The 121,896-nt window shown below is 39.4% G+C and overlaps 2 protein-coding genes and 1 pseudogene across 2 annotated transcripts; 1 reads left to right on the plus strand and 2 right to left on the minus strand.

Annotated features, from left to right (window-relative positions):
• Positions 1 to 19,126: 19,126 nt before the first annotated feature.
• On the plus strand, positions 19,127 to 22,374 carry CCN2 (cellular communication network factor 2). Its single transcript, XM_037136273.2, has 5 exons — positions 19,127 to 19,429; positions 19,548 to 19,767; positions 20,051 to 20,302; positions 20,433 to 20,644; positions 21,024 to 22,374. Exons 1-5 carry the CDS (start codon positions 19,367 to 19,369, stop codon positions 21,342 to 21,344), a joined length of 1,068 nt encoding a protein of 355 aa, XP_036992168.1. The 5' UTR covers positions 19,127 to 19,366; the 3' UTR covers positions 21,345 to 22,374.
• Positions 22,375 to 51,773: 29,399 nt separating this feature from the next.
• Positions 51,774 to 118,692, minus strand: ENPP1 (ectonucleotide pyrophosphatase/phosphodiesterase 1). The gene is made up of 25 exons (XM_037147883.2): positions 118,453 to 118,692; positions 95,398 to 95,470; positions 92,924 to 93,040; positions 92,089 to 92,214; positions 89,857 to 89,917; positions 87,640 to 87,737; positions 85,661 to 85,740; positions 84,647 to 84,766; positions 83,491 to 83,600; positions 82,078 to 82,143; positions 81,712 to 81,784; positions 78,375 to 78,483; positions 77,279 to 77,410; positions 74,973 to 75,004; positions 74,087 to 74,214; positions 73,226 to 73,295; positions 72,029 to 72,116; positions 70,755 to 70,924; positions 69,910 to 69,961; positions 68,057 to 68,211; positions 66,499 to 66,628; positions 64,776 to 64,856; positions 63,860 to 63,992; positions 62,232 to 62,394; positions 51,774 to 59,362 (listed from the first exon to the last, which is right to left on the minus strand). The coding sequence occupies exons 1-25, from the start codon at positions 118,687 to 118,689 to the stop codon at positions 59,192 to 59,194; spliced, it is 2,775 nt and encodes a 924-aa protein (XP_037003778.2). The 5' UTR covers positions 118,690 to 118,692; the 3' UTR covers positions 51,774 to 59,191.
• On the minus strand, positions 111,046 to 111,215 carry LOC119051251 (uncharacterized; annotated as a pseudogene).
• Positions 118,693 to 121,896: the final 3,204 nt, after the last annotated feature.

Below are 121,896 nucleotides of genomic sequence, written 5' to 3' on the forward strand. Positions count from 1 at the left end.
CACCAGTCATCACAGAAGGAGACATATTTCTATCAGGACATCTACCATCCACCACCACTCCACCACGCCTTCAGGTTCTGCTGAGTTAGACTGCAGGAGATGGATGCCTCCATGGTCAGCGTTGTTCAACCTCATCCATGACCTAGCCGTCCAAGAGAGGCCAGGGGACTGCCAGCCCACCAGATGTGTGACTCACAGCAATAAGTAAATTGCTTGCTTAATAAAAATTATTTACAAAGAAATAGTTTTTTGCCTCAAAAAAATCACAATAAAATTTAAAAATGAATCAGTCACCTTGCCTTTCTAGTACATATATTACATTTACCATGAAAAGAGTATTATATAATGATTAAAATTTAATGTTTAAAGAATCGACATATATAATATAAATTTTTGCTTTCCAGGCAAGCATCTGAAAGAGACACTGTATAAATTTATATCGATCTTATATTCATCTTATACTTATGAGAAAAAGATGGAATATCTATCAATGTGATATTCCCAGGACTTAGCATGATGCCCAACACACAGTAGATGATCAATAGGTAAATAATGAATAGATTAATTAAACAACTTTGGGATAGAACTGCACTGGTCTAAGGGCATGCCTATCATACCGATATCAAGATAAATGGACTTTCTGATCAAACACGACTCTATAATAAAAGTGGAGAAGGTAAAAGAATCCGGATTGTTAAGGGTTCTAAATAATAGATTCTTTCCTACGACAGTTATGGAGTGCAATCAAAAGAGCGACAGAAGAAAGAATATTTATTCAAGAACTGGCCCAGCCACTGTTTGTCTGTGAGGGTGTCTTTGAGTAAGACACACATTGCCTACAAAGCCAGCGTCTTCGCCCATACAAGCAGAGGTGTGTGCACTTGCCCTGCAGGGCTGGGTTCTGCGGCGAGGGGCGGGGGGAGGGGAGAAATTAGGCTCAGCTCTAGTCCCCTCCCTTGCAACGACCAATGAAGCTCCTCCTGGCTTCTGTAGAGGATTACATTTGTGCGATTGGGGCTGTGGTTAGAAGTGTGAGAAGCATAAGACCATATAATCCCAAAGATGTTTTCCAACTCCATGTGTCCTTAATTCTATGAATGTTTCACTAGATAAGGGGGGGTAGCTATCAACTTTTATAATCAGAACCAAAAATGAAACCATTTCCACGGTGCTTAGTTTTTGGCAGACTTTCTAAAACAAATTCCCAAGACTTTGATAATCTTTAAACTCACATAATTAATGAATATTTAATCCATTTCTTAAGTGTATTTACCCAAAATTCATCACAATGCTTATTTTCTGAAAATGAAGTCCACCTCTAAATGGACTCTTTAGTATATCTAACAAATATTTTTTAGAATAAAGCCTGAGTTTCAAAGAAAAATAATTTAGTAACTAAGCTGCCGATTAACCTGGTTTATAAAATTTTTACTAATTGAAAACACTGTCCTTCTCTTTCTCATGTAATGGTCCTTACCATGAGCTAACAATGTTTTTAAGAGAGATCACAGGAGCACTGAGAAGCCTTCCTCCAGAAAGGGAACTTCCACATAGTCCCCAATTTTTTTAGTATTTTAAATTGGGGTAGTAAATCTTTCATCTTCCTTGCTAATAGTAATTCTTAAAATAAATATAATAATATCTAACATTTGGGGGTACATATATATATATATATAAACACTGGGGGTACTATAAACACTATTCTAAATACTTTAAGTAAACTATACTTCATTGAATTCTCACAACAGCCCTACTTTCCAAAGGGGCAGCTGAGACATGAACTCTCACTCCATCACTCCTAGTGAAGGGCAGGACCAGCTTCACCCACGCAGTCTGACCCAGGAGCTCAGGTCTGGAGCCACAGGGCCACATGGCCACACATCAGCATCCACCGAGGGACATCAACATCATAGGGAGGAAATAAACCAGGATGCTGAAAACTACTAAAAACAGCCATCGTAAGTTAGAATTCCTTTTACTCTTTTCCATTTATATTTATTTTCCTCAAAATATATTTCCCCATAACAAATTAAATAAAGTAAAATAACATAATGAGGAAAAAAGCACCGGAGACAGAGTTAAAGTCAGGAAACTTGCACTTACCAGTTCTGCCACTAACCGGCTACATGGCTTTGGACTAGTCTTAAACATTTATTTCAGACCTGAAGGGGAAAACATTCTAATTTTACCTACATAAAAAATCCATAAAGAAGTCATGGCAATTGTATTCTTAATGCCCAAAACTGTCATAATAATTGTCATTAAAGGAATACCTGCAAATTACAGTGATGTTTTAATTTCTATTATACTACCCTAAACTGAGCTTAAAAGATATTCTAAGAATGGTTTCCTTTGTTTCACAGGACTTTTCCTGTAGATAAAATTGTCAACATTTCCTGTACTCCTCTGCAACTTTCTGAAGATGAACCACATTAAATAAACTCTAGAGAGGCCACATTTAGAAGGTAAGGTAATCAGCAGACATTGCTTTAAGTGTATTCATCTTATAGGACAAATGCCTTGCATATGTTCTTATGTAAAAAAAAAAAAACCTCTGAAATTAAAGCACATATTTTTTGCTATATTTATGCAAAATAAAGTCTAGTTTACAAATGGAAACACTAAATGGTAAGATTTGATCAATATATGTGATCATATGTTGGAATTTTCGCAGGTATTCCTCCTTTCATTCATCCTTACCTTTTTCAAAGTAGGAAGTCAAGCTCTGTCAGTCACTTCTTCATCCTGCTACCCAAAAGCAAAGAACATGGTGTTATTTTTAGGACAAGCTAAAAAGAAACTCCTATTCCTAAGTTTGCTAGTTGTACATTCAAAGTGGACATTACATTTCCCTTCCATTCAAGATTTGCCCTTATAACAATACCTGCTAACATCTATATGTGCAGAGCTTTTATAACCATTTAGGCCAGCTCAGCTTCAATAAGTCAACTCAGTGAAATGTGTGCATTAAACATGTCCAACTTTTTTTTCTCTGGAGAAGGGAAACGAAGATAGAAATTTGCGCTCACTTTGCATTTGTTTTTAATTTTGGGTTAAACATATGCATCAAAAATTACTGCACAAATCACACCCTGGCTGGTGTAACTCTGTGGATCAGGCATGGGCCTGTGAACCAAAGGATCGAGGTTCGATTCCCAGTCAGGGCACATGCCTGGATTGCAGGCCAGTTCCCAGCAGGAGACCCATGAGAGGCAACCATACATTCATATTTCCCTCCTTCTCTCCTAGTCTCCTTCCCTTTCCCTCTAAAGATAAATGAATAAAATCTTTTTAAAAAGAATTACTGCACAAATCAAATGAGTATAAAGTTAAAAGAAAAAGAGCCACCAATTTTAGTGAATTTTCAGTTTGGTTTACTCTTGATTTACTGTTCATATATGTAAATATAATTTACATATATGTATGTATATATATATAAACATCCATAAAACAGTGACTTTATAATGTTTTATCCATTCATCTTTTAAGTCAATTGTTGGTTCTCTTGACTGTCTGACAGTAACAATTACCCACTTTCATAACATTCAGACACTTGTAGAAGTCACTACTTGGCTCTCAGTGAAAATGACTTAAGGTGTTATTTATGTTGGGTTTTTAAAAAGACACTTTTTATTAACACAAAGTTTGAATAAACATTATGCCTTAATTAATAATTATCTTAATTAGGGTTTTTAAATTTACCAAAAAAGTTCAATCTGAAAATAATGAGGTAATAGGCATTCATGTTGGTTCCAAGAAAAATACTGTATATATTAGACAACTTTCAAAATTTCTTCCAAGTACACTTTACCAGGAAAATTGTTAGTTTTTCATATTATACAATTAAAAAATGTATGTTATACTCATGCAATGGTTACTAAAAAAGTAAAATTAAAAAGTTCCTGAATTTAGATGTTCACCTTCATATTTACATGTAATTCTAACTTCCTTTAATGACCATAAATCTAAAAGGGTGATTTGCTTTCTTTGTAAGAATCACATACACATTCATGTAGTCACATTCACGCTTACCTATTAAAATAGGTAAGCATTTAAATTCTACAGATCAAAGCATTATGCTTTGTTCTTAATATACCGTATTATCCTACATGTATTAATAGGTGACCATACCCGCTTTACTTCATAAAAGGTAATGTAGTATATGGAAAAACCTATGGAATCTGGGGAGTTAGACAGTCCTGGTGGGAATCCTGGTTTTGCCACTTACTTATTGGCTCTGACATGGACATGACACGTATTTTCCCCACCCCCCCAACCACCCTTATCAATAAAAATAGAGTAAATTTCATAAGCTTGGAGGGTCATGTGAGGATCTGCATTAACCTACATAATCAGTCTAGCATAGGTCCTTAATAAATAGTAGCCAGTATTGTCGTCAGTAACGTATGTGAGAGACATGCACTGTGGCCACTCCCCTCTTCCTCCAGAGCACATGGTGGCCACAGAGAAGCAGTGTGTGTGAAGAAGCAGACTGCCCACCATCCACCGGCTCTTTGCCCCAAGCTGTTTACTGGACTGGTAAGATGGCGTCGTGGAAAAACGGGCTCCCTTTGCTACTGCAGCACAGACAAGACTGTATCACTGAAATGTGCCTGTCTTTATCCTCTCTGAGGACGAAAGGCTTAATTTCTTCAATAAACCAGCATTGGAACTGAATGACCTCTAAGGTCCCAGCTGCCCTGCTCCCACATTCAGGGCATATTGAAAGGGCTGCCTGTAAAGATTCAACAGAAACACGAGATGCACACAGCAAAAGGTGTGTAGCAATAAAAAATGTATAGACCCTCATAATACAAAGGGTGTACTAATGGTAATATACATTTCATCTTATATTTATATTGCCTTTTATGTCTTTTCCATTTTTATTTCATGTTCAGTCATCATTTACCTCCAAACTCATAATTCTGGGAGGGTTCTTTTTTTTCAGTTAGTTTTCTGAACACCACACTTAAAAGCCAAACTGACAGTTCAAAGCCAGATATCTGACAACGCCATCATTAAAGATTATATTTGTTCTACAAACACTTACTCAACAAACCCTCAAGCGACATCTGTAAACAAAGTATTGGGCTTGGTACTGGGGACATAAAGGTGAATGACTCAATGCTGCTCTTGTGAAGCTCTGTCTGGTAAGGGACACAGGCAAACCACCATACAGTTGGACAAAGGAGACACACCCAACCCAGTCTGGAACGTCAAAAGGAAAGTGACATGTGGGCTGAGGGTTGAAGAAAGAGGAAGAACTGGACAGCCTATATAAAGGCATAAAGACATGAAACTCTTGCTAACATCACCATTAGACTAATAATCCTCACATTAGCACAGTGTTCAGTGAATGTGCCCATTACTGAGTGAATGAATAGAGTAATCTGTCAGACAGGTTAGCCAAGTAATATTCACTTTAGCCATGTTTGTTCCTCGATAATATAAATGAACACTTTTATACTTCGTAGTTATCAAATGTCCATCATGTATCATATGTCCTGGTAGGAGTTGTGGAGAAGCATAAATAGAAAAAATACAGAATCTCTGTCCTCAAGAAAGATGCATTACTTCAACAAATATTTATTGTGCTTCCTCTTTTTTCCATATGCCTGGCAGTTTGCAATGGGCAGAGAAAAAGCAACAGAGGCTGTTTATTAAAGCATGGGGAGAACAGAAGCATAACGATGATTTCAGCATTCTAATTCTTAGTTTTGAGGCTCTCTTAATTTCACCTGATGAATCTGCAAATGTCTCTGAAATAATAAGAGAACTAAAAATATAAGTGATATATTCAACATCACAGTAAAAGGAAAAAATTAGGATTCTGGTTCCCACACTGCATTTCCTTCTCCAAACTTTCCAATTCATCCCCATGTTGGTTTGAATCAAACAGTCCGTCTATTCTGTTCCATTTTTGCCACAAATGGAATGACTTAGCATTTGCAAAGTCAAGGGTGTTCACAGCAGTCCTAAGGCCTAGAATGCCCTGACAGCTCCTCTCTTCTTCCTCCTTTAAACCAGCACATGTCCATAAAAAAAAGTACCAGGTTTTTCCATGTTGGTCATTTCTCCCTCCTTTTTCTCATGAAACACTTAGGGCTATCCCCCTCCATGACTGTTTAATGACTTGCAGCCCACCCATGTATAGCTAAGAGCTCTTGAGCCTCATAGCGTGTGGCTCTAGCATAATCTGTGCTTCAAATTTCCTCACAAGTTCTACTTTCAGGGTCATGAAATGTTACATCACACCCATCCTCCAGTGTTTTCGATGTCCTGAGTTTCTCAACTATGAGGGTGACTCGTTTTAGTCCATATATGATATTCTTCTGCAGATTCTCCCACAACCAGCTTGTAAGTACGGACTAGGTAGTTTTTATTATCCCACCGTTTTTAACACGATGTTAGAAATACAGGAAATGCTCAAAATATTTGTGAAATATTTATTTAATTGAGAGGGAAACATCAACAAATGACTGGATGACTTTTAATTTGGAGCATCTGAATAGATTTATTAGTCTGGAAGAGTTTCACACTAAGGTCTTCTGTTTAAGTTTAAGTAACTTTGACAATTACATTGCTTTTTAATTACATCAGGCAGTTAGTCAATGAGCAACTCTTCCTAAATATATACTAATGTTACTATCCAATTTTCTAGAGATTAATTTATTTTAATAAATTACTGTCTTAAATTATATACACACTATATTCCCCAGTATTATGAGAAGTTCCAACCTACCTAGTATGAATACATGAGCTTCAGAAATTATGTTTATATAATCAAATACAAAATGGTTACTTATGAATTGATATAAATATACTATGATATAAATCATCATAGTTTCTAAGATTTTAGTAATTATGCAATTTTAGCTAAATATAGAATATTTACAGAGTATTTTAAAGTTCAAGCTAGTTCCCAAACTTTATATAAAAAATTCTTCAGTGGTAGATTTGCTTGTGCCTGATGCAGTGAGAGATTATTCACAAATACTCAACTTCCAAAAAATACCTTAAGTTACTTAGAAACTTTTTTTAAAAAAGCAATTTTCTGCTAAGTTCCTTTATGATCTTTGATATCTTTACATCAAACAGATTTCTATACTATTACCATTCCAAAATTTCAGAACCCTTAGAACGTCTTTGTCCTTAGATGCCATAAATATGTTACCATTTTCTCCCTGGCCAGGTGGCTTATTTGGTTGGAGTGGTGTCCTGTTCACCAAAAAGCTTGCAGGTTCTATCCCTGGTTGGCATGTGTATGGGATGTAATCAAAAGATGCTTAATGTTTCTCTCTCTCTCTCTCTCTCTCTCTCTCTCTCCTTTCTTTTTTCTCTCCTCCACCCCCTTCCTTTCTCTCTAAAATTAATAAGACCATATCCTCAGTCAAGGATTTTTTTAAGTTATCGTTTTCTATGTATTCCTTTATGTTAAAAAAAAGGAGGAACAAATAGGAAGGACACAGGGACGAGAACTAAGGGGGGTGGAAATGGGAGGGAGGTGGGGAGCAAGGGACGGGGGAGGCTGGGATGGGAAAAATAGACAAAAAACTGTACTTGAAAAATAACTAAATAAAATTAAAAGAAATAAAAAAAAAGAGTGGCTCTACAGCCTAGAGAATGGGATCCAGATGTCATTCTACCTTCTATCTAAATAAAAAATTGAATCAAAAAAAAAAAAGCTCTTGCAGTGGCAAAGTCCGTATCACCTAGAATATTTCATAGAACAATATCCAGAAACCATTAAAAGGGGAGAACATAGTAATTCAACTGATAAGCTTGGTTTAGCACCCAAAACTCAGGTTTTCTCTGTTTCAGCTCTGTATTTCACTTGGACTCTACATGTTGGTCTCCCGGCCACTCCCTTGTGGCTACAGATGCTCCCTTGTTGGCCCCACAATGTCCACAACACCCCTAAACCTCACATCTTCACACAACCTCCCTCCTCCCTCCACTGCTTCTTCAAGTAGCTGGTCCTGATCCACTAGGGTTCCAAAGCCATACATGTATGTGTGTGTACGTTAGTCAGACAGTAAAATAAACTTGGAGGTCAAGATCAATGTTTTTTTTAAATGAAATGTAATCATCACACACAATAACAAAAAACATTATTTCTCTAAAATATTCATTTCATTGTGGGGGTGTGTGTGTGTGAGTGTACATGTACTGGACCAAGTATGAAACAAGTTCCTACTACAGCCAAAGTCTATTTAGTGTAAACACACCTTACAGCTCTTCCAAGTGCTGAACGAGCAAAATAAGCAAGTGCTAAAGATAAGAAATAGCATGATAAAATTAGAAGTTATTGAAACTGATTGGAGCAAAATAGGAGATGAAAACAAGGAGTAGCGCAGGAATGGCGAGAAGTGGGAGATAAGACTGGACAAGACAGAACAGACAGGGGCCTTACCTTGGAGGCAGTGGAAACCCTATTGAGGCTTTAAGCGGGTGAGTAAGCACTCTGCACTGATAGACCCTCCAGGCAGCAGAGAAGGGAATAAATTGGAAGGGGCAAACGGTGTAGGTCAGAAGACCAGAAAATGGCGGGGATTTTTTATTTGTCTCTATCGGGCTTACCTGGGACTCCTGTTGTACCTCACTCTCTCCAATAAGGCAGAGGAAATAATCACATTTTGGGCTATTAGTACTATAAAATTAGGTCATGATTGTTATACCTCCTAAATACAATTGTATTATTCAAAACGATACTTCACTTTTCACTGCGCTCCTCTCTGTATTTTGGAGTTGTCTTATCCAGCATTGAATTCCATCAGGCTAAATGTCCCCGAACGCACACGTCCTGAGGCGGTGGCACATTTCTGTGCCCAAGTCCTTCTCGTCCTCTCTTTACATGTATCAGCACTTACTCACTTTCTCTCTCTCCTTTATGGTTTTAATGGCAAAATTAGAAACTGAAGTTTTCTTCCCTCTCCTGCAGCATCAATATTGTCCATGTATACACACACACACACACACACACACACACATACACACACTTCTCAGTTTCACACAGAGACATTTTCCAGGCACTATTCTTGCAACTATCACAAAATGATTAAATCTAAGAGTGAAAAGCAGTCGAATTTATTATTTTATCATCAAAATTTCTACTTGCTCATGGGCATTCATATAATCTATATAGACATTTTAGATAAGGGATTCTTAATATAATTGGTATTAAATTCCTTAACCATATTATTTCCATTGTTCAAAAATGTATACTCCCCCCTGTGGCAATTTGATAGCAAAAAAAGGGGGGGATCCTTAAGAACAGAATCACAATTCTGAACTCACTCACAAGTGACGTAAAATAGCGTGTGTCATTCTAGGAAAAGGCTGTCAGCAGAAATTGTCACAAAATTCTTTTCTTTCCATGAAATCTGCATAATGCATGACCCAGACACCTACCGGGCTAAGGGCTAATGTTTGGCAATGTGCTAATGCAGAAATTTAGTATCTAAAATATTTAAAGATGAACTAAAAGGAAAGGGTTTTTTTTTTTTACTTTAATGAACATACATTGTGTACTTACTCTGTGACAGGCACTGTGGTCGATTTGGGGTATTTAATCCTCACAAATTGTCACAACAATCTTCTGTGGTGGGTGCTATTAATTAAGAGGAGCCAACTGAGGCTTAGAAAGATCAAGTGTAGTAGTTCGCTCAATGTTAGGCATTTAATAAGATGGCTAAATAATAAGATAAGGGAGAAGAAAAGACCTCTCCTGAAACAGAAAGAGCAATACAAAGTCCAACAAATGATATATTCAAATCAATTTTATATTATGTCTATTAATAGGACATTTAAAAATCAAAGTAACAGAAAGTTGGCCCAGCAAAATCCAAAGTGGTGGCTCATTTTATGAAATACTTTAAACTGCAGAATTAATCTATTTTAAAGTAATAAAATTTCACACTAGGGCACTGAACTAGAATTGCTGAAAATCTTGTTTAATTAAATATTAAAAAAATATGAATCAAATTTTGAGACCTTAAAAATAAACGTAAACACCAAAAAGTTTTTGTAATGATCTACTGGTATCTTTTTTTCCCCTTTGCTCTTCTAGGCCTAGCTTGATGGAATGTTGAGCTGTCAGAAACAGCGAAAGGGTGGTGTTTCTCTACCACCACCGCTGCTGGGACAATAAGGCACCCTAAGCAAAGAGACTGTCAGCAGCGCTTCTCTGAAAGATACCAGGAGATGTTCCTGTCAACACATTTGGCAACCTACCCTCACTCACACAGAGCTGAAGACTTTCTTTTATCCTTGGCACTTACTACTGACCAAATGGCTTTCTGGATTGCAATTTATCCTCAGTATAAGGTCATTATTCTTTCTTGGAAATTTGGATGTGGTGTGTGAAAAAAATTATAGGAGTTTGGAGTCCCTGAGCCCTCTCAAAATTAAAGACCAGGCTCCAGTGCATAAGAAGAGAGCCTCAGAGAGGCAGAAGTGGTACCACCATGCTATGGGGCCCCCTCGGTCAGCTCCTGCAGAAGCTGGCAAGGAAAAATCTGCTTGACTGGTGAGAGAGGGGTGTACCTGATATGTTGGCAAAGCCAACAGAGAACCCATTTGGCTATGGCAGTGCCCAGCCGTACTGCAAAGAAAAATTGATTCAAAGCCTATTTGCAGCTGGACTGGAAGTTTGCTTTTTTACCTGGAGAGCTGAAAGCAAGCAGTCAGCGTCTCATGAAACAACCATATATGGATATAGCAGGGCAAAATACATGAGTAAGAAGAATCAACAGGGAGAGCAGCCAGAAGGATGAAAACATCACAAAAGATTCATTTGCACAAAATCATCTTTCACCATCTATATGGTAAATATTTTGAGAGATTAGCAAGACTATGGTTATATGAAATTTTACCCTAAAATTGTTAACTTTCATACATGCATGTATCCATAAGAAAAGCCCCTCATTATAAATCTGCCACTCCTGGACAACACTCTTATTCTCTGTCACAGTAGTTACGACATAGACCTCCTTCCACTAACAAAATGAAACTAGCTGTGATTCCAGGCAGTCATTCCAAAGCAAAAGGAAGGAAGGGAAAATTGTAAGCTTGAAATACAAACTATATTCAGTTTGAGGAAAGTGCATTTTCACTGAAGATGGAAGTTCAGAAAATAAGCCCTACATCAACTTGTGGGGACATGGTTATTAAGGGACACTTGTGAAAAAAGATCTGTTTACATTAGATATTGCTTCCATGCAGATGGACTGTCTGCAACTCTGTCATTTTTATTCCTAAGAGTAGCTTATCAGTGAACGATGCAAGTAGTCCGGAAGACTTTTATGATGCCTGTGGTTGGTCTGAGTCTCAGCCTAAAGGAGATCACCCTGGGCTGGAGACTGACCGTTCTCAGTGTGGGCTGAAGCTGATGTCATGGTAGTTAGTACACACCCTGATATTAAACTTCCCAAAGCACAGCCATCATCTTGGTTCATTTTTCCTTTTTTAGCTACACCAGTTCATTAGTGGAAAAGAAGCAACACATCTGTTGACAGAACAAAATCATAGAAAATCTTAACTGTTAAAATATGAGTATATTTTTCTAAGTTCAAGGTTCTCTCCTAATACAGATCAATAAATATTATCTTTCTACTTCATGCTTATATATCTCAGACTGCAGTGTAATACTGACTGCCAATCAGCCCACAGTGTTTTACATACCTTCCAGCGTGTCTTTGTTAAGAAGCTTAAGAAGATCTCAGATAACTATCATAAGAACAGAGATCACTATGCACGAAGACAAGAATCAGTGGAGTCTGGAAGAGAGGCAAGCCCTTTAGACATGCCGAATTCAAACACACATGCTCCTGCTCCACTTCTAATCAAGCTTGCGTTATTACATCCCCCTCTCGGGGCTCAGTTTTCTCATCTGCAAACAGGGAGTTACCCACAGGTTGTTATGAAGCTAAAGTGGATTGTGTTTTTGAAAGAGCTTTGAAATTAAAGTTTCTACATAAACAGAAGTGATAACAGCCATGTAGGATCTTCATTTCAGGTACCCAGGCAGGGCTTTAGAGACTTTCTTGTTAAATTGATCACACAAAATTGGCTTTGTGCATTCCAATGTCAAAGTAAACAGTGTATTAGTTCACTTCTACTTTAAATCTGATGGTGTCAAGAGTTTATTTAAATAGAGTGTGCTTTTCTTCTTCATAAATGGTGTGAGCTCCCAGAAGGTAAGACATCTTCTCAAAAAGCCCTATCCATGTGGTCTGATTCTAATGTATGATTCCCAAAGGCACATTTAGTTAAAAGTTCACAGGTAGGGAAATATTTCAGAAACTCTTTGGACAATTCGAACAACTTGGCTTTCAGCATTCTAGAATGTGCTGGCAACCAGTTTCCACTTAATTTGAAAATGTGCTTGCCATTATTATGGTACCACAGTTCACATTATAAAGCAAAATGTAAGAAAAGTGTCAAAACAAAGATAGAGTGCAAAAGGCCTGTGGCATTAAGTGAAACAAAAGAACATCATCTTGGTTTCTGAGAAAAAATCTAAAGAAAACATCATCGATACAGATAATAACACTTTTTTAGTTTTTTCTTTAATATTGACACACCATTTCTTATTGAGGATTAGTGAGTGGCACATGCTTTCATTGAAGAAAAAAGGACTACTTGGAAAACCCTACCCCCCAAAAAAACTGGACTGAAAACTATAAAATGGAAATGAAGAGAGCAGATGCTATCATGGGACCAAAGCTGGGTATAGATGTCTTTTTATGTGTCCTGAAAACTATGATTAAAAGAGAAATATCCTGTTATATTTCTTTTATACAGATGACATATAAGGGATATCAGAGGCATGAGACAAAAATAGTCTCCTTTGTTAAATATTTCTTCCAACTCTAAACATCTAATTTAAAAAGTGAACAAATAGGATTTGATTTTTATCTCAGCTCTCACAGTTTTAACACTGAAATCCCTACCAAGATGAATGGAGTTCTAAAGTGAACTGTGATGGACTTTTACAGGCAAGGCTGAGTTGGGTTTAGTCTTAAAGTCAAGAAGAGCCACTAAAGAACAGAAGAAACAGGTACATTTTAAATTCTAATACATCATGTGAAAGTACTTTCATAAATATGGTCTCCTCGGGCTAAAAAGATGGATAATCCGGAGCTTAGCAAGGATTAGTGCCTCCCCTGAGCTCACGTAACAGGTAAATGCCAGGCGTGGAATTCACACCTCTAGGCTTCCAGCCAGTGCTCTGGGCCCTACCTAATGGTTTTTAAAAACTGTTCCAGGGAGATGAAGTTGTGAGAAGGGACTCAGGCTTCTTGGCAGGAGGTAGGAGCCCATTTCAAAGGATGAAATGATGGGACCTGGCTTAGCCTCTCCCCACTTCCCCACCGTCCAGCAGAATTTCTAGGGACACACTCATGTACATTTTACACTAGTCCTTTCAAAATATGTATCCTTTAACTTTCTCTCGTTCTTTGGAATAAGTTATCTGATTCAATTCTCTCTTCCTCTTAAGCCTGTTGATTTGATTTCAGCAAATTACACATTTAAGAGAATGATTATCTGCACTCTTTTGCATTCCTACCCACTGTCACTTAAGTGTGACGAAGAAGATTCTTCTTACTTAGGCTGGTAAAACTATGGTCTGTTGCTAAACTGTAAAAAATTTGAGCTGCTAATCTGTCAGGAAAAGTATTAGAGATTTCTCTCCATCGCTAGTAGCACCCATGTTCTACAGCACCAGCTCAGGTCAATGAAAGCAGACCAGAGGCCACACAGAATTCTAAACTAAGAAAATAAGTGAAACTATACCACCGTCTTATACCATGTACAAGAATAAACTCTAAATGGACTAAAGACTTAAATGTAACACTCTTAGGAGAAAATATAGGCAGTGAAACCTCTGACATTTCTCTTATTTTTTTCTGATACATCTCCTCAGGCAGGGGGGAAAAAGAAAAATAAACAAAGGGGATTACATCACACTAAAATGTTTTGCACAGCAAAGGAAATTATCAACAAAACAAAAAGACAAGCCCACAAAATGGGAAAAGATATTTGCCCATTATACATCCAATGAGGAGTTAATATCCAAAATTTATAAAGAACTCATACAACTGAATACCAAAAAATTCCCACAAACAATTCAATTTAAAAATGGGCAGAGGACCTGAATAAATGTATGAAAAGATGCTCAATGTCACTAATCAACAGAGAAATGCAAATTAAAACCACAATGAGATATCACCTCATACCTGTTAGAATGGTTATCATCAATCAATCAATAAACAAGTGTTGGCAAAGTTGTGGAGAAAAGGGTATCCTTGCACTGTTGGTGGGAATGCAGACTGGTGCAGCCACTGTGGAAAACAGTATGGAGTTTCCTCAAAAAATTAAAAATGGAACTGCTTTATGGCCTACTGATTTCACTTCTGGATACATACCTGAAGGAACCCAAAACACTAATTCAAAAGACCATACGTACCCCTATGTTTATTGCAGTGTTGTCAACAATTGCCCAGATGTGGAAGCAACCCAAGTGCCCATCAATGGACAAGTGACTAAAAAAGATAAATATGTAGACACACTCAGCCATAAAAAAGAATGAAACGTTATCATCAGCGACAGCATTGACTGACCTAGAAGGTATTCTGCTAAGTAAAATGAGTCAGCAAGAAAGGCAAATACCAAATGCTTCACCTTTATGTGGATGCTAAAGAACAAAATCAATGAATAAACAAAACAGAAGAGACTCGTAGATACAGAGAACAGACTGATGGTTGCCAGAGGAGAGAGGGCATGGAAGAATGGGTGAAAACGGTCACGGGATTGAGAAGTACGGATTGGTGGTTACAGAATTGTCATGGGCATGTGAAGCACAGCATAGGAAGTACAGTCAATAATATTGTAATAACTGCATATGGTGCCAAGCGGATGCTAGAAGTATTGGGGGAAAAACAATGTGTAAAGTATATGGTTGGCTAACCACTATGCTGTACACCTGAAATTGATACAAAATAATATTGAATGCAAACTGTAACTGAAAAATAAAATTAGCAAATAAGTGAGACAAGTAGTGAACTGAAGGACATATCATTTCTTTTTAAAATCCTTTCCTTTCTCACTCCTCTAACCCTCTACTTCAACTACAAGTAAGTAAATAAAACACAGACCACATGAAAACCTCTCCTGCCTTCTGACAAATACCTTTGCATCAGAAAATACCCCGTGAAAGCCAGAGAACTAATTATTAAGGAGGAACTGAATGTAATTTAGATCGCAAACATCCGTCCTTAGCTCCCACCTCTGAACTCCCAGCAAGTGCACCCTCTCCTTGACCTTCCTCTTAAGCAAACATAAGGCAATGTAAACCAAGCCAGGGACCCTGAAGTCTTTAGGATAATATTTATTGGAATTTGCAAAAAGCCCTCTGGCACATTCATTTACATGACTGAATTTGAGGCATGCCAGAATCATCAGAAGCCCACTCCCAAGCCTCAGTCACAACAAATCGCTCACTGTCCAGATGCCCTTATATGGCCAGGCTTCCTATAAATCTGACAGTTCAGTGTATGTATTGCGTATGTCTTGGCTCTGAGTCACATTCCTCCGGTATGTTTCCCTGGGAGCGTTGATTTCCGCTTTGAGGGCTGGCACAGACTCCTACTTGCTCTTATAAGAAAATGTCCAGGATTCAAAGTTGAAAATGTGCAAAATTCCTTCTTTAAGTACACAAACACTCCAAGTCTGGCCACTTTCCTGTAGTCCTGCCAGGTTTTCTCTCTGTCTGATACCTGATCAAGTAACCTTTTTTTAGGGGGGAAAAACAACAAGAAACATACGAGAAGGAATGTAGTACATCCACAGCTGAACATCTTACAAGACTTAACCAAACGACCCGCACAAATGAGGCCCACAGAGACACACAGACACCGTATATAGCTCCGTAAACAGGGTTCAGTGGCCAGCTTAGTGAATTCCTCATTTCACTGGGAGGAAAAATGCTCTCTAAAAAGCTTTTGGTAGATAAACACTTGCTTACAAGACAAAATTAGTGCATCTTAACCATTTTGCACACAAATTCAAAGACCTTTTTCTCCCATTGCTAGACCTGCTGTCAGTCAAAAGGGCTGGGATAAGTCAGAGTTGGACATAGTTATAAGAAGCCACTATTTCCACTTTACCGCCCAGGCACACACAAACATTTGCTGAGTCATTTATAATAGTGCAAGAATTCAGATCTCCATGGCATGAGTTAGGGACAGAGTGTCAGCCCTTCCCTTCCCTTTGAATTTCCTGGCACTGGATGGTCCATATCACAGTATAAACATACTTTGGAGTCTGTGAATGTCTTGGGTGTTATTTCTCTCTCTCTCTCTCTCTCTCTTTCTCTCTCTCTCTGTGTCTCAATAATAAACTTTTACTTTAAACCCTTCAAAAGAGTTTTGATCATATACGTTATAAGGCACAGGTTATTTTTCTCTTCTGACATTTCATATTCTGTATACTTCAATATGCTTATTGTCTCTTAGCCAATATTCAAACCATCCATTTGGAGCTGCTATGGACTTTTAACACTTCAAGGGACCATGTGAATTTTACAGTATAATCATATACAATGTCATGGTATTTTTACCACCAAGGCAGAATAGTAATATTTTTTATTATGTTTGTGGAGAATGAACAAATCGAGAAAGTCTAAAAAAAATAAAGTACCAATTCCCTGATGATTTTAATCTAATTAACCATCATTAAATGCTAGGAAATCAAAAATACTCATTATTATCATCATTTAAATGGAAACTTGGGGACGATGGCTCCTACTGTGACTTCCCTGAGATTTGTGAATGGCAGGTCCAAGAATACAACCCTGCTCACCCAGCTGTAACCCAGTCCATCAATTTATCCTCTCCATGAATGGAAGTCTTCACTCTGTTTCACACGAAAGTGTTGATGGTGGCTCTCAGACTCTCCCGAGGACTCAAAAATCGCCAACCTTCCTCCCGTCTACCTCACCCTGCAAGCTGAGACGGCTCACCACTGAGCCCACATCCCACCTTAGGTGAGGGTAGGACTTCACATTCCTCCCCTTCCCCATTTACCACACCTTTCCAACTATTAGTGGTGGATGTAATTGGGGGTTTAGGTCTTGAAAGATTTCACTGTGGCTTCCCACATATTTTGGACTTTTAAAATCATCCACAAGGGAAGAAACCGTTGGGGGCCAAGTTGCCTTTAATACACATGTGGCTATTCACATAACTTGGAATGTTCCTTCTTTAAATAGGAACTTGTAGGCCTCTTCTCTTTGAGGAATGTTTGGAAAGAACATTCAATAACATTGATGAAAATTCTTCCTGAGCTTCAGAGGCCCCTCTGCTGAGCATTCACACTGCTGACACACAACTACACTGTACAACGTGCGGATTGCTCAACAAGGTAATCATGTACAGTTGATGGGGCCCAGGCTGAAGCTGGAATGGCTCTTTTCTTTCTTGGCTATTTTTCAACAGAATGAATTGAAACTTAAAAAAAAAATATGCCCTGCTTTAACAGGCCGTTTGCAACTTGTACATATACAATGTTGTTTCTGAGAGCTTGTCTTTACATCAGAAATGGACATGGTTGTCTTCAACCAGGAAAAGGAAGCATCAACCACTCACTGGTAACACCACTATCAACTCGTGTGGCATCACAATAGAAAAAACCGGCATGGTCCTGGAATCACTCTCTTTACATGAAATGGTAATTGGAGCTATTAAAAAAACACAACTGAACTATAGTTCTAAATGAAAGCACAGTTCATTAACTAAGTCCTTAGTGAAGCTAACGAACAACAGTAAGAAATGGAGACAGGCTTCGACGTTATTGGCCATATGAGACACCTGTGCACAAGCAGAGGGAATAACACCTGTTCTCTCCTTGCCCCCATCTCATCCCATTAGGCTGTAGACCGCTTGAGTAATAAGAAGTCTCAGTCACTATTCACAGACATGTGGAGCGTCACTAAAATATACTACTCACTGACACTCCATTCATAACCGGATATAATGGATAACACTGCTCTTGTTAAATAAACAGATTTCTACTGCAAGACAAACCAAGTACAATCCATGCTTGAAGTTAACAGGTTTGAGTGTAAGGAAAATCACTCATTTCTCAAAGACCCATAGTGGTGTTTTCAAGAACCCCAAGAACCCCAGTCTTCTTGCTGGCTCCCCCTTGTCTGATTCCCCTCGCTTCCCACTCCTGCGTTCTCACCCCAATATTCAGAGCCTCTACCTACCCAACACATAACCATCTGCTCTGCCATAACAATAAGACCACTTTTCTGGAAAGACTGATGCCCACTCATCCTTTCCCTCCCCACACCTCAACAATAAAACTGCCACATGCGTTAAGAGGAAACAAAGCAAGGGTGCTGGAAATCTCCCCCAGAAAAGTGCATACACACTCAGGCGGAGGCTTTGTTCTCTTTCTGTTCCGGCAATGGGCACACAAACCGTTATCCCAAGGCACTACAGATGAGACTCCTGTATCTCCACTATGGAATTCAGGGTTCTGCAGGTAGGCAAGCTGCCTGTGGATTTCGGCTTAGAAGCAACTAACTCCTCTTCTGCTCTCTGAAGAGTTTCAAAGGCAGACAGCCTCTAAAATTAAAATCATAGAAAAGTAATAAATAGGAAACCGTTAGAACTGTTCTAGGAATCCCTGTTGTTGGCTTCTTTAGCTACCTACATCCTAAGAAGGATTTATCAGTGGGTAGAACAGGCACAGCTATCAGAAACAGAAGTGAGTGGTATAAAAAGTAGTAATTGCCGATGTGTTTTTAAATGATATAAATCAGGAGTGGTGTGAAGAACAGAGGGGGAAAAATCCCATTTGGTGCTGGAAATACTGAGCCTTTTTTTTCTTTTTCTTTCTTTCTTTCTCTTTTTTTTTTTTTTTTTAAGTGAGCTAGAGTGTGCCAGCTTTTTCAGACGGGAGGAATGCTGAGTGTCAAGGGGTCAGGATCAATCCGGTGTGAGTTGATGAGGCAGGAAGGTGGGGAGGAATGCGAGGAATGTCCCTGTTTGTGTGGGACTCCATTCAGATCATTGGCGAGCCGGGGCCGCCCTAAGCGTATAAAAGCCTCGGCCGCCCGCCCCAACCTCACACAACAACTCTTCCCCGCCGAGAGGAGGCAGCCAGTGCAACTCCAACCACAGGCGACCGACCGCCTCCAGTCCGACGGCAGCCGCCCCGGCCGACAGCTCCAGAAACGACAGCCCGGCGCGTCTAGGCAGCCACCTCCAACCCGAGCCCACGATCCAGCCTCCCGCTGACCGCGCCGCGCCCACCCTGCTGCATACTCCGACCCTGGGTCCGCAGTGATCCGACCATGTACGCCGAACTGGGTCGCGTCTCTTTCGTCTTCGGGATCCTGCTCGCCCTCTGCAGCCGGGTAAGCGCTGGGAGACCCCCGCGGCGGCCGGCGCCGGTGGGGAGGGACTCAGCGGGGAAGGGGAGGGCCGGCGGCGGGAGGGGCGTGCGCCAGGCTGACCGCTCTCTCCTCCCTGCAGCCCGCCTCGGGCCTGGACTGCAGCGGCCAGTGCCAGTGCGCGGCCCCGGCGCCGCGCTGCCCCGTGGGCGTCAGCCTGGTGCTGGACGGCTGCGGCTGCTGCCGGGTGTGCGCCAAGCAGCTGGGCGAGCTGTGCACCGAGCGCGACCCCTGCGACCCGCACAGAGATCTCTTCTGCGACTTTGGCTCCCCCGCCAACCGCAAGATTGGCGTGTGCACGGGTAAGACCTGCAGCCCCGCCAGGGCCCCTTGCCCCTCGCTACCGCCACGGCCAGCCGAGGTGCCGGGGACACTTAGTGACCGACCACCTTCTCCCTCACGTCCACTTTCCCACAAGAAAATAAGCCAATAAGCCTCACCAGTTGAGTTCCTTCCTCTGGCTGTTTCGAGCCCGCCCCCTGGAGCCCTGAACCTAACTCTCATTCCCAGTGCGCCTAATGTTAAGAGTACCAGAGACCGATGCCTGACCTCCGCACCCCCTATTTTCCCCATTCACTCCTTCAGCCAAAGATGGTGCCCCCTGCATCTTCGGAGGGACGGTGTACCGGAGCGGAGAGTCTTTCCAGAGCAGCTGCAAATACCAGTGCACTTGCCTGGATGGAGCTGTGGGCTGCGTGCCCCTGTGCAGCATGGATGTTCGCCTGCCCAGCCCTGACTGCCCCTTCCCGCGGAGGGTCAAGCTGCCCGGGAAATGCTGTGAGGAGTGGGTGTGCGATGAGCCCAAGGACCAAACCATGGTTGGCCCTGCCCTTGCCGGTTAGTTGAATCTCCCTCTAAGTCAGTGTTGCAATTCTCCCCCAGGGACTGAGTGCTAACCTTGCCAAGGGAAGGGGGAAATGTCTTATCCTGGCATCTTACCTTGTGTTTGTGTGCTCTGCTCTCCCAGCTTACCGACTGGAAGACACGTTGGGCCCAGACCCAACTATGATTCGAGCCAACTGCCTGGTCCAGACCACAGAGTGGAGCGCCTGTTCCAAGACCTGTGGGATGGGCATCTCCACCCGGGTTACCAACGACAACGCCTTCTGCAGGCTGGAGAAGCAGAGCCGGCTCTGCATGGTCAGGCCTTGCGAAGCTGACCTGGAAGAGAACATTAAGGTACATGTTCTGCTCTTTTTAACTGATTTTCTCGGAATGATGGTAGATAGGACCAGAGTTAGGTCTCCAGCCACCCTTGTCATTGTAGGCCTATTATCTCCAAAAATATCTAACCATTGTGCTGTTTTGCTGGAACGAGATGTTATGTAATAAGAGCCACCAGTTTTCCACTACGAAATCCACCACAGTGTTAGTTAATTCAAGACATCCCAAAAGAGGCTATGCCTATTTTTGGAAAACTGGCAAAGGAGACTCAAACTTCCTCTCCTCAAAATATAAACAGAAGTCAGACAGTATAAGCCTAGAACACACAGAGGCTGAAGAAAGCTACTTCCCTTGTAGAGTCATTGATTTTTCTCTCCTCCCTTGTCTTCCTCAGAAGGGAAAAAAGTGCATCCGTACCCCCAAAATCTCCAAGCCGGTCAAATTTGAGCTTTCTGGCTGCACAAGCGTGAAGGCATACAGGCCTAAGTTCTGCGGAGTATGCACAGATGGCCGATGCTGCACCCCTCACAGAACCACCACCCTTCCCGTGGAGTTCAAGTGTTCTGACGGTGAGGTCATGAAGAGGAGCATGATGTTCATCAAGACCTGCGCCTGCCATTACAACTGTCCTGGAGACAATGACATCTTTGAGTCACCCTACTACAGGAAGATGCATGGAGACATGCACAAAGCCAGAGACAGTGAGAGACATTAACTCATTGGGCTGTAACTTGAACTGACCTACATCTCATTTTTCTGTAAACATGATTTCAGTAGCACAAGGTATTTAAATCAGTTTTTCTAACTGGGGAAAAGAAAAATTCCCTTCAAATTCAAAATATTGTGCCATGTGACATTCAGATAGTCTATCAACCCCAGACACTGGTTTGAAGAAAGTAAGACTTGACAGTGGGACTACATTAGCACATAGCACCGGAATGTATACCAAGGTGTGGCTTTAGGAGCAGTGGAAGGGCTCAGAATCTTACAGTAGTGTCGTGCCTGCTATTTGCAGGGTCATTGAGAGGGGAAACGTTAGCGTGCTCACTGACCCGCCTGTAGCTGACAGCTAGGATGTGTTCTGCCATCGTGAGGCCGAGTCGCGTTCTTCTTTAAGTCAGAACAGCAGACTCAGCCCTGACATTCTGATTCGAATGACAATGTTCAGGAATCAGAACTCTGTCTATTAGACTGGACAGCTTGTGGCAAGCTAATTTGCCTGTAACAAGCCAGATTTTTTTATTGGTATTGTAAATATTGTGTGTGTGTGTATATATATATATATATTTGTACAGTTATCTAAGTTAATTTAAAGTTGTTTGTGCCTTTGTGTTTATGTTTTAATGCTTTGATATTTCAAATGTTAGCCTCAATTCCGAACACCATAGGTAAGACATAAAGCTTGTCTGATCATTCAAAGCATGACATGGATATTTAAATGGACATTCTGCTCAGTCAGAGTGACAGTCCATCAAAACAGATCATTTTGTTTGAAGGTGAGCCAGCGATGCCCTTGGAAGTCTGATTCGTAGGTTGGAAATGGGATAACCTCACTTTTGTTGAACAAATGGCTTTTGTTGAAATGAGTGGCTCTATACAGTTGTTTCTGTATAGAAACAACTGGGAGCATTTGTTTCTACTTTGACTATGACTGTTTGGGGACAGTTTATTTGTTGAGAGTGTGACCAAAAGTTACATGTTTGCACCTTTCTAGTCGAAAATAAAGTATATATTTTTTCTATAAAGAGCTTGGCTATTCGTTTATTCTGTAAACATTTCTGAGTTTTCTTGCAGACAAATGGGAAGCTTTTGTTTCTGAAAATTATTCACCTATAAACTTCTCAATATGTAATAGTAAATTGGTTAATCACATCAATATAATGTTTACAGTAATGCATTTCACAATGAATCAGGTGTCATAAAGTTGCAGGGGTACACATTATATTAAGCACACGGGCATTTTTTTTAGCTTCACAGTACTTTATAAACACATTCAACTGTGTCTAGATTCTTCATTCTCCACCAGCCCCTATTATATTATTCTTGGCCCTGTTCACATTTAATGTCTCTGGCTATTGTAGGCATTTAATTTCTAACCCTTCACATGATAAACCATCTATGCCTTGTGTATAGAAAATGTTTAATCATTCTTCAAATTTGTATGCTCTACTGTAGATCTATTTCTGAACTTTAATATCTTACTGTTAAATCCAAAATAGCATAAAGTGAAAGCTGCATCAAAATGGAGCAGTTTGATAAATATCATTGCATATAATTCTGTTTCCAGTTGCCATGATAACTAATCACAAATAGATGGTGGCATAAATAAAAAAAGGCAGATAAGCAAATCTTTGATTTCATTAACATTAAGAGAAATTTTTCTTAAATTAAAAGCAACTCCTCCATTTCCCTAGGTTTTTGGTTTTTTTCAGACCTCAAGTTCCATAGCTTACCAAGAGAGTGGTTTGTCAGTGACAAAATGAAATTGTTCTAGAAACATGGTCTGGAAATACTGTTGGGCCTATCCAAGCCTCTGATGAAAAGTGAACTAAAGTAAACAGCAAAAAGAAATACTCCAAGCACCACTAGAAGCCCATTTCTTTCCAGATCAGAAGAGCTGTAGATCCTAAGGGAAAGCAAAAAATAGTTGCTGACAAAATAACCCATCACAGGGTAATTGGCAATGTAGTCCTGGTGTCATGTCGAGAGACAAAAATACATCTGAAAATAAAGGCTAGTTCAGCAAACAGTGCTCATGCCACAAACCGAAAGAAAAACTTCCCATGTTCAAAATGTAAAAAATGCTCTGGTCAAGACACGGGACCTTTAAGACACACCCGTGAACGTATATAGCAATGCCGTCAGCTGCTACGTCTCTTCCCCAAGTGAATCCACACATGCGTGTGTGTGCATGCAAACACAGACACAGTACATTGTGTTTACTTCAATTTTTCTTTCTGTCAGTTGACTCTTAGCTGCAAAGATGAAGGGCCATGGTAAATGAGCCTGACTGTTTTCAAAGGAATTTGAGAATTCTGGCAAGATAGGAGTAAAACAGAAGCATAGATTTTAGAATTTTCAAATTTCCACATTAGAAGACAGTAACTAGATTGCAAAATCAAACTTCATAAGCAATATTTATTTAAAAATGTAAGTGGGGTAAAATCAACCTCCCAAGACCTGCACTATGTCAGCACATGAGTAGGAAAAATGCAAAGGGTTGCTGGAGGGTATCTGATGCTCCTGAGAACAGGAACCCTCAAAAGTAGCCAACAGGGACATAGAGGACACCGACTTCACGTCAGCCACTGAAACCGGTGGTAGTTTTGCCCTCTCCAACAAAACATGCGGACCGAGGTTCTTTCACAAGAAAAAACTCCATTCATACTCAGGAGCAGAGTCAAAATTGAGTACGTCAGAGATAAGGAAGGTATTGAGGGGGAAGATCCAGACAAAATTGAGGAGAGAAACAGAGGATTAAAATCTCAGGAAGAAAACTGTCATTTTCAAATTACATTTTATTGATTATGCTATTACAGTTGTCCCAATTTTCTCCCCTTTTCCCCCTACAGCCAGCAACCCCCACTTCCTCAGGCAATCTCCCACCATTGTTTATGCCCATGGGTCATACGTATACGTTCTTTGGCTCCTCCATTGCCTATACCGTACTTTACACCCCCATGGCTATTCTGTAACTACCTATTTGTACTTCTTAATCTCCTCACCTCTTCACTCATTCCCCCGCACCTCACTCCCATCTGGCAACCATCAAAGTGATCCCCGTATCCATGATTCTGTCTCTGTTCTTCTTGTTTGCTTAGTTGGTTTTTTAGATTACATTGTTGATAGATAGGTATTTGTTGCCATTTTATTGTTCATAGTTTTAATCTCTTTCTTAAGTAAGTCCTTTTTAACATTTCATATAATAATGTTTCTATAATGATGAACTCCTTTAGTTTTTTCTTGTCTGGGAAGCTCTATCTGCCCTTCAATTCTAAACGATAGCTTTGCTGGGTAGAGCAATCTTGGTTGTAGGTCGTTGTTTTTCATGATTTTTCATATTTTTAATACTGCATAAAAACAACAAAAGAGGGAGTTCTGTGAAGTTAGAAAAATTATCTAAACCAAGCCTCCTTTCTGAACAAAATTTGAGAAAACTAATTTTACATAAAAAATAGGAAGACAAAATTATCAGAGTCAAATCCTATACAACGTTATCACATGAAAAAATAAAGGACAGAATAACACCCCTACAGATAATAAAAGCATGTCAGAAATATAGACCCAGAAAACATGTCAAACTATAACCTGCAATTTCAAAAGAATATTAAAAATGACATTAGACATAAATGATAAAAGGAAACAAATAGTAACATAAAATGGCAACATAAATCAAAATTAATAAAACAGAAATATGGTGATAAAACTCAAGAAAGAATTGGAAATAAAAGAATTATATCAAACTAGAAAAAACACAAAAGTAAATAAATACACCAGGTAATTCCCTAAGAAGAATAGATGATGAGAAGGACAAAATTTATTAAAAAAGAATAAAAATGTTTCAAATTGTGACAGACAAATTGTAAATAAACATTCAAGAACTGGGAGCATGTTGCTCTTTCCAGCCCTTCCTAAGGAACCTACTAGAAAAAGAAGCTCAGACAACAAAATGTCTGAGACATATTAACATAAGGACTGGTGGTAAACATTTAATGTAATTTCTCTTTAGCATTACAACTAAGTAAAGATTGATGAGGAGAAAGTACAGTATGTAGTGATTATATGTTGTGACAGTGTAGACTGCAACCATAAAACATGAGGGAAGAATGGAGGTAACATATGACTCTCCCTCCAAATATTTAACTGTTTATCTTAGTGGTTATAGTGTTATTAACACTGCTATTCTAAGACTGGCGGGTATGAATGTGCAATAAAGTGAATTAGCTGTTTTGGATATTCTAATTCTATCCCTCGGGTTAGTGAAAACTGGGATTAATGAGGAAGGCACAAAATGGAGATGTGATATGAAAGTAGTTAAGCAAAATTCTATAGTCTTGAATTTGAATTAAATATTGGCATAAACTTATGATGCATTTTATCTTTAAAACAAACAAACACAAACAGATACATCTATTTTTTTTTTACTGCACCCACTCATTGAAAAGGCTTAAATACAATGTCAACTCAAGAGCAATGAGCATCCCTAAACCCAGACTGGGCTCTTGAAACATTACTTTCCCTTAAAAGAAACTTGAGCTTCTTGGAGAATGATTGATAACAGGTTTGCAAAAAAAATGTGTAAGATAAATACATTTATGCTTAGAATATCTTTTCATATTGTATAATAATGAAGTTAATGAGGACCATTAAGATCATATCAAAAGGACTCAGGAAACAATTTGAAGGTACCCCCCATTAAGGATGGGGCAATTTGAGGTTTTTAATAAGGATAAGAATAAAAATGCTGTGCATCGTGTAACATCTATCCTTAAATTCATTAGTTCATAATGAGAGTTAAAGAGAAACCTAATTGGTCATATGAGATTATTAAGAAACCTATTCATTATACTCAAAATATAACCTTTCTATGAAGACTTCAGTACCATATCTTCAGTGCCCTGCCCATCTCACCTCAGAACAGATCGGCCCAGTCTCTACCTACTTTTATCATTAGAGATGACGTTAAAAAAAATAAATCTCTTAGTCAATAACATTCATCTCATGATGGTTAGTTTAAAGTAATTTTATATTCTTTTTAATAATTTTCTGTATTTTTGTAAATGTTCCATGTACTATTTTATAATCAGAAAAGAAGGATATTTGAAATAAATATTTCATCTCCTCATATAAAACATAGTAAAAAATATGCCTGAAAAATGTTATTTTTCATGATTTCAGATTTAGATAAACAGTTCGCAATATACAAACCAATAAATGGCTTAGCTGTTTAAGACCTATTTTTGAATTAGCCACATATCTGGATGTGTGTGCAATACACGTGTAACTTCTGGAAAATTTCCATATTCATGTATATTCAGTATATTCTTTTACCTCATTTTCCTATGCTCTAAAGAAAATCATGAGAGATTTTCCTACGTAAGTTTATAATAACTATTTTTTACCACATGAATCATACTGATTATATATAGACTGTTGCTAAGACTATGAATAAAGTAAACAATATAAAATACATCCTTAAAATACTATGTCAGATTCCAGTTCTAAATATAGGATCCAAAGCAATAAACATGGAGACCGTCTCCTATGTTAGATGTTAAAAAGTTAGTCAAAGTTGAGTTAGTAAGAAATGTAAAGTATCATTGATTAATTAGAACTTATATCTTAAGAATACAAAACATATTCAGAATTGCTTAGGTCAACAAATTCTAACACTATTTTTGTCAACATAGTTAACACGTGTAATTTAGAGAAATACAACTTTAGAAAACTGTATGACAGTATTTAGTAAAGCTAAATCTATAGCTATCTGTGGTATAACAAAGGTACAGATACCAAAAAAAATGAACAAAATACATATACAAAATTCTCAAACTAGTTTTATCTGCCCCAACAATGAAAACAACTCAAAGCAGTAGAATGTAAAATATTTGTACAGTGGAAAAATATACATCAATAAAAAGAACTACTGACATTGTGCTGAATGAAAAAAGCCCAGGTAATCACTTGCACTTCTGACTGGCCGGCTATAAATCACAGGTTCCCAGAACCATGTTTTGGAGCTCTAAGCTAGAAACAGAAATGAAGGCTGGATACATATTTCTTACTATAAATTCAAAACTCAAAGCTAGAAGTACCTATAAAAAGAAAGTCTCCCAAAATGCATAGGTATCTTAGAGGGGTACTGGCCTTCCCTTTTAATCACACCAATTTTTATTTAAATCTCAGAAGGCAGGTTGGCCTCTTCCAACATTCATGTTTTATTAGGTTATCAGAAGACACATTCATTAAAACATACTTCCAAAGTGAAAGTAATGAAGAGAAGCCATAAATTATGTATCTGACGTACATTCAATGGGACTCAATAAACTTATGTAATTGTAGGTCCCAACAAGATTTGAAGGTGTCTGGAGTCCCGTGTGGAAAATAACGGCTCACTGTGTGAAGTTCCAATTCTGCAATCACCATTATCAACACATTACATTATGTTTTTGTGCATTTCTACAGAATATAGGCAGGCGAGTTGTTTTTAAAAACAACTGCTTTTATAAAAAAAAAAACCAAAAACTGCTCTGATCCATTCTGTGTTTACCTAATTAAAACAAACTAAATGAAAAAACTAAAGACCCCAGTTAATGAAGCACCTGGGGCAGGGCAGAAGGAGCCAGGAGAAGGGAGGAGGTGATACTTTCAATAAATTTTACTCACATGTGAAGAAATAAAAATTTTAAACCAAACCCACTGTCTGATTTTAAAAATGATAATAACTACTCTGCATACACTCACTTTCATGCAAGAAACTATGATTCGTGAACGTCACTTATGGCACCTGGTCCTTTCCCTAAGAAGACTCGGCCGTCAACACTACAGTGATTACATTTTTAGTTCACAATGTCATACCAACAGAGGCAGTAATAAGGTCCATGAATCTAAATAGATGAGGGACATCTTGCACTTATTATTTTGTATTTTCAAGTGACCTTTAGTCTAGCATCATTTTTATAAAAACCATATACAAAACACATAAAGCACCCAAATCTAACTGCTGATGTGATGGGTGTTATAAAAAGAAGTTAGATTTTAGGCAATATAGACAGATTTATCACAAACCATAGGTAATTCAAGATTCAGTAGAGTGATTTAAACTGGGAAATTGTGATAAAAATTGTTGACATTATACATCTCCATTCACTGCTAAAAATGTTGACTAGTCTCCATTTCTCAGTCCAGTTTGTACTGATTTATTCTATGTTTGGGATTGAAGTCTTTTGAAATTGAAACACTTAACATTAAAAGAAGATAAACTATTATTCTTTTAATCTTTTTTCAGATGTTCTTTTATATCATTCCAGAGGAATTTTTTAAAAATGAGAAAGAACCTAACTCCTTATTTTTCTCCCCAGACTGAATTCCTCTGTAGCTATTTTTTTCTGATCTGTGTTCAGTATTTGTTATATCTTCTCTAGTGTGTTGTTATGAAGTATTGAAAATGGCATTAAATCTAAGGGCTCAGGAAATATTTTCTACATGGCAACTTTTTAAAAATTCTACTTATTTGTTTTACCCATAATTTGAGCTGATAAATCGCAGTGCAAAGACGATTTCCTGTCATTCATAGTTTTAAACCCAGGGTTATTAGACAGGTTTGCATATTTATGCAAGGAGCTCTGAGAGGTCTGGAGCAATTCCCAGGACTCCAGTTGCATAGATGCCCCGATATAGGGACAGCGTAAGAGAAGGGGCACGTGTGGGATATGAGCCAAACACTGCAGTTCCCTAGATTTGGGGAAGGAGTTAAGGACCTTATAGTGTGACCTTTGGGAGATCACTTCTAAGAAAGGCAGCAGCTGTGCTGGGGTTCTGAGAAAGCCAGTTTGTGTGTTCAGCCTCTGTAAACAGCAAAAGAAAAAAAGGGGGGAAGGCACCCGGAATGGAGTCCTGAGTAACATGACATACATTCTTAGTTCAGTCATGCAATAGTTGGTGGCTTTCTATCTTTTTGGTATGAGTCTTTGTGAATTTTCTGCCTCCATTATGGTAGTCTTTCTGTCACACTGTTTCAAACATAGTTGTTTAGTGACCTCCCCTACACACAGGTTGCTCAGATAACTGGAGTACAGAGGGGATGCCTCAATAAGAAAACACTCATCAGTCTTTCAGCCCAGAAGCTCAGCATCTCTGTCTACGGGAGTTTTCTTCCAGAGGTACGTAGCGTAGCCAGTGGAGAGCATAAAGGACTTTGAAAGATAGTGTGGCATTGCAACCCAAGGGCTTCCCAGGGAGGCTACTGAGAGCTGGCCTGGAGGGGTAATGCCAAATGTCTAAAGCTCTCATTGGTCACTGAAGGAAACCAGAAGCTTTTGGGGGGAGATTTGGGGATTGAGGTCCTTTAAAATGGAGCCTTTTAGACTTTAAAGGAATTTCACTGAAATAGGAATCAGGAGCTGCTGGCAATCACTTGGAGCAGGATCTGCTGGGAAGCGTTGCTGCTGGTTAGGATCTGTGACAGAGTGAGTGGCCGCTGGAAGCTGCTGCTACGGAAACTCATGCTGATGCCGTTGGAAGCAGTGGTCCATGGAAGCTGTCATTGCCAACAGCTTTATGGTAGCCAAGAGACTCTACTGGGGGATGTCGACTGGAAGCATCACTGGTTGTATCTAATAGAGAGCTAGGTCTGGATCGTCTGCTGAAGAGTATTGGGGAGGAGGAGGTTGTTTGCTTTGTGTAAACATCCTTCAGTGAATTATCCTTGATGTTAGAGGAAAAGAGGAATACTGTTGGTCTTATTATGCTCCACACTAAAGGAACGTTGTAATTTCCCTCAAAACCAGCTTCTCCTTATGATCCTGAATATCTACTAACGACACTCTACTTGTTACCCAGATGGACACACTCCACTTCTTTCATCAACGTTCAAATATTGCAACTTCAGTTTAGAAATTCACTTACAGAAAAAGTAGTTCCTGGCCCAGTTTGGGGGGTGCAGGGCATGTTTTTGTGAGTTTTACCTCCAGGAGCTCCGTGAATAATAGAGGAAAATCCCCTCTTGCTTCATGCAGGAGGGACAAAAAAGTAATCATTTTATTTATTTATCATTTTTCCATTTGCAGTTCTTTTGTTTATTTATTATTTTTATTTTAATTTTCATTTACAGTTGACATTTGATATTAGTTTCAGGTATACAGCATAGTGATTAGCCATTTATATAGCTTACAAAATGATCTTTCCCAATAATTCTAGTACTCACCTGAAAAGGAACCATTTAAAAATATACTCTGTTCTTCTCAACAAGGCCAGCCCTCAGCAAAAATTATTTTACCAGAATCTAACTTATGGGGATTTCGTCAGGGCTTATCCTCTGTGGGGCAAAAGAAGCAATGAAGTCTAGCTCCCGTGAACTGTGTGGTCACATGTAAAGTGAGGAAACACTCTCCCCTTTTTTACTTCATTGCATCAGCGTTTCCTCCTGTCCTCTCCTTATAAGCTTTAAACTTGGCCCTGCCTCATGGCTTTTGAACTTTCTATTTCCTATATCTAAGCAGATCTTTTCCTAAGAATTTTTAAGAGGGTTAATACTAAGAGAATTGGGTCGTGTCCCTCTTTTTCTCCACTTTAACTGTAGGGTATATACAACAATACTTGACATGAAGTCAATAAATGTTTGTCGAATGGATGAGGCGAATATGGAAAGACAAATGAGGACAAGTTCGTAGACAATGGGAGAAGGCAGAAATTTTCAAATTAGTGCGATAATTTCAAGGTTCTGCAGAAAAGACAATCTCTCTGTTAAATTTTTACTGCCTCACCAGATGGCTTCACTAAGAAAATGTTATAGTAACTTTCACTCAATTAATAAAAACAAACCAGAAACAACAACAACAGTCTTGGTGGTTGCTATTTTGCTATAAGTCATGGAAGGTTAGGTCCTTCTGAGTCAAGGAACTTCATTTTTCTGGAGCTCAGAGAAGAGGAAGAAGAAAAAAACAGATTCATGCCATGAAGAAATAAGTGGTGTGCTAAATTAAGCCATAGGGGAAATGAGTTAATTTAATTAATGTTGATTTTCTATGAAGTGCAGAAAGAATCTTGCAAAGAATTCCTAATGCTAGCAACATTGGCAGCAAAGAATATTTTCACACTTGTAATTGAAAAATGCAAACTGCCTACATCAGTAAATCCCAGAAGATGTCACTAGGGACAAATAAGCAACTTTATTAGCCATTCAAATATCTCCATGACTTCACTCCTAGCATTCTGACATGGAGCCTCCTGGTGTGCAGAATGGGTGGCACAGGGATTACCTTCAATGTTGACTTTCTAATTCTGCTACAGGGTCAATTACTGTAAAGTACGCACAACAGTATTCTGAGGAGAGTGTAACACAATGATCAATGCAAAAGTCCTCTTTTTTAAATTAGATCCGTAAAAAAACAATGAGAAAAGCCTTCTCACTTGGAGAAATCTTTCCTCCTGAAAACCTGTATTATTCAACCTTCCTGTGGTGATAAAGCAGTACCAAATCTCAGAATAACAACAAACGTTTATTTCTTGCACAGTGCCATGTTGGCAACTGTACCTTACTGCTGTGGCTTAGTTCCATGTCCCTTCTCATGCCAGGAACCAGACTAAAATGGCAGCCACATTTGGGACACAACATCATTACTGAGGTAGAGGGGAAAGGGTAAGAGGTAGAGCCAAATCACACAACTGCCCTTAAATCTGTTGCATGAGTGTGTCATTAGCCTTTCCCATTGGATGAAGCAAGTCACATGGCCAAGCTGACATGGTTGCAAGAAGTATATTTTGCCCAGAGGGTAGCTCTGCAAGTCACCTGGCAATGGGTGGGAATGCATAATTATTCTACAAGGAAGGGAATGAGTCAGTGGGAACAATAATGCAATATACCAGGAGACCCAATCAGCACAATCATCTTAAGCTTATCCTTTCCTCGAAATAGACTATAATGAATTTTATAAGATTTGAGGTTCTAAAGCCTCCTGCAGTTTTGAACTCCTTAATTAAGTCCTTGATCTTGAGTTCAATTCTGTTCCTTTGTTCAAGTCTGTTCTCCCATGAGGCACAAGGGTGTAACCCATCTTCCCTCTTATCTAGACCACAGGACCAACCAACTAGGTATCACATTCTTTTGTGATCATATGTAATCCTCCCAGGAATCTCTGCATATTCAAATGGAAGGTCTGAGAGGCTAATGAAGTTGCCAGCTTCTTATGCTAGAAATTAGTATGTCCAGGATATGAATTCCATTGACTTTCTGACACACCTTGCTCCCTACTACGTGGACATGCGTCATCCAGGAATGGGAAAGGTCAGGTATGCACCCAGTGCTGGAGAAGGGTCTTCAGGGTCATTTTAAGATGTTGGTAGGCACTGAGTTCTTTTATTATGGAGGTTCCACTCTGTATCATATAAAACATACCCTCATATCACACCAAATATAATTTTGGGCTGTATGTTTTTTTGAAAGGATGCTTATAACTTTACTTTTGAAATTATTTGATTCTAGGCAGCACTTGACTTATGAGGGGCTATGATTTATGATTTATGATTGGCTATTATTTGTCATCTATTACTATGTGTACTCAGGATGTATTTCTAAGTAAGAAATTCCAACTTCCCAAATTATATTCAAATGCAATAAAATTTGTATAAACACCAAATTTGACAAAGAATATAGTTGACAACAATGTTATACTTGTAGATTTTAATTAAATATTTATTACTTTCAATTTTCCAGTTTTCTTATATGATTTAGAGCCCATACACATTATTTTCAGGAATCAAACATTTTTGTGGGCCTACAAAAAGCTCATAAGCCCCAGATTTGTGCCTACGCTGCCCAATGAATTAAATAGCCCTGAAGATGCTTTGTCCCAGAATTATCTATTCTGGGTGAGGAAAAACACATCCTCAGAGCATGGAGTCTAGAGACAGAGCCTTGAGAAGAAACTATAATAAAGTCAGGTACTGTCCAAAAGTTAAAGAGTAGGATCTGTTTGTGAGACCCCAAGACCAGTGAGCACTTGAGATTAAACCTGAAAATAAGAGTGAATGGGGAGAATGGGTGGGAAGGGGAGCTTCAGGAAGATCCCACAGGCACTGGTGCCTCTGTGGCCACTGTGGAGATTGGAGCTGCTGAAAAGATAGCCTTTAAATAGAGGACATTCTTTTATGGTTGATCTTGGGAGGAAAAAAAGTGCCTTTCACTTTCTGGCTCCAAATGACTAATCCACTAGACTCCAGACTCCTGAATGACACCATTCTTGCCCCCTCCAAGTTTCCAGAGAGATCCCTGTAGATCCCCTTCCACACTCTTTGCAGGGGATGCATTCTTCCCAGAGTGCCCCAGGGTTCTTCCCTTTGGACATTTGGCTGTCCTGAGCTTTTTATGAAGTGTTGCTGACTCTGATCCCAGGAAAGCCATATCCTTCCTGATGCATTTCTCTCTCGATTTGACTTTTCTAATGGAAATTGTTCCGTTGTTGAGGTATATTCCTTCTGCAGATGAACTGTACCCCAAGGTCCAATGTGATTTCCATGTACTGCTCTCACTTTCTTATACTTACTCCACTTTGTGACTTTTACACTCATGTGACCTCAATGACTAAAAGGATTTATTTGACTGCAAAGGAGAATCTCAGCCCTCTGACCTTTTCCATTTCCCATGGAATTCGTATTTCCAGTCTGAAGAAGACCACTAGGTTTCCATTTGACTTGGAGACAGAGACAATTGATATACCATTGTAAAATTGTTTCCATAGCTTCTCTTTTATGATAAAATCAGTTGTCTCTTCACCTAACCTCAGCAAAAAAAATTTAGACTCTAATTTCTGTTTCATTTTTTATAAAAAAATTTTTAATTTAGTAATGATGCCTCAATGAAGAGCAACATTATGAGTCTGACCCCCGCCTGATCTCATCCCTTATTTATCATGAAATGCGAGGATATATTCTCAAGCAATCTCTAATCATGGAGCTATCATGGAGATGTCTGTTTCTGTTAACAAGTTCTTCGGGAGAGAAGTATCATCAGAAGATACATAGCTGTCTGTCCCGATCCCAGGCAGATTTGGAGGGAGATGAATGAGATGCAAGAGAGCACATCATCACGGTGGGAAGACCTGGAGCTGAGGATGTTCTGAAAGACCTGACCCACCAGGCCAGGCATTAGGTAAGGGGCCATCTGACCTGACAGTATCACATGGCCTCTGGTGGACATTTGAATGATGTCCCCTGGAATTCCACAGTTGGCCATGTGTGTGATTGTCCACTGCGGGCCTGACAAGGGCCACTGAGCCTGATAACAGAGAAATGGAGTTCAGATCAGGCCAAGCGAGCAGAGGGCAGAGCCCAGCTGTCCTGGGTTTCAGAACCAGAAGAGCCATCCTCTGAGGACCAGATGAGGGTCAGTTTGAGACTTCTCAGAAATAACCTGGCCGTTACACTGTCCAGCCTGTGGCCACTGGCCATGCATCGTTACTGAGCACGTGCAATGTGTCTACTGGTGTCACTGAGAAACTGATTTTGCAACTTTATTTAATTACAATTAATTTAACTTTTAAATTAATAATACTCAATTCCCTTATTAGAAAACTTCATGTATGATTGGAATAAATTAGGTATATAAATGTATTTTTCAGCTATAAATTTTATGAAATCTAAACACATCAAATATTTCTCACAAAAATTAGTGTCCAAATTGAGATGGACTATAAGTGTAAAATACACACTGATTTCAAACACTAAGTATGAAAAAGTAAAATATATAAACAATTTTATATGATTTTGATTCATGTTGATATAAGCTATTTGTATTGGGTTAAATAAAATGTATCAATATATTTTATTATGTACATTAATATATTATAAAATATATTAACAAATTGATTTAATTTATTTGAATATAAATGTTAAACATTCATATATTTTATATAAATATATATTATATAAATTTAAAATAAATATATTAATATATCATTGTAACTAATTTATCTGTTTCTTTTTATCTTAAGTGTGACTTCTAGAAAATTTAAAATTACATGTGACTTATATTTTTATTAAACAGTGTCACTCTATTACATATTTGTATATATCCTCTCGATTGTTTAATGCTATAATTTTTAATGGTCAAGTGTTATACAAATGATTTAATAATCTTTTTTTACTTCTCAACATGTCAAAGATATTACATGAATACTCATACAGTTTCATAAGGATTAAAATGAATGAGAGATCCTTGTTGGCTGGGATAAGCTTCTTACTGAGCCAATTATGTAAATTGAACCTCTATTCCTTAATTAAACTTTCTCCCAAAATAATGATGGCAGAGAGCTGGCAGGTGGGGAGTCCTGGACCACTCAATGTGTTTCCAGGAATCTGAATAGAAACTTGGCTAAAAGGCTCGTTTACGAGCTTAACCTTTCATATTGTATTTGCCCTGGTTGCAGTAACCACAACAGACTGTATCTCCTGTTAATAGTACCCAAGGGCTATTCCATTATATAGGTTTATGATCAAGCAATAACACTATTTTGAGGGGATGACTCTGTACTGTTGACGAATCAGGCAGTAGCTGCAGAGTGCCTCTAAGCAACCAATACAAAACGGATTGACGGACTTGCTGCACTTAAAGTCTTATAAGAGAACAGAGAGTAATGAAGACTCAAAATAGATGTTGTATAAGAAATTTTTTCCTTAAATGTCAACTTTTGAAGTTCAACTCAAGTATAACAAATCTGGATTTCTCATACATAAGAGATAATTATTTTGTACATATGCCTACATATACTGGCATATAAACACTAAATTACTTCACAAATTTCCGGATTCCAAAGCAGTAGTTTATGGCATCAATATTCCTTGCACTATTAAAATTGTCCAAAGACAATATTCACTATTAATTCTACTTCTCAGAGAGGTATTATCGCACTGTAGAAAAATCATGAATTTCTGGTGCTTCAAAGACTGACATTTAAAGCCTGGATTCACTTTACTTGTGTGACCTTAGAATATAATTTAACCTGCCTAAACCTCAGTTTCCCCATCTGTGAAATGAAGAAATAATAAATGCTTTATGTGTCCATGCAAATATCTAATTAAGTATTGCATTCAGTGGATCCTTTTAAGCATTTATTATGTACTAGCTCATAATAGCTAACATATAATAAGCCATCAGTAAATATTCTTTTTCCCCCTTCCCACATTATGTTACTTAAATATCCAACCTGGGTCCTTTAGAGAATATGAAGGTAAACAAGCAAAGATAAGAAGAAAATAGAAATGAAGCAAACACCCTGACAACCAGTCTAAGAAAAGTATATATAGTTTGGCTTTTCTTTCTCATTTCTCTTGCCTGTAATAACTTATTTTTAAAAGGCATGTTAGAGGGAGTTCACTGCAATGTGCCATTTACTCTCTCCTTTAATTACACCAACACTGGTGGCCTTCTGAATGTAACTGGAAATTGACAATTATTATTCCCACATTTTTAACCTTCATCTGCAGAGCTGCTGTATGAAGAACTGAGTCCCTACATTCAAGAGTTAAATAATAGAATACAACAGAAGTATATATACTTATTTTGGAGGCTCTAATCCACATCATATGAAACATTCAAATGTATCCACATTCCCAATTAAACACATTAGGTGGATAGTTGTAAGAGCTGAGATTAGTTGACTGAATGACATTTTTTTTTCTTGTAGATAGTTAATGAACCCTTCATTTTGATTCACAGTTTGGTCCACTCTCTTTATGACTTGGAGATAAAACTTTGTTTTTCAAATTGCACACCCTCTTTGTAGGCTTTGAAAATCATATCCCTGGACAGGAATGCTATCTAGCTTACTCGACAGATCAAAATATTCTCAAACATTAGGAGGGATCTCAGAATCCTGCAAGGCTGGTTAAAACAAAGACTGCTGCCCCCCACCCTGGAGTCTGACTCAGTAGGTCTGGGGTGCGATCTGAGGACTTGCATTTCTAACAAGTCTCTGGTGACTCCCACCCCCTGGGTCCGAGGACCACACTTTGAGAACCACAGATGTGTTTGCAACTTCAGGAACCCAGAGGATCAAAAACACGCTATTAGCGAGGGGAACTGCACATAAATAAGTCAGGGTGCACGTAAATACATAGAAGATATTTGGTTTTTACCTCAAACCGCTTGCTGTGTGGCGAGAATTCCTGTCTGGAAGACATGGTGTGGGTGCAGAGAACAGTGCAGTTCCAGTTTTCGGTTAATTTGTAGAATTCTCTTGGGAAAGCTGCTTCCCCTCTCTGGGCTCTGGCGCTGCCAGCGTGGAATAGGTTTTGAGTATCACTGAATTACGAGATGGTAAGGCACTCTGTCAGTGAAAGTTAGTATTTTGATTGAGTGAGAAGTGAAAGAAATGGGGAGCTTAACATTCTTGGAAGAAATATACGCAGTCTAAACAGTAATGCAAAGAGGGGCGGGGCGATCTGAGAGAGACGCGGGTTTGGCACGGCCCTGGGCGGAGGCTCAAGGCCCTCAGGAGCATCTACTCTATCACAGGTTCAGAAAACAGCTGCCCATGATCTGGGAGCGAACTGAAAGAGCTGCTACCTGGCTGTCCAAATCAGGGTTCCTGCAAACTGTACCCACAAACAACTGGCCCCTGGACTGTGCAGGACACGTGCTCAACAGTGACACCATGTGACAACGACTGACAGTATCTGTGCTGAGGGACAGATGGGCTCTCTCTGTCTGGGGCTTGGAAGGGGTCACATTCCCTTTGTATTAATGTCCCTAGGGGTTATTGAATAATTTGTTGGAGAGACTGAGGCCTCCAAAGAGAGAATCCAGACTCTTCTAATAAAAGCAGTTAGATTTAAAGGGGTTACACAGAAAAATAAAGAAAAGTGACCCATATTTGTACACTGAAATGGGTGATTTGGGTCACGTGGGGAGAATGTGACTCAGTCTCTCACACCTGCACCTACAAAGACACAAATAATCGGATCAGGAGCAACTGTCACTGGGCCACCTGCTGCAGGTGTCTGTGGGTGCTCGGGACTGATTGAATGACGTCGGACATCCCTGATTAAGGACATTCTGGGTGGATTTCTGTTTCTGGGCAGTAGATAACTTTCTCCCAGCAAAAACGTGGAAACTCTGGATAAATATAGTCCAGGTTCTCTAAACTGCATTGTTGAACTCAAGGGAAAAAAGCAGTCCCAGGGGGCCTTCAAGTCTGAATGCAAATGACACTGAGGCTGCGTGGGAGGGGAGCGGTTTCCAGTCCCGGGAACCAACAGCCTGGGGTCTTAACACCCACAGGAGCACAGAATATGAAGCCCTGACACCGGGAGGTAGACATGAACATAAGACCAGCCTCCTGCTCCCGTAAAGCTACAGCACTTGTATACTGAACCCCCAGAGAAACAATTTGCTCTGTCTGGACAGTTTCTGCCCTCTGACAGAAAACTCCTCTGACATAGAACCATGGGCTCTTCCACAGGCAGTTTGAGGTTTGAAATAGCACTATTTATGTAGTCTGAGAATGCCCCAAACTAGGTGCCCATCAGTAAATGAATGGATCAAAAAATTGTGGTACATATACACGATGGAATTCTATGCAGCAGAGAGAAAGAAGGAGCTACTACCTTTTGCAACAACATGGATAGAACTGGAAAGCATTATGCTGAGTGAAATAGGCCAGGTGCTGAAAGACAAATATCATATGATCTCACCTTTAACAGGAAGCTAAACAACAAAACAAACAAGCAAGCAGAAAAAAAAACAAAGACACTGAAATAGAGAACAAGGGGACAGTGACCAGAGGGGAGAAGGAAGGGAAGTTAAGGGGAAAAAGGGGGAGGGATTTGGAGGAACAAATAGGAAGGACACAGGGACGAGAACTAAGGGGGGTGGAAATGGGAGGGAGGTGGGGAGCAAGGTGGGGAGGCTGGGATGGGAAAAATAGACAAAAAACTGTACTTGAAAAATAACTAAATAAAATTAATTATAAAAATAAAAAAATAGGAGATTAGTGTAAAAAGTTAGTCCCACACTGCTGATCTCTCCAGGGTGCCAGACTGAAGCAAGGTGAACACATCATTGGAAGGCATGTTCCCAAGCCAGGCTGTGGAAGATTTTCATAGATAAAGATGAGTTCATAACTCAAAATTATAAAACAAACATTAAAATAATCTTTCAGAAGGGAACATTGGGGCACAAAAAATAAGAATCTTAGATCTTCCCAAATTAACAGAAAGGAGGAGCAGACATCAGCGAAAGACGGAGGTGGGAGTGACAAGTAGTTTTCTGCTCTAAGCACTTAGTCACCTGCCATGTGGTGGATGGTGGGCCCCCACCCAGCTCCATGCCCAGAGGACCTGAGGCAATGTCCAGGCTCGGTGGAAAAGCCCAAGGGTCCCGTGTAGTGTGTATTTAGTGTGTTGATTTTCTCTCTCTGGATCAGGCATACCAGGAGCTATCAGAGAGTTGGTGATGAAAAGTCTGTGAATAAAAGAAAGAAGTAGCAGTGAAATGTGAAGTTCTCTATAATGTCTTCCCCAACCTACTGGTTTTATGCATTCCCATTGTACTTTTACAGCCATTTATTACTATAACTTCTCAGGGACTAAGACTGGAGGTTTAGAAATCTGCCTCCAGCACCAGGCACTGAGCTCTTTGGAGGAAAGAAGAGTGATGTTTTGTTCCAGTGTGTGAACAGGTCCTGGGGCTCATCGAAGCACTCAGCACATAGCATGGGCTTAGTGAAAAGGTGCACCACCTAACTGAGGAGTCAGTGAGGGGAGGTAAGCCAGACACAGCATCACTTTCAACATAAGCAAGCACTTCATCCTGTATGCTGTCTTCTCAGACAAATGAAAACCATTCCCTTTATCCAAAGCACAAAAAAGATAAGAAAAGAAAATATGACAACAACAGTGACAGAATCTGTCACTGTTCTTGGCATGCGGCAGGTGCCCAAGAAATTCTTGATAAGTGATTGACAGGTCAGCTTTTCTGAAACAACACTTCTTGAGCTCTGCTAAGTTGTATGTCTTCCTGGAATCCTAGAACCCATGGCCTGCGTAGTGACCCCAGCTGGTTAGAAGCATCAAAGACAGCGATCAGCCCCCAGGAGACAGTCCCGGTGGGGCGCAGGAAGTGAAGTAATGAAAGGGTTGGCAGCAGATTGCCTCCTGCGCCACCTAAAAACCACTATTTTTACTCTTCACAAGATGTTTTCCACTTTCCTCTTCATATATCTTTTACCTCTCAATTAAGTTTCAGGCTTTCTTTCTTCCAGTTTCAAACCAAAATTCCCTCCCCAGAGATGTCTCTCCAGACACGGCGTTCTGGGGAAGGCTAGCAGCCCTGAACTGTGTTCCGGGCGGCCCTTTGATATGGATGAGAGCACAAACGGCCCTCTCACCTCCAGGGAGCGCTGCCAGACAGGCAACCACTTTAAATAGACACAACTCAAGCCCTCCTCCCCTTCGTTACGCCCCACATCCGAAATCTCTATCCATCATTCACGCGCCTGTTTGGTCTGGACCAGGGAGTGACTTTGGCAAGGTTCTCAGAATATTCTTCATGAACTCCAGCATTCCGCTTTGCGGTCTAGTCAACCACAGTGGATTATTTCAGTTTCCCCTTTTAACGGAATTTTAGGAGTTAGTGGACAAATTTAAAGAATCCTGCTGTTGAGGGGTCAGATTACTTGGAGTACAGCAGAATCGGAAGGATAGAGAGAAAAAAGCTCCACCGAAGAAATGGCATTTGAACAAGACCTTGAGGGAAATGGGGAAGGACACTCCCTGGGGACAGGAAAGAACACACACAAAGATGAAGAAGGAGACGGGAGGCGTTTATGGGGCTCGCCAAGAGTCATGGCTTGAGCAAAATGTAATAAATATAACAGGATGAATGACGATGAGAAGTAAAAAATGATGTTAATAAGTTGGTTGGGGTCAGATGGTGAATGTAAAAGAACTCCAGGTCCTTCTGTGGCAATAACCAAAACCACAGCCATTTGAGTGTCTGCTGAGTGCCAGGTTCCACCATAGCCACTGAGGTTACCACGTCGCCTCCGACACAGGACTCAGCATCCCCTCTAGGAACTCACAGTCTACTGCCTACCCACCAGTCTCCTGAGAAACACACATTATAAAGGAAGGGTGATTTACCCTGTGACTTAATAAAGTGACTCAAAAGCCAGAACCACAGGGGCGGAGGTGGCAGGGGCAGGAGAGCAAGTAGAACGCCGCCGCAGAAGGAAGAGAATTTGTTTTGTTTTTACCTTCCGACTTCCTTCACCCCTTTCCCCCACTCCCGACCTCTGGCAAACACCAATCTTTTCTCTCTTTCCATGAGTTCACCTTTTTTAGATTCCACATAAAAGTGAGAACATACAGTATTTGTCTTTCTCTGACTTATTTCACTTAGCCTAATACCCTCAAGAACCATCACCCATATTTTTGCAAATGACAATTTCCCGTTTGTCTAGGCTAAGTTATATTTCATTAAGTGTATATGTAGCACGTTTTCCTCACCCACGTGTCTGTTAGTGCACAGTCAGACCGTGTCCACGCCTTGGCCATGGCAGATAACACCGCAGTGAACATGGGGGCACGGATCACTTTCTGACATGGTGGTTTCATTTCTTTCCGGTGTATACCCAGAAGTGGGATTGGTGGATCACGAGTAGTCCTTTTTTTCGTTTTTTGAGAAACCTCCATGCTGTTTTCCAGCACAGTGTGGCCACACCATGGCTGCGCCAGTGTCCACGCCCACCAGCGGTGCACACGTGGCCCTCTTCTCCACGTCCTCGCTGATGCCTGTTCCCACTTCTCTTTGCAGCCACAGCTGGGGTCCTGGGTGTGAGGCGATACCTCGCTGCAGCTTTGATGTGCACTTTTTCCTTGATGATGAGCCATGCGGAGCACCTTTTCATGTACCTGCTAGTTGTCTGGGTATCTTCTTCGGGAAAATGTGGCATTCAGGTCCTTCGCCTATTTTTAAATTGGATTCTCATTATTATTTTTCTATTGAGTTGCATGAGTTCCTTATATATTTTAGATATCAACCCTCTATGAGATATGTTTGCAAATCGTGTCTCCCACCCTGTGGGTTGCCTTTTCATGTTGCTGGTCATGTGTCTTGTTGCACAGAAGCTTTTTCGTTTGATCCAGTTCCCCTTGCTTGTTTTTGCTTTTGTTGTTTTGGGCTTTAGGTGTCATAGCCAAAAAAATCATTGCCGAGGCCAATGTTAAGAAGGTTTTTTTTCCCATGTTTTCTTCTAAGAGTTTTATGACTCCATGTCTTACGGGTAAGTCTTTAATCTACTCTGAGTTAATTTTCTTGAGTGATGTAAGATAGGAGTCCAGTTTCTTTTGCGTGTGACTACTCAACTTCCTCAGCACCATTTATTGAAGAGACTCTTTTCTTTATTGAATCTTCTTAACTCCCTTGCAAAATATTGGTTAACCATGGGAGGAGGTGAATTTGAACTAGGCTTTGGAGAGTGCAATAACCTGAGGTTTGAGAATGGAAGGGATGTGTGAGCAGGAAAAGAGGTGCTGCTGTGGCCAAGTCAAGTGTACTTGGATCAGTGGAATATCCGTGAATATTTAACAACCAGCAGGAGCTGATGAAACGTCCTGGTTTGTATCAATAGAAGGTTTCTACTGTAAATGCTCCTATGATAGCCAAGTTCAAACTACCAATGCAAAGTCAACCAGCTTGCAAAATCGTTGGCAAATTATCAACTGGCTCTTAACCAGCACATCACTGCCTGATCTGAACATGTTGAATTTGAGATGACTGTCAGACATCTAGGTGACTAGAAAGAATCACAGGTGTGTTGTTCCCAGTGTAAGCTGAAACAAAGCAGAGGTTTTGGAAGCCCCGAAAGTCTGCCTTATTTGGGCAGAATGGTACTGCAAGGTTAAACTCCAAGCCCCTACACAACTAAGCATTTCTGCTATAAATCTCTTTGAGGCTTAAACAGTATGTACCACTTTACCAGCTTAAAGTGGTCAAATAAAAGAAGAGTATTTTGGGTGATATTCAAATTAAAAGCTAACTTCAGATTAGCATGATGAGCAATATGCTCTTGGAACTACCTTTTCCAAACGGCTTTAAGTAAACTCCAAGGCCTTTGACACTGAGTATTTCCCACAATCTTTTACTGCCATCTGCTGGTGAAGAGATGCAGCATTTGAGGACAAACTAGAGAGAGTTTGTTGGATTGGATTTCCAATCCAACTCTAAGTAGCTGTGCTCTTTGTTTTCTGCTGTCACTGCAGTTATTAACGCAAAGCCATGAAAATATACCCAACTAATTTTTGTCACAGGTCTAATAGTGATGCGATAGAGGAAGGCTAGGGAAGGATAGCCTTTTCAACATGTGGTGTTGTAGCAACTGGATATTCATAGACAGAGATATGAACCCTGCCCTAAACCTCACATTTTATGCAAAAACTAATTCAAATTTGTGGATCATAAATTTAAATGAGGGGACTTCCGCCAAGATGGAGGCATAGGTGGAGATACCGTGCTTTCTCACACAACCAAGTTTAGAGACAACAAAATATTAGCAACAGAAAACATAGTCAGAACACAGAAAATTGAAATTTTTGGAAGTCTGATAACAACAAATTCTTCAGCCTGACTGGTAAGAGGGGTGAAGCCAGCAGCTGGTGGAGCGGGGTTGCACAGGAAAACTCGGTCAGACGGACTCAGGGCGTGGATCCCAGGCGTGGGGTTGCAACGAGCGGACCCAGTGAGTGACCCAGTGAGCGACCCAGTGAAAGCGCAGGACAGCAGGTTGACTGTGGTCCCACATTCGTGTGCAGATAGACCAGTGAGGGAGTGGGCAGTGAGACGGGACCGAGCAGGCCCCAGTGGCAGGAGGCAGCAGAGGGAGCCACCATTTCCCTGCTCTGACCCTGCCCCCACATACAGCGTCACAACCCAGCGACCTGAACAGCCCCGCCCTGGTGAACGCCTAAGGCTCCGCTCCTCATACTTAACGGGCATGAACAGACCAAAAATGGCTCAAGAAGATCTCAAAGCCCCAGAGCCCATAACTCTAAGAGACAAAGAAATAGCAAAACTTTCAGATGCACAGTTCAAAACACTGGTCATCAGGATGCTCACAGAACTGGTTGATTTTAGTCACAAATTAGAGGAACATATGAAGGCTAAACTAATTGAAATGAAGGGAATTGCACAGGAAACCAATAGTGATGGAAAGGGAACTGGGACTCAAATCAAGGGAGTGAACCAGAAGGAAGAAAAAAATGACCAAACAGGAAAATATGAAGAAACAAGAATTCAAAAAAAATGGGGAGAGACTTAGGATCCTCCAGGACATCTTTAAATGCTCCAACATCTGAATTATAGGGGTACCAGAAGGGGAAGAGGAACAGCAACAAGTGGAACACTTATTTGAACAAATAATAAAGGAGAATTTCCCCAATCTGGCAAAGGAAATAGACTTCCAGGAAATTCAGGAAGCTCAGAGAGTCCCAAAGAAGTTGGACCCAAGAAGGAACACACCAAAGCACATCATCATTACATTAGCCAAGATTAAAATGAAGGAGAGAATCCTAGAAGCAGCAAGAGATAAGGGGACAGTCACCTACAAAGGAGTTCCCATCAGACTGTCAGTGGATTTCTCCAAAGAGACCTTACAGGCAAGAAGGGACTGGAAAGAGGTATTCCAAGTCATGAAATCCAAAGACCTACATCCAAGATCACTCTATCCAGCAAAACTTTCATTTAGAATGGAAGGACAGATAAAGTGCTTCTCAGATAAGATCAAATTCAAGGAGTTCATCATCGCCAAGCCCTTATTATATGAAATGTTAAAGGGACTTATCTAATAAAAAGAAGATAAAAAATATGAACAGTGAAAGGACAGCAAACTCACAGTTATTAACAACCACACCTAAAACAAAAGCAAACTAAAGGACAGCTAGATCAGGAGTGGAAACATAGAAATGAAGATCTCAAGGAGGGTTAGCATAGACAGTAGGTAGATAATAGATAGGGGGAGGGCAAGAATAGTATGGGAAATATAGAATCTAAAGAACTTGAGACACGTGGTCATAAACTAAAGGGGGGAAGGTGGGGTGGGGGGTGCAGGTGGAGGGGAATGAAGGGGGGAATAGAACAACTGTAATGGCATAATTGATAAAATAAAAATTAAAAAAATAAAAATAAGTAAATTTAAATGAAATTTTAACTATTAAACTTTTAGAAGAAAGTATGAAAGAAAATATTCAGGACCTAAGGCTTGGTGAGCAGTTCTTAAACTTGACACCAAAAGTATAAATTGTAAAAGAAAGAAATGAATAAATTAGACTTCATCAAATTAAAACATTTGTTCTATAATGAGACCCCGCTGAGAATATAACCACAAGCTACAGACTACGAGAAAATATTTGAAAATGATGTATCTGATAAAGAACTCATACCTACAATGTATAAAGAATTCTCAAAATGTAATAGTTTAAAAACACTGTTTAATTAGAAAATAGGCAAAAGACACAAAAAGACGTTTCACCAAAGAGGATGTAGATGGTACATAAGTCCCTGCGAACACACTGGACATCACTGTGATACAGGGAAATGCACTGGGATCTTCTGAGGCATCACACACCTGTAAAACAACAGAAGCGGTGTGCCCTGACAACCGGAAGGCTGGCAAAAATGAAGAATAACTGTATCTTTTCTACATTATGGATAATGATGTAAAATGACACAGCCACTCTGGAAAGTAGTGTGGCAGTCTCTCAAAAAACAAGCAAACTAAACATACACATACTATACAATCCAGCAATCACACTCCCGGGCATTTGTCCCAGAGAAATGTAAGCTTCTGTCCGCACCGAACCTGCACATGCTTGTTAATAGCAGTTTTATATGTAAGAGGTAAAAACTGGAAATTAACAAAAATTTCCAATAATAGGTGAATGTTTAAACAAAAACCATGCACATCTATAACAAGAATACTCCTCAGCAATTTTTAAAAAAAGGATGAGTGATATATGCAACAGTTGGGAAGGATCTCAAGGGTACTGTACTATGAAAAAAAAAGCCAATGATCAACAACGCACATACTGTGTGATTCCATCTATATAACATCCTTGAAATGATAGTCTACCTAAGTGTAATTCCTGCAGTTGACTTACAAGGTTTTCACATCTATGTGTCTCTATTATCTGTCATCTCCAGAGGCCAATGTCCTCTTTCAACAAATGAACAGCTGTCAGGGGTTGGGGATGGTGCAGAGAGGAGGTGGATCTGACTACCCAGCGGTAGACTGGGAGGTCTCTGTGGTGATGATAAACTTTTTTTAACACCATTGTCAATTTCCCGACCTGAAGATGCAATCCCTAGGAAAATGGGGTGAAGACTATCTAGGACCATGTGTCCCATCTCTGCACCTTCCTGTGAATCTGTAATTATTTCAAAATAAAGAGCTGTTTTTAAAAATCCCACTAGAAAAAAAGAAAGCTCTTTGACAATACATGTGTGTGCCCATGTGTGATCAACTCAGCTCTGCTTAGTGAACTCTAAGGGCAGGAACCCAGTTTGCTGGTTAGCGGCAGCAGAACCTCTTTGCTGCCCCCTGGATGCCTCAGTGCTGATATGCTCTACCTGGGTGAGTTCTCTCACACTGGTAACTTTTTACTGCATTCGGCTTAATGGTTCACATGTCTAAGTCATTCTACGAGATGTCAAACACAGGTCCACACCAATGTCATTTTTGAAACCTGTATGTTAGCTCAGCACCTGGCACTTATTAGGGAACAGGTGGCAAACACAAGACCCGCAGGCCAAATCCAGACTTCCACTTTGTTTTATCCGGCCGGCACCTTGTTTCTACCCCGCAGCAGCGCCGAGCTCCTTGACCCTACTGAAGGAGTAGTTACATTTATACAGTCCTAAAGTTACATTCAGCCCTCTGAAGGCAACCTGGAGGCTGATGTGGCCCCCCATGAAGATGAGTTTGACACCCCTGTAGGGATTAAATAAAGGCTAGTGAATGGGTGAGCTATAAACAAATTGCCTGTATGTTCATTTGAAGAAATGGCTATAGGAGTTTAGTGTCTCTACAGGAAACAGTTTAGAGAATGAAAGCATCTAATCTTACAGGGACATGTGGCCCTCATTTCCTAAAGCCGAACAATTCCATGATGACCAGCAGGGGGAGAACTACTCCTTAGTTTATAGTTGGAATGTAACGCGCTATCTGTGACTACAGGAGTTTCCTGTGTTTAATTTTATCCAACGCTTACATTTATAGAACTAACAATGTCTCCAGAGTGACAATTGTTTTTTGTCATTTTTACTGCTGTTATATTAATTGTTGCTGTGAAGCATAGTTATAAACTTGCAACTTCCCCACCTACAATCAGGACTTCCCACCTACCGAGTCAACACGTCCTCATCCTTCCTCAATTATGCTTCAAATTGTGGTAAAATAAACGCGCGCGCACACACACACACACACACACACACACACATACACACACCACATAATGAAATTTACCATCTTAGCCATTTTCAAGTGTGGAGATTAGTAATGGTGAGTATATTCACATTGTTACTCAATAGATCTCAGAACTTTTCCATCTTAAAAAACACGAACTCCATACCCATTAAACAACAGCCCCCCACCCCCATTGCACTCCTCCAGTCCCTGGTTACCAGCATCCTACTTTCTGTTTCTATTCGTTTGACACCTTAGAGATACCTCATGTTAGTGGAATCAGACAGTGTTGTCCTTTTGTGTCTGACTTATTTCACTTAGCATGGTGTCCTCAAGACTCATCCATACTATAGTAGGTGGCAGATTTTGCTTACTTTTTAAGGCTGAATAATATTTTATTGCATGTATAGGCCACATTTTGTTTACCCACACATCCATCAGTGGACATTTGAGTTGCTTTCCCCTTTTGGTTCTTGTGAATAAGGCTGTAGTGAATACAGGTATGCAACACATGCCCTTTTAAATATGAAATCGGTATGCACTCACAAATGACTCATGTCTTAATTTTAAACTCAGCCTCTTCACCATCAGAAAGCTTTGCAAACAACTGAAAGTAGATTTTGAAAAATCGTTACTGTACAGAACACGTAATAACAAGAAGTGCTTTCTTCTGCCTCCAATAGTCTCTTCACCACTATCCAGTCTCTGCCCACTGTCTGATCCCAAAGCTAATGCCACACGTTTAAAGTTGTTCTTATAGTACCACTTCTTTCAGGTACCAATTTTATGTTTTTGTGTAATAAAAATACTCTAAGACATAATAGCTTCAAAGAATGGTCAATATTTCTCATGATTCTGTGGCTGTGCTCAGCTGGGTGGTTCTTCTGATGGTGTCACCTGGGACCATTCATCAGCTGCAGTCATCAGCCCCATTAGGACTGGCGGGCCTTACCCCTTCTCATGGGGCCTTGGTACAGGCTCTGAGTTGAGCCTCACTCCTCCATAGTCTCCCCTCATTCAGTAGTGTAGCCTGGGCTTCCTTATATGCTGGCAGGAGCATTTACAGAGCTGAAAGCATAGGCTGTGAGGTGACCTCATCAATGGAAAAGTCAGTTTTGCCATATTCTATTTGGTCAAAGCAAGTCACAAGGAGAACCCACATTAGAGTCATGGAGCAGCGAAGTCACACTGCACAGGGGCCTGCAGGATGGAAAGAGCAAACATTCTACGACAGTATTGAAAGGGGAGATGTAATGGGAACTACTCTGATGGGGGACCGTGAAAAAGGGAAAGAGAAAGTAGGGTTGACAGGGATGTGTGATCTCCTGGGTTATGCACTACACTGAGGAGCTGAGCCAAAGGCCAGGAGTATCGGACACAGGAATTGTTTACACTTCAGATGAAGTGAACTTTTTATGAGCCATAATCTCTGAAGAGGGAAGGAGCCCAAATAGCACAGAAGTTCTAACTCAAACTCGGTCCATCTTTTCTCCCCTCCCTATCTACCCTTGGGTTTCAAAAGAGTGGATAGAACACAAAATATTCCCCTCTGACACTGCAGTTTAAAGGGGAAAAACAAATGACTCTCAGGCAACATTGGCAGATGGCCATCCACTCCACCTTAGAGTCAAATTGAATGCTAATCATGAGTAAGAGTGTTTAAAATGTCCTTAAACTCAGCAATTATTCTGCAGGATGAAGGAGAAGCAAGGGAGGGAGGGAAGAAGAGAGGAGGGACGGGTTGGTCTCTTCCGCCTAAAAGGAATCATAAGTCAAAGAATGGGAAGAAATACCAAAGAAAAGCTTCCCGTTACAGAACAGAAAACTGAGAAGGTGAATCCAATAAGTGAAAAAAAACCACAACAAAGAGATGATAAGATGTAAAATGAGCTTTAAAAGGGGGGTAGTGTTGTGAACCGCCCTGCCTCATTTCGGAAGCTGTAACACCTCCCCTCCCCCCATGGCTAAGGCTGAGTGAGCGACCTTCGGACCATAAGCCACTAAGAGACAAAACTTATGTCCCTTTGCCGCTTCTGCTCCTTTCACTTCATGCATAACAGGCCCCCAATGCTTGATAGGTTAGCCAATGATGGGTAAGATTCCCCAAGGGGGGGATGACCTAAAACAGGCATGATAACAGGGAGCCCCCAGGGAAGGACTTGGGGGGCTACAGCAAAAGGGAGTGATGGACCCTTGCCCCCGGCTTTGACATAGCCTGAGTCCTCATTCTGTCTTAGAGAAGTGTCCTAATCTCTTGGCTGCCTTACTTACCCTGCCTCACTTAAGCCTGAAACAATGACAGAGGGTGGTGCTGTCCTGTGCTGAAAAGGGCAGGTTCCTGGGGGCAATCAAGCCTAAGAAAGAATACAAAAAATTCTGTAAAGCCTGCTCTCAATTAACTGATAAGGGTCCAAGTAGGAAACCAGTTTGTTTCCCAAAGTTTTGTAGCCCTTTAGCTAACAAAGCCTGACTCAGATAGGCCCTCAGCTTTGTATCTTATCTATTGTTTGATCCTTACTGCCTGACATGATTGATGAGCTTTACCTGTATTCCTGTGCACAATGAACCCAATAAAAACCCATTGAGCAAAAGGCACTTGGCCCTTATCCTTTGAGAGATTGGCTGCCTTTCCTCTCCAAGCAGGTCATGTCTTGGTGGACTTATTCTCATCCATGGCAGTGGGGGGGGGGGGCCTGTGGGTGGAGCCCCCTCACAGGATAGCAGGCCCAAAGACAATAAATAAAAGAATAAATTACAAATAACAAAGAAAGAAAACCTTGCTGAACAGTGGAATCAGGCATATAGGGATGCTTGAGATAATGACAGTGATGGAAAGTGTAAAAGAAAGTGATGAATGACATAATTAAGGAGGTAACATAGTAAATGGGGTGTTAACAGTAAGAGGGTGCCTGGGATGGTTGTTATTTTCCTCCTTTTACTTTACAATATATTTTTTTAATTTCAAAATAAAATAACATCCTAATCTGTAGATTAGGGAAACATTATCAGTCTTTAAAAGAGAGTTCATGGAAGGTAAGGAGGTTTCGGAAGGTGGTCAGAAGCCATCTTACTGGAGTTCCAGAAAGGGGGGCAGGTTGATGAGGAAATAAAGTCAGAAAATGAAAACCAGCCCCTGATCTGTCCCGTCCCCCCCGGTGAAAGGAGACTGACTGCGAGAGATCCCGGGGACAGAAGCCACTGGGTGAGGGCTGTAGGAAAGTGGAAGGACAAGGACAGAGGTAGGAATCACTGATGTGGGTGTGAGGGGGGAAGGGTTAATAATTAAGGAAACAAAGCCCTGGAGGAAGCAGTCAGGTCTGGGGGGAAACACGCTCACTCTGTGAAGGACCGGAAGGAAGGAAGGTGGGCAGGTGCAAACACAGAAACACTCAAAAGTGGAAAGGAAGATGACACAAGACAAACGTTGTGTGCAGTAGGGCAGAATGCAATTCAGCACAGACCTTTTAGAATTGTGTTAACATCGCTGTAGTGAACAGCAATGCGATTGAGGGAAGAGCTCTTATTCACTCCTTTCTGCTGTTTGGACACTGATTGTCACATACATAGATATTGGTATATGTGGTCATCAGTGCCCAAACTGATACTTCATGGCTTTTTTTAAATTACCTACAGGAATTTTCTGAATTCATTTTCCCCAGATTATAAAATTAATCCATTATAGAGAAACATGAAAGTGAGGATCACCCCAAATCCCACCACACAGGTAAAATCAGTGTTAATAGTTTAGTGAATGAACTGCTGGAAAGAAAAGTGTGGAGAACAGAGAAGTACAGAAGAAAAGGAGGGGAAAGAGGAGGAAAAAGGAATTTGATTTGTATTTTCACCAAATGATCGTGAGCTATTTTAGAAACCATCATTTTCAACTTCTATATTGTGAAGTTTCCCACTCCGGTAAATTTAGTGAAACAGCACATTTTAAGGGAGTATTCTATTACATGCATATGCTATCGCTCGTTTCTCCAATAAGCATCAACCACGTAGATCGAGCATCACTGTGTACCTTCCCACTTTGTAAAATGGCTTCTTCACAATAAATTTGAGGAACTGAAATGTGAGTCATGGTATATGAACACTGAGACCTACAGAACGCGATTATCAAATTGGCTTCGATACTTCGTGGCACCTTGTGCCCCCAGCCCCCAGGCACGACCGCCTATCAACTTCGTGACGCTGGAGATCTGGGATCTGCCTCTTTTAACTGTTTCCCATACAGTGAGGAGCAAAATGTCATCAGCGTGCCTGCAATTTAGTTAATGAGCTAAAACATTTTTATATACTTGTTTGCTCTTTGCATTTCTTTCCTATGAATGTCTTAATCCAAACTTTTGTCCCCTTTTCAACTGAGTTAACATTTTTCAGTTTTGTGTTTTGTACTCTTTTTATTTTTTTTTTAATCCTCATTCGAGGAGATATTCATCGATTCCAAAGAGAAAGACAAGGGGAGAAAGAAAAAGAGACAGAGACAGAGAAAAACATCGATGTGAGAAACATCCATCAGTTGCTTCCTCTAAGCTGTCCCTGCTGGGGTCTGAACACACAACCCTGACATGTGCCCTGACCCGGAATTGAAACCCAGACTTTTTTGTTTATGGATAATGATGCTCCAATAAACTGAGCTTCACCGGCCAGGGCATGTTTTATGCTCTTTTTTATTAATGATATTTCATGCTTTTAATACACTATTAATACATTTATGTCAAGTGCTGGTTTAGAATTCAACTACTGATGGAGTACAACTAGATGAACTTAAACATTTTTAGTGTGCTTTTTAAGGAGGTAACATGATATACTGTTTCCAGCTTTGCCAAGCCCTGGGTTCCAATCCCTATAAGGGATAACCCATTAATCAGGGTTACAGATTAGTATGTTCACATTACAGAATGGTTGAGAAAATATGTACTGTGTACAAATCATTTAACATTATGTCTGGGACAAAATAAAGTGCTAGTGAAGATTAGCTATTATCGTAATTATCATCACATTTGGTTTAGTTTCAGAGATCTTTGATACCACAATATTTACTGACTCATTATGTACATGAAAATTTGAGTTTATTTATCAGACACCTAGTGGATAGAATGATTTCCCTCACCTCGAACACTTCTTTGTTCACACTCCACCAATGCTAGACTCCATTGCCTTGAATTTCGAAGACAAGAAAGGGGATGGGAGAAATTTTTCTCCTCTTTGGTGAAGCCAAGTTGCCTGAAATCTGTTTGTTTTGGGTGCTCCAGTGTGGTTGTTATACCCCCTGCTTATTTCCCTTCCAGGCTGATTGCTTTTCCTCACTGCTGAAGGTGGAACCTGGGGTTGCTGAAGGTGAGACCTGAGATAGATGCTCTCGCGCGCCTCCCGCGCTGCCAGGGGGTGTTTACAGCGGCGGCAGCGGCTTGTTGCCGGAGAAACACTATGTGCTTTGCAGGGAGGTTTCATCTGAGATGCTCACGCTCTTAATAGCTCAGTTCATTTTCCTGCGCCGTTCATTAGGCATCATACTTTCCACAGGATGCAGTCAATGTAACAACTGTGAACGGCCCTTGATCGGCATTACTTGATCTCTGTTTACTGTTTTTTAAAATTCTGCCTGGGCACTAGGAAAATATCTAAGTGAACTCCATTTAAAAAAAATATCCCATTGAAAAATACTACCTTGCACTTAAAAACTAAGAATGTGAGAAACAATTCATTTCTATGTGATTGCTTTAGTTGGTGTCTGTGACCTGCGATCACTTAGTTATTTTCAATGAATGTTTTCCGTCTCATTGATTTTTATTCATCTGAACTTTGTTTTTTGAACTGAGCAAGTACTATGTACCTGACACTGTGTTTCTGTTATTAATGGCAGGTAATTTAGGAGACAAAGGCAACAGATACGTGAAAAGGAATGTATTGGTTTAAGAAATATGCTAAACGCCAAATGAGAGTTACAACCACTAGGGGGAAAATCCCACAATATTGAATTGTAATCCTTGTCAAACAGCTGTCTTGACATCAGTTACAGTTTGGGGAAATAAAGTTTTAAAGGATACAATCCAGCAAGTTTAACAGAACACAGGCTGGTGAATGTTTAAGGTAGTGCAGCTTCTTGGAATTTCTCAATTTCCTTGTGAGGTTTGTGGTAATGTGTTCTCTTTAGGATACAATCTTGCCAGGTCCATGGAAGTCCCACGTGGAACCAATAACCCAACATCCTGAAATTACTCTTTCCTTTTACAGTGTCAGACAGCCATTAGCAAGTGCTCTACTTGGATCTTGCATCAGGTGTCTGGGCACTGTTGGCATAAGAAATGTCCAACCCTGGAGAGAATTTTATGAATTTGTTTGAGCCAAACCGATGCCATAAGCTGGGGAGCAAGATGTCAAATGCTCTGGAGAACAGCAGGTTTGCAGCTTCTTCTATGCATTTAAAATTAAGGAGGGAGCGGACTACATGAAGGTGGGAGGGAGCAATGTGGGGATCGGATTACAGGATACTTAAGATATGTGTTCTCTTGGAGGTTAATACTCCCTTTGAGGGCTATTACTTCTGGTATTTCAGAGACATGTTAATTTAGGTGCATTAGGACAATGGACAGGCTGGTCTAAATTCTTTCACTAAAGAAGTAAACAAGGTTAGGTGCTCCTAGTGAGGGTGGTTACACCTTCAAGGGGTCTGGGAAGGAGGATTTCCAGCATTTAAAAGGAGTAAACCCTTTGCACAAGGACAATGGACAGGGCTGGCTTAAAAAACATTTACTAAACAAATTATAGGCCCAGAATGTGACTGCCCACCAGGACCTTTCCAGTTGCAAATTTATGTTCAGATCATCCTGTGATGTTGCTTTCAGTCACTGAATTTAAACATACACGTTTTCATCCCCAATGGGCTAGTATGGAGTTAAATATAAATCAACAGCCTCTGGTGGGATGAAAGGGGCTTTTAAAAAAATGTTGTCTCTCCCTTTTAGCATCCCATAGATATACAACCTGTTCCAGCAATTCTTTTATTTCTAGTAGGCTAAAACACACTCTATGCATCTATGGTTTCTGGGGTGGATATAATTTCTAGTAAACATTATCTTTTCTTTAATTGCTATTTACGTACAATAGAGAGAATAGATGCAAAAATTTCATGTTGGAAAAAAAATCTATGGAAGGTACATGTTGGAGACTTTTCCTCTGGTTTCAGACCATTCTAAATACTGGAAGGCTATTTATATATGTCTGTTGCTTGTTTTTACCTGGAAGTATGATTCAATGTAATTAAATTATCCAACAAGAATATAGGTCACAGATCAGAAGTGGATGTTTACTCTGTGAACCTGTAATGAACTTGGGCTCTTTTTTCTCCTTCAAACAATATAGCTGCAGTTTATTGTCCACAACAGTCTCACTCAGGATCAGTCCCTGGAGAACCATGACCACCTCCTCTGCCCTCCCCCTTTCACACACACACACACACACACACACACACACACGCACACACAGGGAAAGCAGCCAAGCTTCTGTATGCACAACTCATATTGGTGCATCTGCTTTCTCTTAGCTTAGAGGCTCTTAGAGGCTCTTATATTCTATAGATTTTTTTCTACCTTACAATACTCAGGCCAAAATCCAGGGAGAATACCCTTGGACTGTAGCCATGCTAAAATTTTACTTAATGCTCATGAAAGCACCCATACCCCAAAGTCCAGCGATAGGCTTCAGCAGGAAGTGTAACCTTCATATTTGGTCTCAAAGTTCACATGCCATTTGCTGTTATAGATAAGCCTGTACTCACAGAGCAGGGCAGGACACTTATCGCAGCTAAGGACAGAAAAATGTCAAGGGGTCACAGCCTCTCCTGCAGGAAGAGGTGGCTCAGCTGTCTCAGCTGCTTAAACGGGACGAGGCCAACTGGCCTAACAGTCCCCCGTGTGTCTACTTACCCCCTGGAACCTGCACGTTTTCTCTCTTCCCCCAAAGGTCTGCCCTCTTCTCTCTGATATTTGAAAGTATTTTTAAGTTCCACCTGGGTATTTGCCGGCCATGTGTACACTGACTACTATGTCATTTAAGAAATACTGACCAGAGGCGTGGCAGTAAAACTAGGGCTAAATAAAGGTTTTGCTCAGCATTTGAGAAGCAAAGAATAGCTTTTATTTTAGAAGGTATGAGAAGGAGTTTCCACATATGGATATGGAACTCATCATCCACTCTGAGGAAGTGGTGACTGCTCACACACTTTAAACTGATGAAATAGTGAAAGAAGGGATCTCTTTCAAGACAGGAAAAGAAAAACAAATACTGTGTAAGAACAACTGGAAAAAAAGGCTGAGTAGAAACAGGGGCGTCGTTTCCTTTAGAGTCAGCACAGAATTTATAGTCTGACATTTCCTTTAAGAATGGGGGATTATTGTAACAAAGCAAGAAAAATGAAATAGTTGTATATTATAAACTGGTCATAGTGGTAATTGTAGAAAATATCAGAAGTAGCAGTAAATGGCAAAATGTCAAAAATACGTCCATCCGAGGGAGGCTGCAATGCTCTTTCCTCACCCATTCACATGGAGAGCTTCAGCCCATCCTCCAAGTCCCTGCCCCCATGTCTCCACCTCCAGGAAGCCACAGCCAAGACTGCCAAGCAGCGCCCAGTGCCTCCTTTGGGCTCCCTGGCTCTCACCCATGGCTGCATCATACATTTATCACCTTTTAGGGATCATTTACCCTTCTGCTGCCTCTTTTCTCTCTCCAAGACTGTAAGAATGCTAACTTGTTTTGCTTTGTATTCCTGGTGTCCAGCAAAGGTGAGAGGCATCTATCCATGTAATTGAGATCTTCCAAGAAGCTTCATGTAGAGGCAGTCGTGTGTGTCCCCCAATTCCCCTGCATGTGTTTGGAAGAATAAAAATCAGTGAGACACTCCTATGAAGAAATAGATATCTTTCTTCAAGTACAGCTAAAAAGATTGGTTATAGAAAACAAACGGGAAAATTGTGAAAGTGGAGGAAAGACAGACAGGCTAGAGTACTTGGGGCCCAAGTAAAAAAAATACTGTGGTGAGTTTCCGAGTTTTCTTGTTAGATCATATATCCCGGACTTGGAAGTGACAAAGTCAGCAAACTGGAAATGCTGAGTACAGACAAAAAGAAGCCCTATAAAAAGGCCTGCTCTCTCTCTCTCTCTCTCTCTCTCATTCTCTCTCTCTCTCATTCTCTCTAGCCAAAGGAACAGAAGAACAGCCTAGCAAGGAAAAAAAAACAGTAACTACTCCACTTCAGCCAAACACTACAGAACAGACCATGACCCCACCCATTCCAGCAAAGACAGCGTGGGAAGCCTAGACTTCCACCCTTGTCAGGCTGTGAACAGGTTCCTAAAGTCTCCCGCCAGGGCGGAGTTAGAGAAGGCTGAGTAAGAACTGGTCATTTCATTCCAACCTGCTGACAATAAAGCTTCCCCTGTCCACAGTGTCAGAGACCATGTGCGGCACTGCAGGGTGCCCTGCACATCCCAGCCAGGGAGGCATCAATGGAGGCAAAGTTGGGAGCTGAATTCCCACCACTTCCAATAGCAATGAGGGCCCCCTCTCACCCCAAGCATCATTGGAGGCTGAGTAGGAAACACACCCACCAATAATGAGGCAGTGACCCCCAATTCTCCTGCTAGGGTATTAGAGAAACTCAGCTAAAATGGAAGAGTTGAATAAGACCCATAGTTATAATAACATAATACTAAAATACCCAGGTTTCAGTTGAAGATCACTCATCACACTGAAAAACAGAACAATCTTTTTGAATGAAAAAAGACAACAGATGCCAACATAAAGATGACACAGATGTCAGAATTATCTGACAAGGATTTTATAGCAGCCATGATAAAAATGCTTCAGTGAGCATTTGCACACATTCCTAAACCAAATGAAAAAATAGGAAGTCTCAGCAAAGAGATAAACATTTTCAGCAAAGAAAAAGATGGAAATAAAAATCAAGTGGAAATTTTAGAAATAATAAAACCATAACTGAAATATTAAAAACAATGGATGAGCTTAAGAGTGTAATGGACTAGACAGAGAAAAGAACCAGTGAACTTGAAGACAGAACAACAGAAATTACCCAACAGAAATTGTTTGAACAGAGAAAAAGTAAACATTAAAGCAATAATAACATATAGAGCTTTAGAGATCTGTGGTATTAAAACAAGAACCAATGAAACTTTCTAAATTATTAAATAATGTTAAATGCAAATTATATTATCTAAAGGTCTCTGTGGCCCCAACACTCTTGAAGAATAAGTATCATCTGAAAGACAAATACAAATCTCAGTGAACTAATAGAACTAATCTATTAGGTGCACTAATAGAACACCTAAATTAGAACCAGGTAGCCTAAAAGTGAATGAAGCCTTTGAAGGGTCACAGGTTGTCACTAAAGAATAGAGTCTATGCCATGGAGAAATCAAGTTCATTCATCATGACCACCAAGTAGATACACGGTGGTGGCAACACGTTCTCTTTAAATCTATGGAACTTCAAATTGAACGGCTCAGCACGATACAGCTCTGCTGCTGGTGGGCTCATTTTTGTGCTCAGAGGAAAACATCCCTACCATCCCCATGAAAAATTCCAACTAGCAGGTGTTGACAAGTCCTCTGAAGTGTCATCAAAATAAGACATTTTTAACAATGTAAAAGAACCACTTTTAGAGCTATTTTCAACCCTCATTAATTATCAGTGAACAGAATAGGGATATTTTTCTTTTTCGGTACAAATGTGGAGTAAAATTTTATAACAGAACAATATATTCAATGCACAGATCTGCCCTCAAATTTTAACTTGTTAAAGCCATTAAATCTGAAGAAACCCAATCATAATTTTTTTTAAAAACCCACAAGATAATGTATTTTGGTTTTTGAGAAATATTTTACATTAATTTTTTTAAAATTAAAACTACAATAAATGAAATTTCAAAATTGCTTTTAAAAGAATCAAGGATCGCCTTGAAATTCTTGTGATGATAGCAATGTAACCTGGACTATTCCAATTCTATTCATGAGTCTGGCACTGCCAGTTCCTCAGAAGTTTATTCATGGTAAGAAGGTTCAAATATCTGGAGTCCAGACAATGTTCACAGGCTACTTCTGCCTTTAAGAGAAGTAGAAGAGCAGTTTTAGGCTCGGTCTGTCTTTATTCCCAAATGTGAACAACTCTTACACGTCCAAACGTGTGCGAGACTCGGGAGGAACACTTCCCAACTGCCAAGCTGAGGCCGCCGCTTCTCTGAGATGGTCATATCCCAGTTCTAGCTCTGGTTGGCAATTCCAAACAATATGAGAATGTGAAGGAGGACTGTGTGAAATACAGGGTTCTTTCAACAAGATTTATGGCGAGTTTTTTAGAATAAAAAAAAAATCAGTCTTCTTGGTTAAATGTTGGCAAACGAGTTTTCAACTTTAAAATGTCTGAAATTGGCTCTTTTCTTTCTTGATAGAAGCTGAGTCCAGTGATGTGCTCCACATCCGTGATCCGAGCTGTGTGTAATTTCACCAGCTCCTCAACCCACAATGACTCCTGCTGCTCGTGCTGTGAGGGTGGGTGGGAAATGAAGCAGAAAAGTCACTGAAAAATAGTTCACTTTTCTGACAAGCTCCCCATGTCCCCCATTTTAATCAACTTTGACCCTTTGGCTCCCAAATGGCAGATGCCTCAAGATTTATTAGGCATGATCCCTGCTCTTAACTAACTCCCTGTGTAATATATTCTATGCATATTTGTTTAATCAGAGACATCAAATTTGGGGAAAGAAAAGTATACCCAAATCACATGCCCATTTATTGCATGGGTACAAGAAACTACAATGGGGTGGGGTTAAACCAGGTTGGAAAACAGAAGCAACATGAGATGGTAGAAAGGACATGGTAGTTAGCATAACAAAACCTGGATTTACATCATGGTTCTGCCATTACCCTACCAGGTAAACTTCTGAATCCTGATTCTCTTCCTGTACCCTCCACACAGGGCTGTTCTGAGGATCCAATGTAATGATGTGTTTAAATGCAGAATGCAAACACTAGTACTTCCCAGAATCCATTAAATACAGAGTTGCAGTGAAAAAAGGGTTGAGGAAAGTGGTAAAACACAACTGGACTTCTGGTGAGGTAGTGAAGTCTTAGCTAATAGAAGGTCAGTAAAGAACTAAAGGCATGGGCTCTGTCACATGGAAGCAGAGATGGCACCTGAAGCAGGTGACAGAGGTGGATGAAAATCACATGCCCACAGTTCAGTGTAAATTTTTCTGAAAATAGCTACTGGGGAAGGTCAGATGAAGAAAGTATCCACTGGTTGGTGGGCTATGATTGTACTTTAAACACATCCTTCAATAAAGATTCACGTACCCTTGGGACATTGTTATCAAAAATGATAAATGCAGACTTTTCACATAAAAAAGAAGCAGGCCATTAATTTGAATTTTCCCACTAGCCCCCCATCATTCTCTAAATACTGCCGCCCCACTCGGCAGGCTTCTCTGCAACCGTCTGGATTCCAGCTCTCAAGGCCAGCAGATACCTGCCATCTGCCCCAACATTTGCAGCAATAGATAAAACTACACATAAGGCGTCTGTTCTCTCAGACCATTATTAGCTGGATTTGGGCTAATATCCAGCTTACCCTTACTCACTACTTCAGAGATGATACAGAAGGAATCAGTAATATGAATGTTACACCTTCAGATAATTCTCTCCCTGGTTCGAGTCCAATATTTGGTGTCCTCTAGGTACACTGTCATCATAAAATTTGATTAAAATGTCTGTATTTCAGATATCTATGCAATAGCTCTTGGAGTGGTAGAGATGGAAAGAGAACTTAACTCCTAACTCTTGGCATTTGACACCACCTTGGTCAATGAGACATAAGCATAAATCTGTTGCTGACTTCCTTTGGGGGATAGGGCTCAGAATTCTGACACAATATGAGGACGAGCCATGTTTAGCCCACATGGGCCACATGCTAGGAACCATGGTGCAGAAAGGCAGGACAGTTCTGGGTCCCTAATGGTGCTGTGACCCAGTACACTGTCCTCAGACTGTCTGCTCTGGACTTCCTGCTACAAGAGGCACCTCTGATTTGTTCCTGTCACTGTTTCTGTGATATGCTGCAGAGCACAGAACTGACACCTTTAATGACAACTTAGTCTCTCACGAAAGAGGGAGCCATGAAGGGGGACATATCTGGTGTGTGTCGACAGCAGCCACAATGTCAGCCAGTTGGCAGAGTTACGGGCCCAACAGGCCTCCAAACAGTTAAAATCCTGCTATTTTGCACGTAATTCTGAATAAAAAAGAAAAATAACTTTATAAGAAATGGGTTCTCTGAGGACTGGCCAACTAATTCTAGAAGCTTATCAGAGAAACAATTAAAGGGAGATACAACCTCATTAATGTTTAATGACCAATACACAGAAAGACAACTAGATCAAGGATGACAAAGGGATCACTGCACTCCACGCCTGGGCCCGCCACCAACACCACTGTCCGTTTCCCTCACTGCTATGTCCTTAGTACATGGAGCATCTGGCAGCAAACATTTATTAAAGGGTGGAATCACTGGATCAAAGGAGGCACAGAAGAATAAGCGAAGGCACAGATGAACACGTGGTCACAGCACTCCCTCCCACCAAGCTCAGACTGGGTCTCTGAACCTCCGCCCACAGGACTCCAGGTGTCTCCCACTAGACCCCTGAGACACTGAGACTGGTAGGAAAGCCACATATATTTGCCAGTTTAGGTCAAGACAAACTCTGTATAACTTTAGTGTATGAAAAAGAACAAAAAGAAAAGAAAACAGCAACCAGGATCTCTGGGAAGTACTCTGAAAAAAACATTTTGACTCATTATAAGGAAAAGCATAAAAACTTCTACAATTTTAATGCAGTCTTGACCCTCAAAGCCTAGAGCTTAGATTGTTTAAATTCCGAGCAAATAAGATAACATAAAACCAAACATTCAAATGACAATAAAGTTAAAAAATAATTAAGCACAAACACAATTCTTATAATAAAATAATATATAAAAAATTAATTTGAAATGTTGTCTAACCATACTTTAAGACTAATTTATAAGAGTGCTGACACTCTGGGAATTATAAATCCACTTTTGAAATAATAATAAGCTCATACTTCAAATAAGCCTAGAATTTAGTGGCTAAGCCATACAAAGTCACTAAGGTTTTAGGTTTTGACCTGATGTTTCGTGTTTTTAATAAATAAGGGAGGTCTCACTGAAGATGTGCCATCACAGAGAATCGAATTTTAAAACCATCCTGTGATTTCAAAGTATACGTACGCGTACACTCAAGTTATGTTTTCTCCCATGGCACTGTTACATGGAAGACACACACACACACAAATACACCTGCATTTTCAATGTGTGAGGTACATTAGCAAGCGACTTACCACGCAACTCTCACTGTAATCAGTCCTGTGAGGCAAAAGGAAGGCTAAGGCATCTAAACTGTCACACTGTGTTGGAGTCTGGGTTGTATTTTTACAACTTGTTAGCACAATGAAGAAGTGGGTTGGGATCAGAAGTTCTTGACTACGGATGAGTCTGCTGTTTCTGTAAAACATGACAATATTCACTTTAATAAAGAACTGTCTTCCTTTTCATGAATATTTCAGTAAAACATTTTTTCAAATATTACATCTAAAAATAACATTCAGTCAAATAATTAAGTGTGTTATAAAAACTCAGCAATTATAACAACTCAACTTATTCTGCCAGGTTGAGAGAAGAAGAATTAAAAGACAGACAAACTCAATCTAAATAACTTTTATTAGAAATTTGTGGAACTTGGAATTTTTAAAACTCTACCTTACCACACTGGAGTTGAGACACACTATTTTTGAATACCTATTAATAAGTCATTTAAATTCTATGTAGTATAGACATACAGTGGACGGAGAGAGAACTGGTTTGAATTTCTTTATTTCAGCTGCTTCAGAGAGGCCAGCTAGCTATGAAATTGTTTTAACTGGATTTTCTTTCCTATACGAATAACTTTATGCTTTTTAATTGAAGCGTATTCTCAAAGATATCCCAGTAACACCTTTGCCTCATTTTAATTCTATTTATTTCATCTCAAAGCTAGTTTTTTATTTCCCAGCATCTTTCAAAAGGTAAAGTAGTGGGATCCTTGTTTTCAAATACAATCTTATGTAGAACCATAATAATTAAAACAGAGAGCACGGGGTGAAGCAGTGAATGGGAAAGCTACGAAGTTGTTTTCTTTGCCCATTTTACTGCTATGGCTTATGAGGCAGTTACAGGGGACCCTTATACCTCAAGGGATATTAGTAAGAATTTTTAATTTTATAAACTAATGTGATTACAGATGTATTCGTGTAAACAGTAATCCCTAAGTCAGCCTGTGAGAGGCGTTCTCAGAAAAAGCTTAAATCTCAGCAGAGATTTCAGTCCCTTTTTCTCACAGCCTTACTAGAAAAATTGCTTCCAAAATCTGCCAAGTATCACTTTAATAAAGATCAACTTGTTTCCAAAATGTTCTCACCTCGCCTTTATAAAAACAGGTTTTCTCAAGACAGTCACTGGACAGTTACCTTCCAGCCAGAGTAGGGGAAAAGCTGGGACATTCGCCCCAGGCTTACAAGCTCTATAACCCTGTTGATTCCTCAACTCAAGATGCTTCTAGCTACACCATGTGGTTCTTCATCTTCTAATTAGTAGTATGTTAATTAAGATAGAACCTTAGTCACTCATAGAGATTTTAAACACTGATGTTACCTTCTTAACAATAACTCAGCAGCTCAGTATTTAATCTGAGCTCTAGTTACTCATCTGAGCTAAGTGGTGGAAGAACACTACTTCTTTCATCTAAAAATATTTTACCACACACTGAGCAAAACATTAAAATTAATCCCATATTTCAAGGGGTTTCCAGGATAATCAGAAATGTCACATACATAAATCTAAAAAGTATCGGATAGAAAAGGTTCTGCTGATTCATCTGAAAGGTGATCCCACTTGAGAGCTGTTGTTAAGAGTAAATGAAGTACATTCTTACTGCTTCACAGTCTCCAAGGCATCATAATGCCCATCGTAGTCCGAATCAAACACGGGACCGCTGACAACGTTGATGCCATTTCTTTCCTCGGCGTACCTTGGCAGCAGGGTGGCATGGACGTAGCGCCATATCGCTGAAACAAGAAGGAAGATGGTGCAGTTTCAAAACAAAAGGAGTCACGCTGTCATGTGAAACAAACCAACACCATGTGATTCAAAAGTAAGTATCTGGCAAATGTTGAATTCAACTCTATTACTGCCATTCCCAGAACCTGTGCATCACCATAAACTTTGGTCACATATTATTGTTAATTTTTTAAAAATCTTGAACAGAAACAAAGCAGGTTATGCACATTTATTGCTAATGTCTGAATATTCCCTTTGAAATAGTCACAAGGATTCTAGATGTAAATTAGAATAAAAATTTCCCTGCGTGCCCTGTATTTTAGAATTCCCTATGTCACTGAAGTATAAAAAGTACATTTATTCTTGTAAGAACCAAATGCTGCAATAATTAATAATAATAAACAATCTATTCATTTTAAGATTAAAAACATTATCAGGAACTTTATCTGTTCCAAAGAGCTGAACAAGGAACAGACTAAATGTTAGTGATAGTAGACTATGTTAGCTTGGTGACTTAAACACAATATTACATACTTTTTTCACCCAAAATGTTGATAAACATTTAAGGAGAGAGTAGAATAACAGGTATTGGTATATACTATAATTTTAATACTTATAGAATTTTTTTGTGTACTGGAATTCTTAAAGTCAAACAAACCAGTAAGAATGTATTTGATATTTAGCCATTTCATTTAAAACAGGTTTTATTACATATAAGTGATAGCTATAAAATATACATATATACACAGAAATTCATTAAAATTATAAGGCATAGGGTTAAATTTTTTTACCTTGAAAACTCTGGTACATTGGCACTATATTAGTAGTGAGCAATGCTTCAGAATACATTTTACTGGAACCTTTAGTTAGTTCTACAAAGAAATGAAAAGGACAACTATTTCATTCTTCACAAATAACATTAGAAATTATACTTTCTCCCATCCAAGTACTAACCAGGCCCAACCCTGCTTAGCTTCTGAGATCAGACGAGATCAGGAGTGTTCACAGTGGTACGGCCATAGACAGAAATAATACATTCTCATGGGGTGCATTTTAAAAAATAAGCTGAGTATCACCCTAAACCCATAAAACTTTCCCAGATATTGGTTCAAGGGAGAAATGCAATGTGTTTGTTCGAGTCCTTTAACAAAATAAAAATATTTGTATGTTTTCTTCTTCAAAATGAATTCACCAAAAGCAAAAAGACTGTAATAAGAAAGGTCCCGAATTAAACACTTTCAAATTTTACCTTATTTGTCTTATTTTAACTAAAGCATATTGTGTTGACAATCTTCTGTCCTTAAACTCTTTCAGTGAAAAGAAAAAACCAGTATCTGGCTTCAGAACAACACCTTCTACCCAGAAAAAACATCACAGGATGTCTGCCTGGAAATGCTGTACAAGGCTTCTTTGTACGGATTTTCAGCTTGGGTCTGGTCTATTTTTATAATGCAATAGCCAGGTTCTGACTTCAGACACTTTTTCCAAGGACTGGACTGGGTATTGAGGGTATTTGAGCAATGGGAACCTTCTGATTTTTGCCTTTTTAGGGTGACCTCAAAAAGTGTTCTCATTAGCACACAAATTTGCCACTTAAAAAAAATAGAACCTTTAACTTAAAAGAAGGTATTCTCTAGTGGCCATGAATTGGTGAGAGCAAGCATACTTAGGCTATACCTTTGGTTAGTTCTTTGACAAATTACATTTTTGTTTTAAATAACAAAATAGTATCTCCTTCTGAAGAACCCAGATGCATTTTTCTGACCTCACTGGGTTTTCTTAAATTCTGATTAAAAGACATGGAGAAGAGTGAATCGTGTCTTGTCTACAGTATCTGCACTGAATCAGCTACCCTTCAAACAAAAGGAAAAGTTTTGTAAACCTCAAGTTTTAGACCTCATGTTTAAGTTTCCCCTAATAATGACTTATTTAAGAAAAAGAAGAAAATCAAAGTATGAATATTAAAATGACAACAAATTTACAGCTATCAACAACTGAATCTAAAAAATAAAAACAAAAATTAAACTAAGCAAACACTCAGACAATCAAACAATCATAGGTATGGGGATCACATGGAGAGTTATAGGCAGGGAGGGGGATGGGGAAGAATGGGGGGAAAGGTGCAGGGATCAAGAAGCATAATTGGTAGGAACCAAATAGGGGGAGGTTAAGAATAGTGTAGGAAAGAAAGAAGCCAAAGAAACACATGACCCATGGACATGAACTAAGGGGATGGGAAGGATTGCTGGAGCAAAGTGGGGTGGTACCAGGCAGTAGGGGGCAAAGGGGAAAAAATTGGCACAACTGTAACAGCATCATCAATAGAAGAGATTTTTAAAAAATTAATTAAAAAAACTAAAAAACAATTTCCTCTAATAGTATATTTCTCACTCATAATTTTTATCAGCAAATAAATATGATGATTGACATTGCCCCATAAGAAAGAAAAGGAAGAAAAAGAGAATAAAGGAAAGGAAATAAGGGAAGGGGAAAAGCAGGGCGGAGGGAACTTACGTGGTGGGGAGAGGAACCCATAACTTATTTTTGCGTTGTTTTTATAAAATGAACACTTATGGACAGGACTAAAGGAAACCCGCGGATCCTCATAAAGGCAATTGAAAAAGTCTTCTCTGGAGAAACTATCCTGAAAAACAAAACAAAAAGCACCATCAGGTACAGGGGTTTAGAAGAAAAGGAGATCAGTCTGTACATGGTTGAAGGTGAACTACATCATAATATGACGGAGCTCTGACGGTCTGTTCATGTCCTTCATCATTTTTCCATTTTCTACTATTATAGTCATCTTTTTTATATCTGAAATGCACAACTCTTTACAATATTAAGGATATTAATCATTTGTCATATATATACAATATTTTCTTACTACATTGTGCTAATTTTGTTTATAATTTTTTTATTGATTTCAAACTTTTATATAGGGAATTGCTGCTTTTTAGAGATCTGAGACTCAACTGCACAAGCAAATGTTTGGGGTAGAAGGAGGGGGCAAATGCAAAAAGCTACTAAATCGCAATGTGGTGTGAAAACCTTAGGAGTAGTGATGACTCTGAATTTTTGCAGCTTTAGTTACACAGGAGAAGTGAAAATTTAAACAATGAAAACATCATATTTGAGGTATGAAACAATAATAAATCAGATAGGACTTACAAAACTGTGTAGAATGCTACAGAGTACAAACTCAAGTAAAAATTGTGAATATACACAACTTTTTTAAATTCAAGTTTAAGGTAGAAATTTTATGTAAATATATTAAGGTATGTGCATTATATATATGTTTTTACACAGATAAATTACATATATATATTATATATACATATACATATATATACACACACACATCCTTATCTTTTTATTTAGCAATCTCAGTGATACTAACATTTATTAACATTTGATATTAACATTTATGAGTAGGATTTATTATTAAATAAATAGTTTAAAAGTTCCATTCCAAGTAAGATCTAAATCTCATTGAATCCCTTTACTCTCTCTTTCAAGGGCAATCTCGTATCATTGCCCTTCATACTACAGCACCCAGGACCGAGGAATAATGGTGGTCTTACGCTGGGATATTTTCCCTCACTCCTCTCAAGGCCAAAATCCCCTGGTGTGGAGGGTGAACAGAATCCCCAGCCTCTCCCTGGCTGGGTCTGGGGGTCTTCCCGTGGATGCATGGCACATGCCATGAGACCACTGAGCTTTCCCCATCAGTGAGAATCTACAGAGAGTTGAAGGAAATCCCTGGGCTCACATACTATGTATTTAAAAGTGAATAACTGTGACTGACTGTAAAAATTATTTCATGAAATTATATGTTAAAATCTTACGATATTTAAATCAAAGGTAAGAGAGACATCTTTCCTACACATCCTTCCTTTCGTAGGACAAGTAGTACGCTCTGAGTTGCACAGCCACAAGCCTGTGAGTGCCCGAACCGGACCCTATTTTTTCTGACTCCCAGTTCAGTAACCTAATTTGGGATTAGCCATGAGAAACAACGCTCTCAATGATTTCTGCCTAATGATAATTTGACAATGGGGTGACAAATACTTGCATTTCTGTCCACAGTGTAGGAGGTCCAGAGGGGCATGTGGATGTTGGAGCGGTAGCCACTCACAAACCAGTGCTGGTAGAGGAGACAGACAGTGCTGTTCTTCTGGAGAACTCTGGGTCTCCCATAGGGTAAAGTGCTGCGCTTAACAACCTTCTCTTGGGTCACAGGAGGAAAACAAAAGCACCATTTAAGTGTACTCAGACCCTGCTGAAAAAATTTTTTCAACTCTAACAAAAACTAACTACAAAGAGCAGAACCATAAACAATTAAGGAAACAAAAGGGATTCACTGTACTTTTTGCCTGTGCAGATTATGAAAGAGCAATGTAATACAAAGATATCCCAATATACGTGAAACTGCTAGAAATCCCAGCAATTGGGATTTAAATTACATTACTAAAATTCTTTGATATTATTTCAATTACTTACTCTTCAGGATGTCTTTCCAGAAAGAAATTTTCTGGATGATACATGTACTTGGAAAGCAAAAGTGCAGAACTGAAATTATGGGATTAAACTGAATAGACCAATAATATTATATAGTGTTTATTGCCCTTTTCCAAGTGTCGGGTGCTTTGTAGGATTCTTTGTAGACATCATCTAGTTTAATTTTTAAATAGTCCTATGAATTAAGGTTATATGTCCATTTTACAGATGAGAAAGCAGTAGTTTATGGGAAGCAAATACTTTTTCTGTGAATACATAATTCCTAAACTCATCTTCGAATTTAGATCTGCCCAATTCTGCAAGTGACATTCTTTACCATGAGACTTTAACACCTTCGATCATCACAGATTTCTCCAACCTGAACATTTACAGAATTTTATAGACAAATTCAAGTAAAGAATAGGGCAGAATTCACCTTTTTATTCTGGCAGAAAAATACTGTAAGACAAGTAATTTAATCTACTGAAGACTCTGTCAAAGTCCATCAGAGACTGTATGGAAGAGTCACTGAACTCTCCAAGTCACAACTGACCAATTTCATCAGGTGTCTACATTTCTCGTTATTTTTCTTATTAGCAACAGATTTTATTGTTTAACTCTCTGCAAGCATTGCTATATTGAAAAAGTTTAATTTTGCACAAAATTCTACACTCAATATTTCCTAATCCCTTCACTCTTCCACATTTTATGAGACAAGTTTTAAACAGGTATTCTTTCAAAGTCTCAGTTATTTACTGAGCTGTGTGTTACAGGGCATATTCTTAATTTTCATTCAAAAGTAATGAAGAAATAATTTTTGATAAATAAATCAACTTACACTTTCTTATAATTAACTAAGAACCCAGTGAGATAGATATTTAACAGGTATCTTAAATGCAAATCAACCCTGGCTGGTGTGGCTCACTGGACTGAGCATGCGCCTGTAAACCAAAACATCACAGGTTTGATTCCCAGTCAGGGCACATGCCTGGGTTGTAGGCCAGGCCCCCAGTTGGGGGTGTGCCAGAGGCAACCAGTCAATGTATCTCTCACACACTGATGTTTCTATGCCTTACTTTCTCCCTCCCTTCCCATCTGTCTAAAATAAATAAATAAAATCTTTTTTAAAAAATGGAAATCAGAAGATTTATTACAAACCTTATAAACCTAACAAAAATCTTCAAAATCTCAAAACAGCCTCCATTAAATACATTGCATGCTATTTCCACTGTCAATCCCCCTTTCCTTATGAATAACGGTATGGACTGCCAAGCAAAGAGGTCTCTAGGCTTCATCAGGTGGTCCTCCACTACTCCCTTTATTTTACTGACTATTCTCAAAAATGCCTCCAAACCAATTCTCTGTGATGCACACTACTGAGAAAAAGCCTACTTCCACAGTCCAAGTTCAAGAATAAACATGCCTTACCTTCTGTCACAGTCAGATTCAATTGTGTCTTAAAGTCCATGACTTGAAAAATCTAAACAATTAATAATATTATTTTTAAGGAATCACAGACATGTTTTATTTTTGTAACAAACAACTTTTATAGCTAAATTATCCCACTGTAGACAAAGATAAAATTTGAAACCATTCTGTACAAGTCAAATTATTTTTCTGATAAAGAGTAAAAGGGTAGGGATGACAGTTATAAATATACAAAATTATTAGCATAAACACACTATTTATGAAAATAAGAATATGATTGCCACTTTAAAATTCTGATCTCTAGTCTTCAGCCTTTCTAAAAGTCTAAAACAAGGGCAAGACCATAAACTCAGCTTCTCCCCAAGTTCTTATCTTTAGGCACCCCATCAATTTTGTTCATGACCTGTCACATATTCTCATCCTTTCACAACTACTGTATATATTAAGGTTGGAGAAAAATGGAACAGTGCCACATATCCATTTTGTACCGAAAGGTGGTATTTTCCCCCTAAATTGAAAATAGGTGGGGTTGTACTTCGGAGAAGGGATATTGTTCCTGGTTTATAATCAAGAACTCACTGCTGGGAGAACAGGGCTCAGCTTAACTTCTCCCAACCTGCAAGTCAAGTCGCAGGACCCAGGGATAAAAAAGAGAGGCAAAAATGCAAAAACAAGGTAGAGGAAAAAGAAATAATGAAAGGCCTGTGTGTATCACTAGAATTAAAAATAAATCTGATTGTTACTCTTGCTCATCAACTTGAATTAGACCCTCAAGTATTCCCACAGCGCAGCAAGTGCCATGAAAACAACCCCCCTCCCTGGCTCAGCCTCTCAGCGGCCCTCACCGAGGGGTCACAGGAGCAGCCGAGGTTCTCTCTGGGGGTCCTTGTGACGGGGCACTGTACCAGAGGCCGAGCTTCTTTGGGGTGCTTCGGGGTGTAAATGGGATTCTTGAGAAGGTGGTTAAGACTTCCATGAGTTCCATTATTAGGAGCAGGTGTCAAATTCAGTAAATCTGCATGATTCCAAGAAAAGTCAAGATTTACTTAAAAGTTTCAAAATCAACTAAATACTAGACTTGTACTATGATTCTTATTTTTCAAAACCAAATCTATATGAATCCTTAACTCTTTGGGGTTTTACAGTATTTATAACAATGCTATTGCTAATGGAAATACTGACATATATGCTCTATTCTCTATAAAAATATCTGAACTTTAATGTGCATAATAACTATAGTTAGCATATGTTGAATGCTTACTAGATGACTATTGCTGTGCTTATATGTCTTTCTTACTTAATTCTTCAAACAATTTAATAGGTTATTGCCAGTATTTGGTAGATGAGTAATCACAGCACTGTGCTCAAGGTCCAAAACCTACTAACATAATAGACCTAGTATTCAAAACTAGCTTTGTCCACATTGAAGATTCATGCCTTTAATAATAATAACAATAATAATAATAATAGCAAACACATATAGTAAAGCATTTACTCTATGCCAGGCCCTGCTTTAGGGTCTATAAACTCACTTATGTATATCAGCTCCCATTAAAAGAATTATCCTTAGGATACATTTAAGGTTTGCAAATGCCCAGTATCATTATCAGAAAAAGGAAGTGATATTCGGGATATAATACCCTACACCCGTAAAGTACTAATTAAGAAAGTACAGAGTAAACCAAGAATGGGTCGCCTTCATTTTCACAAACTTGACATTGCCATCTATTAAGGCTACCAGAAGTTCCACTTGTTTTGTCTCCCTTTCAGAGCCCCCAAACTCTTTTCTCTGGCTTCCACCACTGATCTGATTCAATGGTCATATAATTAAGCCCTGGGGCCTGTCAAAGTACTAGGCATTGGGGATGTACACACCTCTTCACTCTGGGTGTTGTACTTTACCAGGGTGCAGCCTAGTGGAAGAATCAGATAAGTAATCAGATGGAATGTTCGGCACATTTTTTCAATGACTCTGGTTCAGGAAGAAAAAAGGTGAAAATGTAAGCGTCTGTCTTGCCTCATCATCATTTCCACAAGGTACCCATCAAGTGACCTAATTTTGATCATTCTATTCCAGCTCTGTTTCCAGAAGATATAAAAGCTCCCTACTCACACTTACCACACATTAAGTTATAGACTTCGATATTTTCAAAGGAATCAACTTCAATGCCATGCTTGAATCCAGGTCCATAGCCAATAAAGAGAGCCTAGGTTGACCAGAAAAGTAGCAGTTTATAAATTCCTGTTATGTATGTAGTCGGCCAAATATAAAGCACAGCACAGGGAATATAGTCAATAATATTGTAATAACTATGTATGGTGCCAAGTGCCAATAAGTAGACTTTTTGGGAAATCATGTCATAAGTTATGTAAATGTCTAACTGCTATGCTGTACACCTGAAACTAACTAATATTGAATGTAGACTGTAATTTAAAAAATAAAAAATTTAAAAGTTATCTTATCTTCTACATTGTACATGTATAAACTGATTATGTTAAGAGAAAAAAAGACTATGCCCAACAAATTTTGTGGAATTTTTTAAACCCCTATTGCACAAATATCTGAGGACACCTAGGATATTTCTCTTAGCTTTACTATAATTCCTGACTTGACATTCAGAACAGAATTACAATGATATCTATATTCATCTATGAATAGGAATATAAACCTCACCATGCCCACCTCACACAGTGTTGCAGGGATCAAATTAGATAATTATTGTGAGTATATTTAAATTTTTTTAGCCCTGGCTGGTGTGGCTCAGTGGATTAAGCACTGGCCTGAGAACCAAAAGGTCACTGGTTCAATTCCCAGTCAGGGCACATGCCTGAGTTACAGGCCAGGTCCCCAGTTGGGGGCATGTGAGAGGCAACCATTGCTGTTTATCTCCCTTTCTGCTTTCCTTTCCCTCTCTCTACAAAAAGAAATAAATATATTTTTTAAAGTTTTAAAAGAAAGGTAAATTTAAAGTATTATCTTCATTTAGAACTAAGTATATCTTTTTAAATATTAACAAATTGTCTTTCATGTACTATGGAGTAATATATATTCTTAATGGAGTATATAGTATGTACAAAATAATTATTGGAAATTTAGTGGGAGGTACATGTCACATATTCATGAAATATGAATATAAATTTTAACACAATTGTATTATTTTAATCAATACCCAAAAGAAAACAGCTATATGAAAGTGTATGTTTCATTACTTCTTATTCAAGACATATAATGGCTTTTTTTCCATGTAAAAGTTTATATATCACTTTTTCTTCAGATATAGGTATTATTTTTAAAAACTATAATAGGTTTACTCACTTGCATACTTGAAAATATGTTGTCAGAGCCGTGAAATCCACTTCCACAGTATTTCCTTTCTGAAGGATTCCTAATTTTTACATAATATAAATTAATAAAAAGTCCATTCATAAAGCAACTTGGGCAACCATGCATTATTTTCACTAATAAAGAACACGTAACTGCTGTTAAACAGACCGAGAAAAAGGCAAATAAAATAATGCAATAATAATCACTTGGCTTTCAAAAGTATTAAGAAGCCACCTTTCTTTTTTATTTTTTAGACAAATTAACCGTAACATGGTATAGAGGGAGAAAAACCCAAATGCTATCACTGAGACAGAACTGGTTTTGAACCCCGATTGTGACAGTAATTAGCTTTGACTTTAGAAATTCAATTTTCTTTTCTTGGTTTCAATTTTGTCATGTTGGGTTGTTCACAAAATTTACATGGTTTAACCTCAAGACATGCTGGAAACACAGATGTTCACTAAATATTAGTTTCCCCCTGCGGGTAACAACAATCGTCTCGTATTTCCCAGCACCAAAAACCCAGCTCTCTAATAAGGCAGTGTGAATCTGTCGACTAAATCTGGTTCACTGCTTAGGGTTGTTACAACTATAAAAAGGGTACTTTTGCATCTCGTGAGTAGAAGCCAGGAACGCTGTCAAACATTCCACAATACACAAGACAGCTCCCCACGATGAAGAATTATCTAACACAAAATGTGGAGATGCCAAGGTTGAGAAGACCCAGGATAGAGTGCAGGGAATCATATTTGTACAGTGTTCATATAACAACATTGTTGCAAAGGACTCAAAGGTGACTTTGAATTACTAGTAGGTAAGGCTACGTTTACCTGGGAGGTTGTCAGAACTTACAATGCAAGTTGCCACTGAGGGTCCAAATAGAATGTCAAGGGCTCAATCCTATCACTTATAGCAAAATGCAATCGTTTGGGTAAGAACTGCTTTAGGTAAGGTTTGAAGTGCTGGTTTGGCTCCCGGCACTGAAATTGCAGGAGGCAAAGGAAAAACATTACTTGCCTGGCTTCTTAAGTGCAAACTTCTTTCAAAAGTACATTGTAACTCCATATGAATATTTTTCTCACAAACACTTTACCAACATGCCGAACAAATCACACATGGAAAAACACCTGAGTTCTTACTACTAACATAATGTACAAGTAGAATACTCCCAGCCATTGAATATTCTTATTTTTACATGAAGTCACAATCACTGCACAGCTATCCCAGGATGCTTCAAGTGTGTCTTGAGATTATATTTGAGGTGCTACCGATGATGTTATTTTCAAACACTTGTGCAACTACAATTATAAAAATTTTCTCCAAAAATGAAAATGTTCTATCAAGTAAAAAATATGTAATACAGATAGCTCAGTACTAGGACAAAAGCTTATTTAAAAAAAACAGGCATTAAAAAAGACTGATAAAAATATATCCTGGTGCTAATAGTGTTTAGGGTGGAACAGCTATAGGGTGTTTTCGGTCTGCTTTCAATAACTTCTTGTACTGCCACATACATTTAACAACGTATATACACAAATTCTTAAAAACTTTCACACCCAGATCATTGGGACAGGACCTTCAAGTTCTTTAAAAACTATAGAATCTTTAAATGTTGGCCCAGATACTCAAGAATTCTAATTCTATAATGCCAAGAACAAACACTGAAACTTTCCTAAATATGCAAGTATATTATACGAAACAGGCAGTAATTAGATAATAGAAAATCAAAGATACTCACAGAAAGATTTCTGGCAATGCCTTCATAATTAACTGAAGGGGGTAAAGATAAAAAATAATAGTTGATGGTATGCTAGAATTAGATATAAAAATAAGACAAAAATATAAACTGTCAGGCTCAAACCATATATTTAAATACCAAAGCAGGTTTCGAACAGCTCATTTAAATCTTTATATATTAGCCACTGACAGGAATAAGACAGATGTTTAGGAACCCTCACCCAAAGTCTGTGAAATAATGTCCTATCATTAAATGAAAAAGCAAGTTACAGAACATCTGCCTATCCATCTGTCTGTCCATTGTTTGTCTGTATCTGACCATCTATCCAACTACCTGTACAACCATCTATCCATCCTTTCATCTGTCTGCCCATCTGCCCAAATACTCATACATCCATGTATCTAGATCTAGTATGATTCCATTGTGTAAAAATAAAAATGAATGTGTTTTATTTACATATAGAAAACATCCAAGGAGAGACATTCCAAACTTAACAGTGCTCATCTCTAAAGAGAGAAACTGAGTTGTGAATTAGGGGAGTTTAGGGTGGGAACCTGCTATTTGGTACTTTATAATACTTTCATATTCACCGGTAATTCCCGAATTTCAAGATAAGAAATCAGTTCCCTGTATCCCTGCAGGGGACTGAGAGGAGAGGACAAGCAGAGTGGTTTTGGGGCTGCATTTGCATAGCCAGCTCACGGTCACCTTCTCAGTGTGCCTTGTGTCAGGCTTCACAGACGCTGGAGAAAATTATCCGGATAAAAGAATAGGTACTGTACATATATCTTTATGTATGCATGTAGATAAGTAAATACAGATATAGAGTTTGCTTTAATCTGGGAAACTTGGGGGCCTGAGCTAAGGGTATGGCGGAGCCCAGCCATCCCCTAAATATTTCTGGGCCCTGCTATTGCCTCTATAGTTGTAATAAGAGGTTTAATACGTATTATGTATTAACTTTCATGTATTTAAAAAAATACCATATTTTGCGATATATAATGCACACTTTTTTGCCCAAATTTTTGAGGGGGAAATAAGGATGATTTTTATACATGGGTAGTACTAATTCCATATCTATATAAATGATTTTAATTCTTTTACTGGTGCTTATGTGTTAAAAGTGCAACTCTAAAAAGAAATAATAATATCTGTATGCAAAACACAATAATACAAAAACAAGTATCTAAATATAAGTAAATAAATAACTGAATTAAAAAATTAAGACAAAATATTCTTTTCCTGAAAGTTTGGGCCAAAAGTGGGGGTATGCATTATCTACAGGAGTGCATTATACACGGAAAAATATGGTACTAATTAACAATTGTCATGCAGATAGAGTTTGGGTTCTTATGTTAATAAATTTGCATGACCATTTTCCTGCAGCAAAGTCTATTTTTTCTTTAAGAATATTCAACAGTATCTTCTATTCAACAGAAACACATAGCACTGCGGTGCCCAAACCTAACCCAGTTTTGGTACCTAACCCAGTTTTGGTAACTGTCAGAAAAGCTTTGTCTCCTATTTTGAAAGTTAATTTGTAACAAAAAGATAAACAAAATTGCCCTAAGTATCTGAAAGTTACCAAGAATGGTAATCAAAAAGAGGGGTATACATATAAATTCTTAAAGATTATCTTCTAATTTTAGAAAAATGGATAAAAATTTTCCTATCTGTAATAGTAAGATTGTATGACTTGTACAAACAAACAGAAAAAGAGTGGGTACAAAACAGGTGCGAACAATTATGAAATAAGTTTGACTTGCAAATAAAGTCCTGGCAGTTCTGGCGGTCAAGAGAGAATAGGAAATCTCTTCTTCTCTGTTTCCAAATACATTCTTATTTCTTTTTGAAATGGCTTAAGAATCCCACTTTTGAGGACAGAAATCAGTTGCTTATGGAATTAATCATCTCTGCCAGCATTCCTCCTCATAATAGAATATTATTCTATAACCTTGGTAAGTTATTTTAACTGAATGTTACTAACTACAGTTGAATAAATGTAGCTGAACTTTTAAGGGTTTTTTTTTTGTACAAGTAAAACCTAATATAAGAAAAGCACACAATATAACAAAAAGATGTACTAGCTCCTTGAATGATATTCTAAGCCATGAATACCGTACAGATAAAGGGTTAGACATGTCCTAACATCCAGTCCCTTTGGGTGCAAAAGATCTGCACTGGAGGTATTTAATCATGAAAAGGAAATGAACTTTAATGCTTCCCTTTAGTTTAGGCATATAATGATTTAGAGGAATATATTCTGAATAGAACCATATCCAAAGTTAGCAAGGAGCTATACTTACATGAATAGTATTTGTCTGGAACATCAGTGGGTCTCAGTCGAGCTGCAGGTCCATATACAACTTTAATATTTTTAACATCCCCCAGATATTTATTCAGGTATATATATTTCTTACAGCTGCCTTGTTCCATGCCTAGGTTTAAAAAAATCCCAAACATGTTGCAACTTTAATAAAAAATGTAACACGTAGAACACAACTTCTTTTACTTCCAGAATTCAATTCAATAAATGTGCTCAGTGCTTATGCTAGTTAAATATCCAACAGGTAAGACAGAATTTCAGCTGTATCTACCACTTCACCTTTAAAAAAAATCTTTTCTTTTTCTCTTATCCAAAATTAGTTTACTCTCTTATTTATGTATTATATATAATATCTTTATGCAAGTGAGGAGTGATACCACATTTCTAGACTAAATATGAAAGCCTAGTGATGTTCCCAAAAATCACCTAGGATATTAACTGGGAGTATAAAATTCTTATTCTCATTCCAAGACTAGAGTTTCTGTAGGATATGACTTTTAGGACTGTTTCTAGAAATAATTTTCAGTAATTAATTCTGAAGCTATGAACAATAACAAGAAAAAACAGCAAAAAGAACTTGTTTTCTATTTTTTGTATACATATCACATTTATAGTCCCAAGGCTATAAAAAAGCATATGTTATAAAAATCACAGCAAAAGCAAAACTAAAATATTGCCAAAATTAACATATACTGCCTGAGTAGGACTTATCATGCTAAAAAAATATAGAAAAGGCACACAATAATTTGTTCAAATTAAATTTAAAATTGTTCGAGTGGATTTACCAAAATTTAATAATGAAAAAAAGTTTATAACTATTTCAATTCCTGGTGAAAACCTTCCCCAAATCAGGAGATAGGTGCATTTTGATTGATAGGCTTTAGATTTCTATAAATTGTTTCATTTGTACTTTATATTTAATATATTTTCCTAAAGACTTTCCACAAGACACTATGTTTTAAAAAATCAACTATAACAATCAGGATATAAAGAAGCAATAATTGACTGATCAAGTAAATTTGGGTAGGGTGGGGCACTATTTAACTTGACAGGTAAAAGATGCAAATTCAGATTACCATGATCTGAAATGAGGATGAGGTTCAGACATCGATGCAAATTCAGCTCTTTTAGACCATCCATCAGCATGCCAACCATGTTGTCAACCCTCTGCAATGCTTTGATTACCTAAGAAAGAGAACCCATCTTACATGATATATTACACAGAAATGGCTATTCCTATATAAAGCTATCTCTGTGGAAAGAAGGAAGGAATGAGGGAAGGAAGGAAGAGAGGAAAAGAAAGAAAAGAAAAGAAAAGAAAAGAAAAGAAAAGAAAAGAAAAGAAAAGAAAAGAAAAGAAAAGAAAAGAAAAGAAAAGAAAAGAAAAGAAAAGAAAAGAAGGAAGGAAGGAAGGAAGGAAGGAAGGAAGGAAGGAAGGAAGGAAGGAAGGAAGGAAGGAAGAAAAGAAGAAAGAAGAGGGAGGGAGGGAGGAGGAAAGAGAGAGAAAGAAAGGGAGAGAGGGAGAGCAAGAGGGAGGGAGGGAGGGAGGAAAGGAGGAAGGAAGGAAGGAAGGAAGGAAGGAAGGAAGGAAGGAAGGAAGGAAGGGAGGAAGGGAGGGAGGAGGGAGGGAGGGAGGGAGGGAGGGAGGGAGGAAGGAAGGAAGGAAGGAAGGAAGGAAGGAAGGAAGGAAGGAAGGAAAAGAAAGAAAAAAGGAGGGGGGAGAAAGGAAAGAAGGGAAGAGGAGGGGAGGGCAGGGGAGGGAGGGGAGGAGGGGAGGGAGGGGAGGGGAGGGAGGGGAGGGAGGGGAGGGGAGGGGAGGGGAGGGAAGGGAAGGGGAGGGGAGGGAAGGGAAGGGAAGGGAAGGGAAGGGAAGGGAAGGGAAGGGAAGGGAAGGGAAGGGAGGGGGTTCAGCAGATGCAAATACTATGATGAACTGATTCACATTAGCCTAAGACAAGTCAGGTAACACAGAAAAGGCATGAAATAACTGCTGACCATTAACAGTAGAAGGGTCCAAATTCCATGTGCTTAATCATAAGTCTTGGAAATGGCATTACCTGAACTGATCGGCTCTCCCCTCAAGTTCAGAATGTCACTCCTTAGACCAGACTCAATTTAGGTCAAAGTGATACTAACCCAAATTCATAGTTTTGGCCAAAAACAAATGTATCCTAATTATTACTTGATTTTCTACAACCAATTTCTCTTTTTTCTTTCTGATTATTTAAATATTTACTGCATAAATGCAACGTTTCATCATTTTCAAAAATGTTAAAATTATTCATGAAATGCTTCTATATACTTAATTTTTAAAATGAGAACTCCTAGGAACACAATACATTATTTCCTTCTAAACTAGATGTATTTTGCATACGAATACCACAAGAACGGGCCAATGGTTTTGGTAAACTGCTTTTAGTGTTTCTCCTTTCCTCTCTTTTTACAAAACCACCTGAGTAAAACTTATGTTTGAAATCAGCCTAATCTTTTATAGTCAGTGTATTTTACTGTTTTTCGAAACAAGCTCTTTCAATACACTCTTTCATTCACTCAAAGTTATCTAAGCAAAGTGAGTTGGAATTTTCAAGTATTAAGATAAAACATGTTTTGATGTGGCAGTAATAGTTGAGTTAAAGAGAGTTTACAAGTTGATAAAGATAATTCAAAAACAGTGGGCTCAACCTTGAACAAAGATGAATTAGAAAAGCCAGTAACTTGCAAAATCTTCCGTGAATTGTAAAAGGCAGCACTGATTTAAAAGCGTGTGTGATCTGCAATTACGAAATAATCCTTAGACTTCCTCATAGTCAAACTAACCTAGACACAGGTCTTAGGTGTCAGTTAATTAGTGAAAATTACACTAGCGTCTGGCCAAGCGTTCAAACTAGAACAACAGCTACGAGAAACTGTTCCGTTTGACCAGTTATGATATTGCCACGTTGTTGCCCACACATCTTCCTTATCCCTCCTCTAAGGAACATTGCTGCTTAGTTCAAGAACAGGATCACGGCAAGAGCACATGGGGTTACTAGCTGCACTGGAGCTGCCAGAGATGAATTTTGCTGGAAAAAATACAAAGGGTAAATACAGCCCAATGAGGGTCACCTTTCCTGTCTCCTCGCTTTTTTATCTGATGAGAAGGCCGCCAACAGGAAGCTACTCTGTAACAAGGCAAATCTAGGGTAGACCCAGGGGAAGGGAAACCAGGGGAAGATGGTTTAGGCAGATGCTTTACGTTCAAGTGAGACGTATGAGCATGTTTTTTCTCTCTTCCTTCTGCTGCTTCTAAAGTAAGCACTTAGAGCACATAGCACCCTCAAACCCAGGGCCCATGACAGACAAGACAGGCCCAACCTTAGGAACCCTACACTAAAGAGTCCTTGAGGTGTACAAACCCTCCAGTCTGGGCTACCTGGGCAGAACTGATGAGAATTTGGGAGTGAAACTCTAGTTAATAAGAAAGTGTGTGTTTATGTCTTAGAATCACAGAGGCAAAGGATAATTAGACAAACATTCTGAGATTAGGGATCCTGCCAATATATTCCTCTTCCAACACAACCAACAATATTTACAAGTCCTTACGTATTATTACTTTTCATACTGTACATCACAGATAAAATGTGAATCATAAGGGAAGGCAACTTAGAGGCATTAGGAAAGGAGTTCATATCACTTGCTGTTCAAATGTTTCCTGTGCTCCATGGTACCAAATGACGTGGCCACTTGGAAACAGACGGCAGCATTTGAGGTTTTAGAGCACCGGACCACTTACGTACGAACATAGGACTGGGCTCAGTCCCTAAAAGGGTGTCAGGTCACACAGGATGTTACACCGAGGGCCTTAGACCACGAGCAGTGTCCCTACCCCTCATTTCCTTGTAACCACTCAGTAAAACAGTGATTATTTCAAGTTCTCTATACTTTCGATAAAATCGTCGATCCTTTGATGCTCGAGCCGGTTGTAAGCACGGGCTCGGATGGTTGGAGATGCATTTCCTGAGGTGGAGAGTTCACAGGAGGCTTCTTCTGTTGTCTGACACACTATCCCACGTCTTCCCAGAAAACCAGAGTCTCATCCAATTACAAAATTTTCAAAGAGCACTTAGTTTTTAGGGCCATGTAGGGGGATATGAAGTGGATGAAGGGTTTGGAATTGAAAATATTGGGTTTAAGTCATCATCAGTTCAGTTCAGCACTGTAAAAATATAACAAGACTAATTCTCTCAACTCTTACTTTGATTAAAGTACATTCTTTCTTTGGTTTAGTAAAACTCACTCTTGAGTACTGGACTTAATACTCACTCTTTCCAGAAACCATAAAATCTTACAAAACTGTCTAGAAACCTGCTTCGAATCAAGGTGCAGTAGCTGTTACCAGGTTTAATGAGGTACCCACTGATAAAATGTACTTACTTCACTGCTGACTGGTCCATAGGCATGACCTGAAGAATCTGGTTCTTCTAAATACAGAGTGTAAAAGTGTGGTCTAAATCAAACAGTATCAAAATGTAATATTTTATGAACACATTATAAAACAGAATGGAAAGAATAATTCAACAAACCATAGTGAACAAAAATTATACAACACTGGGGCAACATTTCTAAACTGGTTGAGGAAATAACTTACAGGTTTCAAATTCCTCAAAATGCAACTGTAATAGCTTGCTAAAGAGTTTGTTTGGACATAAAATCTCAGAGCCAATATACCAAGTTTTCCTGTAGACTATTTTAAAATATTGTGTAACTTCTATAAAACAAAGGAGAATTCACAATACATACCTTTCATCCTTCGGAAGCTGTAGCCATTTAAGAACAGCTAAAATTCTTTCTTCAAATGGTACTGAACTAAAGTTAAAAATAAACCAAATGAAACAAATCTGTGACAATTTTTAGGTATAAAATATAATATTTTTCTTTAAAATATTACATTAAGAAAAACTAAAATAATCTAATGCATCAGTTGTGTGTCTGAAGCCACATAAGAGCTTTATTTGGAAACTCCTGTTCGTTTTCCCAATGAAGGAACAGAAGTTAGGTTTTGCACATGTGAAAGTTGTCCTTGGACTTCAGAGTTTGCTTCCTGCCCTCCACCTGAGGATGTTTTTCCTGTACCTGGGGGAGCAATTGCTACCATGAGAAAAACCCGTATGTCAACACACTCTTCAAAGGGCACCTCATGAAGAACCTGCTTATTAAAGACTTAGACAAAGTGGGAAGTGGGCAACATTTCCTCAGCAGAGGAATTTATTACACCTTCCTCTGGGCACGAGATTTTGTTCACGAAACTCCGCCAGAGTGAGTGCTTGCCCAAGCCCAAGTACGATTAGTTGGGTTCTCTGTTAGACTGTGAGAAGCCAGAGAATATCCAGCACTAATCCTTGGATCCTCCATCATGTCTACTATAAAGCACGGCAATTAAATCTCAATTACAATCCAGGGAATGAAAATAAAGGCAATTAATAGGGTGGGGGGAGGCACCACACTGTGCTCAAGTGAACCATAAAGAATTAGCAGTTGCATAAGATCACCAAAAAAACCACTATGCATTTTGTGTCTAGAATTTACTTTCTATTGTATTGATTTTGTGACAGAAATTTCCTAAGTGTAAAATTTTTACAAAATTATTTTTGTAGTCTCACTAAAATCACCCAAAGGGAGTCTTCCCCCCAACAAAGTTTGCTCTGTTTTTCTCTCAGTACATCATGGATTTTTAATATCACCGGGAAGTTATTCTAATTAGTTTCTCACATTAGATGGCATATTTATGGGACTAATTTGGAAATACAAATCCAGAGATGTCATCACTGTCTTCTTTTAGATAATATTTCCAGACACCAGAGTCTTTCCTACCTGCATCCTCTTTAACGCTTTCACCTCCCACTCCCAGTCCTTCCCCCTGGAGTTCAAGTGGCCTGGGCCTCCACTCTGACACCCTGACTGCTTTTCCTGCTCCTGCCCAAAGATCCAGCTGCAAGCCCAACAGGATACCACTGCTTTCTAGAAAAGCTCTAGAAAAATAACTTGTTCTACTATACCATTCATCTTAAAACTCTTTGAAATAGACTCTTGACTTTGATAGTTCTCACTTTGCAGCCAACATATACTCAATATATTTTGGACTGGAAAAAAAGGAGGTGCTGAGATGAAAATAATCTGTTCTATGGGTGCTGGAAAAAGTATATCTATACATACCCATTATATATGTTATAGATGTCTGGGAACATCCCTTTAATTTCCACATCTGAGCCTGGCCAAAAATACGTGCCAGTCTTCAGACCTTGATATCTAGCTGTGAGCCAAATCTGAAAAAGATAACAAAGGAAAGTTAGAAAACTATGCAAATGCTCGTCTCTTAGGAAAGTGTATGTTCATGCAACACCAATGCATTCTTCTCAAGTGCTAGGAAGTTTTTAAGGTTAATAAGATCCAGCAGCAATATTAAATAATAATCATATAGTGTGACTGAACAGCAGCAAAAATAAAGCAAAGGATTAGAGATTATTTTAACCTAAAAAATATGGACATAAGTCACTTGGCAACTACTGCGTTTTTTAGAGCTATCTACCTACTTAATAGGTTCCCCATGAAAAAAAGAAAAATTCACAAATATACATGTCCAATTTATTGATATTTGAACTTAAATAACTAATATGTATTAAGCATTTTTATTGAAATTACAACTCTAAATAGTAGTCCTATGAGCATCCTACAGTATTAATTTAAGTACTCCTCAAATAAGCCTATGAAGTACGAACACTATTACCCACAGCAGAGACATGACAAAACTAAGGGACAGAAAAAGTTTGCATAAAGTCACAGAGCTTTAAATGTCAAAGCTACAATTTTAACTTATAACCTGCAAATTAAACATCATGCTCTTTTTTCTTCTGAAAGAATTAACACTATTCAAACAGATCCTACAGAATTATGGTTAGAATTTTAAAAATAAAAAGGATATATCTAAATCACAGAATCTTCTAAATTAGCATATGCACAAGAAGTCAAAGTTTGCCTCCTTCAGAAACAACTGCCTTTGTATAGGTGAACATAGTACATTCACCCACTGCCATATACTACTAGTGCAAGAAGGCAGAATCCAGCTGAGAGAAAAATGGTTCAGAATAACCCAAAGCCAGCTCTGAAATAAACGACTCCTCTCGTTATACAACAATACAAACTGACTTTAGGATTATCAACATTCATCTCCATTTACAAAAGGATGGCCATAAACACAGCAAATGAAGTAGGTTAATAAGAGCACTGGGGAATCTGGTATTTTACTGTGATTGAAACAGATGAGAATAGTAAAAGAAAGTCTTTTAGTAGCTAAAACAAACGAACAACTTACTGGTTCTCCTTTGTACCACTCAGGATTAAATTTCTCTTTACTTTTAAGGGCAAAGGAAGCATTCATTTTTGGATCATACATTTTATTGTCAATTATGCCATGGGATTCTGGATAAAGACCCTAAAAATATAAAATACAGGTTTTATGCAAGTTTTAAGTGTTTTAATGTTAAAATCACAATTTTATCAAAGAGAAACACGTTTCTGAAGCTACAAGGAACTTAACACAGTTTAGGGAGGAAAAAACAAAACCATGGGTATTGTCAAAAAACACAATAAACCACTCAAAATTTTATGTAGTATTTGTGTTTCAAGTTATATAGAAGATAATAAGATGGCAATGCTGTGGGTGAAGGTTCATGTAAGGAGGCAGCCTCCCAAATTTCAAGAAAACGACTCTTTCTGCATTCCCGAGGGAAGCATTTCTGTAGAACAAACTTTTTTTGGTTGGGTCCAACAATGGTTTATATCAATCAATACAAGCTAAATTATTAATTTTCTGGCTTTAAGGCCAAATGAATGCCACTTTTATTTCTCTGGATTCAAATTAAATCTGGAAACTTTGCAGCCAAAACAGGGCTGTAATTCTATCAGAGTGAGGCAGAGTGACTTGCTCGAACTCACACATCTACATGACTGGAAAGACAAGCTGGGAACACAGGAGTGTGATCATTTAGGGCTCAAATAACATAACCTACAAAACTAGTAGGAAAAGACAGAATATAAAACTTGTAGATCTTAAAACTAAAAGGAAACCAAGAAAACATTTATTGAGGTCATTAGTCACCTCCTTGCACAGATGAGGAAATTGAGACTCAGAAGGTCAAGTGTGACCTTCCAAGGCCATAGCTAGTTGGAAGGAGAGCAAACTCCAGAATCTAGGTTTCTTGGCTTACCCATACAATGGGAAAGAAGTTACTTTTTTTCCTGATCTGATATACAATTAATCCCTCAAACAATCCTACATTTACATCTGACTTCTGTGAACATGTAAAGGTTGAAATGCGGAGCTTACTGTGACAATGCTGTAGTGATTGGGGAAAGTTTTTGTGGGGTACACTGGTCTCATGTTTTTAGCATATGCTCCACAGTTTTCTACAAAGGAAAAATATTAAAGATTAATATTTAATATTAAATATTAAAGATTGTTATTAAATACAACTGACTATCTGTTTACCTCATTTAGCTTTGCTGACACAGCAGTTTAAATCATATGAAAAATAATGCGGGAGGAGTTTGTAATCACATAAATTCCGGGGGATTATAAAGCAAAATTTCAATTCAAATTCAATGTTAATATTAGAGTTATTTTTTTCTTTGCCAAAAACATTAAACAAAATAATTAAGCCAATGAAGTCATTATCCCATAGTAAACAATAATATTTAGTTCCCGATAAACCAGTTGTAATAAGGATGCTTGCTAGATCTTTGTTACCATTTAGTGGTCACATACTTAAATTGCAAGATGGTACAAAGCACAAAACAAAGCAACAGCAACAACAAAAACCTGAACTAACAGCTAAGTCTGTAAAATTAAAACTAGGGTGAGGCAGTGGCTGGGGTGAAGGTCCCGACCCACAGATTCAGAACTAGCTGACCAGACGGGCTCGACACCGTGCAAAGAGGCATGGTCTGGCTTAGGTCGGAGACAGTGCAGAAGTCAGACTGTTCCTGATTCAGCCCTGGTGGCATGCTCCTGGTCTCCTATGCCTGCTGCTGAGGACAGAGAATGGAACTAATGATTTAAGCATTTTAATACCCCATTGCTTGATGATGTCCCTTAGGCTGGCCTGTGTCCCTCTCATTGCCTTCCAAACAGTTCATAACCACAGAACACATTCCCCAATTATCCAAAACTAGGACTTAATCTAACTGTGTATTGGCTTCCTTTAAACTTCACATATCGACACATACAGCTACGTAATTCTGAACTCAGGCTGCCACATCAGGTGCCATTGAGACAAACTCTCCTCCTAATGGTAACAATGCACCTGATTCAACCTTCAAAGCCCATGGGCCTGGCTAACGAGGACACAGCCTTCCCTGCTTATATAAGCTCTTTACTGAAGTTTTTGTGTCAAATGATCATTTATAAAAACCATTTTCTTCCAGGTAGATATTAAAAACTCAAATTTTTAGAAGTTTTCCAAAATTATTTTGGCTTGTCACAAGAGAAGTACAATAAATGTACATATGAATTAACTGGAAGTAATATTAATATTTAAACCAATTTCAGATATTCAAGTCCAGCAAATATTTTAGAATTCCAGAACACTAAATTGGTTGTATTTACTTATTTCTAGTTCAATCCAGTATTATAGTATAGCTATTTAAATACCGATCACTGATAAATGAGCAGAGTTCTGCAGTTTATATCAACATACACAGATTTGGTTTCTTTTTCAATAACAACGATAATACAAGTGATACCCATACTGCTGGTGGGTAAAGTGATTTAAAATGTTGGCATTAATACTGAGGAAAGACCATTCTATTGCATTAGTAACTTACAGAATAATCATTCGATTAAGGCCTTGATTGAGACAAAGAAATTGGAAGGATGCTACAAAATACTACAGGATAACTAGCAGACAAATTCTCTATGGCTACACTATTAGTATCATACCAGAAATACCTTCTGTTTGAAATTCTATTTTAAGATGTAATACTTATTAAATAAAGAAATGGTTTTCTCATGAAAAAAAGGAAAATTCTAGGAAAAATTTATATATATATATGTAAATATGTACACATATATTAGCCAAGAAATAAAAAATCCTAAGACAACTCTATTATCTTAGAAGTATTTAAAAGGCGGCTTTAGAGTAATTACAATATTAAAGACTAGTTCCTTATCATCAGGTCAACCACTTTCTATTAGAGTTTAGTAACATAGTCAAGTTCAGCCAGTACTTTTCCAAAACAGATTACTGCATCCCTAGTCTATCGCACTGAAATTGTGATACTCCAATAGTAAACTCTGAAGTTACTCACTTAGTCTGCTAATAACAGGAAGAAGTCCACCCCAAGTGTGTAAATATTCTGCCCTGAAACCATCCAAAGAAAATAAGAGGGTAGGAGGTGTTTCAAACCTGGGGAATAAGGGAAAGAAGAAAAAAAAAACATGTTTAAAGAAAGAAGACACACATCCAGTGAAGAGTCGCTCCCTCCTTGGCACAGAGCCAGTGAGGATTTTCCACTGAGGCTGGTATGTAATCTAGACTAAACTAACAAGCTCAGCAAGCACCCGTGTAAAGGATATTTTATAAGCATTTATTTTCATATACAAGGTGCTTTTATTATTTTATTATATCCCTATATATCATCAGATAGTATTTATTAAGCCCTCATATGACTGAGTTACCATACAGAGAGTATCATTCATGGTTTCTTCTAATCCACAACCTGGCCAAATGGTACTAAAAAATGATATTTTCCCAATATGAAGGAGGAGAAATGCTAACACACAGTATTTTCTAAATTACATTTTTGCTTCTATTAATTTTTTTCCTGAACAACCACTTTTTGATACTGTCTTTACTTGAATCTACTAGATGTCACATAAATTATACACAATATTAAGTTTTTAAGTTTAATATATTTAACAGAGAAGTTTAAGAGGTATTTACTATATTTAAATATATAAACAATAAATGATTCACTGCCATGAATGAACAATGACAGCCGTGCACACATGTGTGAACACACAGTTAATGTGTGTGGTGTGGAAATCTAAGCAGGGAGGCAAAAAAGAAAAAAAACATGCAATGATATACTCAGCCGAAGATAATAACTAGAGGCAACTGTCACAGCCTCACCAAAGCAGGCATGGTAAGGTGGAGTCTTCCGATGGTATTGGAGATGGTGGGAGAGCTGTGTACCACTGAACAACCACAAGAACCTTTCACTGAAAATTCACTCAGTAATTCAAAGTCTGAGAGGTGATGCTTATTACCTCGCCTTACTCATTTCAACCCTATCTCCTCCCCAGCTTACTCTCAAATACAAACACAAACAGAAAAAGGAGAAAACGTGTATAGAACTTACGTAATTTATACCAACTAGTGTTTGTAGCAGAGCCCTGTTGGGCAACTCTGCAGAACCAGCTGCGTTTGGTCTCAGTGGTCCGTATCTGTGTTGAGTTATTTATATTCAATCAACAGAAAACAGAACAACAGTTGACTGGACCATCGGGTAAATATGCTGGCATAATAAGTTCCAGTATGATAAAATGTATTTTCAATTATGCTCTTCTTGTAAAGAAAGAGGTTACATTTTCCTCTAAGAAGTCAACATTAAAACTGAAAAATAATAATCAATTTTGGAAGGAAAATAAAAATTCAAATTCACTAAGTTTAAAATTTCTGCTATACCTTGCACTTCAAGGCAGCTTGGGATACATGAGAAGTGACCTTTGAAAAAAGAGCCTCTTTTTTTTAATGTTTTCATTTGAGTTTAGTTTTTTTCTATTGCTACTACTATTATTTTAAACAACTAAAATATATTCTCCCATCCAAAAAAATTTATATATTTTATACAAAAATAAACTATATACACAAATAAAATAAACTAAAACACAGATATAAAATTTTTAATAGTTTGGAAAAATCAACATTTTTAAATAAGTAAAAATATACTTCTTAAGATGAGTAATTCAAATTATATGAGGTAGATCTCAAGTGGAACAAAGCTAAATGTACCTAACACCTTTTACAAAATTTCCGCCATCTGAATTCCACAAAAAATTTTTTTGATGGCCTTGTGTACATAAAGTACTGGGTAAAATAATTTAAGGGCAAGAAGAACAAATATAAACTGTAAAAATTATGTAACATCCTCTCACAGATGTGTTGCTTATCCGCAGTATTTATAAATGTACCAAAATGCAAAAAATACAGAGAAGGTATAATCTGCAATAATTCAACTCTCAAAACTCCAAAAGGAAAGAAAAGGGCCTTCCTTCCTAAGAGGGATGATATAAATATTTCCCAACACTTATCAATACTAAAGACCACATACTCACCACCTCTCTCTTCTCCACTAATCTTCCAGATTAGGGGATCACACATCGCCAGTGCAAAATATGAAGCCTAACTAACTAAAAATCATGTTTAATGAATCAATGAACAATTATTATTTTTATCTTTTCAATTAGGAAAGAAAACAGCATTTCTAAAAAGAAAACATTCACATCTCAGAATATCATCTTACCCTGCTGGGCACTGTGGCTCATTAATACTCTCACAGGATTCTTCTACCCAACTTTTCTCACCTAAGTATTTTAAAGAAATAAAACACATATGAACACACTTGATAATAACAATTGTGATGCTTGTGAGACACATTAGGACAGATTCCCAAAACAAAATGTGTTAACATTTATATAAATAATATGGGATATGATTTTAGGGAAATAAGAAAAATAGGGAGATAATCTGTTTCAAAACAAAAGTCTGTTTCCAAAGAATTAGTTGATAACAGGAAGAAAAAAGCAAACGTGTGATCACAGGACTAAACATAACATTACCTTTGTGAGACCCTGACGGCATCTTTTCCATTTTGATTTTTTAGTAAATTTATTGGGGTGACAGTGGTTCATAGGGTTCAGGTGCACATTCCTATGGCACGTGATGTCTATTGCACTGTGTGCCCACCACCCACAGTCCAATCATATTCATTCCATCAGCATGTAATTGACCCCTTTACCCTTTCCAAATTATTCCTATTTTCAGCCAAAATTTATAACCTTCCTTCTCTCCACCCAACAAAAACTTCTGGGCAAGGCATCCTAATAACACAAGGGTATGTACTACCCTATAATCTTTTGCAGTAATTTCACATCCACTCTCAATGCATGGCAGACATTTTTTTTAATATAAAAGTGTGAGATGGTGTCTGCTTGCTAAGAACTCATAATCTAACTATGAAGAGAAAGTAAATGCATGAGACTACAATCAGTGACAAGAGAGAATGTGCAATTAAGTTTGAAATGAGTCGCACAGGCAATATGTGAATAGGTCAGAAACAAAGGAGACAGGGTGCATGCTCCTCCCTCTGTGTTTTAATGTAACCTTCCTCTTAACAATCTAAAATACCACCTACTAAAGTATAAGAAGCTAATTTTTTTTAAAAAAGAAGATGTAATCTTAATAATACGCCTTAGGAGGTTGAATTTTCAATACTTTCCAACTGTACATTTCACAAAATGAACAGGTTATCCTAAATGCCTAAATTACTTCTGGTAAGAATTTAGGGAATGGGTCTGGCCGGGGTCTTGGCTGGTTGGAGTGTTGTCTCATACATGAAAAGGTTTTTGGGTTTGGTACCCAGTCAGGGTTTGCATGTTTGATCCCTGGTTGGGGCATCTACTAAAGGCAATCAATCAAAGTTTCTCCTCTCACATTGATGTTTCTTCCTCTCTCTCTCTTTTTCTCTCTCTAAAATCAATGAACATAACCTCAGGTGAGGATGTTGGAAAAAAAGACTTTAGGCAACGTGTAGTCACTTTTTCCCCAGGCATGATGACCGATCTGATACAATGCTATATTCTTGTTGAACTTTTTTTTTAATTTGAGGAAGTGGTCACTCTCCTTCTTGTAACCCTCTGACCCAGCTCTGTGCTGGGATCCCCAACAATCTGCAGTAGCTACCTGACTACACTTTTAAGAAATAAGGAGACAGGACCCTGTGGGAAAGTCCCATGTTCATTTAAATGAGCCTCCTGACTCCTAAGAGAGGCAGAGGCCATCATAAAGGACAAATTTACTTTTATTATTCAGTGAGGCATAGAGAGATATTGCTCATTCTTGGAGCACAGTCCCTGAAACCCACAAGTTAGTTCTCTCACTGATGTCTCAGAATCTTGTGACCACGCTCACACTTACTGAGCTATGTAGGCTATAGTGTGCCCAAAAGTGAACCTATAATTTAAGCTCCTCCTATTACTCATGTCATAAATTCAGCATCTAAGCTGTTGCTATTTTTTAATTGAATTTGTGGGAGTGGTATGGCAGACTTTATGCTCATTTTTTATGGGGGAACCTGGAACACAGGAGTCAGCTAGGATGACCTTTCCACAACACAGCATTAAATATATAGCCGATGCCAAAATAACATGAGGGGGTGGCAGCAGGTGAATGAGTGACTATAGACAAAACAAGGTTGGCCATGTGCGAATAACAATTATTAGGCTAGGAATGGGTATACTGTTCATTACATACTCTCTGTTTACTCATATATATATATATATATATATATATATATATATATATGCTCGAAATGTTCTTTAACAAAATGTTTAAGAATATTTTTTCAGCTAATATAGTTGGTCAATAAATACGATTCCTAATGTAAAAAAAAATAGAACCTATGCAAAACCCAGCTAAGACCGAAGAAGAGGTCAGGCTGCTGTGGAGCCCAGTGAGCACGTGGAGGGAAGCTGACCTCGACACACGGGGCTGTAGTTGATGCAGCAGTCACCGTGGTCCCTGCAGTCGTCTGAACAGGCGCAGAGGCTTCTGGGCAACCTTTTCTCACCACACCTGAATTTGCTGCAAGTCCATATGCGCTCTAGAAATAAATTGACAAAAATGTTATGGATCAAAGGTAACACATCCGGAGTAAACTCAGAACCGTGGTCTTTTGGGGCAAGACCCATAAAAGACAGCAAGCTAGCCCCTACCTCTTAGTTACTCACAGACTTTGCCATCACAAACGTCAGCTACAACCAACAGACAGAAAACAGGTAGGCAGCAACTGTGATTACTTCACTAAAACTCCAGAATCTCATCATTTTAAAATGAGCCAAACAATTCTCATCACACAATTCATATGAAGATCTTGGCTTTTTTGGCCAACCATTTTCAGGGTTCTCAAACTTTAAATCTGGCTCACCCCCACTGAAATATTATTCCACATTCCACATCAGACTGAGAAAAATTTCCACGTTCTGAAGGTTTGATTTTAAAGTTTAAGTGGACATCTAAGAACTCTTGCTTTAATAAGCCATAACAAAAATATTCACGTATTTTCACGTGAACATGGTTTAAATGCACATCAGAGACTGTGCAGGTTTTCAGCAAACATTAAAAACAGGCACAGTTTTGCTGTCCATACATTTCATGGCAAAATTGGTGGAATTTTTTTTCTAAGGGAATGTGAAAGCCAAATTTTTATAAATCTCAGATGAGTCAGGTGAATCACAAAACTGAAGAGGCAGAGCCATCCTGTGCTCTGGCACAGGTACCCGTGGCCGCACTTCCTCCCTGCACAATTTTACCTGGTTCTATGCATGTCTCCTGGTAATCAAGACAGCAGTTTCCAAGTTCAACGCAAGCAACATCACAGCGACAGTTCCCAAATGTTCTTTCGAAACAGCGACCTTTGCAACTTTTAACTGAAAATATTGAACAATGAGTTAAATGTTTCTAATCATTATAGAATCACAGAGCAAACATCAACTAACACACCTAAGTTGGGGGTACAGACCAAATTCAAATACTACTTCAGAAAACACAGATGGGAAAATAAAGTTACCTGGGAACCTTTCACAAACACACGTGGAAACTGATACAAAGAGAGGGTTAACATTATGTACACAGTTTATGATTCTCTCTCTTGCCATTGATAAAAGAGAAGTTTTTTTTTTAATTGTTGATCAAGTACAGGTGGGAAGAGAACTTTCTTCTTTCATGTATCATGAACGCTACTGGGTCTGATAAGACTTAAAACCTTTTATGGTATAGTAAAGAGTTGGGATGGGCACTTGTTCTGAAAGTTGGCTTAAAGAGCCAGGGACTTTTCTAAAATTTCAACATGTGTGAAAAGATTTTTACGGTGATTATCTGTGACTCTTTGAGAAGGAGAAAGAATACCTGACGTGCCTTACTCCCAGTCTCGGGGTGCAGAAGAGATGCAAATTGTGCAGGGCACGTTCTGCGGGGCCGCCCCTCCCACCGTCACCGGAAACACCCTTTTCACCAGCAGGCCCGGCCGGGTTCCCTTCCAGGAGCTTTCCCAAACTCCCCAGTCTACGTGCACTTTCCCTTCTGAAGCTTTTACAAAATCTTCTCCTTCCTCTCAGTCACTGAATTCCATTTGTAACTACAGTATTTGATTAGAATCCCAGCCCCAGACTGGAATCAAACTTTCTGAGGACAAAGGTCACACCTAAATTCTGCCCAGTACAAACATATCCCTTATACCCACAAGACGCTTGACTAGAAATTGGTACTGAGAAGTTTCCGTTAGATGGATAAATGACAGATATGGAAGAAAAGACTTTCATTAAAAACAATAATTTCACATTAACTCTTTACTGGATATCTACAAAAACCTGGGACTTTATTAGATTTCTAGCAAATAGGGCCGATGAGGAAACAAATGGAAGTCTAACAAGAAGCAGGAATAATCCTCGATCTTGACTTTAACAGTCTTCGGAACCAACAAGGCACTGCCACAGAACTGAGTTCTCCTGACACTGGAAAGCTAGGCAATTCTAGACTTGAAATGGCAACAATAATTTTTAGAGTCAGACGTACTTATTCTCCTGACTCAGGATGGGGGGAAGTTATTAGAATAATAGCTATTATCTTAAGCTCATTAATATGTACCAAGCAATTTTTAAAATACCATGCATACTATGTTGGGTTTAGATTAAAATTGCTAATTTTATATGTCAACGTGAACTCAAGGCAAATTACTCCATATCAAAAAACTATATAGGTAAACACTAAAGTCTGTAGCTTCTTCATTTTTGCTCCGAATATAGGCACACCTCACTTTACTGTGCTTCACAGACGCTGCAGTTTTTTACCAACTGAAGGCAAGACCCTCAACCAGCAAAAAGATTCCAGCTTGCTTCGCTGCCATACTGGCTCCGGGGCAGTGGTCCGGAACCAGCCCTGCAACGTCTCTGAGGTATGCCTGCAGATTCTTGACTCAACATATCACATTACTACATTTTATTCATTTCAATAAGAAATGATAGCTTAAGAACCCCTGAAAAAATTTAAATGACTAATATTACAATTACAGAGTAGTTGAATAGGAAAAGAATTTTCAAAGTTGAATTCTGTAAGGAGAGACCATCACTAATTTTTACAAGGGGGAAGAAAACCTACCTCAAAGGCAAAATGACTACTACAATGCCCTGTGATTCAGTTTTATTATTTATAGTAACTTATCAATGCAGTGTAGAATAATTTCTACACTCACTATAAAAGAGAAACACATGTAGAAGCTTAAAAATACCATAATTGCTTTGAAACCACCACTGTCCACAATTTTAAAAGCCTTAAGAGCAGGTGAAGATCAATTTCTGGTGGCCTAGGGATGCTGACTGGTCACCTAGTAACCTCTAGGGCTGCTCCCCAACTAACTGCTTGGGAAGAGAGAGTATCTACCCTAGGAGCACCCGGAGGAAGTCAGGGAACCTCCTGGAGCGTGACACCAGAATCCGTCGGCTGTGTCTGGTGGTTTGTTTCTTTGTTCTTCATTTATTTTCTGCCTTTTCAGGGTTTTTCTGTTTCTTTGGTTGGTTTGTTGATCATAGCTCCTCTCTGTTGTTTTGGGATAAGTTTTGCAAGTAAATAAAATATTATATGGCTAAAATAAAAGAGTTTTAAAATGGCTCAAACCAGCATCAAATATGCAATATTAATGGAGTAGCCATAGGATTAGCTCATCACACTCTGAAGGTGGACTGTCAACACACACACACACACACACACACACGAACACTGTACTAATTACCTTCTTTGGCACAGCTTGGTTTCAACCCAAATATACAACCGAGGATTGTTGTTAGCACACAGACTGACAATACCTGTAGGGAGAAAAAAGGAAATTTATATAACCTCAAGACACTTTTGTTTCTTCAAATGTTTTTTTCTCTTCAAATGTTTCTAAATTTGCTGGTGTTACCCTATTTCCTGATTGGGGTGCTGGTCACACAATTGTGTTCACTTTGCAAAAATTCAAACTGCACACACATTTTATGGACTTTTCTGTATGTACGTTAAACTTCAACACAAGGTCTACTTAAATGTTAGCAACGAATCTATGTATCCAAGGTTAATACTGTCAGACATTTTCCATTTGGTATAAATTAATCCAAGTAGAGAACTTGTGATTATTAGGATGGACAAAGTCCATTTAGAGCCTCAATTTCCTATTTGTTAATCCAGAGAAGGCGAAGCGAGTATCGGATGCTTCCTTTAACAGTTTGACTACACAAACTGGCACAGTATCCTCACAGGCACTGTGGCAGCCTATGGAATGAGCACTGGACAAGCTTAGGTGAGTATGTCTCCAGTCCAAATGTCACCACAAGTTGGTTGTATGATTTGGGACAAGTCACTTAAGAATTCTAAATAGCAGTTTATTCACCTGTAAAATTAAAGGGTTGGACTACATGGATTCCTAAAAATATTTCCGGTTCTATCATCTTGGTTCTTTCTCATTCGCGACTCTTCTGGCCTTTGACATTTTAAAATAAGTGGATATACCATTCAACTCTGAAGGACAATAATGACAAAACTTTCAATTGTGAGTCAGAAGGAAAAGAAGAATCCATACGATCCATAATATTTTTAGTGGGAAGGAGTTTCCTTGACAGCTCTCTGGAAGGTCACTTTGCAGGACAATTCAACCAAATATTCATTGAATACCAACTATGTGTAAGAACTACATTATGCATTGAAGGAAAGGGTAAGAGGTACTTCAGGGGGCTTCTGTTTTTGTGGAAGGAGGTAAATATAACAGCATAAACGGCTCATATTTGGTAGCCTCTGCAAAGCAGTTGCAGAGTTCTATCACTGTTTAAAGGAGAAAGTTTGGGGTGGTTGGGGATAGAGAGGGTAGAAAGTACATCATAGATAAAGTGTTTGGGGGCCAATGAGGGACTGACACTGGAGGCAGAGTGGAGGGGATCGAAGGGAGGACACAGCAGAGCAGATCTTTGGATCTCGGAGGGAGATCAGCATAAGGAAAAGCTCAGAGAAAGGAAGGCCAGTGGAAGGTGGCACATGAACAATCAGTGGTCTCTTTTGGCTGGGACACAGTGACTGCAGAGAAGAATGGACAGGGACCCAGGGTGGAGGCATGGAAAGGCAGAGTCACATTTCCCAAAGGCCAAGATGAACAGAGAGTAGAGACAGGAGGAACGGGTGACCTGGGCGGGGTAAACGGTGGGTGGTGGCTTTTATGAACACATTCCTTCAAATGAGGCACTGAGTATTGATGCCAGACTCTAGACTCAGTAGTGGCTACTCAGTAACAAAACGGGCATGACCTCTGTACTCCAGGTGCCTAGCTTAGCTGAGTGTAGGAGCTAAAGGGGAGGTGAGTGGTAAGTAAACTGAAGCAGCAGGTATAACTTATTTCCAAAAAATGGGGGTGAAGGAAAGGAGAGCAAGAGTGTGGTGGGTCTAAAACACTACAGTGTCTAGGCAAGGCCCCCTCCCTTTTTTAGGAAATCAAAAATGTAAGTGCATTTATGTCTATTAAAATAGGAACCATCAGAAGAGCTTGAACAAATAGCTAAAACCAGCAGAGGCAGAACAAGGTACCAGAAGAGATTACTAAGGGATTCTCCTAAACCTTTGATAATAGTGTAAATTGGCACACCATATAGATGCATGATTTAAAGGTATTCATCAAATATATTAAAAACTTTCTTTCTGTCAAATCTATAGGGAAATGAAAAAACAGTAAACCTAACCTATATTAATATACTGTAATTTAAAACACAGAAAATTAAAGTTTAAGTTCATTGTAATAAACTTTTCAAGAACAGTTTAAACAATGCTTATCTTCTGATCACATAACTTACAATACAGAGTGAGAATCTTTTCTATGTCTTTGTGAATTGTCACATTCTTAGTTTCGATCAGTTTCCAATGCTTTAACCTTTGCCCTTTCAATATTAAGAAATATCTTCAAGAGTTCCTTTAACATAAATTTGGGGGTCAGCATCACTTCCTCTGAGACATCTTCATCCTTTTCATCACAACCACACTCCTTCTTTATGTCAGTAAATTTGCCATCAGTGAGTTCCTCTGGCTGCATATCCAGAGTCTAGTAAAGGGTGGCAGTGTTAACATTCTACGGTTAGCTATTTCTTCCACCCCCTCATCTACATTCAATTTGTAATTCACTTCCAGCCTTATCACTTTTATTTTTTAACCACTGGGTTAAAACATATATGGTATGTATAGACCTTTACCCTCTTGTTAAGCTACAGAAGAGATACACTGATTTTTGAGTCACCTCTTCTTTGCTAAATATTCCTTAGATTTACCTTTTATAAGATAATGTATAGCATGTAATTGAAACATAAGTACAACAGAAGCAATCATTTCTCACCTATAATCCCACCCATGAAAGATGAAATTTAGATTACCTATGACTATACTACACAACACCCAATCCGAATAATTTCCAGTAGGAAATTTCTCATCAACAATTTTGAGAGCTGCAAAATCTAATTCCATTTGAATTTTCTTCTTAAATTAGTTTAATTCTATAATATAATAGCACAATTTCTTTATAGAATAAAATTGTAACTTCAAAACTATCTCCCTTTCTAATTTATGATAGCCTTCAAAATATATACTTTATATCTCTGTATTTCCAACCCATGTTCAACCTCATTAAATTAAATTAAGAACTATTAATGCCTGGACTTCTAGTCAAGATGGCAGTATAGGCAGACATGTTCACCTCTTTGTACAACCACATCAAAACTGCAACTAAAATATAAAACAACCATCATTCAGAACCATCAGAAATCAAGTTGAATGAAATTCTGACACCTACAGAATTAAAGAAACCATATCCATCCAGACTGGTAGGAGGGGCCAGACATGGAACAGGCTAGTCCCTCACCCACGTGGATAAAAATTTGGGAGGGATATCTCAGAAGCAAGGAGTCCCAGCCCCACGCCAGGCCCCCTCAGTCTAGGGTTCCAGTGCCAGGAAGATAAGTCCCCACAACTTCTGGCTGCCAAAACCAGCAAGGATTGAGTTGGTAGAAGAAACTGCTGGACAAGCAGTTCCTCTTAAAGAACCCACACATAGACTCACCTACTCAGATTCACTCCCTCTGAGCTCCAGCACTGGGTTAGTAGCTGGAAAGGCACCAGTGGCATAAAGGAAGGAACTGAAGTGCCTGGCATCAAGGTGAGCAGAGGTCATTGTACCTTTTCTAAACCCTCCTCCCACAGAATTATGCAGCCAGCAAGCCGGTGCCATATCTGAGACTCCATCAACCTGGCTAATACCATTTGACCCATTGTGGACATCCCCAGAGACTCCGACCCACCCAACTCATGGGCCCATCCAAGCTGCTTTTTCATATGAATGGCTGAAGTGGGCTCACGCTTCACAAATTCCTAAATCCTACCAAACAAGCAAGAGCTGGCCTCAGTGAGCCACAGGACTGCACTGGCAGCAGCCAGCCTAGATTCACAGCTTGACTTCACCTGGGAACCTCCAAGCCCAGGACAATTAGCAGCCATCTCAGATTGTTTTACAGCTCATACAGGGGGGCCTGGGAAAAACACGGGTGGGGGCCTTGTCTGCTCCACCCCAGGAACCCCAGGACCAGCTCACCCAGTGGACAGCTACAGTCCATGTTGGAGACCCACCACCCTGCCCCTGCACAGCTGATCCTGCATGAAGGGCGGATGTTGGTGGTCAGTGGTCACAGCCAGTTCTTGCAGCTGAATGGCCTGGGTAAATCCCTCCCATTGATTTGCCAACAGCAACCCAGTCTCAACTATAAGAGGAGGATCTATTCAACACACACAAAGGGCACACCTCAAGTACCCCACTTGGGTGATAGGGGTGGCTGTGCCACTTGACCCTACCGGACACCTACTACATATGGCCACACTACCAAGACACAGAGTCAAAGCAGCTTTACCTAATACATAGAATCGAACACAGGGTGGCTGCCAAAACAAGGGGACAAAGAAACATGACCCAAACTCCAGAAAAACAGCTAAACAAAATGGAGATAAGCACTCTATCAGGTGCAGAGTGCAAAACACTGGTTATAAGGATGTTCAAGGAACTTAGTGAGGATCTCAGCAGCATAAAAAAGATCCAGTCAGAAATGAAGGATACACTAATTGAAATCAAGAACAATTTACAGGGAAACAATACTAGAGTGGATGAAGCCAAGAATCAAATCAATGATATGGAGTATAAGGAAGCCAAAAAAACAAAAACAAAAACCCAATCAGAACAACAAGAAAAAAGAATTCCAAAAAAATGAGGGTAGTGTAAGCAGCCTCTGGGACAACTTCAAGAGGTCCAATATCCACATTTTGGGGTGCCAGAGAGAGAAGAAATTGGAAATCTATTTGAAAAAATAACGAAAAAATTTTTTCTAATTTGGTGAAGAAAATAGACATGCAAGTCCAAGAAGTGCAGAGTCCCAATTATGATGGATGCAAAAGAGGTCCACTCCAAGACACATCATAATTAAAATGCCAAAGGTAGCCCTGGCTGGTGTAGCTCGGTGGATTGAGCGCCAGCATGCAAACCAAAGGGTCACCGGTTTGATTCCCAGTCAGGCACATGCCTGGGTTTTAGGCCAGTCCCCAGTAGCAGGTGTGAGAGAGGCAACCATACATTGATGTTTCTCTCAATCTCTTTCTCCTTCCCTTCCCCTCTCTATACAAATAAATAAATAAATAAATAAATAAATAAATAAATAAATAAAATCTTTCTTTTATGTAAAAGGTAAAGATAAAAAGAGAATCTGAAAAGTAGTAAGAGAAAAGAAGTTAGTTACCTACAGGGGAGTTCCTATAAGACTGTCAGCCAATTTCTCAAAAGAAATTTTGCAGGCTAGAAGAGATTGGCAAGAAATATTCAGTCATGAAAAGCAGGGTCCTACAGCCAAGATTGCTCTACCCAGCAAAACTATCATTTAGAATTGAAGGGCAGATAAAGAGCTTCCCAGACCAAAAAAAAAAAAAAAGAGTTCATCATTACAAAAACATTATTATATGAAATGCTAAAGAGACTTAAGAAAAAGAAAAACCTAAACTATGAAAAAATGGCAAAAAATACAAATCTATCAACAATTGAATCTAAAAAAACAAACTAAGCAAACAAGAACAGAGATAAAAATCTGAATACAGAAAGCATTTTAATGGTTGCCGGTTGGGAGGGGAACATGGGGGACTGGGTGAAGAGGTGAGGGGATTAAGAAGTACAAACGAGTGGTTACAGAATAGCCATGGGGATGTAAAGTAAGTATAGGCAATGGAGTAGCGCAAGAACCTGTATGCGTGACCCCTGTGGACCTGAACTGCTCCAGGGGGGAATTGCTTGAGGGAGAGGAGGGTGCTGAGTGGAGGGCTGACAAAGGCAGAAGAGTCAGGACAACTATAATGGCACAGTCAGTACAATATAACAAAAAATAAATATTAATGCCCACTTGTACTGTGCCAGGGGAAACATCTCATGTGATAACTTTCTCAAGCAGAATGTCCTTTATCCTCACAATTATGTCAGTTTTGGCAAAGGGGGCAATAATGATATTATCTGTTACCTCGTTACAAGTCTCAATTAAAAATCAATAGAAATCATTATAGCAGTATCTATCAACTTAGGGATAGCATAGGCTGAAGACTACAATGACAGAAGGAAGAAAAAGTGCTAAAATAAAAGTAATCTGAGTCACTCTATAAAATTATAGGCAATAAGTAGCAATTCATTAAGCTGCACATACCACCCATGCACACACACAATGACAACACACCCCCAAAACATCAAGGTCTTGGCGAACACGGCCATTTATTACCAAACCACTGCTTGTAAGAATAACTGAAGGGCCAACCAGAAGGCGAAGGACAACATAACAGAGGGTAACTCTGTGGTGGTTGCTTTGGCTTTGCACAGATTCAGACATGTGGGTAGAAACTGTCACTACATGATGAAACCCAGTTGCCAGAGCCCTTCCAGGACCTTGTATTACAAAAATGCTAAGACTGCAAGCCATACAACCTTCTCCCAGAGAGACTCCTATTTCTGTGGATAAAAAAAAAAAATCTCTGCTCTGTGGATACCAGCACAATTTCCACAAACATAAAAAAGGAAGAGTGAGAGATAGGAAATCCACAAGAAGAAGCTTCATAGACCTATCACAGAAATTGTTTGACTTTCCAAGAATCCACCGTCAACACACTTTTCTACAGGAATGATTAACAGAATTGCTGGATGTGTGCCATCATTTCAAACAGTACTTGCTTCTAATTTATGTCAGAAACAGTGCCATGAATCTGGTGCCTTTTTTAAAATGGCAAATACTTCTCATATTTAGTAAGTGGGAAAATCAGCAGCAGGCTGTTTAAAAGACTTTACCAAATGGATTCTAGTTACGAGTCAAGAGAACTACATTCACATTAAGAAAAATGCATGCTCGCCCTGGCCAGTGTGGCTCGGTTGGTTGGGCATTGTCCTGCAACCAAAAGGTTGCTTATTCCACTCCCAGTCAGGGCACATGCCTGGGTTGTGGGTTTGGTCCCCAGTCGGGGCATGTGCAAGAAGCAACCCATCAACATTTCTCTCTCACATGGATGTTTCTCTCCCTCTCTCTCCTGCCCTTTCCCTCCCTCTAAATCAATAAAAAAAAATTTTAAACACACTTTTCTTTGGGATCTTTATGTTTTTTTCTCATACCTTAAAAAAAAAAAGAACATAAGAAAAGTAAAGTTGGGAGGAGATATAGCAATTCTGTAAGGCACCAAACAAATCTTTAAATTATTATTATTTTAAATACTGATCCTCTTAAATGCTCCCATGTGTCTGTCATTCAGGGGTTCTGGGCCCGTAACCCTTTCCTAAGTGAGAAGGAGAGATGATAAGCTTGTCCATACTTTTTAAAATTCAGGTGTGGCACTATGTACATGAAAGACAGAGAAGACAACATCCCCAATCTAATATAAATCTGTCAGGAGTTGCTGATAAAAGAAAGTACAGTTTAAAACAATTGTTTTGAATAAACACAGGCAGTGCACATTTGGTTGAACTAGTTTCTTGGGAAGATAAAACTATAATATTCTCCTCTAAACTAAGATTAATAGTCGAAGTATTTTGGCACCTTTGATATTTAAGCAAATAGTCATTTCATCATTCCCCTGATTTTTAATGAATTATCCTGGTAAGTAAACATTTGAAGAGAAGTCTCAAAGAAAGCATATATCAGTAGCCCATGGAAGCTGGTAATGATCATTGAAAAATATTTTTTGGGAGAACAGGTTACAATTAAGTATCCAATTAAAAGGCTGGCTTAAGAAAATGAACAATGCTAGTACTTTACCATAAACTGTACAGAAATTGTTAAAATTCTAGCAATTTTTTAAAAGACCTTATTTATTTATTTATTTTTTTAGACAGGGGGGAAAGGAGGGAGAATGAGAAGGAAAGAAATATCAATTGTTTGCCTCTCACAGGTCCCCACCCAGGGACCTGGCCGGCACCCCAGTCATGTGCTCTGATCAGAAACCGAACCAGCAACATTTCTGTCCACAGGCCAGTGTTCAAGCCACTGAGCCATACCAGCGAGGGCTAAAATTTGAGCAATTTTTTAAATTAAAGACATAACTATGGCAAAATTGTGGCCCTAATCACAAAGAGATCAACAATTCTCATGCCCTTATGTCCAAATTAAGATGCACGTTACATTTGGAGCTCTGTGATACTACAAGAGCCACGTCACCCGCAGCCCCTTCAGTGGACTGCCCAGACAGTCGCCCTGGTCCCCAGTAAATCTATGACATTTATGACTTTACTTATCCCTGGCAACTGACCCTACCTTTTTGTGGATGACTCCTGACCAACATCCTACATAAACCTTCACGTTAGAACTTCTTCCTGAGGCTCTGCTAAGCTCCAGAGAATTCATTTATCTAGGGCAGTAATTCTCCTTTCCCATCATGTTGATTATGTTTTTGTTTCAAAAAGTACGGAGCATTTTCAAAGGGAAGAATACCAGCACTTAGAACGCCTACCTGCGTGAGCAAATCCCTTCTCCCAGATCTCAGCGGGTACTCGCAAAGCCCACTCCTCTGCGAAGTTGGAGGTCAGAGAGTGAAACATCCATGGACAGTAAGTAATGGTTTCGGTAGAAACTCACTCAGCCCATCACTTGTGGACCCTCACTAAATCTTGAGGTGGGAGCACCTAGTCAACAAGGTCAGTAACAAAAAACACCCCGGGACAAAGCGAACCACAGAGGAAGGCAGAGAAAGCTCCTCACACAGCCTTGTGGCACGAGCTCCTCTTCACGCCCACCACCGGGTCGCACCACAAGTGATGGCAGAATCATTAAATACCAGCGCTCCGGTTTTGGTCTGCTGGTTACATAATTGTTTTCTATCTTCAGTAGGGCTGTTAGTATAGCAAAATACATTTTTGTGAACTTTGTATAATCTTCCGATTTCCTTAAGCTTCTTAAGGAAAACTATTGAGAAAGTAAAGATCATGAGGCAGGTGTATAGTAATATGCATTTCTATCTCTTACCTTATAACCAAATAAAATGGCAGATGGAGTTAATATTGAAAGGTTTACCAGGGAATCGTGAAGAGAAAAAAAGGGCAATTATTTTTTATAATTTTAGGATGGTAAGTACCTTTACAAACATTGTGCAGAATTCAGAAACTATCATGGAAAATTTGATAGACTCACATCCATAAAAATCCATAGAAATTTCTGTAAACCTTAAAAAAAAATTTGCAGGCAAAATTGGAGTGGAGGGAACTAGGATAAAATATTTTCAACATACGACAAAGGTTATAACCGTGACAGATTAAAAGTGCACAAAAATCAAGAAGGAAAAGGCAGCCCACGGCTTTGTAACACCAAACAGAGTAAACCAGATATTTAAAGAAACTAGAGATGAAAAAAAAACAAGGTATTTACCTTCATTAAAATCCAAAGAACTATAAATCCAAGAGTTTCCTTTTTACCCAATGAAATTGAAAAATGTTTTAGAAATTACTATTGCAATGCTGATAAGAATGTGAAGTGAAACAGACATTTTCGCTGTCTTTGGAACTGGAACTGAAATAGTTCCAAAGACAGGAATTCTTCATGGAAGTGTAAGTTCTTTTCTAAAAGGTCATTTCGATGACACTCCCTAAATTTAACATGTACATGTCCCCCACTCCCAACTCTATTCAACCATCTGATACAAATTTCCACACGAGCACACAAAAATATGCAGAGATATTTATTTAGATATTAAATATTGCTATTTAGGATAGCAATAATGTACAAATAACCTAAATTTCTGTTAATAAAAAATTCAGTAAATCAAATACATATGGTAACCCAAACAATATAAAATTGACTTATTCTAATTATGTAGATCACTGGAATGCTTTGGAATACTTGCTCTTAAATCCTTCAGCCACCCCACCTAGAAGTCTACCCGGAGCCTATCATGCTGTAAATGAGCCCATCCTATCCCAGAACTTGAGAGCACTGGGCAAGTCCAAAAACTACAGAAAGTGGGAGAGTGACATCTGGCCAGCTCCTACATGCTCCACTCCCTGCTGCTATGGCCCAGCCTCCATCTATCTGACTACAATGGCAGGAGTTGGAACCGCCTAGGCCCAGCCATGCCTTCCCTGAACTACTGACCCATCAAAAACTGTGAGAGGTTCCAGAGTTACAGAGCTGGTGGCCAGATGCTGAACAGAGATGAACTTATCAACTTGGTAGACCTAACCAACACGGCCCTCTGACCACAAGAGAGCATGGGCTTGCTTCTCTCCTTCTCACAGTTCTATGCCTAAATCATTCCCAAGTGCAGTGATCAGTGAAAGAATCGAAGAATTGACTCTGCTGGAAGCGCACAGCAGGACAGCCTCACTCAGAGGTCACCACCTGGTTCTTTATCATTTCATCAGAGGAAAGGAAATGATTAGGGGCTGCCTCATTGCCGCACCACCCCCTGTTCGGCTTTAGCTCTTCCACCACCTTTGTAACTGTCTCTTACGTTAAGTTCTCCTGAAGAAGTTATCAAGTACAGACACACACACACACCCCAGGGCATACTCTAAGCTAAATTTAATATGGGCACAAAAAACTTTCCATTCTGAGAGTTCACTCGTTTTTAATTTTCAATCTCTTAAATGCAAAAATTATTTTAACTACATCTTGCTGTAGGTAATCCTAAAAACAGTTTGTTTCTTTAAAGCAAAGATCTAAAAAGATGACTCATTAAATAAAATTAGTATTAATCGATTTAGAAAAAAATGGTTTAAGTCTAGTGAAGCTTATGAGATAAAAAAGGAGGAAAACTAGTCTATCTATGACAAAGGGCAGCCCTTCCTACCCTCAGGCAGAGGATAAAAGAGACTAAAAGTATAAGCAGCCTGGGTTCTGTCTACAAGACCTTGTTCTTGTTTAGGCAGGTTTCTTGGAGAAGCAGAAACTCTTGATAGTAGGTCAGAGTTGAAACACAAAGAATAGAAGAAAAGACACTACATTCAGTTTCTGTGATTTCTTTCTTTTTATTATGAAATAATTTTTGGAGCATAATGAATGACTAGAGCTCCAAAATGAAAACAAACAGAAAATCACTTTAGTAATTTCCGATTGGCCTTAAAACAAAAACCAAAATCCCTAAACTGGCCTGCAAGGCCTGCCTGAACCTGGCCCCTGACCACCTTTCAGGTCTCGTCAGCCACCACACACCTCTCTGTAGACCAGCCACCCTGGCCTCCTCCCTCTCTGGGAAGGCCCAGGCTCCCTGCTACCTCAGGGCCTTTGCACATGCTGCTGTCTCCTCTCAGCGTCCTCTTCTGCTCACCCGTCACTTCCTCAGACCTCTGCGACTAAGCCCTCTGTCCAGCTTCTAGGCAGCACTTACCACAGCTGCAGCATGAGAAAGCTTTTGGGATTCTTTGATAAATATCTGATCCTGGAAATGCATCCAATAATATTATAGTAACTTTACAGTGACATGTTACTAGACTTACTGTCGTGACCACGTCCTGAAGGATCCAAATATTGAATCACTATGTTGTATACCTGAAACTGATATATTGTATATCAAATATACTTTAATATAAATAAACAAACACATAAACATCTGGTCCTGTGGGATGGACCACAGGACCAGGGTGTAAGTCTTCCCCTCCCCTGTCACCATTTAGCCCCAACCTCTTCACAGAGCTGCTCACACAGCAGTAACCATAAACATTTGTTGAATTAGTCACTAACCATAACGATAAACCCTAATCTAGCATCTACTATCTGTCAGGCACTTTTATTAATTACTTTACATGCAATTATTCATTTAGCCCTCAGCATAAATTTGTGAAGTAGCTCCTATTATTGTGGACATTTTACAGGTGAGGAAATTAGGCACAGAGAAGCTAAGGGACTTGCCCACGGACAGACAGCAGTTATTGGCAGAGACGGGAGTCACACTCCAGCAGTCTGGGTCCAGTGTCTGGCCCTTAACGACTCAACTCTTTGGCCTTGATACACCTAAGTGACAATGGATTAGTTCAGGGACAGGAGAGAGCTGACCAAAGAGCAGCTAGGGAGCGCTGTCTGAGGGAGGATAAATTGAGTTGGATCCCAGTGTGTTGCATAACAAAGGGATGTACAAAGGTCACTCCTGGGGTAGAGACAGAAATAACCTACACAAGTGTGTTTGGGGAAAAGCACAAGTCTGAGCTGATGGGAATGAAAGGTGTGTGTTAGCAGAGCTGGAGCATCTGAGACGCACACCTCAAGCCCCTGCCTCTCTAAACTGACAAAGTGCAATAAGAGTCAAGTTGACTGAAAAACAGCCCTTTCAACTCCTAATTCCAAGTTATGCACATGATACACATGTCCCATTTACGATGAAGGACACAGAGTTTCACTGATGTGTGCGTCCCAGACCAGACTCACTCACCAGCCAAAGGGTTTGCTCCCTCCTCCCTCACACATTTGTGTCAAGTAAAAGAGATCGAGTGCTTAACTTAACATAGGGTTTGACAAAGAATGAACTCCAAGCAGGTACTTATAAATTCAACAAACATCTATGAAACACTGTGCACAAGGGCCTGCTCTAAGAGCTAGACAAATATTGACTAATAAGTGACCACACACGTGTCCCAGCCTTCAGGGGCACCGTGAACACAGGAAACTGCTCATGCTGAGCCCCTGGGTGTTGCTCAAGTGATGAGAAAGAGGCTAAAAGGAACACTGAGTTTAGGAGTACACATTCCCCCACATATGTTGTGGCAGTCTCCAGGATACTGAGAAAAACCATAATGCAGGAAAACCACTAGGAAAACTAATAATCAAACCCAGAAAAGAAACACAGCAATAGCCATAAAGCTGAGAAATGAATTTTAAAAAATGTGTACTAAAAAATGAATTCTTGGGGACTGATTACATCTGAGTTACTGGTAGGGATAATTTCGAAAATTACACCATGAACTAAGGTTAATAACATAAAAGTCTCAAATCCTATTTCTGAAAGATGCAGTGAAAAGCTTTGTAGCAATGGTAAATTCACAACTGAACATAAGGGGGGAAAGGAAATGTACAGTATATGCAGTATGATCCCATTTTTGTAAAGATAAAAAAAGTGACCCATACACATAAAAAAGACCCTCTGGGAATAAATCAAAATATAAATAGCATATAATAAGAGTGATTTTTATATTCTGTATACTTTTTTCTGCACTTTCTACACTTTCTGCAATATGCAATGTTTTTATAACAAAGGGAAAATATCGTAAGCTCTCTATACAAAGATTTTACACCTAGAAGGAACCCACATAATCTAAACCCTCTCACTATAGTTATGGAAACTGAGAGTCAGAGAAGAAAGCGATGGTTCAAAGGTCACATGGGGAATAATTCTTGGGACCTCAAGTTTAGGACTCTTTACCCAACCCCGGTCTCTCAAAGCCTTTGTCTGAATCATCCCAGAAATATCAATGTTCTTTTTTTCTTTGAAGCTTCCAAGAGATGACAAATGTAAACCATTTTTACATGCCAACGGGCTTCACAGTTACTTCCTTTGAGCCATCAGTGAGATACTTAAATTAATAGGGTATACCTATAGAGGTGTTTTTGTACTTATTTCCCTGGTTAATCCAAAAAGAGAAAAGCCCAGCACAGTCTATTCATAATGCCCCTGATCCACACCCTTTCCATTTGAATAGACTTCATTCACCTGTTCCCTACTCTCCAGAAGGTTCTAATTTAAATGATGCTGGGTGGCACTTTATAGAAAGCCAGTGTGTTTGGCTAAGTGTTATGGAACATTCTTTGTGCCAAGGACATTTAACCTGATCAATCCCACCTGAAAAAACCCTGATAAAATATTTCCTTGTTTTGATTTTGAGTCAAGTATATTGTTGATTAAGGAGAAGGTACTGCCATGGAAACTTTGAAGAACACTATTGGTGGTAAGACACAAAGTGAAACCTACCTGATATTCTGATAGGTGGATGGTTGAATTGGAAAAAACTTCTGAATGTTACCGAATCACAACACAGGCAGAAGACTGGCAGAGATAAAAGCAATACAGAGCAATTACAGGACAAGCCAGGACAGAGTAAGGAAAAGTCAGTTACACTACACGAAAACCAATGCTCTCTAATGAGAGCATGGACAGGCTCCCAAGAGAGGGAGACGGCAGCATCCAGTGCATCCAACGGCCAACTTTATCAGTGCATCTCTCAGGTCCACTGAGGAAAAGGGGCAAAATGCGATCAGCAGCAGCAGAGGCATTTCAACCCACGATGCCAACATGGTTGAGGTCATGTAGGAACATTGAATAACCTTTTAATTTTTTTATTGTAGCATCATGTATGAAGTCCATGGCTGAACAAGGGTTGACTGGCAGCCACAGCTAAAGGAATTCTAGTTGCTGTGCCTTGTGTACCCCGCACGGCCTCTAGCTTGCTGCTCCTCACACTTTAATGTGCAAGCAAATCCCTAGGAATCTGTGGAAACGAAGATTCTGGTTTAGGTCTGGGATGAGGCCCAAGACTCTGCATTTCTTACAAGTTCCAAGGAGCTGATGCTGACGTGCTAGGCTGCAGACCACACTTTGGGTAGCAAGGATATAAAGTGGCTTCTGGGTAAGGAAAAAATGAAAAATCCAGTCACACTGAAGTTTAGCAATAAAAACAAGAAAAACAACCATTTATTCAGGCCACACTAGGTGCCACTTTATATATGATATGTATTTCATTCTCCTAACAAGACCCAACATGGTTTTATCATCTCTCTTTCATGGTTGTGGAAGCTGAAAGTTAAGAACAGTACCAGGATTTAAACCCAGCTGTCTGACTTCAACAACATTCGTCATTAAGCTACAGAGATGAGATTAAGAAGTTTATTAGTTTTATGATTTTGGAAAGTCCCCCAAATTTCTCTGAGCCATCATTTTTTCATCTCTAGCATGGGAATAATGGCGGAGCCGTGGGTGGGACCAAAGGAGGTACTAGATGTAGGATTATTTTGAAATCAGTAAAGGACCTTATTTAAACAAAGACACAATTGTTGTAACTTGCTGATTCTTTTTACCTCTTAATCTCCTTTCCCCACTCCCTAGTTCTTAAATAGTAATGAATGTACACCTTTTTTTAACACACATATTCTCTAAACTTTTGCTCTAGGAATTTCTTTATATTCTTAAAAATTACTGAGGACCCCAAAGAGCCTTTTGAGATAATTGTGGACATTCTTCTTTAAAAGTATATCAAATTCTACAAGTGGTAATTTTTAAAGGCAAAATGCAACATGAAAGTTGAAACTATATTAATGAAATTTCCATACTGTAACATTAAAATCCAGTAGTCTATTTTGCACTTTGAATGGCACTTAAACCCATGCATAGTTTTGTAAATCATCCATCGGTCCTTTGGAAAATATCCCTTCATTGAGTCACGAAGTTCTTCCAATTGCTGACAGATGTCATTATCCCATTTTTTAAAAAACCACACTCCTATCTCCGCCAATTTCATGAGAAAAGCCTTTAAGGGCTGGGAAGCTGTCCAGCTGACAATGGCAGATACAAGCTTCTCAGAATTCTAAATTTTGCTTGAAAGCTCAAATTTTATCAGAAGCCACACCTACTTTCATATGTTTTCCTTGAAGTGACACACTAACACCATTCATTTTTGAGAACAGATGTGCCCAATACCCAAGTCTGAACAACCGTGGTTTGTCAGTTCTTCTTTCTATGGAAAGTGATGACCCATGAAAAGCAGCAGCTAGTTCAGCTTAAACTCAATCGCACAGCCGCTTTTCCTCCGGACAACAGTGGGGTTGTGTCTCAGGGCGCCCCAGGGGTGCTATAAGCATCCTTCCATTTTTTTTCCCCACGTACCAGTAAAGACAGATACTTTAGGGTTGAAATTTAATAAAATCTGCTCCATCGGGAACATTTTACTGCTTTGCCTAGTATATCCTTTTAAGCAAAACATTAAGAAAAATATCTTTATTTAAGAACACTTTTTCATTACTTTTAAACTGATAAGAACAGATATTACACTTGATCTTAGCCAAAAGGCCGAGAAGCGATTTTCATTACTTTTGGAAAGAGAGGGAGAGAGAAAGAAACACTGACGCGAGAGAGAAGCATCGATCGGTAAAAGGCTTTGTCTGCAAGTGCGTGACTGCTTGTACTTAGTGTGCCATGGCCTTGATTTCCACTGAGGGCCCAGCAGGCGCACGGGCACCAATGTGTTTGATACCATAAGTGCAAATGTCAACGTGGGAAGAGGGTAGAGGACATCTACTGTTGCTGTAAAATACTGTGGACGTCACGGTTCCCCTGAGAGGCCACGCCCCTGCCCGCCGGGATCCACAGACCACACTCAGAACCGCCAGCTGAAATACCGGGTGCGGCACAAATAACGCCCCACATTTATTACAAAATCTTTTATTACGAAATCAGAAGCATGTAATTCTGTGACAACGATCACAGTCAAGAACACCATATGACATTTTAGGAGAAATGTTCAAATTAAAACTATAAACTATTACCTACCAACCACACTCAAGCGGGTGTTATTTCTGCCGGACCCTGTATTTTGGCTAAAGTTCTCCTCTATCTTGAGTTATCTTATTTATAAACATATTTATCCAAAATCACATAAAGGTATTCTGGAGAATATGAGGCTCTGTTTGAGAAGAATCCCACAGCAATTGTATTTATTTTGCTGCATAATAGCACCACTTGAGTCCTCACTGGTGTGGCTCAGTGGATTGAGTGTTGGCCTGAAAACCAAAGGTTTGGTTTGATTCCCAGTCTAGGGCCCTGCTTGGGTTGCCAGCCACGTGCCCAGTAGGGGGTACTCAAGAGGCAACCACACATGGATGTTTCTCTCCCTTTCCTTCTCCCTCCCTTTCCTCTCTAAAAATAAATAAATAAATTATTAAAAGAAAAAGAACCACTAGAGTTTCTTTTCAGTTCTCTCTCTCCACGAGAGATTACAAGTTCCAGATGGCTTCCTAATGTCAAAAAGCTCTTCAAGGGAAAGAACCAACTTTAGAACAAGCGATACTCTCAGGATTATGTTCCTGAAAACCAAGATAAAATGACCTTTAAGGGTCCCAAACCACACCTGCGAAACATGTTTGCCATCTAAACATGTGTAAAGTCAAAAGCTATGATGAGAAAACAATCAGTCCACAAATCAGACAGATATGCTTGGAAAACTCCCTCCAAAATGACTTTCTATCCTAACTATTTTCCTGTTCTGGTACATTTTCAATGAGTCAAGAAGAAACTCAAAATAAAAAGAAGAAAGCTACTTTCCCAAAAGTCTGTACACACTGGGAACTCACAGTAACACAGGGCTATGGACTTCACACAATGCAAACAGCAAATGGATGAGATGGTAATAGCCTTTAGCCCAGAATTTGAGTTAAAAGTCCTTTCACTTTTCATACTCTCCTACTTACTAAAGGTGTGATTCCTTTCTATAAATTTAACTCTGTTTCTACAGTAGAGTAAATGAACCACCTACATCTAAATCACTTGAGACACTTGTTTAAAAATGCAGATTCCTTGGGTCCATGCCTGCCTTAGTCTCCTCAGCTGCTATAACAAAGTACCACAGACAGGGTGGCTTAAACAATAGAATTTATTTTCTCCCAGTTCAGGAGATTGGGGAGTCCAAGATGAAGATGCTGACCAAGCCACTTCTCGGTGAGAGCTCTCTTTCCTGGCTTGCAGATGGCCACCTTCTCATGTCCTCACATGGCTTTCCTCAGTGAGTACATGGAGAAAAAGGGTAAGATCTTTCTCTCCTCTTCCTCTTCTTACAAAGCCACTAATCCCACCATGAGAGTGCAACTCTTATGATCTCCTATAGACCTAATTATACCTCCCATAGGACCTACCACCAAATACTATGGCACTGGGAGTAGGGCTTCAACCCCTGAATTGGTGCAGGGGGTGAGGAAAGGGCAGACACAAACATTTAGTCCATTACAATTCCAAATATCCCAAATCACAGTCTCTGGGATTGGAGCCCAGGAATCCACCTCTTTAAGTTCCTAAGTAGTTTCCATGCACACTAATATTTGAGAATCCCCACTGTATCACTGTGAGCCTGGTAAGTTTCCTTATTGGTAAGGGAGGATTGTCACCATACTTTCCTATTCCAAAGGTGTTGAGGATCAATTAAGAATATATGGACCCTGACTGGTGTTGCTCAGTGGCTTGACATCAAAATGTCATCCGTTCAATTCCGGGTCAGGGCACAGGCCTTGGCTGCTGCCCAGATCCCCAGTTGGGGGTACACAAGAGGAAACTGATCAGTGTTTCCCTCGAACACCAATGTTTCTTTCTCTCCCCCTCTTCCCCTCTCTCTAAAAATAAATATAATCTGCCCTAGCTAGCACGGCTCGGTGGACTGAGTGCGGGCCTGTGACCCAAGGGGTTGCCAGTTCGATTCCTGATCAGGGCAGATGCCTAGGTTGCTGGCCAGGTCCCAGTAAGGGACACATGAGGGGCAATAACACTTGATGTTTCTCTCCCTCTCCTTCTCTTCCCCTCTGTCTAAAAACGAGTAAGTAAAATCTTTTAAATTTTTTAATAAATAAAATCTTTTTAGAAAAATATATGGAAATGCTTTCTAAATCTGCAAAGTGCTATATGAATAATCACAATCATTTGCCAAATCACTATATTGCCAAATCTCATTCTAAAAGGGAGTGAAGAAGAAAATGAAAAATACTACAGATGTTATCCTAATTCTTGTAATTCAATCTCAGATAACTGAAGTACTCAGGAAATGGGATGCTCTAGCCAGTTAATATTTAGCTCAACTTTATGGACAATTTTTTTAATGCTCTCTTAAATGTATTATTAAATTTTCTTTTATTGATAAGTACATAACTTAGCTTTTCGTGGTGGGTCAGCGGTCTGATTATCAACTGTGGTTGCACAGGATTTAGGCTTAACAGAGTCATCCCTGTTCTGCCAGACGCATCTCTGTTTATTTCCTGTTGTTTGGGGGACATTTCATAGTTGACAGAGGCATGTTTATTTTAACCAAAGGCATGCAGATCTCTAATTACAAGTTGTATCCCAAAAGCTTATTTGTTCCTAAATTGTTTGGAACTTGAAATGCCCTTCCCCAGGACAAAAAAAAAAATTATGAATCACAATTAAGTTCTCTGGCTTATTGTCCAACAAGCCATGCTATCGATAAAAATACATTAGCTATATCTTAAAAGTCGCAAATATTTAGCAACGGACTCATCAAAAACAAAATTAAGACATGATAAGACAGAAGACGGCAGAACTGAGTGTCCAGAGTCAACTGAAAAAGTGCTGGAGAATAGAAAGGAAGAAGGAAGATATTGAAAGGGTGGCTGTGTGTCCATGAGAGAGGCTGAAAGAAGTAGAAACAGCTGAGATACAAACGCTGGGACAGATAAAGACTAGAATTTGACTCAAAGCACAAGAAAGGAAGAGAAAACAAGTGTGGAGAAAACCGTTCCCTACAATAGCCACAAAGACTGAATTCGGGTGAGACAGCAAAGTCGCCAAAACAGAAGAGACATTGGTGTAAGTGAAGAAGCCTCATTGTTGCACCTATAGGATGGCCTTCCTTGTGCCTGCCGGATGGTCACACTTGGGTTGTTTGTACCTGAGCGAATGAATGTCCAGTGGCCAGAACCTAGGTGTGAATGCAAATTATCACAGGGGCCCTGCTTGGCTGCTTAACTACACTGGCCTTTGTTGTAACTTCTGTTTATAGTTCACTCATTGACTCTTCCATCTCCATTCTATAGCAATAATTATATACAATTATATATTATAGTGCTAGTTATCATTATATGCTAATGAAATGTTTGATCTCCCTAAATTTATACCCAAGTTTCATCTCTCTTAGTGGACCTACCTTTGGGTTCCCGACCTTCAACTGGCTATATGAGTAAGGGGTTGCATGTTTTGTCTTTCCACTTAGCCCTTTTCCAAGTCAAAGTGCCACCAGGTGTAAGTGAAAATGCAGTGCATTCATTCACTCATTCAACCAAAAGCTGACGTGGAGTGTGAGGCACTGTTAGGCCTGGTAGCAAACACAGCATTCATGCTGGATTGCAAGAAACATTTGGCACATTTTATTAGAACATGTGAAACAAATACTATAAGTGGCAAACAGGAGGCCTCTGGTCTTTAAGATGCTCTGGTCATCTGAAATAAAATGTGAAACTATGGCTGGACAGATGCTAAATTTTATAAACCAAAGAGCAGTGCCAATTCCAATTCAGATTAGGAGCAGAGAACTATCTCAAATATTCTACATGCTGAATTCTAGAAATAACATAATGTGTTGCAAGAGGAAGAAGAGAGGAGCTAACAGAATTCATAACATTCATGTCTGAATTTCTGATAAACAAGGCTACTTCTGCCACTTAGAAAGAACTCTTTCATTAAAAGGTGAAAGTACTTTTCACTCACCACCACCGACACATAGGCCCTTTACACATACAGAGGTCTATGTATTCATAAGCACAGCAGAAGGTCACACAAAAAAATAATGCTGTAGACCAGCTCACGGGAGAATGGAGGAAATGTACTGCCATGTGGTTAAAAGTTACCTAATCTTTTGAAAATCACACCAAGGGACAAGGACATTTTAGATAAATCTTCAAGTCCAACTGCAGTGGAAATGGACATTTCAGTTCAAAAGTTAATCTGGAACCAAGGAAAGGTGTCTAGTATTTAACAAGCCCATGAACATAAAGAGAATACTACTTTCTATACAAGCAGAAAACTCTTGAGAGTTTTCTCAAGAGTTTGGCTTGGTGCCTAGAATACAGCCAGATGGTCTTCCCTTGGAATCAAATACCACACTAGGGAGAAGCGAGGGTAGGGCAGAATCTCTACCCCACCCACTGCAGCCACTCACATACCTACATTATTTAAGTTTATCTGAAATATCTTCATAAAAATGCAATAGTCAGGTTGCCACTGATTTTCTCCTGCAGGGCGCCTCTCGTATTTATCCTACTAGATACAAACTGTGCATATGGACCTCCTATGTGGCTTGCCTCTCATAACCTCAACCCCAGATGCACTGAGCCAATCCATTTCTCTAGCTTTATGAAAAGTATGCTCATGTTTACACTGAAAAAGGAATCCCATATTTGCAGCTCTTTCTAGAAGACATGACTCAGAGCTCTTTGATGACAACTGTCACATTTCTTTTGGAGACTTTGCCCTTCGGATGTACATCATTTGGAAAAGGTCTGGGGGAAGAAGGGTATTGACGTAGGGAACAAAAAGAAAACTGGACAAGTTAAAGAGTTTAAAAATACGGCAATAAGTTTTGGTGTATAGTAATGTTCAACAGAATTTCATCAAAAGACATGAGGCAAAGGTTCTTTCCAATTCAATTTGTGTTAGAGCAGAAGACCCCATCTAATGAGATAAAAAATATTCAGCATCATCCTACTTGTGGACATAAGTCATAGGATCTTCTGTGTCAAATGCCCAAAGTTGTGTCATCGGAGCAGAACAGAACGCCGTCCGGCCAGCAGATTACAAGGGTCAAAGGTCGGAGTGTGTGGTCCACAGGTAGACTTTTACTGACACTGATTGTGGAACTCTAAGTAAATGAGCAGGAAAGATTTAAAAACTAAATTTAGCACTTAGAAATTTATTTCACATTTCAAGACTATGAATATTTACCAAACTTTTTGGACTGTAAGTCACAATGGACCATAAGATGCACCTAGGTTTTAGAGGAGGAAAACAGAAAAAAGATTTTTGAAGCAAAAAATGTGGTAAAATATTTAATAACATAAATAACATAGGCCACTGCTCCCCCTGCCCCACCCCTAGAGAGCCAGGTAAGCTACATTCTGACTATAAGACACACACACCTTTTCCTCCCAAATTTGGGGGAAAAATTGCATCTTATAGTCCGAAAAATACGGTAGATAGGATTTCACATTGCAGTTCACATACAGATTCAATATATACTTACTGAATCCCTTGTAATGTGCTAAATACCTGGAAGTACTGATACTAAATAATTTAGATGATCAGGATATAAAAGCTAAGGTCTCCCTTTGTAACAAAAGGGAAAAATGTGACTCTAGACAAAACTAAGTTCCCATCAATGGTGACATATAATGCAACAAATATCTTCAGATAAAAACATGTGACTGGTTCCTCAAAGTACTCTAACATCTCCATGATACCCAAAATATGGTGAAAATGGAAATTCTTATGAAAGAAAAAAAAGATTTCAAAATCAAAAGATTTTCTCTATACAGCATTGTCCAATCATAATATATAAGTGAGGATATATTTTAGGGTACCCTGCACATAGAAATCTGTTCTTTCCAAATAACACAATAGGCATAATTGCATCTCCTCATAGATTTCAATTGACTTCCCCACATACATTGTTCCATGTGATCCTCACAATAATCCTATGCAACGTGCAAGGGGGTTGATGTTGTTCTCATTTTAACACAGAACAAACTGGGGTTCAAGGACAAGTTATCCGAGGCCTCAGCAATCTCCGGCATGAAACCAAGAACACCTGCTTCAGATCCTCACTCAGTACAGCACTCCTCACCACAGACCTCGACTGAAAAACAACTGCCTCCCCCCCATTTCAAAAACTACTGTGGATCCTGTAACTGTCATAACAAAATAGCGGAGGAATAATGAGGACTTCTGTTAGCAACAAAACCACGTAGCTTATGGTGAAAAGAGTGGACGTAGAGTCATAAACATTTTACACACACATTTTGAACAGCTGCAAGGAAATTCTTAAACAGAACCGAAGGGAAATGTGTTTTCGAAAGTTCTGATAAAACTTGAGCTCCGCTAAATCTTTCCGAGTGGAATCAGCTAATGGGATCGGCGAAGTCCGCGACACTGCTCCCAGAGCCACCCAAACGCCACCCAGCAGGGGTGACACATTATTGGCGGTTCCCAAGACCAACAGCTTTCTGGTTGGTCATTTTTCCCTCTAAGAACCTTGTACTCTCTGAGGGTTACAAGTGGCATTTCTAAAGATCACTTTTTTTTTTTTTTTAACAGCCTGCTTTAATCAACAGGCCCTTTTATACGCATCAGGTACTGCCAGGGAGAGTGCACAGTTATTCCCCCGGGGAAAAGTGCAGGCTCGGGAACGATGAGCAAGAATCGCCGCCAGCGGAGCGTGGATGAGACGCGCGGCGAGCTGCGCGCCTTCTCCGGGCACCGGGCGCAGACCGCGATCGCGGCGCAGGAGCAGGGCGCCGCCCTCCCCGCCCGGGACCCCGGGCCGCGCACCTACCAGCGAGAGCACTTTATAGGTGTTGGGGTCCTTGGCGGGGCGGGCGCGCGCCGCTTTTTCCGGCGGCTCCTCCCCCAGGTCCATGGGGGCCAGCAAAGACGCGGCCGCCTGCGGGTCCCCGGGCGCCTGGGCACCCGGGCCGCCGCTCGCGTCGCGGCCGTTGCCCGCCGGGCCCACCCGGCGGCCCTGGCCTCCCTCGCCGCGGCTCCCGCCCCCCGCACAGCCGTCGCGCTCCATCGCGGCCCCGGCGCTCCCGCCCCGCCACCCGGCCGCGCCTTTAATAGGCTCCGCGGCCGCCCCGCCCCGCCCTGCCCGCCGGGCGACCGCCCCTCGCGGCCGGAGCCTTGGCTCCTCGCCCTTCGCCCTGCGCTCGGAGTAAGGGGAAAGCAACTCAACGCCCTTGATTATTTGGCTTCCTGTCTGATTTGGAGCACACAGCGTGTCGGTTATTTTGGGTCCTTTACGTGGGCGTGTCTTCGCCTTCCTCCAAAGCCTTCCCCTCCCCGCGCCCCGGCCACCTTGCGAACACTTGCAGGGATCGCCCTGCGTGGCCTCGCGGCTCGGGCCGGACGGGACTGGAATTGCAGTGTGGTCTGCAGAGGGCATGAGCTCATGGGGCCCCGAAATAGAGCGGGAGCAGAAGGGTGCAGCGGCGGGGCTGCGAGGTGGGAGAGCGGAGCCGACGGCGCGGGTTTCTGGATGCTCTGCAAACGCCCTGCAGGGCCGAGCAGGGGCGCCGCGACTTCTATTTCTCCCGCGTAGAAACGAACAAGATTCCTTCAAAGCCCTGCTACGCACTATTTATGCTAAGACAGCGGAACATCCAGCCTTAACGATCTAGTTTTACAAAACACACACGGAAGGAATACTTAGTTTTCCACGGGGTGTGTGTGTGTGTGTGTGTGTGGCGAGGGGGCAGGTGCTGGACTTTTGTCGTTGCTTTTGCTTTAAAATCTTTATGTTTAGGTTCTTTTACACTTTCTATACCGAAGGCTTCAAAGTACCATGTCGCCCTCTCCTGACGTTGATACTCGGTTACTGACATCGAACATCTAACGCAAACTGAACTATATTGATAGTTTATTTTTTGAACCAGGACATGAACAGTAGGCTGTAATTCTCGGTGGGTGTTGATTCACCTTTGATTCTACAACTTTTACATGTCCTTGCTCATCAGTTAGAAAAACCACAAATGTGTGGTGAAGGGAGTCTTGCCTCTCAAGGGGAAACCAGTGACTTCCGAGGGCGTTGCAAATACCTGGGACTGCCTTCATGGATGGGGGAAATGATACAATCCAAAACAAGTCGTGTTCAATTCGTTTTGATTACATGAATATATTCAAATAGTTTTTAAAATGACAACAGGTGTTTCACCGATAAAGTGCGTGTTGTCCCCTTTAATGTGGTCAACTTGGAAGGCTTTCCATTTCCATTGACTCACTCATTCACTCACTCACTCACTCAATAATGAATCCTTCAATTCGAGCGTTAGCCTCCAATCATGCATACTACACCAAAGATGAATAAAAATTAATCTTTCCAAAGTGGCTTACAGTCTGGTCCAAAGGGGTGAAAGCAATAAACAAAAAGTTAAAACCCAAGTCATATATGCATTATAGAGTCACAAATAGGATATTTCAAAGGCTTAGTGGGGAGGGTAACTGACATTTAGAAAAAGGAAAAGTGATCTGTCAAAGCATTATTGAGCTTTTTTTTTAATTACCTTTGAGTCAGCTTCCAAACCACCCAAGAGAAACAAGTTTTCAACATTTCATAGTCACATATTTTTTACCCCAGACTTGGCTCCAAATTTTCCCATAACTGTTCCCAAAAATCAAATTCAAGGACAAAGATTTGCTCAAAGGAGACCGATCAAATGAGTGTCAAAACTTCTAAAAGCCAATCAACAGACATTCCAAAGTGGCTGTGAACCCGGCAAAACAAATGGAGTAAGTGTATTGTCTGCATCCCAAGGCAAAAAATCACTTCAAAGAGTTCAGCCATTGGAAAAGTCAGCATGCAGTCTTCAGGGTCACAAACTCAAACATCTAGGCATCCTCAGGAACCAAAAATAAGTGAGGCAGCCTCTTTCAGGCCAAGGATGCACCCCGCCAATGGGGGCAGCACTTACTCATCAGGAACTAGATGGGGTGCCCATTGTGGCCAGATAGATTTCTCAAGAGAAACAGGAAATTTAGATGTTTGTTTGAATACTCCAGATTGCAAAATTTTTGTCTACGAAATTCATAAAACCAATTTCTTTAAACACTTTAAAGGCCAAACCAAATGTAGCACATCTGCGGGGTGGGCCTGGCACACACGCCACCAGGATGTGGCCTCTGCCTTCAGCTCAAGCCTGGCCTGTGCCAGTTGGGGCTTTTATGGGTCACTATAAAAATCCAGTTGCAGCTCTAAAACCAGAGGAATAAGAATGAATCAAGTATGCCCCTCATATCGTTTAGCTGCAGACATCCCAATGCCTGTCATGACGCCTTGCCTTGGTCTTGCTTAGATTCTAAATGGTCTGAGGGACAGCTTTACACCCCAAAGCATCATGAGGTCAGGGGACATGAAACCGCAACACAACTTGGTTCTCCGGTTAGTGCAGAGGTGAACAAGGAATGTTTCACCTTCAGTCCTAGAACACTTTGTTTCAGGGATTGAGGGCTCTACCCTAGTGCATCATGAAGATAATAGTTGAATATTTTATAAGATTTCTTAAGTTTTACTGTACAGAAGTATTTAAACATTTCTCCCTTCGTGCTTTAGAGTAGAACAGGCCAAAACACCAAACAAAGCCTATTATTCTATGTTTGAACTATGACCTCTCAAGGCTGAGCAGCGACTCTTCTCAGCTTTTACAAAATGAAATGTGCCGCAAACTATTTTTGCAGCTGCTCTGAAGCTTCCCAGCTTTCTCCAATTCTCTGGTGAAACACCCAGACATCTGAAACACCCAGCCCAGTCTTAAAAGGAAAAACACCACAAGGCTCTTTAATCCTTAAGAGACCTAGAAAAAAGTTTTTCTATGACACTAACTTATTTTTAAGGTTTTTGTATGACATCTTCATTCCTCTTTCTTTTTTGTAAGCACCAAAGCACGCCCTCTGGAATGAGCGGGGGTAGCCATGTGGCCTGGCAGAAGATACAAGAACTCTCTGAGACTTGGTTTCCTCATTTATAAAACGCTGTCACAAATAATGCCATCAAATCCCACTGCTATCTCTCGATGTCAAAACAATGTTTAACATTCCCCAGATTTACATAAAAATTTAAATTTATTCTCTTTTGCATTTAAATCATCCAATCCCTACCCCTGAGAGAGAGAGAGACTATCCCCACTCTATTTTTACGTAAATTAGGCATGATTTACGTACATGTAACTCTGGGGAAGGTTTGCGCCCTGCAGCTGGATATGCCTCCACTGGGGGAGAGGCTGGGGAG

This window comes from Artibeus jamaicensis, unplaced genomic scaffold (assembly GCF_021234435.1).
Source record: "Artibeus jamaicensis isolate MK-2021 breed Jamaican fruit bat unplaced genomic scaffold, CSHL_Jam_final contig_387, whole genome shotgun sequence".
Classification (NCBI taxonomy): Eukaryota; Metazoa; Chordata; class Mammalia; order Chiroptera; family Phyllostomidae; genus Artibeus; species Artibeus jamaicensis.

Coding starts and splice junctions, on each gene's coding strand:
- CCN2 (XM_037136273.2), top strand. CDS start 19,367: ATGTACGCCGAACTGGGTCGCGTCTCTTTCGTCTTCGGGATCCTGCTC. Junction 19,430..19,547: donor TGCTCGCCCTCTGCAGCCGG/GTAAGCGCTGGG, acceptor TCCTCCCTGCAG/CCCGCCTCGGGCCTGGACTG. Junction 19,768..20,050: donor CAAGATTGGCGTGTGCACGG/GTAAGACCTGCA, acceptor TCACTCCTTCAG/CCAAAGATGGTGCCCCCTGC.
- ENPP1 (XM_037147883.2), bottom strand. CDS start 118,689: ATGGAGCGCGACGGCTGTGCGGGGGGCGGGAGCCGCGGCGAGGGAGGC. Junction 78,484..81,711: donor ATGGACCAGTCAGCAGTGAA/GTAAGTACATTT, acceptor TCTCTTTCTTAG/GTAATCAAAGCATTGCAGAG. Junction 74,215..74,972: donor GCATTGCCAGAAATCTTTCT/GTGAGTATCTTT, acceptor CTGCAATTTCAG/TGCCGGGAGCCAAACCAGCA.